The sequence below is a fragment of the Miniopterus schreibersii genome (assembly GCF_964146895.1).
Source record: "Miniopterus schreibersii genome assembly, chromosome: 6".
In the NCBI taxonomy this organism is placed as follows: Eukaryota; Metazoa; Chordata; class Mammalia; order Chiroptera; family Miniopteridae; genus Miniopterus; species Miniopterus schreibersii.
In genome coordinates, this window is record NC_138107.1 from 36,265,317 (window position 1) to 36,409,495 (window position 144,179).

At 40.4% G+C, this 144,179-nt stretch overlaps 1 protein-coding gene across 1 annotated transcript; it reads left to right on the forward strand.

The window, feature by feature from the left end:
- Positions 1–42,299: 42,299 nt before the first annotated feature.
- On the forward strand, positions 42,300–88,018 carry SH3BGRL2 (SH3 domain binding glutamate rich protein like 2). The gene is made up of 4 exons (XM_081140149.1): positions 42,300–42,553; positions 72,700–72,885; positions 81,611–81,691; positions 85,044–88,018. The coding sequence occupies exons 1-4, from the start codon at positions 42,509–42,511 to the stop codon at positions 85,053–85,055; spliced, it is 324 nt and encodes a 107-aa protein (XP_080996275.1). The 5' UTR covers positions 42,300–42,508; the 3' UTR covers positions 85,056–88,018.
- Positions 88,019–144,179: the final 56,161 nt, after the last annotated feature.

Here is a 144,179-nt window from a genome sequence, read left to right on the forward strand (position 1 = left end):
AAGGTAAGCAGACAGGACTTCAAAATGTTACAGTTTTCATTCTTAAGCTGAGTGGTGGACAAGAATGTTTATTTTTCTTATTTATACTGCACTTATATATATTATATTCTTTACATATATAAAATAATTAAACAAATATTTTTGTTACCATAGTAACAGATGTTTAGCTAAATAACTATCCTTCTGATTTGTAACCTGGTTCTAAAGTGGGCTTGTTTTCCCAAATTGTCTGGATCTGTACCTACAGTGGTCACTTTAAGCACAATTTCTGCTTTGGATGCATGGTTTCAATGGCTGAATGTAAAAACAATTAGTTCTTTTCAGCTCTATCTTCCTTCACAGAGAATTGACTCCCAAACTCTACAGAGTAAGACTATCAATGGGAACATGCAGAAAGCCAGGGTAGTTTGCTGAAATTGAGAGCTGATTATTTATATTAACTCTGTGTATAAATAATTCGGGAGATTTCCACTTTACTCTGTGCTGAGTGGTAATGGTCTACATGTCTACAATTTTTAAATAACATTTTCAAAAAGAATCCCCTTCCCTCTCCTTGTTTTACAGCTCTCCTCACACGCAGTATCTTTAGGAACATATGGCAGTTCCCAGAAAAAGCCAAGTGGAGATCTGAAGCATCAATGCGCCGCGCTGCCATCACCACAAGGAGAAAGAAAACTGGGAACACAACAATCTCCTAACACAACCGCTGCTGCCTGCCAGTTCTTATAGCAAATGAAAATCATCAGTTAGGGGAGGGCTGGTTGCACAGTGACTAAGCAGACAGATGGCAGGTGTGAGTCAAAACACTCCGGGGCGCTAGCTCAATCCACTCGCACCCCTCACTGCAGGAGAGGGGGAATCTTACAACAAACCGCCCAGGGGGCTAGGACTAAAATGCCGAAAACCCAACCAACAGAAATAGAAAAGGCAGGGCAGACAACCAAGGTTTCAAGAGTTGTATTGCAACTTCTAAACCAAATTCTTCAGGCCTGCCCTTTGATCTCCCTCTGCCTCCATCTGACTTAAGCCTCTCCCACCTTTCCTAGCCGGCCTTCCCTGCGAGGCACAAGGAGGTTACTGTCCCTCCCCTTTCCCGCCTGCCCGGGCTGGGACCACCTGGTGGCAAAGGTCAGCGGGCGGCCTTCCCGGAGGGCCACGTTCCCAGGCAGCGGTCCCTGGTTGTGACCAAATCTAATCCGTGCGAGTCAGACGGCAGCTCCCCTGCACAGAGCCAAACAAAGGCCCAGCCACTCTCCATTTGCATAACTGTGGCCACACAGCCCTGCTCCAGATGAGCTTTAATGAATGTGAATGTAATTACAGAAAAGGGCCCTAGGTGGAGCTTCAGTACTGGTGGCCACAAACGGAAGAACACGTTGAAAATAAAATGCAGGTCCTCCAACAATCCCATCAAGAATGATAACGTTTTGTTGAGGAGCTTGATTTGCTATTGTTGTCCATCCAGCATAGGAACCCGCTGAATGGAGAGACATGCCTCTTGCTGAAGAATAGCCATCTAAAGAGCACGGTTCCGTAATAAAGGGTGCGAGCACATGAAGCAGGCTTTCTTTAATGCTGCCGATTCCACAAGGCGGCTTATGGGCGAGGCGTGGGCCTAACCCGGCAGCATGCTCTCCCGAACGTTTCTCCTTGCCTCTTATAGGGGCACCGCCACGAAAATGTATTTTCATAGCAAAAAAAAAAAAAATCTCATATCATAAGAGAAATAATTAGAATTATTTTTAAAACGACTTGCCTTTAGATTACAAACACAGAAAATGTAATAGGTCAAACTTATTTTTTCCACTTGTTTTTCTAATCTTTGTCAACAATGCCAAAGAGCTGAGACAGAATTATTGGATTTTGAAACTTTATTTTATTATAAGGAATGTATGTAGCACAGAGAAACCTATTTGTATCCCTAGTCATAAATAAAGATTATTGATGAAAAAATGAGATTTGGAAGATTTTGATGGTTCTTTTCAAACAATGCCAAATAAGTGGTAATAAAAATTTTTTAAAAGTGAGGCCACCTGCCTATAATGCAGGAATTCTTAAGCTGGGGAGGGGGGTTCATGGGTAGGACCGGTTGGGTCTATAGTTAAGAATTCAGGATGCCTATACTGATCCTCTCCTTATTTAAAAACCTTGAGATTTTGTTCATCGTGACTTTTTGCCTTAATTTTGGTTTTTAAAGTATTGCATTAAAATATTTTGATAACTGAGTTTTTTAGTGCTCCTTAAATTGTCCGACTGAGTGTGATTGCTTCACTCACTTCTTACTAGTCCTGGTCTGATCTACGGACTATTATTATTTTCACAAACTTCTGACTGGAACTGAGCATTTTCTTTAGCTGTGAACATAGGCAACAAACCGCAACAGTATAGGCGTTATCTACACCTGGAGATCAGTAGAAATTATAGCTGTTTCATATGACATTATGGTTGTTGCAAATACTACCAAATATCACTTACATTCATCAGTACTTTCAGATTGTGATAGTTATTATAGCTGCAGTATATCTTGTTATTCAATGCCTTAATTAAAAAAACACAATATATCAAAATCTGTTTAATAATTTGTAACTGTATTTCAATATATTTTATTTTATAATTTTATGCAATTTTTTAAAATTTATCTTTATTGCTGAAAGCATTACAGATGTCCCCTTTTCCCCCCCATTGATCCCTTCCACCCCTCATCCACCCCGCCTCCAGGCCTTCCCCATACCTATGTCTGTGTCTATAGGTTATGCATAAAAGCATATAAGTTCTTTGATTAATCTCTTGCCACCCCATCCCCCACCCCCACTTTCCTTCTGAGATCCCTCAGTCTGTTTCGTGCTTCGATGTCTCTGGATCTATTTTGTTCATCAGTTTATTTTGTTTATTATATGCCACATATGAGTGAGATCATGTGCTACTTGTCTTGTCTTTCTCTGACTGGCTTATTTTGCTTAGCATAGTATTCTCCAGGTCCATCCATGCTGTCCCAAAGGGTAAGAAATTCTTTTTTATAGCTGCATAGTATTCCATGGTGTAAATGTCCCACAGCTTTTTTATCCACTCATCTCCTTGATGGGCATTTGGGCTGTTTCCAGATCTTAGCTATTGTAAATAGCGTTGCTATGAACATAGGGGTGCATAAGTTCTTTCTGATTGGTGTTTCAGGTTTCTCAGGATATATTCCTAGAAGCGGGATCACTGGGTCAAATAGCAGTTCAATTTTTAATTTTTTGAGAAAACTCTGTACTGTTTTCTGTAGTGGCTATTTTATTCATTTAAATGCACTATTCTGAAAAGGGATCCAAAACTTCACCACACTGTTACGGGTCCATTAAAGCCTCCTGTATGGCATAGCTACCTAGCTGGCTAATCTCTTAGTCAAATTATCTTTGAGCTGTACCACTCAGTAATTCAGGCAACCTATAACTCATATATACAGACATTCATATGCCACTAAAGCATGCATGTCTGTAAATAAATAAGAAATTTTTTAAATCAATTTATGGCTAAAGTAAATCAAATCAGTTTACCTATACAGCCACACCCTAACTGATACAAGAACACTTAGAGCGTTTGACAAATGTTCAAGTTCCTGGGTCCTATCTAAACTCAAATCTCTTGGCATCTTGGGCTTAGGAATCAAACTTCGATTCGAGCGTCCCTGGATTCTGATTCAGGTGGCTGTTGTCCTAAATGTTCCTTGAACTGACTTTCCCTTTCTTCTCTCATTCCTTTCCTCCTTTCCACCTCCTCTTCTCTTCTCCCTCTCTCCTTCCCTCCTTCTTTTCTTTCAGAGAAACTGATATTGTTTTATTATCAAACATTTCAGGTAATTTAAAGGAAGAAGCGTATAACAAAATTTTTACTTGTATGTACCACTCAACTCAAGAAATTAAACATCGCAAATAAAATCCAAGTTCTGTCCTCAACCTTCCCGATCATATGCCAGCCGGTCACCTTGAAGAAGAAATTAATATTCAGAATTTGGTGTTTGTTGTTCACACACATATATGTTTAAATTTATACTATATGTGAATGCATCATTAAATAAAATATTATACTGAATGTTTCTAAGGTTGGTTACATAGTATGTGTGTCTCCTGCAATTTGCTATTTTCGCAACATGGTTTGTGGGATTTATCCGTGATACAAGTAGCGCTATTCATTCTTTTTTTAAAGTAATTTTTATTTTGAAATAATTTTAGACTTACAGAAAAGTTGCAGAGTACAGAGAGCTTCCATACGCCATTTCCCCAACTTCCCTTAATATTAACATCCCACATAACAAGGAACATTTCGTCCAAACGAAGCAATCAACATTGGTACATTACAAAGAACTAAACTACAGACTTTATTTGGATATCATCAGTTTTCCTACTAATATCCTTTTTTCTGTTCCAGAATCTAATCTGGATTATTGCATTGCACTTAATATTCACTTTTCCACTGTATGATTATACTGAAATTTATTTCTCCATTATTATGTTGATAGATGTTTTCTTAGGTTGTTTCCAGTTTTTCATTAATATATCTATGATATCTCTATGTATACATACGATGTCATTGTGCACATGTTCTTCAAAGTACTCATACCAACATACATTCTCACAAACAAATGAATGTTCTTACTGCTCCAAATGGATTCCAGCTTTTGGTATCATCAGACTACATTTTTACCAATGTTTATGGGTATGAAATAGCACCCATTTTTATTTTTGTTTCCTTTATTAGTGATATTCAGTTTTTTTCATGTGTTTCCTGCATTGTGATATGACTGTTCATATCTATTATATTTGATTTTTTATATTGACTTGTAGATATATATTTCATATTAAATTTTAGTTGACATTAGGCACTGAAAATTTCTTCTCTAGTTAGTAGCTTGTCTTCTATCACTTTTTTAAACAGCGACGTCAGATGCACAGATGTTTTTAAATGTTAATGTGGTCTAACTGATTCACAGTCTTTTCCTTAAAGGTTTAATTTTTTATTCCTGGATAACACAGTATTTCCCAACCCTGAAAGCACAAAAATATTCTAAAAGTTTGATGTTTTGTTTTTACTCCACTTAATGTAGATTTTTGTGTATAGCATGAGGTAGGAATCCAGTCTTGCCCTCCCATACAGATATCCATTATCCCAGCAGCATTTATTAAAAGGCTTATCTTTCCCTGCTGATCCACAGTGCGAAAGATGTTAAAGATCAAGTTTCCATATGTGCTTGGCTCTGTTTCTGGACATGTTTTTCTTTCCATTTCTCTCTCTCTTTTTATTATTTTGCTAATGCCAAATGATCTTAATGATCATATCTTTGTAAGTCTTATATCTGAAAGAGGCCCCATTTAGCAGAATCTTTCATTTCAGGATCAGTGTGTTCAGGTCCATAAAACAAAACAAAACAAGAACCAAAAAACCTGGTAGAATTTGGAATTGTATTGAATTTGAAGTAAAATTCATATCTTTATGTTTGAGTCTTTGTACTCACATACATGGTATATTATTAGTAGGTCTCTTTTAAAGTGTATAAATAGAGATTTATAAATTTCTTTCAAGAGTCAGAGTGAAATAAGGTATTATTCAGGTACCATAAACTGGGAGGCTTAGCACCAATTGTCCCTCACTGTAAGAAATTCTAAAGGATGTACTCTAGGCAGACAGTGATCCTGAACGGATTGCATGAGAGGTAAAAGGAATGGTGAGCAAAGATATGAGTATAAACGTAGGTAAATGATAACCAGAACGTCTAATTTGTGAAAGTTAAACAGGATAAAGCTAAAAAACTGAACTGCAATAGCATATGAGTTGACAAGTGGGTGAGAACAGTTAAATCATATAATTAGGGAGGAGATAAAAATACTGACTATTTAGACTTTAAGTGTGCATGTAAAATGGCAAGGGTGAGCACTAAAAACAGATGTGAGTGTACAACATTTCAAAAAAGTAGTGAGGGGGATAGAGTAAGAAAAAGGGAGGAAAGAAGAAACAAAAGATAAAAACAGGAAACCAGTGAGCATGATATCAGGTAGTAAAAATAAACAAAACAGGTGAAAAGTCAAACAAAAATATCTTTAAATGTCTCACATCTCATTAGAAAACAAAGCTTTCCAGGCTGGGCTTTTTTTAATCCAGCTAAATTTTTTGTTTATGAAAGACACATCTAATTCTATCAAAGAAAATGTGATCCCAACTTTACACAAACTCTTCTGGTCACTGATGAACTAAACCAGGTGAATATTAAATGTGTAATATATTATGATCTCGCCCTAGCCAGTTTGGCTCAGTGGTTAGAGTGTCGGCCTGAGGACTGAAGGGTCTCAGGTTCGATTCCAGCCAAGGGCAGGTACCTCAATTACAGGCTCGATCCCCGGCCCTGGTCAGGGGTGAGTGCGGGAGGCAACCCATCCATGTTTCTCTCTCTCTCTCTCTCTCCCTCTCCCTTCCACTCTCTGAAAAGCAATGGAAAAAATATCCTCGGGTGAAGGTTAAAATATATCTTCAAACTACCTGAAGACCTGAAGATGACTAAGATTGGGGGATATAGAAGAAAGAATGGGTGGCATTAACAAAACTACAAAAATAGATCAATGGAACAAAACATACACTTTCGAAACAGACACATTTAGGGAAACTTGATTTACAATATAATAGGCATTTCCGGTAAGCGAGTAAAGGAAAGGCTAAGGTAAGTATTTCAACCTTAGTTCCCCAGAAACCAGAATCTGAGGCCACGCTTAAAAGCTATTTAGTGGGAGATCTAATCCCAGGGCAGCAAAAAGTGATAGAAAAGGGAAGTGAGGCTGGGAAGGAGCGGCAAACAAATCATTTCCGAGCTAGCCGCAGCTTCACAGAGACACAGCTGGTTGCTCGTTGCTTAGTCAGGCTGGACATTTTATTCAAACCACTGTGCTTCAAAACAGGCCATCAGAGGGGGTGGGAGGACAAGTCATCTGCTGGTTCCCTCTTCTCGTCCTCACTGGTCAGCGTGTCCCAGGAAGCATTAACGCCACCGCGAGTTTAGACTGTATCACTTGATCTCTGTGAGCCACACCTAAGACGCTCATGCCAGGATCGGATGCCTTAGTGTTGGGTTTTATGCGGAGGGAGCAGGGGCAGGAGGAGCCAGGGACTCTAGGGGTCCCTGTGGGTCGGGCCTGGAGGCCCCACAGCCTCAGACTGGGGGCAGTGCTGGCGCCGGCGCTCTCTGCGGGGAAGGCCGAGACAGCAGCCGGGCGCCGTGGGGCCATCAGGAGCTCCCCAAGGGCAGTCAGTTGAGGACCTGGGCTAGCTGAGTCTAAGTGAATCTGTGTTAACTGTGTCCAAAGCAACTGGATGTCCACATGATAAAATAAGACATCTGATCCTACATTAGACCTTAAAAAATGCAATCCAGGTAGAACGGGGATTCAACTGTGAAAGGCAAGACAATTTAGGAGAACAGACTTACGACCTTCAGAAGAGAAGGATTTCTGAAACAGGGCTCCAAAAGCACAAACTACAGAGTAAAGATTTTAACATTTTATAACATTAAGGTTAAGAGCCAACTGTTCATCAAAAGACCTCCTAAAGAGAGAAAAAGACAAACCACAAACTTGCAGAAAATATCTGCTACACACATAACCAGTAAAGATCTTTAGGCTACAGAAAAAATTACTACAAATCAGTAAGAAAAAGACAAGCGACCCAGTGGAAAAGGGCAAACATTATGAACAGTATTTCACAGAAGAACACAAGTGGCCTGTGAACATGTTTTCAAATGCTCAAACTTAACATTTGAAAGCAATTAATATAATACCTCATGCAACAGAATAAAGGACAGAAAACTGTATGATCTCAACAGAAAAAGCATTTGACAAAACTCAACACCCTTCATGATAAAAGCACTCAATACGCTAGAAATAGAAGGAAAACTCTTCAGTCTGACTAAGGATGTTGAAGGGGTTCAGAACAGGCCACCCCAAGATGTGCCCTGTTGGCCGGTGAATTATTTTGAGCTGGAGCATACTGAGAAACTTTTACCGCTCCCTTGAAGAATTTAAATTAGGGGCCTTGCCCATAATAAGAGTTTCACCAGAAATAACTTTTTACTACCTATCTGTAGGGCAGGGCAAACTTCTAATTACTGAGCATCTGCTCTCTTTATTGCCCTGTGAATGACCTTCCTCCCCTTGGAAGCCCTACGGCACCTTATCTCATCTTTAGATTAGAATGCCCTATATACATGTAAATTTTTTGTCTCTGAACCTTTCATGTATGTGGGAGTCTCTGACTCCCTCATGTATGTGGGATCCCCAAATGTATGTATATAATTAAATTTTGTTATTTTCTCTTGTTAACCTGACTCATATCAGTTTAATTATTAGACCAGCCAGAAGAACCTAGAGGGTAGAGAAAACTTTCTTCCTCTCCAATAGTTGGGGCTGTGAACAGGACATCTCACTTTTGGGGTACTGCTCACCCCAAAGTTACTGCAGTAGAAAGGTCCTGGGACCTCTAACACGAGCTGGCAAAGATAAGAATTCTCTCCAAGTCAGACTCCTGGATCATCTGCAGAGTTCAGCAGAAGCAGAGTGTTTAGATTTTTTTTCCCTTTTCTGAATTTAGATTAGCAGGATAAAATATTTGTGGAACTTGTTTCTTGGGCTTAGCAACTCTTGATTATGGGAATGAAAAAGGGGCTACACAGCAGATCTGACAAGCTCAGTAACCAAAGGTAACCACACAGGATGGTCTGATCATAAATTCCCAACTGCGCAGGTCATGGTAGGCAGTGAAGTCCCAGATCTATAGCTTCCTTTGTAAAAAATTAATCTTTATCTTTAGTAAAAGGTTAATCTATCCCTGTCTATTGTTCTTATGCATCTAGGATAACATATTTTTGAACTGTCAGAGTAATTTTCTTTTTCAGACCACTCCAAGGCATAACTGCAGCTATCGAAACACAAAGACCACAAAACTTCTCATTGTTACCCTGTTGCCTGCATACCACCTCTATTTACTGTAAATGTCAAATGTTACTATCTTCTACCTACTAATATAAAAGAAGCATGTATCTCTCAATTTTTTTAAAGATTTTTTATTGATTTTTGGAGAGAGAGGAAGGAAGAGAGAGAGAAACATCTATGTGAGAGTGGAACATCAATCAGCTGCTCTTACCACTTCTAATCAACATTGTACTGGCTGTTTTAAAAAGGGTGCCAAAAGAATTCAATGGAAAAAGAATAGGCTCTTAAAGAAATGGTGTTGGCACAACTGGATATCCACAAGCAAAACAATAAAGTTGGACCCCAACCTTATGCCATAAACAAAATTTAACTCAAAATGGATCAGTGTAAATGTGAGAGCTAAAACTATAAAACTCTTAGGAGAAATCAAAGACATAAATCTTCAAGACCTTGAACTAGTCAATGGTCTCTTGGATATGACACCAAAAGCACAAGCAACAATAGAAAAAAAGATACATTACACATCAAAATTGAAAACCTCTGTGCTTCAAAGGACATGATCAAGAAAGTAAAAGGACAGCCCACCAAATGGCAGAAATTTTTGCTATTCTGTATCTGATAAGAGACTTGTATGAGGACTATATAACAAAGTCTCATTACCTAATAATAAAAAGATAGTTAACCCAATTTTAAAAATAGGCCAAAGATCTGAACAGACATTTCTCCAAAAAAGATATGTCTACAAATGGCCCATAAGCACAGGAAAAAATACTCAATATTACTAGCTCTCAGAGAAATGCAAATCAGAACCAAACTGAGATACTATTTCACATCCACTGGGATGGATATAATAAAAAGACAGACAATAAGTTGGTGAAAATATGACGAAAATGCAACCCTATACAGTATTGGTAGGAATGTAAAATGCTGCAGCCACTATGGAATATAGTTTGGTAGTTTCTCAAAAGGTTAAGAGAGTACAGAGATATATATATAAGGCAAAATCAGTTGACTCAAGCAATCTAGCAAACTGCAAGGAAAATAAAAGATCAAAAGTAAACATTATTAATGATAGCCAGAGAAAGGAGAAGTTCAGTGAAAAGGTTGCCTTCTTTTTACATGGCATACTCTATAAATGATATCTCTAAGTAGACTAGAAGATTTCAAACCTTAATGTTAATTTTTTTTTAAGTAACTGAAGCTTAATACATGTAATATGTACCATCTGTACCCAGAAAGTGGTAGACAAGTCAAGACTGATTTGCCTTGGGGAGAAAATGGAGAAATGTGCTTTAGATAGGGAGGCCTAATTGGCATAAAACTTAAAATATTCAAGAAATTAGCCTACACTGCCAAGCCATTAGCTCTTATTAAAAACATTGAAAGTCAGTACATATGTACTATGCTTGAAAAGGGCAAACATTATTTATGCTCTTTTTTTAATGAAAAATTATGAAAGCCCTGTAAATTGTAGGCAATTCAGCTTCACTTAGAGTCCCAGAAAGATACTGGATTTAATCTTCACAAGATTGATGCAAAAATATCAACAATGCCAATTATGGAAAAATGCTCAGCCTGACTGTGAAAGGAAATCTCATGAAACCAGATTACTACCCCATGACAGCCAGCCAGGCTATCTGGGTAAGGTGAATGCAACTGATGGAGCGCTGTGGACTTGAACAAGATTTCACTTTTATAATACCTGATTTTTCATCAACAAAAAAGATACAAATTACAGTTAAAATATTCAAGTTTGTAAACGTAGGTAAAGGCTTGTATCCAAAGAGTTCAAAAGCTCAAGAACTCAATATTGCCAGAGGGATATTTCTAGAAATGCCCCATTTAAAGGCAGATATTTTGGTCACCACCTGCAGCCTCCTGAAGCCCCACCCTGATCAGTTAGGAAAATCTGCCTTTCTCTCAGGCAGGTGGCTGGATTTCAGCCCCTACTTAGGCCTCCCCAAGCAGCCTTGTGCAAGACACAACTGTACAAGCAGGTGGTCTGACTGCAATTCCCTCCACCGGCTCTCTGACCCTTCTCCTCTACTTTATTTTCTCCACAACATACAACAGCGTGTAACATACTATATAAATGAACTTGTTTTATTTATTTTGGTCTCCTCACACTAGAATATATGCGTCACGATGGCAAAGATTTTTGTTATGTTCACTGTTACCAGCACCTCCTATGCCTGATTAATCATGATAGTGCTCGATAAATATTTGTTGAAGAAAATGTGCTGGAAATGGATCAGGACCAAAAAAGGGGAGGGGGGAAGAGTTACTATGTGATCCATCAGTTCCATTCCTAGCAAATCCCCTCTCTGTACATAAACACCAGAAAACAGGTGTAACAATGTTTGTAACAGCATCTATTATAACAGCGAAAGACTGGTACCACCCAAATGCCCATCAACTGTGGAACAGATGCAACTGGCTGGGAAACTGTCCTATGAAAACCCCACAATGAGGCAGATGACATTCTATAAATGGAAACCGGGTATTATTAGGAAAGGGGAATGGCCAAAAAAACACCACCACCACCAAACAAATACCCTCCACACACCAGGGTGGGTTTTGTCCCCATAGGTCCCTAACTCACAGGGAATATAGTTGCGTTACCTAGCTCCCTCAGACGTCTACAAAGCAATGCACCCTATTATTAGCCCAGCAGGAGCTCAGATTCATAGAAAGAGATAATGTGAGAGTAGAGAGAATGGGGGCTTGGTGACTGTTTCTCAAGGTGCAAGATGGGGCTCTATAAGGTGAAGGACACTCTGTCCCTTGCTATGCCCAGGGGAAAAGTAGCAGTAGGAAGATCACTCTCCATTTGTCCTCTGGCTACACCCCCCGCCCCAGAGAACCAGGTACAGGGACAGAGGAAGCCTGGACTCTCCTTCCTGAGCTGGTTTAGAACCTGCCTTAGCCACATTAACCTTCCCGCCACTCTCCACCCACTCGCCTGGAGGCCTGGGAGAAAACCCACTGATCTGCCCTTTTTCATTCCTGGCCCCTCAGGCACAGAAGCAGGTGCTGTTTGTCTTTTTACTGCTGGGAAAAGGACTTCCTTCTTTCATCTGAAGTGGTTCCCAGCTTCTCTTGCCACTAATCATTTCTTTTCTGTGTGACATTTTCTTGGCTGTCCTTTCTATTAATAAACCCTCCGTTGTCACGCCATCTTCCCAGGTGACACCGATGCCATTGATCTGCTACCTCACCATAGCTTCCTCTTCTGGCCACAGGTACTTAAAAGTGTCTCAGGAGTCCCCCTGAAGCTGCCTCTCCTCCCTCTCCAACAACTGCAAACAAAAAAAGTCAGTGGAAGGATTTCATGTCCTGAATCTGCAAACTTGGATCACCTGGCAACACTGTTTAAGGTGGAAAACCCAGGAATCATGATGGTCAGACAGGTTTTTCTTCTCTACAAAAAGGCAGCAAGGAACCGCATAGGCCCCAGAAAGGAGTTTTAAGTGGGTTTGCAAGGATGTGCATATGTATATGGTGTCCCCCAAAAATGTATACACACACTTTGAGTAATTATAAAGGCAGTGTTTATTAAAGTACATTTCATTCTCAAAATTGAGCTATCAGCTGTTAAAGTGTGCATACATTTTTTAGGATACCCTGTATATAAAATATATTTGTATAAAGTGCAATAAAGTAATGCTTCTGCAATTCAAGTGGATTTTACTCTTCAAAAATTCAAACATTTTGCTAATCAACATGATTAGTTTAGTATGTAACGTTTACTTATTCTCACTCAATGCCCTGTAACATAGCTGAAGAGTTAAAAAAAAAAAAAAAAGCCTTTTCAATTTTCTCCTATTGAAAGTTTCTTTTATCACTGTTCATGTTCATGTCAACACTTAAGAGTTAACCATTCATAGTACACATCATTCTCTCTGGGAGATTGCTGAAAAATTATTTAATTATGAAGGATCTGATATTTATTATTATATGGCACTTGCTTTCAAGAAGATTTTGAGGTGACTTAAAATAAAAATGATACAACTACAATAATAAAAGAAAATAAAAGCCATGAAAAACAAAGGAAACAAATATGTTTAGTTCAGTAGCAAATACAACTACAGTGACTGAGCACTAACCTAACTTGAGCTTCCTAGCAGCCACAGTGTAAAAGGGAAACAGAAACCATACAACACTTCAAATTAAAAAAAAAAAAAAAGGTTTTGTTTTTTTTAAAATCAAATCTAAAAGGAGTTTATAAAAAAAGAAACATGCATTCATTCATTTGAAAAGTATTTATTTACTACTTACAATGAGCCAAATCCTGCATAAGATACTGGGAATGAGATGTGAAACATTATATAAAACTTATCTCTGCCCTCAAAGACCTTAGAGTCTATTGGGAGAGACAGACAACAAACAAGTAATCAAGCAAATAAATATAAATCACAATTGAAGAAGTATACAGGGAACTAAGAGAATAACCCAGCGGGAAGGCCTCTCTGAGGGGGTAACATTTAAAAAACAAGTAAGAGATAAAATGTATTTTCTGCACGGAGATGTTTCAGGGGAGAAAAGGCCCTGAAGTAGACCTACAGAAGATCGATTTTTGAGGAGAAACTGTCCTTGTCAGATATCCTGCTTAGCGATGCTGCAGAGGAGCAAATTGGAATACAGGCTCCAGCAAATTGGAATACAGGCTCCAGATTTTTTTATTAAAATGGCTAAGTATGAGGCCCTTGGCGTCGAGAGTGAAGGAAGACTTTTACTGTGAGGGTGGCTGGAGGTTAGATTTACCTGAAGAAGTAGCAGAGTCTGCCTCCAAGAGTCCTTGAGGGTACATGCCTGCCTACTTGGGCTCATGTGATTTTTGCCTGAACTCAAAGGTAAAGGAAAATGGTCTCATTTTAGCAACTTCTGGCCTTATAATTGCTTTCCCTCCCGTATCTCCTATTTAAGTAAAAGAGGGACAAATAAGAAATGCAGTTTTATAATGGAAACATTATAATTCAGATTTGTATTAAAATTTGAATAATTTAGAGATTGAAAAACCAGGAGGAAGTTATATGAAACTTCTTCGGTTTTTTTTTAGTCTGCTAAGAGAGAGGGTCAGAGGGAGAGAGGGAAAGGGGGAAAAGTGGAAGTAATGTGGGGGGAGGGAAAGAGAGGGAGGGAGGGAGGGAGGGGGAGGGAGGGAGGGAGAGGGAGAGAGAGAGAGAGAGAGAGAGAGAGAGAAAGCCTCTCCTTTAAAAGGAAATATGTTGAAAAAAGCTGACAGGCAGAAAACTAGCCCAAGTGTTGTTGCTATGGTTACTGTACCATCTGTGCTCTTGCCCACCCTACACCAAAGGGGCATATAACCTGGTAACTACCTTAGTATTAAAATGGACTTAACACTGGAATCAGTTATTTTTGTTACCTTTAAAAGGGGTGATTGAAAATCAAAACGAACCTGCTCTTTCTGTCTCCTTCCACGGGAAGCGCTGCGGGACGCAGGCACAATTCCCCGTGAGCGCATCGGGGAATCTCTGCACTGCCACAGTGGCCCTGATTTTCAGCCCTTGAGAGGCTGTTGCTCTTATTTAATTCACAATCAGGCAATGTCACAGCAGTTAATACATTTACATGTTTTCAACTGCAACTGATTTACAAATAAACAAAAGCTAAGACAAAAACACAAGAACTGTTGTCCACGTGGAAAAGAACTGTTTTATCACTACTGGCAGAAAACACAGCCCGGAGCCACCCTGCCTAACCCAGGAAGCCCCGCAACATGGGACGTTAGGAACACCGGCCGCAGATAAGCAGCTTCCAATCCCGACAAGCTAGAATTAGGCAGGTGTCGGGTTTTGCCAGGTTCCACCCTTGCACTGCTGCTCAGTCTCCCTGGGGAAATGAGCGTTAGGGTCCCAGGAAAGCCAATCATTTCTATCTGTATGTGCAGCCCTCAGCTTTTCCCCAGAGATATCCTGCAGGCACCTCAAAACCCACAAGTCCAAAGATTATTTCAACTTTTCCACTCTTGTCACTTGTTCTGCTTTCTCTATCCCAGCCACTATCCACGCGGGAGACTGGAAGCTGCCTTCAGCGTGCCCACCTCCAAACACGTAGCCACGCAGCTCAGATGAGCTACCTCACCTATCGTGGCCTAGCCTGGGTTTACCCCAGTTGCCAAGCAGTTACCTTCCTTCTAAAGTTAGTGATGAGGTGAAGGGAGAAAGGGTGTGGAGACCACTCAGAAACGGTGCTGGTTTTATGATGATCCCTCAGATGAAGGCACAGGCTCCTCATTCATCTTCCCCAGGGCAGAACTCCCCCACTTTTCCCATGTTTACTCTCTGCTGCGAGATGTACAGGATGTAATCTTTGCCTATTGCAGTTTTCTGTCCCTGTGTCGTCATTGCTGGTGTGTGGGGAGCAGAAAACTTGCCTTTTCAGTTCATATGTTCCCAGACGAAGAGAAGCACACCTGAGCCGCCAAATGCACGGCACGAGGAACTCATCCTTCCATATTTGTGCCGGATGAGATGAGCTGACCCTGGACTTGGAGCAGATGCCATCATAGACGGGCCATGGGTGGAGGTGGCAGTTAGCGTATTTTGCATGTGGGAGGAACGTGGATTGTTTTAGTGGAGTGTTTCCAAAATGGCCACATCAATATCTCCCGTTGCACAGGCGTTTTGCAATGTGCCTTTGCCACTTTTTGCCCCAAGAGGTGAGGTCTGGCCCTAGCCAGTTTGCTCAGTGGTTAGAGCATTGGCCCTTGGACTGGAGGGCCCTGGGTTAGACTCCGGCTAAGGGCACATACCTCAGTTGCAGGCTCCGTTCCCGGCCTCAGTCAGGGCATATACAGAAGGCAACCAATCCGTGTGTCTCTCTCACATCGACATTTTTCTCTCTCTCTCTCTCTTTCTCTCTTTCTTCCCCTTCCACTCTCTCTGAAAAGCAATGGAAAAAATATTCTCAGGAGTAGATTAAAAAATTTTAAAAAAGAGGTGAAGTCTGTTTTTTCCCCTTTTGAATCTGGGCTGGCTTTATAACTTGCTTTGATCAATAAAATGTGACAACCTTGGCTGGTTTTCTCAGTGGTTAAAGCGCCGGCCTGCAGATTGAAGGGTCCCAGATTCACTTCCAGCCAAGGGCACCTACTTCGGTTGCAGGCTCCATTCCCCGCCCTGGTCAGGGTGTATGGGGGAGGCAATCAATCGATGTGTCTCTATCACATCAATGTTTCTCTCTCTCCCTTCTCCCCTTCTACTCTCTCTGAAAAGCAATGGAAAAAATGTTCTTGGTTGAGGATTTAAAAAAAAAAACGTGACAGAAGTGTCACAGGTATTATAGTGCTGTTTAAAAGGTTTTTTTAATATAATTTCCTACTGAATTTTTATTTTTAATTTAATTTTTCAATTACAGTTTGCATTCAATGCTATTTTGTATTAGTTTCAGGTGTACAGCATAGTTGTTAGACAATCGTATACTTTACAAAGTGTTTCCCCTGGTATTTCTAGTACCTACCTGGCACCATAGTTATTACAATATTGTTGACTGTATTCCCTATGCTGTACTTTACATTCCTGTGACTATATATTTTTTTTGTAACTACCAATTAGTACTTCTTAATCCGTTCACCTTTTCCACCCAGCCCCCCTACCCCCCTCTCCTCTGGGATCCATCAGTCTGTTCTCTGTACCTATGTCTTTCTATTTTTAAAAGGTTTTATAGCTCTCTTTCCACTCTTGGAATGTTCCCTGTAAGAACGCTGCTTTGAGACCACCACACTGTAAGAAAGCCCAAGGTGGCTCTGTGGAGAGGCCACGTGGGGTAAGATCAATGTGCCTGCTGTGGCTGACAGCCCAGCTGAGCCCAGCCCCCAGCCAATCCACCACGTGGGTACAGTCACATGAATGATGCCAGGAGAGACCAGCAGAAGAATCACCCACATAACCCACAACCCACTGTGAGAAAAAAATAAATTGTTAAATTATTAAGCATATGAATAAATACAGCAGGTCCTACAATAACATCCTTTTTTTATTATTGAATTTACTGGGATGACATTGGTACAATAATGTCCTTTCATTCAATACCTTTTCATTATAACATGGGCGAGATGCTGGAGGAATTTAACTCTTGTTATATCAATTAGTCTGTGGTAACAACTGGTTTTGCTATAGATCATTTCGCTTACTGTCACAGATCCTATCAAGGACTTCCTGTACCTTCAGGATCTTTTTCCAGTCTTCCATTACAGCTTAATGTCCTACTCCCTGCCTTTTTTTTTTTTTTTTTTAATATATCTTTATTGATTTCAGAGAGAGGAAAGGGGAGGAAGAGAGAGAGACAGAAACATCAATGATGAGAGAGTCATTGATCGGCTGCAGCCCGCAACCCAGGCATGTGCTCTGACCGGGAATTGAACCCTGATCGCCTGGATCCTAGGCCGACGCTCAACCGCTGAGCCACGCCTGGCCGGGCCCTACTCCCTGCTTTTAAGTTGCATGAGGGATTACTTAGACAAATATTAAGGCCATAACTTTCTTCACAGAGTATTATCCAAAACACCTGAATCTGCAATGTCGGGGTCAAGGTGTAACATTCGCAGTAAATTTTAAAATATGGAGGATTATTTTAATAAACACTCAGAGTCAAATGTTAAGTGACAGTATGAAACCTGTGGCATGGGCATTCAAGCAGCTGAACAGCATCGCTACCATTCACTGACCGGTGCACTATTCAACACAGGAGAGTCAATATGCAAGTCCAGTAAAGAAAACTTTGAACGTGTGTGGTTATTACAGCCAGTTTGATTAAACACATTCAACAGAGAAATTTTTTCTGCTGAGCAGACAGGAAGGAAAACAAGTGTCTGCAAGCATTATGACAGGTCTGGTCACTTGGAAGCAATTTTACCTCGAAATATAATCTTGGCGGCAAATTTTACTTTGGTTAGTTCTTCTGGACATAAGATTGCTGACTTCATCACATTAATCCCCACTGGAAAGAATCCAGAGGCTTCTAATTTAAAATCGACAGTAATGTAATGAAACGTTATAGTACTACTAGAGTGGTCTTCAAAACCTGACTTGGCAAGTTGGAAAACTGATGATGCTAAAGGATGGAAAGAAAGGGCCTTTCTGGAGGTGGGAGACAGCTGGGTAGAGCGGCTGGCTGAGGGAACGCATCCAAACCACCTGGCGTCCTAGTGGTCCCAGGTGGGGACTGCGAAGCGTCCCTTCTGCTGAAGGAAAGGACAAGGGTGCCCTGCTCAGATCTCTGGGTACGCCTGAAGTCTCGGGACAATCCTTAAATACATGTTTCAGGTGGTGGGGCATATATTTTGCTTTTCCTAACTCTTCTTTGTCATACACATCTATAGCTACCTTCTTTGTACTCTCAGGCCTCTGAAAACTGATTTCCCTCATGCTAGGCATTACACGTCCTTGCTGGAAGAATTCAGACCTTCCTGCTATCACAATAATAATTACATTGCATTTCCCCTGCCCTGCTGAGCACTTCTGGGCGGTCATAACTGGGACTGACACAGGTGCATCACAGACAATCTGACCCTTGGTGCCTGGCTGGCTGGCAGACCCTTCAGGAGCCATTCGCTTTTTGGTTAAAATGTCACACTTACTATGTCAAGGATATTTGATCTTTGGCTTTTTAGAAATCAGAAACCCACATATCCTTCCTTTTTACTAAATGCCATATTTTTTGTCACTTAAGCTCAGGAACAATTTCCTTTTTCAGATGAGTTTATATAAATTAACAATTTTTGTCATCTATTTACACACTAAAATCTGGGTGGAAAGTTCTGCTAGTGGTACACATTGCATAAGTAATGCTGTCACCTCCTACTACATTTTTTTAAAAGAAAACTATTTCAGTTTTGGACATTCAATATTTTCAGAATCAAACTCTGGGCTCCAGTTTTGAGATAGATGTAAATAGTTTTTTTCTCGTTGTTTAAAACACACTTTGCTTCTCTTCGAGAATAGAAACAAACGGCCCTCTACAGTACGTTTTTAGAATTCTTCAGACCTTTAAAAAAGGACTTTGCTGCTAACTTTACTACCAGAACCCATCCACCTTTCTCTTTAGCACTCATTTTATGAGAATGTAAATAACCTTGTTTCATGACACACCCTTTTGTACACAGTCCCAGGATGCTCCCAGTCTCATTGTGATCTCAATTGATACAATTTGGTTCAGCTGGTCTTAAAATTTTCTGCAGTGCGGAACTTTCTATCCCCTGATTCCCTGTAGCTTCAAAACCACAGCCGTGGAGCATTGGCCTTGCAACAGCGTGCATAAATATGAAAATTAGCTGTCTGGTGGCTAGATCCAGGAACGGAAAGCAAAGCACTGGAATATTAGGGTCAGAAAGCACAGCTGGGCAAACTGCACATGCTGAGCTCCTGATGTACCTGGCACAAAGCAGTTCCCGGCTCTTCTCATTTATTTTTCTTACCTTCATTATCACCATCTCCCTCCCTTCTTTAAACCCACAGTCTGGTTCAGTCCTTGCCTCACAGACCTACAGCCTTACTGGATATTCCAGCCTTTCTTCAATTCTCCCCTCAGAGACTGGGAGGTGCTTCCACACTGCTCAATTCTAACCCTATTGGACAGCTGCACCCAGGACTCAGGCACTGCACCCTTGGGTGTTTCATCAGTCATGAGAAAGAGAAGTAGCAAGAGACTGAAAAAGGGCCCTCCCTGGTCTCTTAGGAGGACAGTTACCCAACAGCACCTGGCCAAGATGTGCCAGGATCATCCCTTCAGTACATCTTGCTCTTTCAGTCTCTAGATTATCATATCATTATTCTCTTATCAGAGTCTTGTTTTCCACAGTCTAGATTCAGCGTCAGTTTCCTGTAGACAGGAAACATGTTTAACCCACTGTGTTGCCCAAAGGGCTTGGCTCATGGTAGGTGTTCAAGAAGTTCTGACTTAGGATCCAGAGCTCCCTCCAAAAATATTACAATTAAAACCAAGGGCAGTAACATAAGTAACATGGGGCATTATGACCATGATTTTATAAAGATTCCTACAGTGTCTCAGTAGTTAGTATTCCCGGGGGGAAATTCTGTCTTATGACTTACAAAATCTTTTTTCCCCCAGAATTCAACCTAGGAATCTGCCTTCCCTTCCTGGTGGTAGATCGAACACCCTGGGGTGCTTGCTGGAACTACAGCTGACCTGCCCCCAACCTCATCTCCCTCACAACCAATTTTGACTCATTAGATATGGGATAGATACAGTTGGAAAATATGCACTTATTTTAAGGTGCCTAGGGGACTGTCTCATGCCTGGCAAAGTTTGGGTACACTGCCCCCTGAGAAAGCTGACGTGCAGAGAGCCACGTGCTAGGAAAGTGGTGAGACTAACCTCCCACACCCTGCCAAACTGCCGGCAAGACTGAGGGTGCAGTGCTTCATGGTCTTAACAATCGTCTTCCTATCCGGGCTGGAACAGGATCAGGTGGAGATTCAAGTTGAGCATTTACACTAAACACACCTTTTCTGTTGATACTAGAGGTGCCTCCTCACTGGTGAGCAACAGAATGTTCCCTTGTGTGATAAACTCCTTTTCCATTCATGACATTGGACATTGGAATATGTATTTGAGGCTGATGTGCTGAGTCAAAATAATTACATAGGACTGGCTGCCAAATGAAAGTTTTATGAGGGGAAAATGTATATAAAGAGCAGGAAGCATGTACCATTTAAAAAGTCTGTGTTTGCCTACCACTGACGTTGCTTAGATACATCCAGACGAGTTTGACTAGAAGAAGAGGAATGGCCGTCCCTGATCCTGGCTTGGATTCAAGAATGTGCCCTGCCTCTCCAGGCCCAGGGTCCTGACCTGCACGGGCCCGCCCTCTGCCCTGCTGACAGGCAGCTCGGGCTCCAATTAGCCCCGTCTCTTTCTTTCATTCCTAATGTTACTTCCAGCCTCATTCATCCTAGTCCCACAGCACGGTTAAATCAACAGAGCCATCTGAGTTGGCACACTCCTTTTTTCTACGCAAGTATTAATAGTTCATTCATCCACAGTTGATCCAATAGCCATATTGATCCAAGCAGTCACAGAGCTATGTTTCCATTAGCTGTCAGGATTCCAAAACACTGAATCAGTCGTGTGTCAGCCTATCTGCCTTTATTGTAAGCACAGTCTTACTTACCACTAAGGCGGCAAATATGCCTGTGGACACGGAGTTAGGAGAGACTGGCTAGAACCTTGTCATCCGTTTATCTGGGCAAAGAAAGCAGACCATTCAAGTCTCATTTCTCATGTAGCCCCAGCAAATAGAATTATTATTGCATTTCTCACGTGGAAGGCATACTTCCAGTGTCAAATGAGAGAATTTCAGAAATGTCATTATTCAACCTGTTACACTTTTAGGGCTCTGCTCCCGAGATAATGCCTGCCTTTCCATGCACTGACTTTACATTTGCCTCTTCAAAGGTTGCAAGACATTTCACCGACATTCTTATTCTGGAACAAAGGAAGGCACAGTATGACTATACTTTTTTATAGTGTGGGAAAATTCCAAAAAAGCAAATTGGGAGAATGAAATAAAAATTGGATGGAGGCTTCAAGTCCAAGATTGCTGCTAATTATATATAACCATGGATAGTCACTTAACACCTTGAGTTCACTTTTCTCTGTCACATATTTTTTCATTTATATACATTTCTTCAATAATCTGCAAATATTTAGAGCTAAAAGCATCTCATAAATAAAGTGCTTTGGGAGTTCACCCTTTTGGCTTAGAGAGACAGAGGTCTCATGTCCTTAAGCCATCCCTCCCACCTGCCTTATGCACAGTGGGAATGCTCTTATCTTCATAAATGCCCCCAGAAGTTCACACCATGAACTTGATGAATATGGGCCCTTGTTATAGAAACAGAGGCTTCTCATTATTCTTATTAACTGCATTAAAATAAAATCATCCAACGAGGTTCTAATCAAAAGGCTTGGACTTCATTTTGTGCAGACAAGTTGCCACAAAAGTAACTCAAGATGTTATTTTTGACATTCACATTTAGAAACAAGTTATATCTCATGCTCCAGTCTGATCTCTCCCTTCTGGCTTCAGGGCAGGCGGAAAGTTTTTCTCACTAACTGCGGTCAGTCCCATGACTTAGAGCTCATGTCCTGGCCACACAGCCTTCTTATACAATGTAAAGCATGTCCTGCCTTCTACACAAGGTCTGACAGTGTTTAGGAATTACGTGAACATCTGTCATATTTCACAGTTCAAAAAAAGAACGGTGCCTGGCATACAAGTAGGACCCCACTAGAGGCACATTGTATGACTGGGGAGTGAGTGAATGAACGAATGAACACACTTCCCTCCCCAATCCTGTCCTCACCTGTTTTCTTTACTCTTTCGGCTGCAGGGTTATGCCCTGCAGAACTAGGGGCAAACTTCATGATCTCGGGCCCCACGTCCTACCTGCTACACAAGGTCTGGCAGAAAATGTCCTGGGCCTGGGAGACAGGAGACCTGAACATGTGTGGACCACAGTAGGCACTCAAATCAAACTTGATTAACTGAATTGAGCCTATATCCTAGCCTTGGATTCAACTAACCAGATGATGTGTGATTTTGGGGCAAGGCTCTAAATCCAAGTTTTCCCAAATGTAAAATAGAGGATTTAGACTAGGTCATCTTGACTATCCCTTTCTGCTCTAAGATCCTATGATTTTATATCCTATTTATCTACAGTTTGGATCCACACCCTAATCTTCCTATATGGGGCTGATGCCCTGAACTGCTCCATGAAAGGGTGCTAGACAACCTCTCTGAGTCTCACTGTCCTCATGTACAAAGGTGGACCACAATCTAGGACTGTTCTGTGGCTCACATGAAACAAGGGACGTGAGATGGGTGCCTAGAAACATTCCTGACACAGCGAAGGGGCCCCACAAATGACAGTTGTTGCTGTTTTCATTATTAAATAACAATGTTCCCTCTACTCTTTCAGCTAATGAGTTTTGCTAAATCAGTTGGCTTTAAATTAACTCTACAGTAATTCAATTCTCTATTTTGAAAATATTCACGAACTACAGTGTTGGGCAAATCCAGATTCTAATACTAGCTCAGCTACTTACTAGCTGTGTAAACTTGGGCAGGCCACTTAATTACTCAGAACCTCAGTCACCTCGTGTGTAAAGTGGCACAGTAATGGCTCAAAAAATACTAGCTACAATCACAAATCCATGCTGTTAGGCAAGACTGGGCTCCAGGTGTTTTGGGGGCGGGGGGGGGGGCGGGTGTATGTGTGTGTTTTAAACTTTGCCATCCACAGGAGAAGCATGTGTTGTCTATCAAATTCCCTTCTCCCAACTGCAGCCTACAATCATTTCTGCCAGAACGCACCATGAGGATTTACTCCCCTCACCCATTTTATCCAGGAACTTCCAGATTACGATCAAGGATCGGATAAGTGGGTGAGAAACTTTACCCCAGTTCCAACAGTAAGAATAGTTACTGCAACCTACTCCCTGTTCCAGTGTTGCTAAAATCCAAACTTGGAATATCTAAGTAATCCACACCAGTGAGTAATTAAGAAATCATTTTGATTCGACTTTGAAATAAGCTTGGGATGTTTCAACAGCAAACTTCCTCCAAATTGTGTCTTGGATAAAATCAATTCCTACTTCCTGAGCCCATATCAACTGAAAGCAGGAAGAGGCAGCTCCAAGACCTACTGGGTTTCAGAGAAGCTCATCTCGCTCATTGTTTAATATTTGCCACAGGAATCCTCCAGCAATCCACAAAATGCACAGAGCCAAAACTCGTCTACTCATCATGTGGGAAACGTGTGGAGAATTGACTGTGAATTCAGCAGGCGCTGGCCCGTCCCACTCACATGCACCTGCGCCCTTCCTGGCCATGTAGGGGTCTGGATGCGGCCCTCAGGGACATCAGCTTTGCCTCCGGGGACCTCAGGCTCCCCGCTGCCACCCTCCTCCCAGAAAGGCCAGATGTACTGGTACTTTCATCACCTGAGAGGAGGAGGCTGCAGTTGTGAAGACACCTCCGCAGGCCTGTTAATCCTGAAGGCTAGAGCACTCTGCTTAGACCACAGCTAAGAGCAGCCAGTATGTTCTTTTTAGAGTCAGAAATCAAAAGGATCTGCAACTCAAAGGAGGAAAGTTTTGAAGGGCATCTCTCTTCATTCTTAGTCTAGCATCAAAACCCAGCTGTCCCAGTGTCTGAAGTGGGCCTTTGTCCCTAACGTGCCTGAAATAGGTAAGCAAAGGCCCAGGGAAAGAAAGCTGCATTCACTTAAGTGAGTGGAATAGGCTCACTTGCAAATACTGTATCTTAGTTAATAGTACATTATAATCTGTAGTTTCTGGGGATTCTTTTGCAGGGGGGCATAATATAGAAGAGGAGTTGTGGTCCCTCCCTCTCAGCAGCTGACAGTATTTGTACTCTGGAGATAAGCTTTGTGTAAACTTTAGAAATAAGGTTTCGATGAACTTTGGAACCACCACCTGTCAGATAATTCTGCTTCAGTTCCTCCTGAAAAGCAAACTATTTTGACCTGGTTCTTTTAGTGACATTCTTGTATAGTCTCTGAAGGAAGGCGAGTTTGGGACATTAGGCGATGTGAAACAGGCAGCTCTGACCAGAGCCAGGCCGGGAGAAGCCACATTTGCTGCCCTGCGTGTTGAGAAGAGACTGTGCATAACATTGTGGCTGGATGCTAGGAGAAACTATAAGTTATGTTTTTTCTCCACATACATTTTCTGTCCCCCCTACCCGCTTCTCCCCTTTTGTGTTGCATTGTCTCAGAGAAGGCACAGGACGAGATGGGAAGCAGGAGGGTCTATAGGCCCTTCTGGGTTTTGTTTTCCACAAGCCAAAACCATGGAAGGGGACAGGGTCTGAGGGAGAGGCAGAGGCCTGGAGGACATCGGAGGGAGAGCAGGCCTCCGACTAGATTAGAAAGGGGATTTTCCCAGGCCTCTGCCCAGGGGAGGAAAGAGCACTGTGGCGCCCTGCTGGGAGCTGTGCAAGAAGGGGGGCTCTGTTCTGAAGAGGGCACCAAGCTTCAGGTGGATAGTTCCTAAGGATGATACACTCAGGCCCTGAGTGCCCAGCAAGGGTGCCAGACACATGGTGGAAGCACAATCACACGACTCTGGGCCTGGGGTGATGTGGGGCTGGCACGGTGTTATGGACTGAACGTAGGTGTCCTGCCAAAATTCATATACTTTAGTCCTAATCCCCAATGTGATGGCCTTTAGGGGGTAATTAGGTTTGGGTTAAGTCATGAAAGTGGAACCCCCATGATGAGATTAGTACCCTTGTAAAAAGACACAGGGGGGTTCTCTCCGAACACGCACCGAGGAAGGGCCAGGCGAGCACACAGCAAGCAGGTGGCCTTCCAGGGCCAGGAAGGGAGTCTCGCCAGGAAGTGAACCTGCCAGCACCTTGATCCTGGACCTCCCAGATCCAAGATCACAGTTATTTTCTGGAACTGTGAAAAATAAATGTCTTGTTGAAGCCACCCAGGCTCTGGTATTTTGTTATAGCAGTCTGAGCTAACTAGGACACACAGAGACTCACAGACTATATCAAAAACCATTATTTGGAGAACTTTTCATCATTTTTAACCTTTATCCGCTGAAAGGGAACTTTAGTTCCCGGGAAGGAGTGGGTCCCGCTGGCCGAATTTAAATGCTGACGGAATTTAAATGCCGTCTTTTAAAGGTTAAATACTCAGAAACCTAAGCATATACGTTCTTTTTTACAGGCAAAAGGAAAGAAACCATTATTTGTACAGTTGATCCTGGAAAATATACGGAGTTTGTATGATGCTGTCTTTTAAATGCCGTCTTTTAAAGGTTAACTCTCTGTGAGCCTCTCTCCAAGATCCTAATGCAACCCTGGAAGGAGGAGGAAGAGCCCCAATACTGACTAAATGGAAGTTCAGGTCTATTCAGGTAGAGGCTTGAAGTAAAGATTTAGTTGATGAGCAGATAATAGAAAAACCATTATTTCTGGTATACATATACTTTGTACAGAGAGTCGTATCAACAGGAATTAGGTGGCTTTGGAAAGTTGGAAAAATTCTACACCTTGAATTTTAGAGTTGGAAGGGATCTAAAGAGAAGTACTTTCAATCTTTTTGACTATGATGATCTATAGTAAGAAATACATTTACATATGACCCAGAGTGTGTATTAGTAATAATTAACACTTGTTAGGTGCTTTCTATGACCAGGCACTATTCTAAGTGCCTTATGGGTAGAAACTCAGTCCTTTTAAGTAAAGTTAATTTAGCATGTAGGATTCACAGCCAGACAGGCATTCTGGCTCTGAAAGCCATACTAATAACCCCCACCCCGAACCATTACTGTTAAAGAGAGACACACGTCACTGTGGGAGCCATCAGGGGACACCAAATGGAGGACATCCTGGAGAAGAGAACCGCTGGCATGAGTTTTGGGAGGTAATTTAGATTTAACCAGTTGAAGATTGTGAGTTGCAAGGAGGTGATCCACGTAGGAAAAAGCAACAATTTAGAGGCAAAAATGGTAGAGCACATTATGGGTTAAGCCAATAATTTAGCCTGGCTGGAATGTAGAATGGGTATGTGGGAATGGCAAGAGATAAGGTGGGCACATAATGTTTGGGGCTCAAAAATGCAAAATGCTATGTCCTTGAGCTCTTTATTTCTAACAACCAGAGGCTTTCTCTCTCTTTTTTTAACCATATCGCATTTTGTTTGGTGTTCTTCTTACAACAGTTGTGTTGGGCCTCACACTGTAACCAACTCTGCCTTTGTGTTTTTGTTTTTTTTTTATATCTGCTGGATTTTAAGCATCCCCCTCTGAACTCATTTATTTACCGAACTGGTTCCAGGAAGGATTCAGGGGAGCTTATGAGTAAATATTTGGCACATTGTGTAGAAAAGCCTCTGATTCAAACTGAGACAAACCCCAAATCAGGTATGTGGATGGAAAGGAAGCGTGCGTTTCCTGACTGTGGAGGTCAGTGGCCACAGGAGAGGAAAAGGGTGGGCTTAGGAAGGGCTGAGACTGCAACCCAGGACAGACAGCAGCCAGGTGCATGAAGAAGCAGCTGGCTAAAAGCCACTTTCTGACTTGGTGCCACTCTGGAAGTAGAAACAGAACCAGAGAAATGACTCAAGGTGGCCTGGGAGTTTATTCCCTGGGAAGCAGGTCTGCTCCAAGTAAGCCACTCCCCGGTCCCCTCTCAGGCTCAACCCAAAGGCTGCTCGCACAAGGGACTGACATGGACACTGGCTGTCCAGAGGACTCATTATTAGCGTCTGCAGTGGACAGTGGCCTTAGCACCAGCGTGCAAACACTCTTGGGTTGGTTGGGAGCCACCTCACTACTCAGAGAGCCATGAAGCCCGGAGGTTGCTTTAAGTTCAAAAACCCCATTGCAGGGATCACAGCTCCAGGAGTGAGACGATTGAGGGGCTCCAGTGGAGCTCTGGCTTCGGCCAATCAGCAATCGGGCTGGGCTACTTCAAGAGTTTACACATTGACTGTGCTCCCTGGCTGCCGTGGTCAGAAAGATAGCTGTAGAGTCCAGCTGTGTGGTCGCTCCCACCAGCGACCTCTGTGAGGCTGCTTCTGAGCAGGGAAACTCTGCAGCCTATAGCACTGAACTGGTTAATGAAAGTGGGGCTTTGGAGTGGGACCCAGAGGCAAATGTGGCTCTGCGGCCTACTAGACAAATCACTTCTCTCTGAGCCTGGGCAGCCTCACCTGCACAGGGGTAGTAAGGTCGCCCTCAGGGTCGCTATCACGATGAGTGTGATCACTCCTGCAAAGTGCCCAGTGCAGCAACTGACGCACATTAAATACACCACAAGTTGTGGGTATTTATTTTTCTTTCAAGTGCCATGGGCTCCTCCTGTTTATTGCTTGTAGCACACAATGAACTGTAGATATTTATCATCAAATGATTTCCAAATTTATATTTTTCTTAATACTTTATATTTCTTTTCTAAAGATCCGTTTTAACCCACCCTGCTTTCTTCAGTTTTACTTAATAAGAATGTGGGCTGAAGCCACCTTCTTTTGTCGTGTTTGGGAGGCATGAGGCCCAGAACAGCTGTTAACGACAGTCCCTTCTCACAATGGCACAGCATGGCTCCCACGGCAGGGCAAGCACAGCCACACGGAGATGCAGGAGCCCACTGGCACTATGATCCTGCACCTGGCCTTTCTCATGAAAGCCCAAGTGAGATGGATGCTGAAAAGCTGGGGAAGGAGCTAAGTAGAGGGCGGTGGGGAGCTGGAGGCTGGAGTAACATGTGGCAGCTCTGCTCCAGGCTCTTCATACACATTTTCTCACTTCATCCTCAAATGACTCTGTGAGAGATGGCATATTATCCTGCCAGGAAGACACAGGAAGACGATACATCTCAGCAATGTTAAGTGACCTGCCTGAGATCACACGGGAGCTTTGTATCCATGTCTTCCTGACGCCAGAGCTTATTCTCTTACTGGGAGGAACAAAGGCTCAAAGGGGCCGGTCCCGAATCTGCACCAACCTCTGTGTTCTGGGACCAGACCTCACCTTCCTTGATGACCTCTACGGTCCCATCCACCTCTCACATGCTGCCCTTGTCACTCTGGAAAGCTCTGCTCAGCGATTGAGGTCAAAAGAAAAATGCGCAGAGTATCTATTTACTAAGTGCCAGATGTTGTCTGTTTAATTCATTTATAAACTTTCAGCTAACTTTTGATTATGAAAACTATCCAACACCTTGATTCAACAATTATCAAAATTCTGCCACATTTGATTCTTTCATATCTATCTCTGTATCAATCAATGTATCTATCTACCATCTACCTGAATTTTTGAAATTCAGTAGGGGACATCTTGAGATTTCACTCCTAAATATTTCACCCTGTATCTCCTAAGAATTAGGACATCTTTTTACATAACCACATACCATTATAACACCAAAGAAAATTAACAATAGTTCCCTATTTATATCCAGGTTTAATCACCAGTCAGCCCAGATTAAAGTTCCTTATCTCCAAAAGCTTTTAGAGCTTTTTTTTTTTTTTAACCAAGATCCAATCAAGTTTCATTCATTGTATTTGGTTAAGCAAGTTAAATAAGAATCGTTCTTCAAACTTTTAGTATGTTTGTTTCATGACATTGACTTTTAGAAGAGTGTAGGCCAAAGTTTCGTAGAAACACCTATATTCTGCATTTCTCTGATAGTTTCCTTGTGATGTTTTTTACCACCCCCCATGCCCCTGCCAATTTTTCCTGTAACCTGCAAGTTGGTTCTAAAGGCCAGATTGGAATTAGATTAAACATTTTTGAGAGGGATATTTCATAGGTGATTTGTATTGCATATCACTTCAATCACAGAATGCCAGGTTGTTGGACAATAGTGATGCTAAATGCAGTCACTTGACTAATGTGATGACCCGCAGGTCCTTCCAGTGTACAGCTGGGGGGTTCCCTTGAAAATCTGCTTGGTGGGGTGAGGATAATCTGCCCCACAGTCACCTTGTACTTAATGATATAAGCATCTGTTGATATTTATTTAATTGCACATATAATTTGACAGTTGCAAAATGGTGATTTTCTAAATTATCCTTTCTTCTTTGTTTATTTGCAGGCATTCCTCAGTAAACAAGCTCTTCCTTACCAATTGGGGATGAATTACAGTTCCTTTTAAAGAGGCAGGGTAAGAACATCTTTCAGTTTGCTAACTTTCAGAGTAAGAAGTTGCTATAGTCACTTTCAATGGTGGCAAATTAGGTCTTTCTGTCTCTCCTGCTTTGAATACTCCTATGGAATTTTATTCATTCAACTTTTATTTATTTACTCTATTTTTATTTATTCAATTTTTATAATCAGTTGCAGTTATTATTGGTCCTCAACTTGCCCCAAATTTTGCCAGCAGGAGCTCCTTCAAGCTGGCCGGCTCCTGTGTTGAGATGTCCCCATCATTCTCTGAGCTCTTCCCAGTTTGGGGCATATGAAAAACCCTGCGCTTATCTTGCAAGTTCCAAGCCCCTGACCCAGAATCAGCCATTTCTCCAGGGAGCCTTGGGCCCTTTTATTGGAGAATAGTATTTAAAAACCAAGGTCTCTGAACTCAGTGAGCTCATTGCCATTGGTGTATCATTGCCCCTAAGCTCTTCAGTGGTTAAAGCTAAGAAATATATTTATTTAAATCATGAGTTGATATGATACTTCCAATTCAAATTTAATATTACACAGTTTTCCTTAACGCTTATGATTTTATATTTGTACCTCTTTTTTGTAACATAGAAAATCTCAGTTCCTAAATCAATAACATATTTATTTATTTGCTATGGAAATAAATTGAAATACCCGATAATTACTTAGTGAATTTTAGATGTTGGGGGCAATTTCGTTTTTGTTCTTAGAATATATTTGATTAAAGATGAACACTAAGAGTACTGTGTTCCAAAGTCACTTGAAATAATTATTTTCTATGTACATCACCCACATGACATGTAGTTGGAGTAATTTGTTTCAGTTTGATTTCAAATTTGGTTTGCTTTTATTTTTGTGACTAAATTTTATTTTTGAATAGGTAAAACATGTTTGAGTATTTATATGGCCCAAATCAAAGCTATATAAAAATGTACCCAGAGAAATCTATTATATCCATCCATATCCCCTCCACCCTGCCCATCTTCCTCCCCACACCCTGATCTCTATACGTAGCCTATTATTTTACTTTTGTAGGTTTGATATTTTATAACTGTATGCATAATTTTTTTCTTCCTTATTACACAAAAGAAAGCAAAATATATCCACTGTTCCATGCTTTGTTTTTTCCTCACTAACATTAACCATACATCCCTGAGAACCTTAAGCAAGCATGTATCATTCTCATTCATTCTCTTTTGTTACTGTGTACTTTAGTTAGCAGTGCTATACTCTTGTTATTTAGTGCAAAACAAGCAGTTTAGCTTGTAGACTTTTACTGGTGGCCCTTTTTGCCTTTGTTTATCTGGTCCTCTGAGGCATTTGAGGCTTTGACCTCCGCTAAGGCCGACCTGCTGGCTGCAGGCAGGGACGCCAGGTACAGCTGAGTCCACAGGACTCATCACAGCAACCCACTTGCCTTTGGTGCAGGTGAGGGGAGCAGGAGCCGAACTGCTGCTGTTTTCCCTCCGATGCAGCCCCAGGTACCCTGGGCTTCGTCCCATTTCGAGGGAGAGCTGGGGAATAATGAAGGAGGGCCGGGGTGTGGCTTTGACACAGCTTGGCTCTGACTCTGCAGCTGTTCCCTTTCCCTTGTCTGGTGGGCACGGAGGGGAGTGATTTCCTTCCTCTGCTCATTTAAAGGCATTTTGAAGAAAAGGGACATAGGATTTCACTAACATTCAGACGTCATTCCACTTGGTGGAAGAAAGGTTTTATTGCACACTGAAGCTGAGCTTCCCTTTTCAAAAATAAATGTTTCTGATTTCTCAGAAGAGCTTTCGATACAGTGCACTGAGTTCTCTTTCTGCTGACTTTCCCCCCCGCTCATCTTCAAAGCTCATAACACACATTCTCTGGTTTTCTTTTTCTGCTGCGTACCATTCATCAGCCTCACGGGAGCCAGGTGCTGCCTCTTTTTTTTTGAGGTGATAAACAAATGTTCTTTCCTGCTGGGTAATTCTTTGGCAAATCTATTTGTTCAAAGTTCATTTCTTAAGCTATTTGTCCTATTTCTGCCCTACTCTTTTTCAAAAAGGTGAATAAGCCAATTTGGTTAAATCAAAATGTGTTTGCCTTTCCCTTAAATGTTTTTCTTCTGACCTTTATGAGAGTGGTATTGGCAAAAAGAAACTAACGCAATGCGGTGTGCTTATCACCAGATCCACACACGCGAGCTGCGCGACCGTCACCTGCTTGTGAATTACTTATGCTTTAGCACATGCAGAATAAATTAAACCAGCTCTGAATATATCACCCATTAGTCCTTGGAGGATAACCGTGTCCAGGAATCTAGAGTCCTGTGTGAGGGTCGGCATCCCTTACAGCCCTGAAGTCGGGAGCAGGGTGAAATGGCGATAATTTCCTGGCCTGAAAGGAAGGGGAGCGGGTCACGAGAGAGAAAAGATACATGTACCGGAAAAGTAGATGCAAGAGAAAAAGTGGGGAAGAAGGAGAGGAGAGAATGGGAGCCAGGGAGAGGAATGGGGGTGCTGCCGGGAAAGACTCGAAAGGGTCTAAAGTTGATCACAGACGTAGGTCTGGTGGAAAGACCTTCTCTGAGGGCTGGAAGCCATGCTTTCCAGTTCTCTAGCTTTTACACAGGGTGCTGTCCAGGGAATCTGAGGAATGCAGTTGTAAATCAAGCACTTTGGGAAATACAGTCTCTTTTTATTAGCAGCTAATATTTGTGAGTGCTTAACAAGCACCAGTAGTTTATTCAAGCATTTGGCAGGGATACACCATTTAATTCTCACCCAAGCCTAGGGATTAGGTTTTATTATTGTCTCCACATTACTGATGTGGAAACTGAGGCACAGATGCTAAATAATTCACCCAAGGTCACACTAAGCAAACTACTGGAGCATCATTGTTGCCACTCACCACCCCCATTGTGTTCTTGCTAACAGAGCCCCAGGAGTTTGGGTTCCCAATATGCTCGCCCTCCGCTCTATTCCTAGGGGATGAATGATAACAGACCTAAACCCATCTGGCTCTTGCCTTCTCCTTTCTAACGTACATTTTTCAGTCTCCTTTGCAGGTGGCAGTGTGACCCCGTTCTGACCAACGGGGTTTAAGGAGAAGTCTGCGAGGTGGCTTGTGGGAGGGCTTTCCTTCGGTGATAAAAGAAAAGCATATTTTCTGTTTGCCCCCTTCTTTCTTCCTTCTTGGATGGTAGTATGAAGATGCCATACTTGTGGCTGTGGCAGCCACTTTGCAACCATGAGGCAACGAGTCCCAGGAAGAACAGCATTATGCTAAGGATGGCAGAATGGAAAGTGGGAAGTGCCCTGGGCTTTGAGGACACTGCTGGACTGCTACAATAAACCAGGGCTCACCACCCTGGACTCTTCCCATTGTGTGAAATAATCCAATGTCACTATGACTGCTAGAAATTTGTCAGGTTTAGCCAAACTTGTAGCTGCATTTATACCAACTGACATGGGAGCAGAAGCAGATTTTGGACAGACTGTCTTTGTTTTAGGCTGATAGGTTTACAGAACTGTCTCCTCCAGCACTGCCCCCCCAACCTTGACTCCAGTATACAGTTGTTACTCTTAACCAAGGAACAAAAGCAAAAGTGTAGCAAATTACAGGAAAACAGATACTGATTAACTACCGAAAATGTTCTACTCTATATCCAGAACAGAAAAAATGATACAAATTGCAAGTAAACTTTAGATCATACTATAAAGATTCCTTTCAAGAGACCCATATTCCATGTCTCTCTACATTGCTCTCACACAGCCACTCACTCACTGCCCTTTGTACTTCCACCCAGGACTTTAGTTTATACTAAAATGGTCTCACCCCATCCCCACCACACACTCTCTGTTTAATTAATCTTCATATTCCCAGCATCTAATAGAACGCCTAGTGCCTAACACAAACTCAGTAAATGCTTGTGGTAAGGAATTAAAATTTCATAACACCCCTCTACTGAACAGCTATCAAAGTCACAGGCTACTCAGGAATTCCAAGGACATAGTAATAATTTTCTGGTCTTGAGAGATTATTATTTTTTTTAATCCTCACCTGAGGATATTTTTTCCATTGCTTTTTCAAAGAGAGTGGAAAGGGGAGAGAGAGAGGGGGGGGTGGGGGGAGAGAGAGAGAGAGAGAAACTTCGATGTGAGAGAGACATATCGAGTGGTTGCCTCTCACTTGCACCCCGACTGGGGTGAACCCTTTGGTCTGTGGGCTGATGCTCTAACCACTGAGAAAAACCAGCTAGGGTAACAGATTATTTCTTAATAATTATTAAAATTTTAAATAAATACAAATTGCTGAAGAGAGAAAGTTTGATAAATTACTGATAGAGAGCAGGTGTTCAACAGATAAACTGAACTGAATAGACTGGGCTTTTAAAAACTACATGTTCTGGACAAATGTAAACTGTGGTTAAGGTAAAATAAGGCATTGTACTATATTGTTCCTGGGGTAAGGAGAATTTAATGAATTTTAAAAATATGTCTGGTTTACAACCAGGGAGCAATTAACACTGGAAGGACTAGAATTCCACTATTAAATACTTTATTTTGTCATAAACTTAGTGACACCTGGGCCAGTTCATGGCTTCTGAGTACAGTAAGTTGCATTTATAAGGAAGTCTTGCTCCCTGACATCAGTGTTAAATGGATTTTCACTTAGTGCCCAAATGTTTCCCCTCTCAAAAGATTCTGTTTAAACCCAAAGGCTCTCATTACGGTAGAGAGCAAACCCAAAGTACCGCAGAGTAGTATCTGCGCTTGAAGTTGCCTCTGAATGAACTGTATAGAGACAGGTGCAAAGAACGAAGGAAGAGAGCTGCTAACCTAATGTTAAAGTGCTTTATATTTTTCTCATCCTTTGATTTTACTTCTAAGAAAGAGCCGAGGAATTTAAAGGTAAAAACCTTTACAAAATCGTTATTTTCAAAAATGTTATGGTTCCAGGTATTAAAAAGTACTTAAAAGCAAATGTTCATAATTTCCATTAAGTAGGCCCTTCAAAATTATAGGAAAAACAATAATAAAAATAATTACTACAACAGTAACACTTTGTTTGTTTACTCTGACTTCCATTTTCTCTAATTATAGCTATATATAAGCATTTTCTTATACTTCCTCTGTTGTAATTACTCTAAATAGCCTTTATGCCTAGCATAAAGAAAAATTATAATGAGAAAACTCATTAGCAATGTATTCATAAGAAATCAAAATGTTTCAGAATTCAATAATAGCCTAAATGTAAATGTTCATTTATTAGAATATGGTAATCATTTATAAAGTAGTGACCTAATAACCAAAATATTGTAGAGTATTAGAAGTTCCTCTAACTTATGTTGCTTAGAACTATTTATACAACGTAAACTTATTTAAAAAAAGTTTTATTAATTTTTAGAGAGAGAGGAAGGGAGAGGGATAGAGAGATAGAAACATTGTTGAGAGAGAAACATTACTGATCAGCTGCCTCTGGCACACCCCCTGCCGGGGGTCAAGCCCACAACCCAGACATGTGTCCTGAGTGAGAATCCAACCACTGACCTCTTGGTTTATGGACCAACACTCAACCACTGAGCCACACCGGCCTGCCACAATATCAACTCTCAACCGTTATTTTGTTATGGAGATATCATCGCCTGACCTATGATGTAATCTTATTGGGGGTGGAGAGGAATGCACATATATCTCAAAAAAAAAGAAAAAAGGTGATTAGGAGAGTCCTACAAGATTAACAAAAAAACCAAAACAGCCTGGCCGGCGTGGCTCAGTGGTTGAGCATCGACCTAGGATCCAGGAGACCGAGGTTTGATTCCCGGTCAGGGCACATGCTCAGGTTGTGGGCTTGATCCCCACATTGGCGAGCAGGAGGCAGCCGATCTATAACTCTCTCATCATTGATGTTTCCCTTTCTCTCCCTCTCCCTTCCTCTCTCTGAAATCAATAAAAACATATTTAAAAACAACAAAAAAGGCCCAAATCTAGTCTTTCCCTTCAAGCACGTAGCATGCCCTTGTTCCGTCTTCATCTTCCCAAAAAGCACACTCTCCATGAGGGCGGGACTGTGTTTGAGTTACTGCTGGATCCCCAGCATCTAGCGCAGAGCGAATGAATGAACTGCAGGAAATGAACTGCACACAAGGCTTTTAGTTGACCCTGTGGTTACCAGCAGATCTCAAGGCCTCGCTGTTAAGAGCTCTAAGACGGTAGCTTGTGCAGTTCTCTCTCTTCATCCCTGCTTTCGGTTTCTCCTGGGAATAAGGCACTGGGGAAATAAGAGTGTCTTCTCCTGTCGGAGAGGATGGGGGACCCTCCTGGTTGGGTTGAATGTGAACTGCTTCAAGGCTTAAGTCTTGAATGTTGGTTTCAAGCCTAATTCCTTGCTTTGTGATTTGCCTCTAGGCCTTTAACGTGAGTCCTGAAAGTTCAACCCGATCCAGGGCTTGGTCAGTACAGTTCCTGTTCATTAGGATTTGATTTTATTAAAAATAGAAGGGGCCTGATGGAGCAACATAAAAGCGGTGGATGACTCCTCTCAGGCAACTCAAGCTACATCATTTGACTCTACTGCCGCTTCGTTTCACTAATACTCCTTTTACTTTCAGTATGGCCTCTGAACTTCATTAACATCAAAGGGTTTTGATAAGTACTTTAACTGACCATGACACTGTACAAAGAGGTTTAATCAACCAGCTCCTTGTTACTGAGAAACTTAAAATCACAGACATGAAACAGAAATGTTTATAGAATTTATATGCTTTATGGAAATGAAGGCCATCCGTGTTTTACTTGGCATGATTAATAATAATTAATACTTACTGAGTCTTAACTATGTCCCAGCTGTGCAAGAGCACTTTATAGGCATCTTCTCCATTAAGCCCCCCAACAACGACGTGGAAGGTGAGGCATCGGCAAGTTAAGTAAACTGCCTAAGGAAGGTCATCTGGCTGTGGCATTAATCCGGCTCTAGCTAGGAGCCCCCTTTCTTAACGACTCTGACCTGCCCCTGCCCTTTGCCTTATAATCTCCTCTCCCACAAATCTGTCACCCACTTACAGCCAAAAGTGCCAACTCAGCTTTCGGAGGAGCAGCTGCCTGGAGCAGTGCAGGAATTGTGACAGCCTTGGTGTGGTGGCTGAGGTTCCTCAAATCCTTGGGGAGCCGAATAGTATTGGTTTAAGGGCTGTTAAGAACAGGGCAGAACAGAATTCTCAGATTCAGTTCCAGTCCATAAATAAAATCTGGACAGTTGATACTCCAGGCTGCTTAAAAGAGCTCTTTATTTAATCTGTAGCTAAACCTTAACAATGTTCATGTTCCCTGATTCCCCTTCAAAATTCTGTCCTTGCTTGTCCCCTCCCATTACCCCTCAACTTCTAATTAGAAAAGGCTCTATCATTGCCTCTACAGTCTCATTATCCATCAGTCCTCGAGCCTCTGCAGCTGGCTTTTGCCTCCATCCTTGTGCGGGAAGTGCTCTTGCAAAGGTTAGCCATGATAATAAACCATCATCGTAACAACACCTAGTACTTCTTGTGGATTTATTGGGCGTCAAACACTGGGCTCGGTGCTTTATTTACACTGGAGGGAGAAACCTGGAGAACTACAAGGCTGTAGAGGAAGGACTTTCAGGTGGTTTTGACTTAATTGGCTATTTTTTTTAAATTAAAAATTAATAATTAAGTCTACATTGAAAAATCAAAATATTTCAGACCAATATCTGAATTTTTGTGACGTGCTGTCCAGTTTTCTACAGTCCTCACTGTTAGATGGGCAGGTTCAGAAACCCAGGTACAGAAGCTAGGGTACAGAAACTCACCAGGGCAGGAAGCCACCGATGCCTGGCAAGAGGCAAAACTGGGAAAACAAGAACTTTGCCCCCAGGGTAATCTGTCCTCTGCTAGCATATCGCTGGTCATGCGGTTTAGGGTTTAGACCCCTTAGAGTACCTCCCTAAAGATAACATCTAGGCCTCAGTTGTATTTCAGCTCCCAGCCCAGATAAGCAGCAAAACCAGACAAGTGGCCCTGTGGCTGACTCTGGACCAGATACACTGACTAATGACCCCTGCCCTGGCTCCGACCAATCAGTGGAAAACCACAACGCTGAAAGAGCACCCTGGAAAGCTGATGAATATCCTATTCAGACACTCCCCTCAGATTCCCGCCTGCAGAGAGAGAGAAATCCACTCAGGACAAAGGACTAAGTCGTGCCCCCCCCCCCCCCCCCCCCGCCAAGGGAAGCATGCCAGTGCCATCTCCATCCCTCCGAGGAGACCCCACGAGACTTGCAACCAGGAGAGCCCAGGGCAGCGGCAGCTCATACCGGGCTTACCCCCCGAACCTGTCTCCAAGGCCCCCCTCTCCGTCTCCGACGTCTCAGGGAGCCAAAGCAGCCCGGCCTAGGTCCTCCTGTTGCTGCTTCTATACCCTTGTTCCACTGTCCCACGTATATTTTTGCTGCCATCATGGACCGAATACCCTTTGGCTCAGTGCTGTGTGTAGCCCTTCCCTTTGGATATCCCCACCCCGCATCCCCTTTTAATAAATTCAGCTTTTCTTTATTCACCCGTCCGAGACGGCTCTTTAGCCTCCCCGGGGGCGCAGCACCGACGGTTACCTTTCACTCACAGGGAACACGCGTGCACTTGCCCTCTCCTTGCCTCTCTCGTCTCCTGCCCGACCCCTGGAGGAAGAGACCCGCTTAAACTAGCTGCAGATTAAAGGCTGGGTTGTGAACCGGCAACCCAAGGGCAGGAACTGTGGCGGACCTGGATCCATGGAAGCCGAGATTGAAAGTAAGACAGCCACCAGCCTCCGCGTTAGTGTCTCCGCTTTTCACTCCCAGAGGCTCCATTCTCCTCGTCACCGACAACTTCCTCTCTTATTTTTCACTTCAGCTCCCTCACGGTCTCGTTCTTACTCAGAGCTTCTCATCCCCACTCTCAGGCCCCTCACAGCATCTTCCTTTATATTCCTACTGCTGATCGCCTTAGTCTTTCAATTTTCCAACTGTAAATTCCTGAAAGAGGACACGTGTGTACTTTCAAGCTTGGTCATATATGTCATGAACTACTTTCAAGCTCTCATAGGTCACCCTGGGGGAAGCACACAGATGTGGTGCCAACGCCTGCGACCAGGTGAGCTGTCAGTATCCTTCACAAGGGCTGCGGGTTGGGGGATCCTATTAGGCATCACTTAGAGAATATCCTAAGCATAATTAATCATCATAACTATCTTGAGTGACAGTCATTATTTTTAGTCATTTCATAGACATGAAAACCAAGGCTTAGACAGGTGACAAAACCTGCCCAAGGTGTTAAGTGGCAAAGCTGGAATGTGACCCAGGCTACCTAACGACTCAACGCCACCATTTTCATGATCAGCTTTCTTGGCTTCCAGGCTGAGGATCATTCTTGCTATTCTCTACTTCCTGACTCTTGTTTTGCACTTTTCTGGTTGTTCCTCCACTCTTTTAAATTCCTTGTTCTCCCAATTCTTAAATGTAGGAGTTTTCCAAGGGACTCTTCATGGCTCCTCTTGCCTCCTTCTGTACTTTCTTCTTAGGCAAATCCATTGGCTGTTACAGATTTGGGTGCTGTGAGACAACACCATCTCTTAACTTGGGGTTCCTGAACACACATGACGCCCATGCCACAAGGACCTTGCACACAGAATTTAGGGAGTTCATGAACTTGATTAAGAAAAAAATATCTTTATATTTTCACTAAACTCTAACTGAAATTTGCCAATTCCTTCAATTATGAATGAAGGCGACCAACCACTGCAATAGCAGCAAATATTTGTGACTTTGTTACCTCAAATTTATGCAATGCTATATATCCATTATATCTCAATAAAGCTAAGGAAAAAAAACCACTCTAGCCAGATGGTCTATCATGACTTGTAAAGGAGATCAAGTCCTAGGCAATGTAGGAGCAACTTCCCAAAAACCTAATGACCTACTCAGTTTTCCTGATTCTGTCTTTAAGTTTCAGCTGCCTGCTTTATCTGCAGCCTTTACTTGTCAGATGGGCAACCAATCCTCTCTGTAGTATGATACGCTGGTGTTGATCTTGGACCTCTAGCTTGTATCCCAGATTGCTTTCTACTCTTGGTCACTCTTCCACTTTATTTACTAACTCTGAGTCTCAACTCCATACTGGCCTTTGAGGGTTCCCAGACTGCTAGCACTCGTCCTGCATGCAAGCTCTAGAGATAAACTTTTTCACCCAGGGTGGAAGAAACATAGCTAATTATTACCAGAGTAATTCTTAAAGTATAACTCTGATCATTTCTTCTCTTTGTCAGAATGCTTATAAATTAAAGACAGACTTCTCAGGGCACTTTTGGTTACATAAACCAAAATTTGAGGAGGCTTAAGCAAGATAATACAGGAATATCACATAGGCCTCAAGAGCAGGGATATAGAAATAGGTTGAACCATAAACAGGACTGGCAAACTTTTTCTGTAAAAGGCCAGACAGTAAATGTATTAGGCTTTGCAGGGCATATGGTTGCTGTCATTTGGCCATAGACAATATGAAAAAGAATGTGTCCCAATAAAACTTTATTTTCAAAACAGACAACCAGCTGGACTTGACACCCATGTTTTAGGACCCCGGACTAAAGAATTCTCAGGACACTCTGAAACTCATCTGTCACACTCCATGCGTCTGCTTTGTTGTTCTTTTCCCACTGACTAGCTTCTATAGCTTCTCCAGTTCTCACGTTGGAACACGGTTTCGGAAAGCTCTGAGCTTCCATGTCACTAGTCGGAGTTCAAATTCTCTCTTTCCCAGTCATAATTCCAAATCCTTAGGGTAGGGATGTTGCCTGGCCTTGCTTGGGTCAGGTGCCCACCCTCGACCAGTCAATTGTGGCCAAGGGTCTGGGTCTTGCTGTATGAACAAGGTTTTTCGGCACCATCATCACTACAACCTCTTGGATCAGAGCGGAGGAACAGATTCCAGAAAATGGCAAGGAACTAGGCACACAACGCAGGAGAGTTCCTTACTGTGTTCATTCAAGCCTCTCTTTTTCAGCCCTGTGCTCTATGAGTGCCCTCGTTTCCCTTCCTGAAGCAGAACTGACTGCTGGCTATTCTCACATACTCTGCAGATTCTCCCCCAGCATTCTCCCCTATCTACCAGCAGAAATTCTACTCATCTTTAACGTCTCTTCTAAAAGGTCACCCTTTCCCTCTCTTTCCTTTATATCCACACAACACTCCACTGGTACAGCACTTCTTGTTCTGTAGCTATTTCTGTACCTTTTTCTTTTGCAGACAACAGGTGCTCTGCTGATTGAGAAAATGACTTATCTTTTCATCCATTCTTGTACCTTTCAGAGAACATGCTCTGAGTTCCTATTTGTTGAGTTTAACCATATCTTCAAAGTTACATAATTTCAAACTGAAGAAAATGCTGACCTTTATAAAGATGCATTTATACAGGAAATTAGTATCTACCTTTAAGAAAATTATTTTAAATTTTATAAACATTCATTTCCATGTCTATGGTAGTCAAATTAAAGTATACTTGAAGAGAGCTAGTAATTACAGCAAAACTTATATTTAAAATTGTTGAATACTAAAAAGGAATAAAATCCCATTAAGATTGTATCTTCTGTTATTATACTGAATTAAAAAGGAACAGTACAGAAATGACTTAAGACAACTAATAGGAAAGGTTACACACAAAATATCCAAAGTCGCTCTAAAGAAACAAATGGTCAAAGCCGATTAGTATTTGTGCAAGAAATTTTCCAAGAGGCCTCACCATCTAATTTCTTTGTTTCTAGAATTATTAATTAACGTTGTTCCCAGAACTCTGCTAAGCTCCCCTACTGAAAGGAAGAAAGTAAATACAGTACTGCAGGGAAACTGGTTCATTCCCACTAAACTGTGAGAGGCTTGCGCTTTTGTTAAACAGAAGCACTTGCTAAAGAACTATTCCTAAACTATTAGCAACTGCATAAAAGCTTTTCTATTTAACGGCGTCCTCCAGGGAGACTGCGCTGGAATGTGCAGCAGGTCTGAAAAAGGCACAGATTTGGCTCAACTGTAAATATTAGGCTCACAAAGGCAAAGCCATTGTGCAGCGCAGGGGGCGGGGCGGGCGGGGTCCTGATTCCCAATGTTGATAGAAGGATTCTAATTTCGCTTGGTATTTATTTTTTCTACTACAATTACAGTTTTGCTAAGAAAAATAAAATATCGGTTGTGTTCTCATCTGGGTTTCTAATTTTCAGCGACTGCGTAGAAGAAAACCTCTCATTTATCTAAAAAGAATCACCTTTCTGCAATCTCCAGAGTGGCTGGGAACGCAGAGGCGCGCCCGGCCCCCCATCCCCACGGCCGCAGGGCGCGGGGCGGGCCCCACGCGGACGGCCCTGGGTGGACATGCTCCAAACCAGGAAACCACAGCACGGACCCTAAGCCTGGACTTTGAACCAAGCCCTTTTGCCTCGTTTTCTTTTCGCTGGCACCCTCGCCATCCATCCTCACAGCCTTCCCCCTGTCCCGGGCTCCCCTCCAGCCACCTGCACGCGTGGGGGATTGACCGGCAACCGGGAGGCAGCGCTCCGGGACCCAGTGCACCCGCCGCTCCCGACAGAGGCGGGAACTACAACTCCCATCTCGCCCCGCGCCCGCCGCCCACCTCCCCCGCCTCCTCCCGCTCCTCCTTCCCCTCCGCCGGCTTGCCCGGCGGCGCAGAGGCGCTCAGCTTTTTAATCTGCGGACCGGCAGGGAGGGAGGGATCTAGGTCCCTGCGAGCTTACCCCGAGGAAGCGCTCCGCGCGGTGGCCGCTGCGCGTCTCCGCCGAGTCGTGCCTCCGCGTCCGCGCCAACGCACAGCCCAAGGGGGCAGAAGGTGCGACCCGACCCGGAGGGAGGATGGTCATCCGCGTGTTCATCGCGTCCTCCTCGGGCTTCGTGGCGGTGAGCACGGCTGGGATCCGCAGCGGGCCGGGGTCGGGGTAGCCCGGGCCGGGTAGGGGGCGCGGGTGCGGGTCCCGCGGGCGGAGCGCGGCGCTCGCCCGCGCGCCTCGGTGCGCAGCACGTCCGGCCGCGCGAACCCGCGCCCGCAGGTGATCGACCCCTTCGCGCCTGGACAATGAAAACGGCGGGAGCAGAGGTGCTGGAGGACCCCGGGCTCACCCCCAGCTCACCCCGCACCCCCAGAGAGGGGGTCAGCGCGGGGAGCCCCAGCTCCGGTTGCGTGGCGCGAGAATTTGGGGGAAGGGGTGGTCCAAGAGCTTTGGGGTCCACCTTCCTTTGGTGCTAATTACTCCCCATTTTGGACTTTCAGCCTGGTTAAGTTTTGTGCGGAAGCTTTTTCGGTTACGTGGTTTGCTAGCCTAGCTCTTGAGTGAAACAAGTTTAAGTGGGAATTGCTCTCTACCCACCCTTCCCCATCAAGTACATTTCTTTAGCTTTATACCTGCGCAGAGAATGGTAAACCAGGTTTTTCCTGTTGTGCCAGAAATTTGTTTTTGTTTTTTTCCTGGAGTACTGTAAATAATTTTACATCTTTATGTAAATGAGCGTGTTTGGATTCTTCCCCCTTTAATGCTGTGGTCAGTTTCATCTTGGGGATGTACAAATGGTGGTCTCTTTAGTTATTGTAAGCTATTTTGTTTGGTCAATATTCTTGAATATTTTTAGGAAGAACTTTTTTTTTTTTTTTTAGGAAGAAGAGAAATAGCCAGATGCCAGACTTTAAGGAAAATTCAGGAGTATACTTGATAGCCCACTGAGTAAGACATGTAGCAATATGTTTTACGTGATTATTAAGACTTGGTTTTCTTAGCTAAGATTTAATTTAAACTATAGATTTAAGAGGCTTTTTGGTGAGATATATAATACATATATAAATACATCAAAAAGTGCAGTATTGATTGCTTAAAATTTGATCTGGCCAGTTGACTCCCCAGCAACTCAACCCAATAATCCCAAAATTTGTTTCTGAAGCAGGTGGGATGGAGGATGGTATAAAATACTGTTTGCAAATCCTTATAAACAACTGAGGCTTTTTATTTAAGAAGAAATCAACACTGTAGCACAAAAAAGACTCCCTTTTGCATTAGGAACAATAGATGGTGGGAAATGCCAACTTATCTTTATATGCAGACATGGTCTGGTCCCCAGACTCTTGATAGTTCTGGTGTTTCTAATTATTTGTGGTTGCTTAGTCATACCTGCCTTTTACAGATTTCTACACTGAAACTGCTCTTCATGTGTTTGGAAACCCATACTGGTTTGTGGATAGATTTTTTTTTCAAATGCACTCCTTCGTAAGAATGTACAGAGCCTTTGGTTTCACCACCAACTTGCATGCTTCAATAATTATTCCAGTAGCATTTTATTGATTGCACAGGGATGCTTTATAGTGTTAAGGGGTCTAGGCTGTATTGGACAAGTCAAAGTCAAAACTTGAGGTAATTACTTGACTTATCCTGTCAATAGATAGTATATCAAGATATTCTGGAACCCTGTATCTCTATTTCCTCAATTCCATTAACAAATATTTATTGCCTGCCTGCTATGTACCTTTTTAATGTTGTGTGTTTTGCTCTGGAAGCTAGACTTACGAGACCTAAGTGTTGTTGTTTTTATAAATTTTCACAGGAGGGCATGCTTATTGATTTTAGAGAGAGGGGAAAGGAGAGAAAGGGAGAGGGGGAGAGAGAGAGAGAGAGAAAATCATCAATCGGTTGATCTCCTGCATGCACCCTGGTCAAACCGCAATCTAGGTATGTGGCCTGACTGGGAATGGAACCTGCAATCTTTCAGTGTACGGGACAATGCTCCAATCAGCTGAGACACACCGGCCAGGGCAAGAGACCTGAGTTTTAATGCAGTCTGTGACTAGTAGTATGAGCTTGGATTAGGTGCCCCTTCTCTGCCTGAGTTTGTCTTCTGTAGAATGAAGAATTGTGTGATGAACAACTGAGAACTGCACTCTAGCTTTAAAATGCTTTGACTTCATCAGTTGGGTAAATGTGGATAAATCCTTGTAACAGCTTCTTTTATTTGAGCAATATACATATTAGCTTCAAAGTGAATTTCTTTTTCCTTTGGTGTTTTACTGTGATATCTCAGGTGCCCTCACCAGCCCCTTGGTGGTATGTGTTCTGACATGGTGTGATTTGAGCTGGAAGATATACTCTGTTATCACATATGTACAGCCCAGAAACTCTAATTATCTACTTAATGGACCCAATCTTTTCAAGTCTCAGTTAATCCTCAGTCATCGAGTCTCTCCAATTGTAATATCTCCTATATCAATACACAGTTTTTCTGTAATTATATAATATTGATACTTTGGGCAATGATAACTTTATGCTTATGTTCAGGAATAGTCATTTCCAAGAGATAATGAAGTTGTTTAAGTCAACTGTTGGGCTGGGGAGGCTAATGGGGCTTATCGCATTAACCTATATTAAGCTTTGAAGGCATAGCCTTAGTGTATTCTCTCCAGCAGTGTTGTGAGGATAAATAATTTGATTCTCAAGTCAGTTTGATTTTAGCTGAAGTTTATTAAACCTTAAGGGAAGAATGTGACTAGAAATGGACTTAGTTAAGTCCCAGGAATTTCTAAAAAGATGCTCTACTCCAGTCAGCAGTAGATTCAGAAATTCTCTTTAGAGAAAATGCCCATATCTTGTTCTGATTTCCCTGAACCCTCTGGCTTCAACACATAACAGTGGCAGTTGGAATAATTAACGCCAAAGGGTGAGTGCCCTTTTATCTTCCCCCAGCTCCAGCTCAAATCTGCTTTTACTAGGAAATAAAAGCAATGCCACATTATTATAGTATGGATACCTGAAACATCAGATTTCTTATGCAGCTGATAATGTTATCATTCATATCGTAGTAAAGGACATTTTATTTCAGTCCTAAGAAAATAGTATATTTGGCTTATCCTGGTTGTATACCTAAAAGGGGAGGTCTTAGTAACTTTATGCCGGAAATATATTAATACCAGTTTTTAATTTAAAAACATTGAATTCAGTTATTTCATTCAGTAAGTAAGTATTTTCTAAGGGATTGCTGTTTGCCTGGCTCAGTCCTAGGCCTTGTGGGGAGCCAGAGGAGAATAAAGGGTGTGGCCTGTGTCCTCAAGGAAGTCCTGTGGGGACCAGGTGGGGAGATAAGATAGGAAAGGTAAAACCACCAGGAATAAAGTACAGCCCAAGGACACATGCCTCTTTCAGGAACATTCTTACCAGAGATAGAAATAATATAGGCAGCAGAGGGATGCATTGCAGGATGTCAGATAAGGAGGAAATGTGCCAGAAATCATGAAATATGCATGTGGGAGCCTTAGGCAGATGGCAGGGAGAGGGATTGAGTTAGATTTGGAGCCTGGGAGACAGTGCATAAGCCCACCTTATTCAGGCTGGAAAGGGAGGAGCTTTGGGTGGGATACAGCAGGCAGCAGAGGTCCCCATAGACCCCTTTTGAGGACAGGATAGACTCGAAGTCCATGAAAGAAGCCCATGATAACACACAAAGTCCGTAGTACTCAGTGTCTTGGAGATGTCTAAAGTGTCTGCAGCATGCATGCTCTCTCTGGCTTTTTGCCCCCCGGGAATAAGGTGCTCTCTGACAGAGAGGGAACCCCTGAATGTGTTTTCAGATAAATACCACCCCACCCTTGTGATAACTAAAATTTCTCAAAAAAGAAATCAAGTCTTTTACTCTTCCTTAAAGTTCATGGGCTCTCCCTGGCTAGTGTAGCATAGTTGATTGGGTGGTTGTCCCCTGCATCAAAAGGTTGCTGGTTTGATTCCTGGATAGGGCAAATGCTCAGGTTGTGGGCTCATTCCAGTAGGAGATGGGCAGGAGGCAGCTAATGGATGTTTCGCTCTCACATTGATGTTTGTCTCTCTTTCCCTCTCCCTTCCTCTCTCTAAAAATTTAAAAAAAAAAAAAAATCTTAAAAAAAAAAAAAAGTTTATGGGCTCAGTTGTTAGAGCAGGAAGAAAACATAAAGAGATTTTAATGAAGTCCGACCACCTAATTTCACAGAGAAGGACATAGAGATTCAGTGGTTTGCCTGAAGGTCATTTGTGTCCGTCAGTGCAAAGCTGAGGGTTAAATGAAAGCCATGTATCCTGGCTCCTAAATGTATTCATGCAGCAATGCATTCATTCATGCATGGGTTGATCCTTGCATTCATCAATCATTGAAACTAAGTACAGTACCAGGCTTTGTGTTAGGTGTTGTTAGGTGCTAGGTGTGGTGTATGTGATGGTCAGGAGAGCAGATTTATACTGTCCCTGTGGTACAAATCAATGCTGACTCTATAGCTCAAAGACTTGGGATGCTAACCATTTGGTCAAGGAGAATGAGGGACTCACTGCCTTGGGGGATGTTTTCATGGGCAGGGTGAAATGAGCGAGACAGCAATATATCCCTGGGTGTTGGAGAGGAACCTTTACTGGGAGCAAGTGTTACAGAGAAATTGAAAGCAAAGTTGGAAAACATGGAGCTTTGCCCAGGGTTGCAGCTATGTTTTCAAGTATGAGTGAGGGTGCTGGGAAAACACATAGAAACTGTACTCGAAGTTGTCTTGCTCTTTACAACTGTAGAAGGCATACCCAACTGTTTGCATGATTAATAACTATTTTAAACATCAATGATCAGTTAAGCAATTGCATCTCCACAGAATGTATTCAGGGAAGCTTCACTGTGTGAGGAAGCTGCTGAAAGGAATTCCAAGGCAGGTAAAGTCAGGATGTGAGTATGTAGAACAGACTGGGCATTAATTCCTAGGTGATTCTGATGCCAGAAGAAGTTCATAGGGTAAGTCTGGGCTCATTAACACCTTTAACTCATTGATACTTCAGAGTCGTGTGGCAAGGTAGTTAGTTATTCCCATTTTACAGTGGAAGAGACTCAAGTTAACTGACGTGATGAGATCATACACAGTAAATGGTGGGACCCTACTCACACTCTGGTGGACAGGTGACTCCAAAGTTTCTAGAGCAGGTGTTCTCCACTGTGGGCACTGTGGCACCCTGGGTGAAAGAGTACCAGGGATTCTCGACATCCTGCAGTGTGATGGACAGGCCCCATAAGAACTGCCTGGTGCAGAATGCCAGTGGTGGCCCTGAGGAGAAACAGTGCCGAAGGGCATTGGTGAGGGAGGGGTGGAGTGAGGTTCAGGAATAGGTGGGAGCATGCACGAAATGATTAGAAGCAGAAATATGTTGGGATGCAAGGAAAAAGATGGGCTTGTAAGAGAAGGTCAGGCTGGGAAGGTGTGTGTATTAGTTTCCTAAGGGCTGCCATTAACAAAGTACCAAAAACAGGGGTGCTGAAACAACAGAAACTTGTTTCACAGTTCTGGAAGCTAGAAGTTGAGATGAGGGTGTCGGCAGGGTTGCTTCCTCCTGAGCTGTAAGAGCGACTCTTGTTCTGTGCCTGTCTCCTATCTTCTGATGGCTTGCTGGCAGTCTTTGGGGTTCGTTGGCATGTAGATATATCACTGTGATATCTGCCTTCATGTTTACATGGTGTACTTGTGTGCCATCTGTCTCTGTGTCCAAATTTCCCCTTTTTATGAGGACACAGTCATATTGAATTAGAGCCCAGCCTAATGACCTCGTCTTAACTCAATCATCTGCAAAGACCCTATTTTCAAATAAAGCCACATTCATAATTACCAGGGGTTAGGGCTTGAACATCTTTTGAGGTCACAATTGGACCCATAACAGCATGTAATATGAGAGTTGAAATAAAAAGGCTAATTGATGGCATTTTTTCTCTTTAACTGGGAAGATTTTGAGCAAATTTCTTGACTCTTAAAGGCAGCAGCTGGGTATGTAATTATATGGGATTGTAGTCAGTGTACAAGGTCTATTGTTGGGAAGGGAGATTTATCAGTATCCCAAGTAAACACCTCACCCCAGTCTTTCTAGTTAATTTTAGTATTCCCCAAATTTGATAATTTTCCTTCAACAATACTATTTTAAGTGTGTAAATATAAATATGATCAAGGTCATAGACTCATTTATAAAATTAGGGGTTTTTTACCCATTTGTTTTAGGACACTTTCAGTAAACATTTCTATCTATTTGAGGAAATGAAATTTTGACAAATACCGATAATATGTGGCATAAGGTGGTTTCTGAATTGCAGGAATGTAAGACTACTTATGTCTTGGGTTTGTTTTTTTGTTTTGTTTTTCTTTTCAAGTTTTCATCAAAAGTAGAAAATGAAAACAATTATAGAGGGGAAAAACTTCAACAGTTGAGTAGGAAGCAGTGTAAAATACTAACTCCAAAAAATATTTCTTCTTTAGAATTTTTTAATGTTTAATTTATAAAAAGTTCAGAAATGAATTGTTTTTTGTGTTGTTTTTTCCAGTAAAGTTAGAATTGGGTGACAGAGTAGAAAAAAGTCTAGATTCTTAGTAAATATTTCACTTTTAAAAATAAAAATTAACACAACATACTGTTCATTATAAGTAAAAATTTAAAATACTTTATTTTGAAACACAGATTTAAAAAATAGGGTCAAGAAATTATTAATTAAGCTGCTAAATGTCAGTTTTTAAAAAGTTACACTCTGAACTCTAAACTCAGAGACCCTTTTAGGTTTCCGCAATTTTTCAGCAGGAATTGCTCTCATCTGTGTTATTGTAGATGCAGAGTTAATAGAAATTTAGGTTGTTTTGAGTTAAATTACATTCCTGTATTCGTTATTTTTCTGGTTAACTTTTGTTATATTATTTATTAATTATGCAAAAAAGGATCTTAGCTTTCCAAATTAGCTATCTAGTGAATATTTTTCTGTGAAATGGCAAGTGTTTATTAATATTTGAGGGAAATTTTCCACTTCTGATTATGTACAGTTAACTTTTTTGGGTCCTCTATAAATGTAGCTTAGAAGCGTTGAACCTTTCTGTTGAGTGGTTTTTTAGACGAGTAGTGATTAGTGTGTACCATCGCCTAGTTTTGGGGGGTGGTCGAGGTGGCGGGAGAAGTGGGGGTGGGAGGAAGAGGTGGCGATGGGTGGCCTGTGCCAGCAGAGTGCAACTGAGCCGCCTAGTTTCAGGCAGCGCAGTTTCCCTTCCGCCCGCTTCTTCTAATGGGCTTATTTACCTGAGTTTATCTGCCAGCACTGGCTAATTACTCAGGAACTGGGCTATGGTAATTTAAAGTTAGTGTTGGTATTTCTTTTATGTTTAATTGTTTTTTCCCCCCCAAACTCTATAAAGAAATCAACCTAGGAAGAGCACTTAATTGAATGTTTCCCTTTTGGACTCATGACAGTTTTGCTGTAGGCCTGAAAGCTGAAGTAGATGCTGGCAGACTGGGGGCCCCCTCTACCTACAAACCCAGGTACCTGTAGGCTGGCGCAGCCCCTGGGAAACTCTAGAACAATACGGTCGGTGCCCAGGACCTGGTTCCCTCTGCCGTTGGCAACTTATTTATTCCTAGGGGTACCTGACTCTTTTGGGCTGGCTCAGTGTCTGGCAGAACCCCAAAGAGGGTTTCCTGGAACTGACCCCTGAACCGTGGAAATGGAAAAGCAGGGCCTGCGTACATTAGGGTGTGTCTGTCTTGTTGTGGGACCTTTGTGGGCTCTCTGCCAATATTGCTTCAGGGCTCCAGAAGCCGGAAATGGAACATTGGCTGTGACTGAATGCAGAGGGTTCTAAGTATTTCGGGATGCCTTTTCCATTTTGTGCTTGGTAATGGCCCACATCAGGAAATGGCTTTTTGCCATCTTCGATCTGGTGGCTTTGGGAGGAGGGTTAGGGGTAAGAGAGACCCAATTAGGTGACTTGCCTGACAGGTCAGTTTAGATATTCGGTAAATGCAAATAGAGTTAAGGTAAGCATCTGTTGCTGCATACCAACCCACTATTAGAATCAAAGCAAAGCAAAAACTCCAAAGTAACAACAACCAACACAGCCTTTGAGTAATTTGTTTTCCTTCTGTGGGTTGCATAAGGCGTGGGAGTGTAGTGTTCCTCATTCATGACATTCCCATGGGGATTGAAGTTTACTGTTTTTCTTCTTTGGTAATTATATTCATTAGGACAGTTCCTTTGGATGGGAATGGGCCACTCTCTAAGCCTGGATCCCCCATTGATAGGAGTTTTGGGTTGCACTGTCCTTTTATAATAAACTACTTCGTAGCCAAAGTAAGTATTTGGATTGAATGAATCAGTTTATATTCAACCCAAGCGCTTATTTCTGGCCCATCTATGGGTTATGTGTCATCGGATGGCAGGGTTCTCTCATGGATAAGGCACGGACTGAGCCCAAATCCTAGCTCTGCCATTGATGAAGGCTGTGGCCTTAGGCAAGTAACCTCAGCCTCTTCATTTGTAAAAGTGGGATAGAAATGGTACCTTCTGTATAGGATCGCGATGAACATTGAGTGAGTGAAGTATTCCACATAAAGCATTTAGCAGAGTGCCAGGTATATAGTAAATACTTAGTGTATGTTATCTATTATTTCTATTATATCATCATCAGCAGCAATAGTAATACAGTAATAAAAAATAAAAGTTATAACCTTGGATCATGCAAGATCTTTAATCATAAAAATATTATGTACAGTACATAGTACTTACTAAGCTGAGAGTGCATACTGGTATAATTTTTGGAGAGTTGTTAGTAAATGTAAGTATAAAGAGTTTTCAACTGAAATTTGAATTAAGAACATTACAATTTGAGGTCATTCCCCAAACAAACCACTTGATTAGAGTTCTGTAATTTTTGAACATTTTTTAAAAGACCCCTGTCTTTTATGTTATATAGCATGTTGGGCATGAGTCACTAAACCATATGTATTCACTGCCTACAAAGTGCTTGCTACTATGCAAATAGACACTGTTCTTTGCTTTACGTAGTACATGATTTTAGAGTTCAGCTTGATTTAAAGCTTCCTAAACTTGGCAAGTAGATTTCATTCCAAATGACAGCTCTGACTGATAGATGGTGGCTGCCTGGAGAGCTGGGAGAGGGGTTTTGGAGCCTTGTCTGGGAAACAAGCCATGTGATTGACTGCTGGTGTCTTCTCTGGCACCAGAGGAAGGAGGACCAGGGCCTGTGCCAGCCCTGTCTTAGACTCGGTGCAGTTGGACTCTGCCTTTCAGATTAGTGTAACTGAATGTAGACTATTTGGAGTCTGTGAGAGAAATAGGAGACACTAGGTTGAACTGTTGGATAATATCCTCTGCAAACGTGTTACCTAAATTTGGGGGTGAGGGTAGGGAAGGGCCCGGATTTCTGTGTTTAATGAAGATGAGTGGTACTTCCCAGAAAAGAAAGTGATTATCCTGACTGTGAAACTGAACGCTGAATCTTGATGCTTGTGACATGTAGGTGGGGTTTTCAAACCTGGCAGAGGGGCAGGTAGATGGTGGTAAATGACGTAACAAGGGATTTGGGAAAAGGTGGTGGAGGCAGGAGAGGAAGAAAGACACTGAAATAGGCGGACTCTAGGATATGCCTGTCTACCATGCTGACCTTGGAGCATTGAAAGGTCAGAGCCAGGTGAACAATGAGTGTTTACCTGTACCCAGCAATGTAATAGGACTTTTCCTGCAGGTTATTTAAACCTTACAAAGACCCTACAAACTGTGGTTTATTGCACCTGTTTTACAGATGAGAACATTGAGGTACAGGGTGATTAAGTAACATGCCTCGGATCATTTAGCTCAATGAATCCAGATTCAAACCCCTGTCTTCCAATTTCATATTTAGTACCTTTTTCCATTATCCTATATTGCCCACTAGAAGAGCCCACAATCAGAGATCAGTGAGAACCTGGGTTGTGCTAACCCAGAAAGCTGGCTAGGATAACAGTGTGTGAGCTCACGCTAAAGAAAGGGGAGGGACAGGACTCCTCTGGAACAGTTCCAGGGGGTCCCCACTCAGCTATTGAGCAAGTAATTGTAGGCACAGTGTCCCCAGGGCCTGTGAAAGCAGTGGCTTTGCTTCTGCAGAGACTGATAAAGGCTATAAGGAGTATGGGTTGAAATGGAAAGTGAATATGTGGTCATCATCATAACAACTACCATTCACACCATGTGCAGGAAGTACTCAGGAGGTCTTTTTGTTTTTTTTATTTCTTAAAGTAACTTGGCATGGTAGCCATTCATATCCTCTCTCTCTCCCTGTCTGTCTCTCTGTCTCTGTTTCTCTCTCACATAGGAAACTGCTGAAATTCAGAAACTTTAAATAACCTGCCTTGTCATAGATTCCAGAAGGTCCAGACACCCAGATCCATACCATCCTACTTCCTAATGGCCATGTCCCAGAGGAAGGAATCGGTGATTAAAGAGAAATTAGAATAGGCAGTGCTCTGAAAGGACTGTTGAATGCTTTGTTGGGTGTCCTGAAACCAGATTTGCTTCAATTATGATTCTTTTGCTTTGTGTGAGAAAGTTGAGTAGAACTGACTTGATGTGTTGAACTGAAGGTAGCAGAGGATGGGATGGGAGGGTGATAGGGTGATATGGGAGAAGCTGTGGCTGGAACCCAGGATGGGGTCAAAAGCAGAGATATTTAATCTCTCAGGACCTTTTGGGCAACAGCAGATGTTTAGTGGTGGGAGTGTGTGCCCTCATTCTGTTCATCTTGGATCCTGGGTTTCTGAGAGACATTTTCTCCATGGGCTGATGAGTTCCTGTTTTCTACCCTACAAATAAAGTATCCATTTGGAGGAAAGAGTTTATCAGCATATTGCAGCCTACTGTGGGAGTTCAGTGCAACAGTGAGTAGAAAGTGGGAGGCCAGAGTCAGGGCCACCGGTGGTTGGAGGGGACAGAAGGAGGGCCTGTGGGAGTGCACGCAGCTGCTCTGTGTAAAGGCAATAATGTCATTAAATCAGCACCCATAGGAAGGCAGGAGGGACCCGCAGGAGCGGGTATGCAAAGCCCCTGTCCATACACATCACAAAGATCAGATTCTTTACATGTAATTTACAGAGAGATCCTCATAAACTTGGTAAATAGAAGAAATTTATGTGATACAAGCAAGGTAATATGTGGAAAGAATGTGGATTTTAGGAACACAAAGACCTGGGTACAAATTATGACTCTGGTACCCTAACCAGCAGGGTAGCTTAGCAACTCTTTTAACTTCTCTGGATCTCAGCATCCTCATTTGTAAAGTTGTAGCTTAATGAAATGCCGGCCATTAATAATACTATGAGTTTCATTTAAATTTAAGCCAGCAATAATTCGCTTGTCTTTTGTGAATTTCAACTTTAAATGAGCTATTAAGATTTAATTAAAGGAAAAAAAGTTGTTCTTATAATCAGACAATGGGTCCTAAGTTTTATTGGAATGCATTTATAGGAGGATCTGAAACTGACATTGTTTATTAGGGTTAGTGAATGTTCCTGGCTGGAACCCCTTTTATTTTTTTTTGAGCCAAGATCTAGGAGTTCTCTCTCTCTCTCTCTCTCTCTCTCTCTCTCTCTCTCTCTCTCTCTCTCTCTCTCTCACACACACACACACACACACACACACACACACACAATTTCTTAATCATCCGAAGATCCCTTAACCCTAGTGCTCACTCCATCATAGCAGGGATCCATTGGAGCTAATTAGTGGTGACCCCTTCATCCAGGCATGTACCCTTGGGGTCTCCACAGTCCCCCACCATTCCCACCATCTTCCCAAGTCTGAGCCATTTGTTATGGAGCTTGTGATGTTCTTTTTTCTTATGATAGTATTTCTTGGCATCTATGTCTATCAAAAGTGGGAAACCACAGATTATATTGGTGGGTTGTATATATTTTATGAAGAATGGGAGCCAGTGAGAGTTTTTTTGTGGAAGGAAGGAAATAATAGTCCTAAGTGGTTTTAGGTGTTGGTTGGCTTCATTCCTTTATGTTAACTGCCTTGGGCATTTGAATATTCGACTCTTTTGTGGAAGTTAATTATTATGGGGGGTAAAAGTGTCTCTCTTTCCTGTGTGTGGTTGGTGCTAGCCTCCTAGCCACTCTCTCATCTCAGAATCGCTGTTTGATGTCATTATTCTTTAAGGCAGAACTTCCTTGAAAAGCTTAAAGGTGAAGTTGATCATATTCTAAATCATGGTTCATCACCGTGTCACTGTTGACATTTGGGGCTGGGTAATTCTTTGTTGTGGGAGGTTGTCCTGTGCATTGGAGTCATAAAGCAGCATGCCTGGTCTCCACCTGCTGGATGCTAGTAGTACCCCTGCCTCCCATTTGTGACAACCAAAAACTTCTCCAGACATTCCCAAATGTCCCCTGGGGAGCACAATCACCCCCAGTTGAGAATTCCTGTTCTGATCTGTAGTAGCAGAGAGGAAGCGCGCACGATATGACAAGACTCAGATGGTCTCAAAACTGGAAAGAACTGAAGAGATCATTTAATTCACATTCATCTTCCTCTTCTGATGAGGTGTGAGCCGTTAAATGACTAGTTCAGATCTACAGTGCTTGTCCTGATACTTCTAGAGCAGTGCTTTGTGGATCGAGAGTACTGCATTAGGAGTTGGGAGACTTGGAGTCTGGTGATGCATTTAATTAGCTTTGTGTCTTTGGACAAGAAACTTAGCTTCTCTGGGCCTCAGGTTTCTCTTCGTGTTGTTTTTGTTGTTTTCTGATTGACATATGTCATCTACCATGAAATTCACCCTTTTCAGTTGTATGTTTCATTGGCTTTTAGATTCACTGTGTTGTGCATCCATCACCACAGTCTAATTCCAGAACCTTTCATCATCTGAAAAAGAAACCCCAAGTCCATTAGCTGTCACTCTCCATTCCTTCCTTCCTCCCTCCAGCCCCTGGCAACTACTAATCTACTTTCTGTCTCTATGGATTTGCATATTCTAGACATTTCACATAGATGGAATGATACAATATGTGCCCTTTGTGTTTGGCTTCTTTCACTTAGCATAATGTGTTCATGCATGTCGTAGAATGTGTCAGCGCTTGGTTTCTTCATATGACTGAATAGTATTCCACTGTATGAATGAGTATACCACATTCATTCATCAGTTGATAGATATTTGGGTTGTTTCCACTTTTTGGCTGTTATAAATAATGCTCCTGTCAACATTTGTATACAGGTTTTTATGTGACCATATGTTTGCAGTTTTCTTGGGTATATACCTAGGAGTAGAGTTGGTGGTTCGTATGGCAACTATAATTTTAACTATGTGAGGAACTGCCAAATTGTTTTCCAAGGCAGCTATTTTATTTTATATTTTCATTAGTAATTATGAAGGTTCCAGTTTCTCTACATCTTCACCAGTACTTGTTATTCTCTGTCTTTTAGATTATAGCTATTTTAGTAGTTTAGTAGTGGTTTTTTTTTTAAGAGCTCCTCTAGCTCTGAGGTTTTTTCCTTTTATTCCACACATAAACCAGTATGAGTAACAAGCATTGAGTCTTTAGGGAATATGTATTTTGGAAAGTAATTGAATTAATCAGTTCCCATGTATTTATGAAAACCTGTTGCCCAGTATTCAGCCATGTTCAGGATGCAGAATGAGTGTGTGTATGGCATTGCTCTTCCTCTGCCCCCAAATAACTCATGATCTGACGGGGGGAAAGATGAGCACAGAAAACAGAGGAAATTATCCCAAGGGCAGGTGTATTTATTTGGATGAGGGCAAAGAAGGACATATTCAGAGCTAAACAGAAAGAAAGCATCTCTTGAGTTAGGAAGGTGGCTATTTTTAAGGTTTTAGAAAATTTCCCTTAAATAAAAGGCTCCACTGGAAAGTGAAAAGACTTTTTTTTGTTTGCAAAATGTTTTGTATTAGCTCGTGAACTGCAGCAGGTGTGGTTCTACCTGTTCTTTTTCGGCAGGCCTGAGTTTGATTTGTGTATCCTTGCTGCCCTTTGTTTTAGACGAGATGACTCCTTTTCCACTGGCATTTCCTGTCGTGTGAGAGCAGGACAAATGGATGCTCTAGAGTTAGTTCCACAGGGATGTTTTAATAGTGAGCTTGGTTCAAGGGATACTTAACAGGGATGAGTTGATTAATAATTCACCTTTGAATTCCTTTTCCATTAAAGTGGGGGAGGGAATCCTCATCCTTTTAAAAGATTAAATTTGTGTGTTAGGTTCAGAAAGCTCAGAAAAACCTCATTGGTCCCTGAGAGCTGAGAGCTTCAAGGCCGAACTTTTTAGCCTGATATTTTGGGCCCTCCATGATCTGATTCTGACCTCCCTTTCCAGCATTTTCTCTCACTATTCTTTGGACTACTATGTAAATACACCAGGCTTTTTTTTCTCCCTGACTTCTGTGCCTTTTCTCATGCCATTTGATTTGCCTTGATGGTGCTCACCCTCCTTTGGGACTAGTCAGAGTCCCCCTTTTATTTGAAGCTGATGCCAGTGACATTTCCCAGTGAAGTGTACCCACACCCCTCCGTTCCTCATTCGCCCTCTAGACTGGGAGGACTCTGCTTCCCTAGGCCTCCATGGCTCAGCCTGTGAACTTGTCTCTTGTAGCCTCAATACAGTCCACTCTTGGTTATAATTATTTTGTATGCAGGTTGTTTGAACTACAGGTTCTAAGTTCTTTGAGGTCAGGGACTACTCCATTCATCTTTTTATTCCCCCAAGTCTCCTATTAGAAAAGGTGGCATATATAGTATTTGTTGAATAAGTGAAAAAGAAATATTGTTTCTGTAGCTTCTGCATCAAAAACATAAAACTATATCAAGAGTTCATGACCACATCAAAGTGGGACTGGACTAGAGCCTGTGCTTTGGGAAATGTAAAGGCTGTGAGGGACATGATTTGTTTTACTGCTTAAATAAGTGGTATGAAGGATCTGTGTTATCAGAGATCATTTTATTTTAGTATTACCTCTCTTATCCAGATATTAGAATTCTAGAACCCCTGTGTGAAATGAGGCTGGAGACCTAAGAGGAAGCAGACAGGCCACTGAGAGTCAATGAACTGTTCAACATTTTGCCGGGTTGCAGGCTGCCCTTCACTGCCTTACCCAGAAAACTAAATAAAATAGGCCACAGTGGTCTTTGGCCCCACTGAGAGGAAGCTCTGAGAAGAAACGGCTGCCGTCGAAGGCAGAAATGGAGAATTCCAGAAGCACAGCTCTGGCCATATGGTGTAAGTGGACTCTGAGAATGTCAGTTTACCACATCAGAGTACAAAAACGGATCATCATGGTGATTCTTGGTCCAGAACAGATTACATCAGGTTTGGCATATTTTGGCTTGATGGACTCTGCTGAACAACGCAGGGACATGGGGTGCATTTTAGAAAGGGTTCTAAACTAAAAATAGTTTAAAATAAAAAAATAAGTTTGTGCCTAAAGGGGTGAGCTTCAATTATACAGAAAGCCCGATCTCCACTTCCAGGAGAAAGGAACTTATTTGCTCCTAACTGTCCCCATGTTGCAGCTCCTCGTCTGCCTTCCATTCTCCTTTCTGCCTTCCGATATAGCTGTAGATTCTTTTTCCTCCTCGCCATATGAGCTGTTTATTTATATTCCTCCTTTTTATAATTCTGATGCTGTGCTTTTGTTTGTTTTTCACACATCGCTGTAGCTTTGCAGCCCTGCCTGCGCACCTTCCCCACAGAGTACTGCCTTCTGACTGCCTGCGCCCTGAGGACGCTGCTGTGGCACTGCCAGTTTCATAGTGAAGTTACTTGTTGGCAACCCTACCTCCCCCACCCTCCGTTAGACTGGGCATCGCATCAATTTAAAGGCCTTGTTTTTTCGCCTGTGTTACCCTAGCTCCTAGGGCAGTGTCTAGCACATGGAAAGGCCTTCACAAGGTCTTGTAAAATCCTGTTGAGTGAACAATGGCTCCTTGACCTTTAGGAGCCCGGTTTTTCTCTGTGTTGGCCCTCTGTGCTCTGTCTCTCTAATTCTCCTCTGTTAACTTCTCTGCTTACTCTTCTGAGTCAAGATGGAATGCAGAATCATACGGCTGAAGACACAGAGAAATTTGAGGTGCAGACACCAGAATTTGGAGGTACTCTTCAAGACACCTTTATCTTATTGAGAATTAGGCTCATCTGTGGGAAGGGCGAGTGCCTGTGGAGATTTGAGGAAGCTGTGAGAGCTCCTAGTGGTGTCTGTGTGGGATCAGAACAGAATGGTGTCCAGCTGAAGTTAGATGTGGAATTTCAGCAGACGAGGCACACTAGCATTGCTCAGTAAGTAGCCCAAGGGGGGCAGAGAAGGCCAGTGACATGGCCAACCCAAGAGACGGGGCGGGTCCATAGAATGCAGGTAAGAGCATTCAGACTTTCTCTTAGAGGTATCAATTTGTGCCTACCATGGAAATACGAACTAATTGTGTGATCCCCTGTAAAATGTAACTGTGGAAATGATCTGTCATCCCCGCAGTTATTTTTCAAATGTAGAAGTAATTTCTAGATCATCTTATAGGATCACTTTCACACATTTGAGGATGGACTAATGTAGAAATGGAAACAACATATTCTAGAATCCACTGTGTTACAGAGCAGCATCTCTAGCTGTGGATAAAGGCACGGCTTTTGGCTGAAGTCTGTATTCTTGCCTGTGGAAAATACTATGCTCAGCAGGATTTCCTCTTTACTGTAGAGGATTTTGACTATTATAGCAAGTTTTGCCAGAGCAGCTTTTCTGCAGAGCATCCTCTAATTAACAGGAAGCATGTGTATGAACAGTCATATATAATTTTCATGGTGGCATTCTAAACATATTTTGTACTTGGCTGACTCTTTTTCCTTAAGGAAGTAAACATGTAATCTTTATGGGGAATGTAAAAACTATAAAATCCAACCACCCACATCTTTCATTCCATGTTTTTGCTAATGTTTTATTATGGTTTCACATTGCTAAGTAATACAAGTTGTTTTTTTAAAATGCCAACCAAGAGTAGTTCAAAACACGTGTTAATGGAAAAATTCATGATAGCTATTTATATTTCATCAAGCAGGTGGGAAAGGAGACAGATCAGCTCCTCTGAAGCTACCCCACTGAGTCCCTGGGGATGCAGATGTGATGCACACATGGTCTGAATCCTCCAGAGGAATTTACAGTTAAGTTAGGGAAAGAGGCACAGATATCGACAACTGTTACAAAACAGCGCCAGGCTGTGTATCATTAAATGCTGGGTTGGTGGTAACCGTGGGTGTACTGGGAGTTTGGTGAAGGAGATGATCTGGGAGGGCAGTGGTTAGTATAAGTTGGGGTTTCTCAACATTGGCACCACTGATGTTTTGGGCTAGAAAATTCTCTGCTGTGGGTGGTTTTCCTGTACATCATGTGATATGTAGCAGCATCCTTGGCCCCCCTATTCCCTAGTTGTGACAACCAAAAATGTCTCCAGACATTGACAAATGTCCCATGGTGGAGAGTGGTGCAAAATCACTTCCAATTGAGAACCACTGGGTAGACATAATTGAGCACAGTGTGGGCTTGGGGCTGAGCTGTGAAGAATAAATAGAACTTAGGTAGGAAGTGTGAATAATATTGGGACAATTTTAGTGGAAAGGAGCCATTACGTAAAAACCCAGTCAGTCCTGGAGCAGAGCTGTTTAAAGAGTGATCTGTGGACCAAACTTTGTTACTAATATGAGTATTGTAATTGAGGGTTAACATTTTTATAGCAAGTTTACATAGTGGTTTCATGCTGGTTTTTTATTATGAATGAAAACTAGGTTTCTGTTTTGTGTATCTTTGGTATATCACTTATCTGGACATTCATTTCTGGAAGTAGAAGTTTGTCACAGATTGGAACGTTAAAACAAAAAGAACTACAGCAAACTGGTCCATTACCACTGATACTTCGAGAAACACGCAGGCTGTGACCAGGCTGGATTCAGGGTGCCTGGGGGGTTCTATTTAGCTGTCTATTAACATTCTACCACAAATTAGAAGTAGATATTGTTTAAGTAACCTATGACCTGGATTGTGAAGGGAATTCCCTAAACTATTCTGAAGGTATTGGTTCCCAACGAGAAAATACATACCGGTAAGAGTTTTATTGATGGTAGACTTGATTAGAGTTCATGGGAAGAATCATTCTGCTAGCAACAGGGCAGTAGTAAGCTCTCTTTGATTTGCTCTGAAATATTTTTTTTACTCAAGAGTAGTAAACCATAAACTCTGATACCTGCCTAAATTTCAATTTGGAAACCAAATGAAGTGATTGGTTTTAATTACATATTAAGCAGTTACTTGATCTTCATACGTAATTCTAAGAGAGAGACAAGTGAGTATACTCAAAATAAAAAGGTATTAAATTGATACTGTTTTTCAATTTAAAAATACACCAGGACATTCTTTAAGTCCTAGGGGACTGCCATGGGGACATTTGTTAATTACTCTTTACTTGGCTGAAATTTCTGGTTCCCTTTGTTCCACTTTCTGGTTTTACCTTTAACATTCCTTCTTAGTCCCTGTATGCAGCAGAGATGGCAAAGTCAAAAGGTTACTTTTGTGAACACTCAACAACTAACAGCGCCTGTGTGTTCCTGGGTCTGGCTAGTCCAAGATGGAGCAGTTGGGCTTCTTTCTGCTGATGAGACTGTGCAAGGCGTGCCCAGGGAGACCCTTTCCTGCCCTCACCGCGCTCAGCCTGCTTCCCCTGGCTGCGGTGGGAGCATGGCCAGATTAGCATGAACTTGGGCGGAAAATAAACCCTTCAAAGGGTATGTTCCCAGAGCGTGGATCATCTGTCTGTTTAAATCAAGTTTCCTAGTTTGGGCACTGTCAGCGCTTTGACTATTGACACCTGTAATTCACAGCTTTCTTGGGGGCGAGCTGAAGTAAGGGAGAGGCAGGTGTGTGCCCCTTGTGCCTAGCACGGTGCCCGACACTTGCTACACCCTCCAACTACCCTGATGAGGTTTGTGGGCTTAGAATAAAAGTTGCTAAAGTAATAATAGTAACTAATGTGTGTGGAGCTCTTTGGGTGTGCTGTGCACTAAGAACTCGATTACGTCATTTAATTTTCATCACCGTGCTCTGAGCTGAATTATGATCTGCATTTCACCTCTGAGGAAACCGAAACTTTGATAGAGTAAGAAACTTGCACTAGATGATCCCTTTCTGACTGTGCAGGACTAGAACATAAATCAAAACTAAGTGGCCCCGAGGAGGATCAGCCCACTGCCCTTGGCATCATTATCAAAGTGCTCTAACTGTCATGAACAGGTCGCAGGGAACCGGGGCTCCTCAGACCTGAGGCAGGCTTGCTTGCGGTGGCCAGGCGTGCCTCTCGGCCTACCTTCCCACCGTCCCTGCTTTAGTGCTGCCGAACCAAGTACAGTAAGGAGAGAGAGAGGGAGGGAGGGGTTTTCATTTAGGCAGGTTATTTTTGTAACAGTGTTAAGTTTGGGATTTATAGGCAGTTCTATTGTCCTGCTGAGTCACCAACAAAGTCATGTATTGTTATAGAAACAGGAAAGTTAAGAGGAGGGGAATTGTGAATTGATGGGTTGACCTTGTGAAACAAGGTTTTTGTGGTTATTTTTGTTGTTTTGTTTTACCAGGCAACTTTGAGGTGATGGTTGACACATTTAAGCATACATTTTCAAAAAGGCTTGGGAACTATGGGATTGGCTCTAGTGAAGGAGGTCAGTTTTGAAATGCAAATTTTGGTTATAACTTCATAAAGGTTAGTAGTTGAAGTTCTGGAAGTATGTGATGTCTGCAAGGGCAAAAGTATTAGTATGGAGAGAAAACAGAAAGTATATTGCACAATATCTTAATTTTGCCTGATTAAAGCACATTAGTATGTGCTAATATTCCTGTTTTCTTCCTCTAGATTTATTACCCTGCCTCATTTATGTTAACCTATAGAAAATATATTAGCTGCATAGTATACCTCTATATTTACAGAAAAATCCAGGTTAGTTTTCTAGGATTTCTTTATGAATCGAGTAATTTTCCCGGTCATAGGTATGCTAGAATGCTTCCAGGTAAGGAATATCAAAATTTAAGCCATACAGAGCCGAAACCTAACATTGTTACAAAAATAACCTACCTAAATGAACCCCCACCACCATGTTATTTTAAAAAATATGGTGGGATTTTTCCTTCCCTTATTTTTGCTGATTTTGCTAAGTAGAAATTTATAAATTGACTTTTAAAACCTGTTATAAGGGAGGTAACACTAAAAATGAGAATAATAGACTTTAGTATTTCTCAAATGTTCGTAACAGAGATTTGCCTTCTGGCTTGAAAGTTATTTAGGCAAACATTATAAAGGAAAATCATATATAATCTTGTGTGTTTGCACACCCACATTTCTCCTAGTCCCCACACTTCTCTCGTGCAGTGGTCTGCAATGTTTTTTGATCACATACCCCAATAATAATAAAAATTTGAGGATATAATGCCAGTATCTGAATATTTTAAATAAATTATATGCATATATTGCTGTACTAATACAATATATGCATCATAAAGTGTCCACAAAATAGCAATTAAAACAATGGGGTACTGTTGAAACAATATTCTTAATTTTATTTTTTAATGATAAAAAAATTTTTCTCTCTCCCAAAAGTTTTTCTTACTGAGAACACTGTAAACTAATGATGAAGACTACAACTCAAAGGTCTGCTGTTAACAGTTGTTAAATTGTTGAAAAGGCACCTTCCTAAAATACACAGATGCATATGGAGAGTGAGCATCGTCGTAAGTGAAGAAGAATGGTATTTATTTTTCAATCCCATTTGTGAATCATGCAGCAGTGGTAAAAATTTCCATAGTTAAAATCATACTGTCTTCCCTGATGTGAATTAGTTGTTCCTGATAAACCAATCAGAAGATGTTGTATTTTTATAACATCTTTTTAAAAACCCACTAAAATTTTTCATTTGAAAGACTTTTAGGAGATTAGAAAATTATCTTTCTAGGTTTTCACAGTGACCATTTTTATAGACACAAGCATTATTTTCATTAACAAAATTATAATAGCAAACATTTCCTAAAATTCATTTTGTAAAAGTTGAACAAGAAAGTTACTTGATTTTAAAAATTTTTTTTAAAAAAAGAACGAATGTTACTTGCTAGATTATCATCTTTACCTTGAAGGAACAAAAATATTGAAGAAAGAAGATGTGTGTGTCTGTGTGAGAGTCTGTGTGTTTTAATATTTGTTGGGAAGATATTACCATTTGTCATCATGAAAACTGTCAGCACACTCAGAGCAGCTATCATTTTTATAAAAGAAACACACTCAAATTTCCAATGGTAGGGTAATGCTAGAGTAAATACTCGATAGAATTTATGCATTCAATAAGATAACTATGAAGATTATAAAAACAAAATACTTATAATACAACCATAACATCCTACCCTAAAATATGTATGTTATTATATAGCAGCTATATAAAGTTATGTTTCTAAATGTTGAATTCCTGGAAGGTAATATGAAAAATCATTACTTCACCATGATGAAATTATGGGCTTTTTCAATAAAAAACTTTTAAATTGGAAAGATGACTTAACATTATAAATGTGGTAAAAAGAAACCAATGTAAATTGATTAAGAAAACAGGATAAAAAAATGTTGACTGGTTAAAATGAAAATATGTTAAAAGTATTTATTATAGCTCAGTAATGTTTATTTAATACAAACATATTGAGTGCTTAGTTAAGTACCAGGGACAATCTTTTCCATCATTAGAATTGTATTGCCTAATTTACAAAATATCATAATGGTTCTTTCAAAATGTGCTCTGTATTTCATAATCCATCTTCCTGGCATTCTGATTCCCTGAAACTCAAGTTTCAATCTCTTGCAAGACAGCATCTCTCATTGTTATCTCTGGCTTGGTAAACCTGGTATTTGCTTTCAAGTAAGATAAACTGAAATGGACACTGGAGACACAGTACTTTTTGTGTAATCTCATGTTTAGTTAAACAGCATTAGAATGTTGACAGTTAACAGATGGCTTGTAGGGGCTTATTCTACACCCCTGCCTTACTCTGCAACAGTGAGGCACATCGGTGAGTGTCTTAGTTAGGAATGTGTTCGTCTGCAAGTAAGAGACGACCTGACTAATGTGAGTTTAAATGAATAGAAGTGTTTGGTCTCTCCTGGTAAGTCTGGAGGTCGATTTGTTCAGGGCTTGGGTTTCTAGGATTCTCTTGGTTGGCCTTTAACTGACTCATTCCCTCACAATGGAAAGGCTACCTGTGCACCTCCAGCTCTCATACCTGGGTTTCTAGCAGGAAGCAGGAGGAAAGGCGGAGATGGGGCCCTAGCATCTTAATCCATCCGCTTCAATAGGAGAGCAAAGCCTTGTCCAGAAGCTCCACCCATCGGACTGTGGCTCACACGTCAAGGGCCAGATCTGGGTCACATGGCTGCCCCAGCTGCAAGGGTGGATGGGAAAACTGGGGTTTGGGTTTTACAGCCTTCACAGGAGAGGTAGGGAATAGCTCCTGGGGTAACTAACCTAGCATCTGCTCCGGTACTTGCCATCTGCATCCCCTTCTTTTTTTTCTTTAAAATATGTCTTCATTGATTTCAGAGAGAGGAAGGGAGAGAGAGAGAGAAACATCAATGATGAGAGTCATTGATCAGCTGCCTCCTGCACACCCCAACTGGGGATCGAGCCGGCGACCCGGGCATGTGCCCTGACCGGGAATCGAACCTCCATCTCTTGGATCCTACATCGATGCTCAGCCACTGAGCCATGCCCAGCTGGCTGCATCCCTTTATTACAGTATAATGCATAGTGAGTCCAATAGTGAGGATGTGAAGAATTTGCATGAAATTATATGTTTTTGAGGTACCCTATTGCTGGAAAGTTTCTGGGGTCTTTCACAAGGGAAAAGATTATCAGTCCTTCCCTTTCTTTTTAGTTGAAAGAGGAATTGTTTTAGGGCCCTCTGCCTCTCTTAGTTTAGCTCAGCCCCTCTGTAAATTTTGTCAAGTTAGAAGAAAATCTATTCTTTTCTTTCTCTTTCCTCTGCCTGTCTTTGACTTTTTCCATGTGAGATACATGAAACGCTTTAATCAGCCTTACCTGGAATCAGAAAAAAGAAAACTGTATATTTGAACTGTGAAAGTAGGTGAAATAAAGAACTGTCACATCAGATACCTAAAGCCTTTGAAAGTACCCAGCAGTCACTTTATAGTTTTTGCAGAAGGCTAAATCCAGGGCAAGAAAGTGAAGCTAATACGTTTGAATGGACAAAACAATTGAGCAACTACCTATTATTGCTTACTTCCTTTCTTATTTAATCCTGCCAGTGGACCAATGAAAAAAACATACTGGGTCCATTTCACAGATTGGGAAACTGAAATGAGAGAGAAATAAGGTAATTTCTCCAAGGCTACTCAACTGACAGCACCAGAATTAAAAGTAGGACAGTCTAACTCTAAAATACATTGTGTGTGGCGTTTTTTAAATTTTTCTCATTGCCCTCCATGTGGGCCTCATTTTGTCTTTAAACTTCCTTTCCCACAGTTGCTCACATTAAATGTCAATTTTTAAAAATCGATCTAAATTCAAATTGATTATGTCTCTTTATTTATTAGTGACTCCCAGGGTGCTATTTCATCTGTGTACACCTCAGAATTCAAACCTGACTAGACATGTGGGGAAGCCAATGGAAGGAATCTGGCAGGGGCTGTTTAATTATGTAAGTTAACTGGCAGCCTTCTGGAAGAACTAATCCTATAAGAAGAGAATGGAGGAATGCAAGTTTACTTAGAAATCAGCAGTACAGAGTAGGGGGTAAGTCTAAGTCAGGTACAATGTAATTTATCTAGCCTGCCCTCTGATCTAATCCTGAGGGACTTGTGGAGCCAGGAGATTGCCAGATACAAGTATTTCCATGGGTCATTGAGTGTTCGTGCTACAACAGCAGATTTTCAGCAACAGCAGCCCAGACAGCTCATCACCCTGGCGCCTGTGAGGGTGCGTTACCAGGGCTTGGGTGCAGGCATTAGGGTCCTCAGCAGATCTGGGTCTTGCAGGGGTCTAGAGTTGAAGGGTGACAATTTATTGTCTTGGTCCATTCAGGCTGCGATAACAAAATACCACAAAGTGGGTGGCTTATAAACAACAGAAATTCATTTCTCACAGTTCTGGAGACCAGAAGTCCAAAATCACAGTAATAGCATGGTTGGATTGTGGTGAAGGCCCTCTTCTGGGTTGCAGATTGCGGACTTCTTGCTGTGTCCTCACATGCTGGAAGGGGCAGGGGAGTTCTTGGGACTGTTTTATAGGGACACTAATCCCATTCATGAATGCTCCACTCTCATAACCTAATCACTGCTTTTTCACCCCACCTTCTAACACCATCACCTTGGGAGTTAGGTTCCAACAAATGAATTTGGGGGAGACACATACTTACTCATGCAGTGGCCAAGAAGGCCACTTCAAGCACATCAAAGGAGCTTGCGTCTGAGCTGCTGGAGATAAGTGGGGGGAAGTGGTTAAGGGTGGTCGAATCCATGGCAGCGATCGGAAGCACAGTCAGGGAAATACTTGCCTAATTCTCAATCGCCATCAGTCTGGGAATATATCAACAATTTAATAAAAAGAAAACATTTGGACAAAACAAAATACTACATTATGTACTTGCAGTTTTTAAAATTAACTGACAATAGCATTTTTATTTAAACATACAATCACATACAACTTTCTTCTTTAATATCAGTGTCCGTGTTAGAAGCGAAGCCTTTTTCACATTCAGGGTCTAGAGAGTCTTCTGAGTTATTTAGGCTATTTACAGTTAGATGTAACGTGCTAGGCACACTGATTTTAAATTCATACAGTTTTAGCATTAATTGAGAAATACCAGCATTTGATCTGCATTTTGTTTGACTAAACTTCAGTTGCATTTGTTTCTAACTGACATTACCAACTGAGTTTGATCTCTTGAATATCACCTGGAAGCCTTTGATGTTCACTGGAGCGATATTCTTTAATCATCCGTTCAGTTAATATTTACTGAAGGCTTCCTGCTTGCCAGTCCCTAGCTTACAGGACTGACATTGTGTGCAGAGAGATGGTCATAAAAACGAGTAAACAGATAAAGTTTTAATAAATTTACACAAAACTTCAGCTAAGGTGGCCAGAGAGGGCTCTTCAAGGAGGTGATACTGAAGATATCTAAAATGATAAGAAAGTCAGCTCTGCTGTTACACCCGTCCTTCTACTTGTGAGAATCCTATCTGTTCATTAACAAATGTTTATTGAGTATCTGCTACATGCCAGACACCATTCTAGGCTCTGGGGATCCAGCAGTGAACAAAACAGCAGACAAAATCCCCAGCCCTTTGGAATTTATGTTCTTTTAGGGAGTGGTGGGCAAACAAACATAAAACTCACAGTATGTCAGATGCTAAGTGCTAAGGTCAAAAATGAAGCATTGAAGGCGAGTATGAAGTTCTGGGGTGGCTGGTAAAAATGTAAAATCATGTGATTAGGGAAGACCTCACCGAGAAAGTGAACTTTGAGCTGGAAATGAAAATCTGGCATCTCGCCCAGGGTTGGCAAACTTTTTCTGTAAAGGGCAGCTAGTAAATACTTTAGGCTTTGGGAACCACACTTCCTTTGCTGCAGCTACTCAACTGCCATTGTGAGGCAAAAGCAGCCTTAGACAGCATGTCAATGAATGGGTGTAGCAGTCTAACTGCAAATTTATTTATGGACACTGAAATTTGTATTTCATATAATTTTTACATGTCATGAAGTATTGTTTTGAATTTTTTCAACCATTTAAAAATATAAATAATTTGCCTACCTGTGAACTAGCCTAAGGATTTAGCAGTGTCCCCTTTAGTTGCTTTGGGTGATGTGTAATGGCACATGTTTGAGTGATAAGGTAAAATGCACCTTTCGTGCTTTTGTAGATATATCTCCCTGCTGTAGGTTCAACAACTTTGTTGTTGTTTCACAGAGAAAATGAAAATCTATCTGTTTATTCAGTGACGAATATTCACTTCACATATATTAAGTTCATATTTTACAGCTTTTATGTCTAAGCTCTGCTGTGCAGTAATAGCTTTTATTTTCAGTTCATCATATTACAGTATTTCTGAAGACATTTGAAGTAGCAATTAAATTTAAACAAGTAGCATTGCATTTAGATGCAAACTATAGAAAACTTGATTCAAGAGTGGCTTAACTAATTAGGGGTTTGTTTGTCGAATACGGAAGGGTTTAGAGTAGGCTGCACAAGACTGGGTGACAGCTGTGAAATGTCATCAAGGACCCAGGCCCCTACCATTCTGTTTGACCGTCCGTAGCATATGGTGTTGGTTTCCACAACTGCACAGTGGCTCCTGCACCTCCCGGCACCGCTTCTGCATTTCTGCAGGGGGACGGGAGGATGAAGGGCAGCGTGGACTCTGCCTTTCCATTCATTAGGTGGAGTCGTCCCCAGGAACATCTGCCTTATATCAGTGGCCAGAGCTGAGTCGTGTGATCACCCCAAGCCGCAGAGGGGAGTGGTTAAACAAATTTTGTAGTTGAGCACATTGCTTTCCTAAATAAAACCAGGCTTCTGTGTTAAGAAAGAGAGGGAGATGGCTCCTAGGTAAATAACTAGTATTATGTGCTATGGCTTACAAGTGTGTTTAAAACAAACGAACCAAGCAGGAGCTATAGGTGCCTGCCTTCCACTCGTGGATAAATCGACCTGGCTCAGTGACTGTTACCCAATAATTCTCTTCCATGTGCTTCCCAAATTTATTCTGATATGGTTGTAAGGTACACTTAGCTTCAGAGCAGTCATACGTGGGGAGAAGAAAGCTCTTTGTGTTAAGGAAATGACTATATAAGTTACTGTTACTTGAATTCTGGAGTTGTGCCCAGCACATGAAGTGCCCTCCATGGCTTCCTGTCGCCACCCAGGATACCTTTCCATTCATTACCCAGGCCCTGCGGGCTCCCAAGTGCCTGCCTCTGGAGGCGGCCTGTCTCCTGCCACTCAAGCCTGGGCTCCCCGTTCCAGGCCACATTCACGTTGGCAAACCTTAAATACAAGTGCTTGGTGGCATGACTCATCTTCCTTCCTGATGTTAATATCACAAACATCCACTTCAGAACCTCCCCCTCTAAGTTACATTTGTTCTTTTTGTTTATTTGGGTGATTTGCTGTAGTACTTAGTTAATTTTCTGTGGCCTTAGCCCTTTTCTAAAATTTTATTTTAATCATCTGGCCATTCTTATAAGTGTAAGGAAACATGGAAGCCGATGAGTAATAAAATGCTCCGAGTCCTGCTTCATGTCCTGCTTGGAACCTTGATTTACGTAAAGCACCATCTCTGTGGCCTGCACCGCTGCTCCCCTCCAGGCTGTGAAGCTTACATGAAGCTCTCTTTCTGTCTCAAAATAAACTTCTCCTGTTTAGTCTTTTGACTATTGACACATTCACACTGTTCAAAAAAATTTAAAGTTTATACAGGTAGAGAGTGAAAACTCTTGCTCCCGCTTTGTCCCCATTACCCAGTTCCCATTCCCCTGACCCCTAAGCTTCTGTTAATTTCTTTATAACCTTCAAGAGTTTTTTAAAATGTAAATACAAGCAAATACAAATGTGTTCTTATTTTTCTCCTTTTTTCTTTTCAGAAAAATGTGCTTAGTGTACTCACAACCCTGCTCTTTGTGTTTTTTTCACTTACATATATATCTTAGAGACCTTTCCATAGCAGTGTTAACGGTACAACTTCTCCTTTTTTCTTTTTAAGTTGCATAGTATTAAAGTGATCTCTGAAACACAAGCCTGGTCATGCCTCGCCTTGCTTCCCCCTTTAAAAAAGATAATTCCTTACATTTTACACCTTACAGAGCTGTCAGCCATTACCATGGTTAGTGAGGAGCTAGCTTTTGCTTCCTGAGCATTGTCAGTGTGTAATGATGCATTTGAAATCTTTGGAGGGAACAACAACCATGTCTCTTTCTTCTTTACTTTTACTGAAATATAATTGACATAACATTGCATAAGTGTAAGGTGTACAACATGATTTGATGTGTGTATATATAGTGATATGATGAGTATAATAAGTTTAGTTAACATCCATCACCTCACATTGTTTGGACGTTAATCTTCTACAATACAACTTTCAAATATTATAATGGGAATGTAAATTGATGTGGCCTTGTATTTTTTAAAAAAATATATCTTTATTGATTTCAGAGAGAGGAAGGGAGAAGGAGAGAGAGAGATAGAAACATCAGTGATCAGAGAGTCATTGATCGGCTGCCTCCCGCACGCCCCTGACTGGGGATCGAGCCCGCAACCTGGGCATGTGCCCTGGCCGGGAATCGAACCCCAATCTCCTAGATCCTAGGTCAGTGCTCAACTGCTGAGCCACACCCAGCCGGGCTGTCCTTGTATTTTTTAATGAGGTATAATTGACATACAATTTTATATTAGTTTCAGGTGTGCAACATAATTATTCAGTATATGTGTATATTGCAGAATATCACCACAATAAGTCTAGTTAACATCCATCAGATCATGCTACAAATATTTTTTCTTGCGATGAGAACTTTAAGATCTACTCTTAGCAACTTTCAAATATACAATACAGTATTGTTAACTATAGTTACCATGCTGTTTATATCCCCAGGACTTATTTATTGTATAACTAGAAGTTTGTACTTCTTGTCCAATGTGGCTTTGTTGAAAAGCAATTTACTCTGGGTCCACCCTTTCACCAGGGTTTCATTCATAGGGCTTTGTCCGGTAGTATTGTGAGAAACAGTAAGAGATTTATAAAGGAGTTTAAATAGGGGACTAACATAAACACACACTAGGGTCTTAATCAAAGTAGGCGACTACTTTTGACATCAGAAACAATAAAATCTACCTTGTAGGGTTGTAAGGGGGAATTAAGTAGGATGGATGATACTTTTTTGCAAGCTGAAGTTTCAAAGTATTATCACTACATTTCTGAAATTGTGTATCAGTGAGGGGAAAAAAGTTAACTTTTCAGAAATGAAAAGTGGCTTAATTCAAGAAATTAAATGCCATTATCAATTTAGATTTATAATCATACAGTAATTCTCATTTTATAATATTAATTTGCTTAAAGATGTCCTATTATGTCAGCTTTTTATTTCTGTCCGTACTGACTTTGCTCTTGTTAGTCATTCATAGACTTCTGCCCAGTGATCACAGTCTCTTTGCTCATGGCATATGACAGATTTCCACCTCAGAGACATCTGTCATTGGGGCTTTGGGGGAGGGGCTGATAGAGGCAACTGGTATGTGACAGCTTGCCCTTCAAATATTTTACTTCCTACGACAAGAGGTCTTTCTCGCTGCTTGATCTCTCAAAAGGATTCTTTTCTTTGGCTGTTACAAGATTTACTTCACTTAAGTGTGTTCTTTGTGCAGATTTTCCAGAATCATTTAGGAAAACCAAGCTTTTTTCCTCACGTTTTACACACTGTGTTTAAGACATTGGCTGTTGTCACCCCATCTAAATTAGTTAATAGAGATCCTTAAATTAAGAAGCTTGGTAACATTTTGAGAACTACAAATGTGTGTGCAGCTCTTCAGGAGCACACCTGACCCCTAGTGACTGAGGAAGGGAGCGTGACAGGTCGGAAGAATGGAGAGGATTAGGAAATAGAGAGCAAAATAGAATGGTGCGTGCTGTTTGCCCTCCCCTTGGGAGGAGAGGACGTTTGTCGCTCCTGAGTTGATGAAAGGGTGCTTCCATGCCGGTGGCTATGGCCGTGGACTAGCTGAAGGAGGCTTCTGAGGGGAATAAAAATGTTGCTGCCCCCTGGAATCAATGAAATGTCGACATCTCAGGTGGAGTTCCAAGTGGTTTTGTGCAGAGAACATTCCTGGCTCTAAATGTCGCCTCCCGGGGGTGGGATGGGGGAATGGTGACGGCCTGCTAAGCGCTGTGTGACTCTCTCACCTCGTACCTGGCCTGTCCGTCCCAGGCAGCCTGAGCTGTGCCCCTGAGTTCTGGGGAGTCCAGGTGACGAAGCCATCATGTCAGGACCTGCTTAGACGGCTTTGTTGCATTTCCACAAAGTAGACAGGGCATGGCGCCTACGTAAATCACCTCTTGTTTTTGTTTTGTTTTTATCAGTGACCCCTGACGATGAGAAATCAAATCTAGTTCAGTTGAGCATTTCTTTTTTTCTTCTCTCTTCAGATAAAGAAGAAGCAGCAAGATGTGGTTAGATTTCTGGAAGCCAACAAGATAGAGTTTGAGGAGGTGGATATCACAATGTCAGAAGAACAGAGGCAGTGGATGTACAAAAACGTCCCCCCGGAAAAGAAGCCCGCTCAGGGCAACCCTCTGCCACCTCAGATATTTAATGGTGACCGATATTGCGGAGTAAGTAGCTAGATTGTTATTACACTATTTCTTTGCAATACTCAAATCACAGAGTCACCTGGAGTACAAGGGGGTTTTTCATTGAGGACTGGAACCTCTTCATCCGGTGCCTGTTCAGGTCCACAGGTCTAACGAAGGAGGAGGTTGAGAAGGAGTCCAAGGTCACAGACGGTGTGTGTGAGTCTGAGTGCATGTGTGTCTGGGAGTTTTCCTGGCTCTGCTTTGGAAAAGGGGGTGAGAAGGGAAGCTGTGTGCATGTTTTTATTGTGTCCTAAATTTTAAAGCATATTTTTTGATTAATACATTTTGGGGGCAGACTGGAAGGGCTAATTATTCTTGAGTCTTTTTTTCCTTTACAGTAAAAAAACTAATAGCTGTTTATAGACAGTAGTTTAATTTTTATTATAATAAGCTGGATGAATCATTATGAACCTGTAAAATACATTAGGTGCTTTCCTGCTGTATGTAGCATATGTGAAGATGAACTCTCTTTTGTCTAATTATCTATTTCCTTCTCACCCTTAGGTTAAGAAAAAAATCAAGACATTTCTTTCTAATGAGCCTTTAGAATTTGCCTTTTGCCAGAGCTCTAGTATATAAGTCAGTGTTGATTTTGGGACCTATACTCCAGTTCTTTAGGATCGCCTGGCGAAGGGCAAGGGGCTAGGCTACAGTGCTCAGGTGCTTGAGGTGAAATGAATAGCTGGGTTGCCACTAGGTGGAGAAAAGGGGTAACAGTGTTTTTGCTGGTTTGAAAGGAAAGTTTCCTGTGTGCATAAGGAAGAATGAGATATTAAAACAAAGCTATAAAGATTGAGCACAGTGTTCTTATATATGTGTCAAGTGGAGAATCCTGAACATAGCACTAGATACAGATTTGAGTTCTACTACTATTTTATGTTGGCTGTGACACCTTTAGAAAGTCACTTGTCTCTTTAAGTCTCAATTTTCTCATCTATAAGTACATTATATATAAGAATAAAGGTTATTTTTTTGTGGAACTTTTTTATATCCTGATCTCATATTTTATTAGGAGAAGAATGTAGTAACCAAGGGTGTATCCCATTCACAATTACTGAGTCTAGAAAATGTATTCTTGTGCCTGCAGACCAAAAGGAGGTAATAGTTGAAAATGTGTGGAAACTGTACAGTTTCAAAATAATGTAAAGCTATTAGTCAAACAGTGCTAGAAGGCTTAAAATAAAAACCTAGCAGTTTTCTGTTTCTCAGATTTTGCAGGTATGATAATGCCGTTATTCTAGTCTTGTAGTTGAGTGGTAGTTTGGCTGGGTATAGAATTCTAGGTTTGGAAGAATTTTGATGATTTTGCTTCATTATAATTCTGTTTCCAGTTCTGCAATTTAGAAGTCTAATGCCATTTTCCTCGATCTGTTGTATGTTTTTGTCAGTTTCTTCTATGCAAATTTTTAAGGTCTCTTTTTTTACATATATGAGATTTCTAAATTTTTTTGGTTAATTATTATAAGCTGTTATTCATTCACTGGGTTGAATGCTCAGTAGATCCTTATAATGTAAGAATTATAAAACTGAGTCATTAAATATGTTATTGAGCTTTCTCTAATTAACTAGGACTCTGCTTATTACTCCTCACCCCCATGTCAAGCAAACCTGTGCCTCATTACTGTTATTATGGCATTTATCTCATAGAATTTTATTTTCTTTTCTTTTTTCTTCATGTCTTTCCCTTCAATCAGTCTCTAATTTCCTTGTGCTCACTTTCCATAGGCCCTGTGGCATATTTATGTTAGTATCTGGTACCTATCAGAATGCTAGGAACATAGATCATATTTAACAAAAATTGGTTCCAGGAATGGGTAAGTAGCTACACAGATGTTTTCAGCCAAGCAGGGACCTGCCCCATTCTGTTGGATCTTGCCTTGTCAGGGTTCTGAGCATTTGTATTCTCATTTTATTAATAAAAGTCAAAGCCAAATGCCTCAAAAGCAAGCTTACCGAAACTTCTAAATTTGCAATGAAATCTGTTTCAGAAATCACCTCTATTAGAAGCTCACATATTTGACAGGTAGAATTTCCTTAGGAAACTTTTGATATGAATTTGAAAATCTGTATTCCAAGGCCTTCAGTCTAAAAGATCACTTATCTAATCAAGGAGAATCTTCTCCTTCAGCTATTTTACAATAAATAATCTTATCTGGCATTCTCCCAGCTACTAGAAAAGGAAGAGCTGGGTGTTGGGGAAGGGATGATATAAAGACCTCTTTATCACTGATTGCTGATCAGCTGTATGCCTAGAAGCATAATAATTTAATTAGACATTCTTTGCAGTTTTCTCTCTTCTATATAACTCTAGTTTTTATTCTTCTGTCTATAAATGTTTAATCTTCCATTTTCACCTTACTGAGATGTTTGCTTCAATATTCTACAGTGATAAGTCCCTGGGACATGTTTTTTTATAAAAACAACTTGTGCTGTGAATTTTGAAAACCTTCATCCAGACAGTTTCAGGCTACCCAGTTGCATGTTTAGCAGTGTATTTTAACTGATATCCAAACTGATGGTTTTCCTTTTGTTAAAATTTTTCTCTTTCTGAGTCTTATGCAGATATAATTAATGAAAAGAAAACAAAACTGTTAAGACATTAAGGCCATGTTAATATCAGTGTTAAGACAATAAAGCCTGTTGACAGGAGGGTCAAAGCAAGGCGTCAGTTTTCCTCTGCCCTTCTTTATAACCGACCTCCCCCAGATTCCCAAGATGTATCCTTTTTATGAGGTTCTTAAGTTATCACCACTCTGTTTCATATACAAATATCTATATTCCTTGATTTTAAATGTAGACAGTGTTTACCTTTTTCTTTGAAAGATGAAGAGAGATTTGCATTCTTATAGCTTCTCTTATTTCTCCTTTATTTTGATTTGCACACATATATGCACATGCACACATACTTAAGCATTGCTTAAAGTTTATAACAGTCACATTCCCTTCTGTAACTGTAGGAACTATGATAATATGTAAATATTTATATTGTTTTGAACATATAAATACTATTCTCTACAGAACTGTTTAGTTCTGTGAGCAGTCACAGAGGAGGGTATATAATCGTGTTTTACTAAATCCCGGTGGCTTAAAAGAGAATGACAAAAGTGCCGATATTCAAGAGATTTTCTTAACTAATTTTAGCCTTTCCACTTACTCTTGTGGGTAGTTATTCAAATTTTATTGCTGGTTCCTTTTGCTATGTTTAGCACAAAAATATTTTCCATCCAATTTCAATTGGTTTTTCGGTTTTTGCTTGCTTTGCCATCTTGTTCTAGTATGGTTGGAAATGTTAAGTATGAATTAGGAATTTAAAATCCTCAGCTTTGGGCTTACTCATATCTTTAGTATTTGGCATAAAAATTGCTGAATGAACCTGTTTTAGACAACCACATCTTACATACCCTACCAGGATTAGAACTGCCAACTATTTTTTCCTTCTATACTAAGATTTCATAAAATAGAATATAGTACTAACTGTCTTTAACCACCAAATCAAGAAGTTCTGCTCAGAGGATACCCTCAGGCTTGAAACTTTAAGAAGAAGGAGCCTTAGCTCATTTTAAGCAGCAGCAGCAGTAGTAATTCTTATAGTCTTAAAAAGAATATTGAAAAACATTTTTTTGCCCTGGCTGGCATGGTTCAGTGGTTAGAGCATCAGCCCAAGCATCGAAGGGTTACAGGTTGGACTCCCGGTCAAGGGCACGTACCTGGGTTGCAGGTACCATCCTGGCTCCAGTCAGAGCACATGCAGGAGGCAACCAATTGATGTGTCTCTCTTATGTCCATGTTTCTTTCTCTCTCTCTCTCTTTCTCTCTCTCTCCCTCTCCTTCCCTCCCTCCCACCACTCTCTCTAAAAATCAATGGAAAAAATATCCTCAGGTGAGGATTAATAGCAACAACAACAAAAAATATTTTTTTTAAAAAGATTTTCTTCCTTCAGATAAACCAAATTTGCTTTGGCTCATTTGGAATTGATTACTGCCACCATTTCCTTGTAGGGCTCGTGTTCTTTTTGTTCCCTGCAACCTCCCGTTTGGATATGTCCTTGGCACCTAGAAATAAAGTGAATCTGTCACTTAATTTTCATTGACTTTGCGTGGGAAGCGGCACAGCTTTTCAGAGTGGCTGCTGTGGGTTTTCCTCACAGTTCTCTTAGGAAACACTAAAAGGGCAAAGAACTTTAAGGGCTTTGTCTCAAATGCTTGTCTAGTCCATAATAGTCTAATCGCAGTGTGCGGCCAGTGTCCTTAAGTAAGCTCCTTGGAAGAATGAGACTATTGTGAACTCTACCTGTTGTAGATTTTATCATGAGCTTATAAATGTCTCTAATATTGGTTTTCACTGGAACACAAACAGAAGTATAGGTGATGGGAGTCATTTTTTTCTTTCTAAAAGCTATTTAGCTTGCTTTATTCTTAAAACTGCAACATTCAGATAAATGTTCCCTTAGTAATAGTGCTCAGTTATGCTGATACCTACATAGTCCAGAAATGTTTGTTTTCATAAGCAGTTGACACTGGAAACAAAGGGAATTTTTCATGCTTTTTCTTTAATGTGATAAAAACGGGCAGTTTTATTCTGCATATGCTTTGTGTGTTTGTACCCTTCTCCAGAGGAGCTGTTTCCTGGTCATCAATAGGAGATTAATTGTCCTGAAATGTGTCGTTTGCAGACGTGTATTTACAAACACTTTATAGTGTCTGACTATAAAGAATTCAGCAGGCCTATTTAGAAACTTTATAGCGAGTTCTTAAAATACAGTCATTTTAACGTTTGCAGTATAAACAGTAATATATTTTTTAAAATATAAGCCTGATAAGTGAAATGAATCTGGTAAGAAAAATGGATCTTTCTCTCTTATTGGGGAATGCCTAAGGCCATAATAACTTGTACTAATAATCAGTAGGATGTGATTTTTTAATTTCTAATACTACTTTGCTCTTATTTCACATCATACTATTGAATTTATTATCTCTGGAAGGAGGTTTTAACCATTCAGAAATCCTAGATTTTAAATTATCAATCACGTACTCTTTGACTAAACATGACAAGGAAAACAGTTTAACCTTTACACTTTGAGATTCATCAGACCACTCAAAAGCTTTTGAATGTCAAAAAGTAAATTGTATACATAATTCTTTAAAACCTGTAAGTAATAGAGTAGAAATAGGATTTATTCAAATTATGTTGCTACCATGAGATTAACTAAAACATGGCACATCAGTCATTAATTAGCAGACAACTAATTCATCCACTTGACAGGTATTATTGGTAACCTGGTGTGTGTCAGGTACTGTTCTAACATTGACTTTTAAAAATGATTTCATTAAATTATTCTGCTTTTAAAGTTAATTACCAAATTTTATACTTGTCACTTTGGAAGGAGTTAATTACCTTAAGTGACAATTTCTAAACTGTTGGGAGGATCCAATTTAGTGTTCAGGTAAGAAGCCCCCTAGCTATAGTTATGAGGCACTGAGTTAAAGGTTCATAAAATAAAAATAATGCTTATGATGTTTATGACAGAGATACTGTTAAAGAGGATTTTTTATCTAAATGAGAAATGTTGCCCTTCTGAGATTTCTAAATATCTGAAATTTCTAAATATTTTTGTTGGTCACTAAAATTTATGAGAACAGTTTTGATTCAATGTTAAATGGATTGTGTATAAAGTTACATATTTTCTCTACATGTATAGATTTTACATGTCCTGTTTTATATATGAAACTTGCTTGTGAGAGTTAACTTTATTTCTAGTTTTGTGATATGAGGAACTGTAATTATTTTTAAATTAAAGTTTTTAATATAAACATAAACCTGAATTATACACATTTTTATTGTAACTTGCCTTTTGATCTTTTACATGCAAGATATTTTCATGTTAGCGCTCTAGTCTTTTATAGTGAAATTCATGCTACATTTATAGAAATTGAGTCAGGCATTGTTTCTCATTTTTTATTTCTTAGAGTCCTCGTTTTTTTCCTTCTTGCATTTTACACTAACATGAGAGATTATTAATCAAGTAGAAACAAGTAAAAGCCCTTTCAAAATTCAAAACAGGGACAGCATTTTGATAAAGTCACTAATTCTAATATTTTATCTCTCACTATTGTCTCTTCCATTTCCTGTTCAGTTAAACCAGAGAGAGGTAAATTTTTCAAATAGGTAGCTTTAGTACCTGGGGTATATAGGTGACTTTACACCTGGACACAGCTAACAGCCCGTTTAAGAGCAACTCTCCTGAATGCTGCATCATTTCATAGAATACTGGAGCTTCAAGGGACTTTGGAAGTATCTGATGCAGAAAGGAAGAAATAGTCTGAGGAGGTTAAATGAGTTGATGAAGGTCATATAACTCAGTAGACCGCAGGACATCACATCTACAGATGACTGAGCATATATACCACTCAGTTTCCCAGAAATCAATCTGTCACCCAGATAGTGGTTGGTGAGTGGAAATACAAGACTTCTCTTCTCCTCAGCCTTGACTAAGAGCTGACCACACAGCTCCTTTTAAGCCACGTTAAGAATTTTAATCTGTATTGTAAGAGCAGTGAGAAGTCTTAAAGGAAAGGACTTAAGAAGAAGGCAATATGATCAACATCTTATTTTTAAAAGATTAGTCCTCACTTGAGAATGATGGGATGGAAATAGGTTAGAATGGAGGAGGGTTGATAAATTGGGGTGCTACTGCAGAAGTCTCTCATGGATTAGGGCAATGGGACAGCTGTTGAAAATGGAGAGGCTGCATGAATATGAAAGATAGTTACTGGTTGAGGAAAGAGAGGCCTCCTGTGGTACTTGATTTCCGACTTGGTAGAGCCCATTAGATGGTGGAACCATTTTTCTTAGAGGTCCATCTTGTGGTGTGGCAGGAAGATGATGAATCGCGATTTAAATCCCTTAAGATTAAGAGTCTGTGAACAGTTAGTTCTTATGTTGAACCGGAACTGAGAGGAGAAATCAGAGCAAAAAATGTGAATTTTATTAGGGCCACGGCTCTAAATGATGTTCCCTAGGGAAAGAATTTAGACTGAATAGTGGCCGAACATAGCAGGGGAGGAACACGTACACCAGTTTTCATCTAGTGAATATCTAAAAGGATGAGATATATCTGGCTGTAGTTTAGCTGTCTTCCTCTTGTTACCACATTAAATATAAGCAACAAATGATCAGCTAGATAATGTATATGTTGAACAGAATTTTCTTGAACCCAGTGAAGTGTCACTCAACTGTTTGGAAATATCTTTGTTAATAAGAATATTTATAACATTTTCAGTTCATGGGATTTTGCCTAGATTCCACATCAAATTTAGACTTGCATTATTTGTGACATAGTTTTCTTATAAAACAATTGTAAAATTTTTCGTAAAATTCTATGAAATCTGATACTGTGGAGTCACTAAGAGCCTCCAACTGCCCAGTTGACAATCGTCTTCGCTTGTGTATCTCATACAATTTCTCAGACTTAACATTTTGAAACTCAACTCCAGCCTCACCCTGCTAAAGCATTTGGACAAGAGAGTCAAATAATTCAAAGATTTTTTCATCAACTGAGGCATGCTTTGCAAGAAGCAGATCTCTGTAAGTCCGGCTCATTTAGATTCCTAGACAGGTTTCAGAAGTACCTGTGATGCCACTGGCTTGGCTTAGCAGTGGATTCATTCGAGCTCAGTGACTCATTTTACAGGGTGCCCCACACTTGGTTTCCCCTTGGGCAGGAAGCATCGTAGAGGACAAAAACCATCAATTGCAGCATCAATGAGAGCTGGGCCCAAATCTCAGCTCTTTCTCATGTACTGGCTGTGAAACTTGGGCAACGTTTTCCTTTTTGCCCTGAGCCAGTCCCCAGCCTGGTGGGCTGTGGTGAGGATCGAGTGACAGACTGATTGTAAGGTGTCTCGCAAAGGTAGTGCTTCAAAATGATTCTGGTCCTGCCAGCTTACAATATTTACTCCCAGGATAAAGTTATCCAAGGGGCCTCTACCGGATTTTAAGACTGCTTTGTATCAACTTAGAAACTGTGCAGTATTATACGTGCAGACTTTTGAAAAGAAACAATTGATGAACATATTGATCAGAATTCCTTAATGGTTTCTTTTGTGAAAGTGAAAGAGAGAAATGATTCTGCTTCTGAGGCAAACGTAAATGTTACAGAGAGTTTAGTTTTCTCTAGTTTTTATTTGATCTTCTCATTCTCTCTGAAGACACAGTCTTAAAGAATGTAGACCACTTCAGAAGCAGGATAGAAGCACTCACGTTGACACATGGAGACCTTTACAGATTTCTGTTTACCCAGGGATTTTTTTTAAAGCCCTAGATAACAAAATATCAGGAGTAGAATTGGGAGGCAGCCTTCCATATTGAAGCGCTAGAATAAAATCTTAGCTCAGAGCGATTTCACACAAATAAATATTAGTTTGGCACATGAAGGAAAGGGAGTGTATTCCAACTTCACCTCCGTTGTCAGTGTTTTATGTTTTAATCCTGTCACAGGCTTTGGATTAAATACTTGTTACATTTATCATCATACTTAGAGAAATTTTTAGGCCCAAGCAGAGCAAATTAGTAGATTTGTATTGCTCTTCCCTGGCCTGGATGGAGCAATGGTACATTTTTTATTTTCATAAAGAATTTGTCAAAAGCACCATATACAAAGATAATTGTTTGCTGTTTATTTATTCCTCCCCCTTTTTTTTCTAGGATTATGACAGTTTTTTTGAATCAAAGGAAAGCAACACAGTCTTTTCATTCTTAGGCCTGAAGTCACGGTTGGCATCAAAGGTAGGTAAATCTTTTCTTGCTTTAAAATTCATCTTCAGTTGTTCTTAATTGTTCTCAGTTGAAGTGGAGGTGTTAGAGGAATGCATATATACCCTAAATATTTAGATTTCGCTTTCTCAAATGCACAGTTAGAGGCTGCCCAGTGTAAAAACACAAAAAGAAGACTAGTTTTTTTTCTTTCCAGTTTTCAATTCTTGCTGTATATAGACTTTATTTTTACTTATAATTTATTTAAAATTTATATCCCTTTTGAAGAATTTAAGGTAGCAAAAAGTAGTAGGTGCTTTCTGTTTTAAAGTGCATGTTTACATTACTTTATGTTTTTTGAACTAGCAGCATCAAAGCCATACTTTTAAGGTCTTTTGCATGTTTAATTCATTTAAATTAAAACAGATGGTCTGCAATAACAAATAGTCAACCTTGAAAAAAACTCTACAATTCTTAAACTAATCAAAATGTTCTTAAAGCTACTTCATTGTGTCATATGCCTTTTTTTTTTTTTCTTGTCTTATGTCTTTTAGAGAACATAAAAGGCTCAAGGTTTTTTAATATTTAGACCTAGAAATGATATATATTATCACAACTTTGTGAAGCACATGAGTTCACTTTCAAAATAAAAACTAGCATTTCCTTATTAAATAAGGTAATATTTTGATTATTATTTCCCTTTTTAAAGACATTGGTTTTTTATTTATTTATTTGTTTTCTTTTTTTTTTTAATTGTATTGATTTTTAGAGAGAGGAAGGAGGGGGGAGAGAGAGACATTGATATGAGAGAGAAATATCTATCCATTGCCTCCCATGCATGCCCCAACCAGGGATTGAACCCACAACCTGGGTATGTGTCCTGACCAGGAATCAAACCCACCACCTTTTGGTATATGGTATGACTCTCCAACACACTGAGCCACACCAGCTGGGTTGTTTTTTTTCTGATTATAAAGGTAGCCTAGGCTCATTTAGAAAAATTGGGAAAGTACAAAAAAGTGTTGAATAGAAAATAAAAATCACCTGTTATTCCACCACGCAGAGATGACCACATTAACATTTTTGGTGTATTTCCTTGCCATCTTTATATACATAGCAATTGAGGTTTTTACTGTATTTCGATGAGACTGAGTTCTAGAGTGTCATTTTTAATACCGAATTGAAATGAAAGTGCATTACTGGGGACTTTGGTGTCTCTAAGTAACACGTCATTTGCGGCTACACAGGATTTGTACCATTTCTGGAACACTTGTGGGAGGAATACAGCAACTATCAATGATATAAATTATACACCAGCACCTGTAGTTTATAGCCGATGGGAAATCTTGCTTTGTTTTTACATCAGTAAGTCCACAGATGGTTGTGGGTGGTTTCCATGCACATGTTTTAAACAGAGGCAAAACCCACACGTATAATATTAAAAGGTTCTTAAGACTATTTTTATAAAGGTGGAACATTGGAATACTTGTTAGGAAAATTGTAGTATTTTGTAACATGTTTCATCCAAGGATATTAAACCATCCGTATTTATCTTCAAAGAGCTAGAAAAGACTGTGGTAGGAGTAATCTAATGGATGCATAAATCCAGTGGACATCATTGTCTATGCAAAAGCCTTTTTAAAAAAATGCTGTGTGCTTGCCTTCTTTGTTCTTATTTTCCATAAAGGTTTGACTTTCTTGGGGACTCTGTGGGATGACTGTTCTACTCTTTAAAAATATTTATTCTCGCCCGGCCGGGCGTGGCTCAGTGGTTGAGCATCGACCTAGCATCCAGGAGATCGGGGTTCAGTTCTCTTTTGGGGCCCATGCCCGGGCTGCGGGCTCCATCCCCAGTGGGGGGCGTGCAGGAGGCGGCCGATCAACGACTCTCATCACTGATGCTTCTCTCTCTCTCCCTCTCCCTTCCTCTCTCTGAAATCAATAAAAAGATATCTTTAAAAAAAAGAAAAAACATTTATTCTCTCAGAAATTTCTCTAGAAACCTACCATCTGTAAAATAAGCATTCTCCCATGACAGTTGGTGCGGATGCCACCGGCAGCGCCTGGTTTCCGCAGACCGTTCACAGGGCGCGCGGGCTCCGGGCGGCCCCGCGCTTCCAGCCGCCGCTCTCAGGTGCCTGCGTCGGTCCCTCTGAGCAGGAGCACGTGGCACCCGAATGGAAGTGCGTGGCACAGTGTGTGGACCACCCCGCCATGAATCATTTGGGGTTAATAGCAACTCATGCTCCATTCACCTTCATAGGAGAGAAATAAGAGTGTCTTTAAGAGCAATTCAGCATTTCCCTCCTTTCTGGTTACTCATTTTTACCTTGGTGGTAATTCATTATATAATCTATGAGGCCCAGACAGAGCATCCACAGGTGTAATGCAGTAGAAGATGGAGGCCCTCTTTCCTGCCCTCTCCACAGTATACACACATAAAACTCAGGGCTAGAAAGCCTGCCAGGGAACATAGGATACCATTAGTGCCTATAATTGCTCTTACACAGTGAGGAGACAGAAGAGAGATGGTAGGAAAAAAACACTTATGGGCCCAGAAGGCACAGCTGGAGTGTAGACTGGCAATTCTCAAAAATAGACTGGGGAAAGGAAGGTGGGAGGTCACACAGTTGGCAGCCTTCAGGCCACACTGGCTCTAGATGTGTTTGCACAAGATTTTTAGAAGAATTTAAATGAGTTGTGTTAATATTTAAAATAACAGATTCCCACTTTCCTTGAAAAGTTGAAAGGTATGGAAACCCTGGGGAAAACCACTTTCTTTTATGACTGGCTGGAGCCAGCAGTGTTTTGCCCATCAAGTTTGTTATTTTAATAACTCAAAGCAGGGACTGAAGTAGAAGTTTCTTTCAGTGCTTTCAGATCACTGCCATTTGGGTGTGATAACAGCTGGTAAACCCCTGGGCACTGAGCAGCCAGAGCTGGAGCAGGGCGGAGGCCCCTTATGCCAGGTGTCTCTTCAGTGGTTGAAGCATGGAGCCCTCCTGGGGTTTGGAGCAGCTGCTATGGACCAGTAGGCATGGCCCTACAGCGCTGATCTTCACTTCGGTCACTCCACAGGGCCCCTGAGGGAGGGGACCCACACATCCCGCTCACCCAGGTGTGAGTGGAACAGTACCTCTAAGAGGTGTCTCGGCAGTTGTTGAAACGTGGCTTTCTTTTCACTTTTATATTTGGCAGGTCAGGTGTTTGGCATTTAAATCTGGTCTTTTATCCTGAAACCCAGGATTTGTTCTTATCAATCACATGGGGGGTGATTTATTGTGATTCCCAACATCTCTGTTCCTGACATTTAAAATATCACTGCCAGTGTGAATTTTCTTGTCAACATAGTGCAGTAACTGACTTTTTTTTTTTAAATAAATAGGCAGAACCTTAGAAGACAAGTGGAAGACGATGGAGATGCATTTTGGAGCGCCCCCTGGTACTCAGCACACACCTGCTTACCTAATGCATCACTGTGACAAAAGCCACATGCATCATCAGTAACTTTGCTTGCATTTGGAAAAGGTGTTTTTGGAAGACATGGGTATAATGGGATTGCATGATTGCTTTAAACCAAATCAGAACTGTGGTGGGTTTTTTCTTATTTTCAGAATTGCCTGCAGTTGCCTCGCTCACCTGGAGGTACTGTAACCTGTTACAGGTGTGCTTCCTTAATGACTGAAAGATAAGTGCCGGGTACCATCAGAGAGAAAATGTTGGATCTCCCTAGGTTGTAGTTGATGCCATTATTGCTCAGACCTGATTCTTTTTAAGCTGCCTGGATTGTATCCTTAAAATTTGTCTTCCAGGATATTAGAATATTTTGATCAGAAAGAAAAAGAAATGCTGGTTGACAAAGGGATGAAGATTTTTGCTGTAAAATCACAAATGTCACTATTCCAGTGCTTTGTAATAACACCTATAGAAAGAGTTGGATGTTCTAGCCTCCTTTCGATAATGTAAACTCTTACCCCATAAATCCTCCAAGCTCCTACAGATGTTCCCAGAAATCACTGTTGCAACAATGTGTGATCAGAACCAAGTTACAGGGATTAAAATAATTGCTATTTTGGAAAATAGATGCTTCTTTATCTCTTATAAGAGGAAAGTTTCACCTAAATGCATAAGACTGCTTAAAAGATATATTTTAAGAGGTGCACTAATTAGATAGTAAATTTATAGGAAAAGTGACTCATATCTGAAGGCATTTTTAGCTCTAGCAGCTTATACATTAAGTGCACATATATTTTTAAATGCAGCTACCCTGACTAACAGCTACTTATTCTATTTTGTGAAGGGATTATATTTTTTTGATAAAGGAAGATCTTCGTTAGATATATTTTGTGAACCCTTGACTAGGCATATTAAAAAATGCTAATATTGCTGCACATTTTAATTTTTTCCCTTTCTTTCTATTGGTTCTCTAACTTTGCTAGTTCATCTTTCTGGACAATGCACTGTCACGGATTTTTCAGAGTAATGTAGATACCTGTTCTCATTCCATATATGAGCTCAATGAGTTTTCAGAGCAGCATATATGAGAAAGGGGCTGTTGGAGATAAATCTGAATTGTACTTGGCATGCAAAATCTTTACTCCCTTTGGAGTGGATGCTGATAAACACTGAACATGTCTAATTTATTAGGGTAGAGGCTCCTTTTTTGCATCCTTGACCCTGCTTACATTTTTTAGAGTTTTTAGTTGCCAAACATGGGAACAGTCTTGAATAGGACCAACTGTCAGAGGGCTGCCTAAAATATTCTGCTATTCTCAGCATCCCGATTCAGGACCTGCCATTTAGATTCTGAGTGGGAAGTTTATAAGAAATTGAAAGGATGGAAGAATTAAAGCCCTGTCACATATGTTCTCTGACCCTCCAACTTGCTAAATGTGGACTTGTTAAATGCAAAAGCTGAAATCCCAGCCTGAGATTTGCAGCCACGACTACAACCAGAAGCAAAGCATGCTACAGATTTCTACTAGACTGGAACAAATATGTGATCCACAGTTTTCTCTCCAAAGAAAACTGTTGTGAAATCATGGGTATTACTGCTTAGTTGGCATTAAATAAGATCCAGGTCAAATTCCATTTGATAAATCCCAGGGACTATCCAGGATTTTTTTTTTTAAACTAGATATTGTGTTTGAGTATGTGAGTCTTCTGATAAGACTTCTAATTTCTTTTTAAGCTACAGCAATTAAATTTTTTTAAATGTTACAGTGATTTAATTTATATTGTCTACTCTTGCCAGTGAGCACCAAGAACCAACTTGTTAAGATGGAGACTTAGTAAGTTAAATTCTGGGGTTGTAGGATCAATACAATACTTGCTAGACAAAGAAAGCTACTCAGATTTGTATTAAAACTTTTTAATTCCTATGGCTATGGTAGGCCCAGTATGATTCTCTTAAGCAGACTAGATGAATTGTAGTGCTAAATTACTGTCACAGTTACACCTCATCTACCCCTCACCCTACCTTCTCTTTTTTATGATCCAGCCTCAGCTGGCACTATACTTGTTATGAGTGAGCTAGAAGCACATTGTGTGGCATTAACACAGTACCCAGGCCCTGCAGAGTACTGAGGGATTGCCCTCTGGGACTGCATTGTCTTCAGAGAATATTGTGTCCTTATGCTATTTTACCAGCTGAATTTCAAACATGTAATGATTTCCTTGTTCCCTTCTTTAGCTAGCTGCCTTTAGATTTAGATAACCACAGTCTTAGAAGCCTAGGACAGAAGTGGATGGGAATTGCAGGCATAGATGTAATATCCAGGGCATTTCAAGACAGAATTTTTATTTCCTGTAGTAGGCTTGTTGGGAACAAAGGAAATGTGCTGCCAGAAATCAAAGTATGCCATTTTAAAGTTAGATAAAATACAGAGTGCCATCCTGCTAGCTATATGCAGTCCAGAAGGAAATTTAGCTGGGGAAATACTTGTTTTATTCCAAATTCTGATGTTTTATTAAAATCAAAGAGGAGAAAAGGAAGATTTTTTTTCTCAGACTTTAATATATTTTAGATTTGTTTCTGTTTTATAGATTTATTCAACATTCCCATGTAGATGTTTTTGTATTACATGAATTTATAATTAACTAAACCTATTTTTCCTCTGTTATTGAAAGGTACCAAAGTCTCTCTTTTTTGTTTGTTCTGGTTTTTTAAAATTTGATTTTGCTACAGAGGGTTTTGCTTTTCCTAGAAATGCTTTTCATTTACCAGCTTTTCTTAAGTGTCAGGGCCACTTTAATCTTCATAATTGTTATTTTTAGATTTCAATTTCTATGCATTTGTCCCTAAAGGCACTGGTGAAATCTCAGATTTTATATTCAACATTAAAAAGGAATAATTTCCAGAAAACACATATTCTGAAAATGGAGTGTTTGTTCCCTACCATTTCTTATACCTTTTCTGATGTTCTGTGTTTGGTTGAAACCCTGTTTAGTTGGGATGCTGTGTTTCCACTCCCATCCATGAGCCCCATACCTTCAGATTAATTGTAAAAATGCAGACATATTGTTTGACCATTTGAGGAGATGCACATATCATCTCGTGTGTGTGTGTGTGTGTGTGTGTGTGTGTGTGTCCGCAGAATCATCTCAGACAGCAACCAGGACCAAGGATGGCATTAAATAAATCACTTAGCTCCTGGTTGGTGTGGTTTCCTGAGTACACTGAAGCCCCAGGCTGGTGGATTTGTTCCCCTAATTGGGGGCAGAAAACAAGCACAGTGTAGCTGCCACCCTTAATGGAGGGCCCCCTTTGATGCAGCCACCTCTGAAAGCAGAAGAAAACATTTCTGAAAGCAGTGTCTAAAACTGATCTCATCACTGAACAATTTCAAACCTCAGACACCAAGACAGGGAGGGTGAGGGACGAGATGAAAGAGAGCAGGCCATAAGTTTGCAGAATGTGCTAAAACGTGAAACCAAACAAGCCACCTACTTATAACCCTGACTTTCAGATTTTCCTGGTTCTTCTAGAAATGCAGGTCAGGTTAGTTTAGTCATCCCTTCAGTCAGCAGGTGTGGGGCCCTTAGAATGTTATGGGCTGTCTGAACAGGACAGTCGTCTCCACCCTCGAGGATGAGAGAGACAAAAGCCGCGTTAATGACAAAGTTGAGGTCAGTGCGTACTGCTCCAGGAGACGGGCGTCACCTGAAACACGATGTATAATCTTCGTTTATGTTTGTTAAAACCACTCTAATTTAAAATTATTTTATACATGCAATGGAACATATATACATACACACACATAGAATATATATATATATATATATGTACACTAAAATGTAAAGAGTAATAAGCAAGCCCCCGTGTGCCTGCCACCAGCTTGTGGCCTTTCCTTTCAAGCACAGTGAGCCCTCCTCTGACCCTGCCCCGCCCCAGGTTGATGGCTGGAGTCCCTTCTGAACTCTGTGTTGATCATTGCCTCTCTGTCTTTTACCGTTTTACCTCCATGTGTGTATCCTTAATAATAAATGAAATTAAACTGTTCGTCTGTCACTTCCTTTTTATGTCCATTGCAATTGGGTGCTATCATTTTGAAACAAATACCCTGGTTTGTTTATTTTCACTATTACACTTTATTTTGTTGTGTGGCTCACAGTTTTTCCCTTCTGTGGCTGGATGTTGAACTGCATTTTTCTTTTAAGCAGAAAAAGGGAATGTTATGAACATTTTCTGTGTGATTTCTGGTGCACATACACAAGAGTGGATATATACCTTGAATAAGATTGCTGTGTCATATTAGGAAGCACATCACCAACTTTACTGGATAAGGCCAAATTGTTTTCCGAGGTAATGGTACGAACTTGCACCCCCACCTGGAGACTAGAATTTCCAGGTATCTAGATCCTCACCGACTTTGGGGATGTTCAGACTCAAACTTTTGCCAAGCTGAGTGCAAAATGGTATCTCGTTATGATTTCATTTTGCATATATTTGATTACTAATGAGTTGAACATTTTTTATTATGGGAATACTTATCTCTTCTTGGAAATCCTCTTCAAGTCTTTTACCTCTTTTCTGTTGTGTCGTGTTTTTCCTTTCGTAATTTTTAGATGCTCTTTATACTTAAATCTCTTACCAGTTAATACTTATTTAACTAATAGAGAAACCATATTCAGAGTAGAAAAATCTTCTGAAGCCATTTCCAGAAGTATGAGAAGCATGTGAAACTTTATTTGGAGAAAATGCATATATTGTGTGTTTTTACAGTGTGCTGGTTTTTAGCTTGTAAGCATTATCAGCCAAGAGAAGATGTACTTTGGAAACTCTCAATGCTTCGGAAGTGTTCCTTCTTTGAAGCTATTTTAAGGCTCATCAATTCCAGTTATTTGGAAGGAAATGAATGTCATAATTTGGTTTTCTGCTACAGAATTTCACCAGAAGGAAATCTTTATATAGACTGCATGTTTATATATGCTTATTTCCTTAGTATGCCAACACATAATAGGCTTATGTCAGTGGGCCAAAATGATATACATAAAGTCCTTTTTGAAAAAACATTTAAGTCATAGGAGATTGTATTGAACCTATACTCATAATTAAATAACCCTTAAGCTGAATGAGAAAGATCAGCATCGTGAATATAAGCCAGTGTGTTGTGGCAGAAGCATGTTTTCCTGCATGTAAATAGATTGGTTGCTATAAGAACAAGAAAGTGCAATGCAGTCTTATCTTCTGAGGCTCCTGCTAACCGAGGACAGCATTTTTAATAGACCAAGGACCCTGGCATTTGAAAGGATATCAACTGAAAATCTGGTACTGCTTATAGTGAATTGCACAAAGATTTAGACCTTTTTATAAAACAGCACTCCACACTTTAAATATACATCATTTCTCATTCTATAATAAAATTCAGTATAATCAAACTTTCCACTGAAAAAGCTCTAGTGTAAATACTTATCAATGTTATGGAAATGAAAGCTCTATAGTATAGAACAGTGCTATCCAGTATGGTACCAACAAGCCACATGTAACTACTAAGCACTTGAAATTACCTAGTTGGATTTGTGATGTGCTATGAATGTAAAACATTCCAGATTTTGAAGAGTTAGTATGAAAAAAAATAAAATGTCTCACTAATAATTTGTATATTGATTACATTTTTAAATGATAATATTCAGGATATGTTGGATTAAACTAAATATCAAACTTCTAATGTGGCCACTAGGAAATTATAAATTATGTCTATGGCTTGCTATATAGTACAACTAGACAGTGCTGTTCTGTACCAGCCTCTTCACCTGAATTTACAATAGAGAAATTAATACCTTTAAAAGGTTTTTGGGGTTTGGGCAAAGTATCTCCTTCCTTCATTTATAATTACAAAAGGATACAAAAGGAAACGTGAACGTCTTTTGGAATATAATTTTCTAACACTGCTGCCAAGATCAATGCTTTTCTCATTTTGTTTTTTTGTCCCTCTGGATCGAAGCATTTTTGTAGTGGGGGGAGGGGTTCTTCTTTACCTGGAATAAAGAGTGATATTTCTGTATTATAATAAGGACATCTCTCTCTGTCCCCTGTTGAATTGACCCACATCTGTGAACCAAGTCATGGTGGCATTTTTGTGTTTTTCCTTCTGTTATAGAGGGAATTTAATGAACCACAGATACCGTCTATAATCTGCAGAACAGTGATGAATATTAATAGGTTTTTGTTCCAGATTTCCTAAAATGTTAATTCTCTGTATCTGTAAAACCCATTTGAGCTCGTAAGAATATATGGATAATCTGCTTTTTAAGTTTCTTTCTGATCTCACTGCCAGTGATGAAAACAATGTATTAAGGGAAAAATATCTTCCTTTCCCTACCCAGAGTGTTTAAACATTTTCTTTTTGCTACTCTTAGCAAAACAGTTTTTTGGGGAAACTTGTGTTAGTTTTGTCATTAAAATAATTGATGGTAGCAGTACTGGGTTAAGTGGAAGAATATTTGAGGGGATTATTTTGTTGGAGACCCTTCCCTGAAATAAGAGAGTAATTGTACTCCGGCCCTTGCAAGCCCAGAGATGCCAGCCATCTGTTCCCTGTAGCTGCTTTGCATGTTGCTTTGGGGCTCATTATTTGTCATTCTAATGACTACCACAGCAACGTAGGATTTTGCCTTTGGGGATGGGTGGAACAACTTGTCTGAGGTAAATTATAGGCAAAACATTTTTCACACTAATTTGATTTAGTTTATTGATATTATACCATCTGTTGAGTTGGGATAATATTTTTATCTTATTTTTCTCCCTGTCAATCCATTTTATTTCACGTACTAATAACATCACTAGGTTGAAATACAGATTCTGGGCTCTTGAACAGCCCCACGGCTCAAAGATGACCCCTCCGAGATCAATAGCTGGGGCAAAAAGGCCGGCAATTTGACATTGATTCTGGTATGCTAGACCAGACTTGGCCATTTTTCTCTCTCTTCCTGTCTTTAGTGGTAAATCATTCTTAAACTGTTCCTAGCCACAGCCTAACCAACTAGTACGGTGAGTAGCAGAAGTGTTGGCAACAGCAATATTTTTACTCCCCAGATTGGCAACCAGAGGGAATGGCCCAGCTGCAGCTTCCCTTACTGTACCATTTCCCATGTAATAGTAGTATACTTGCCCCGGTCGTAAGTGAGGACCTGAGGACTGACAGGTTTCCCGTCCTGGTCATGAGGTGACTGGGCAGGCAGGATTTCAGCAGTTAAATACTTAGGTAAAACCACCACATTCTGGCTTATGGAGAGTTTCTAAATAACAGAAGGAAACCACTTCCCTGCCATTGTCTCATTTCGGGACCAGGGTGCCTCTGCAACCATTCCAGAGTAACCCAGTGATCTAGAGACAGCTTTACAGGAACCCTAAATCAAACAGCAGCAGTGAGGGTGGTACAACTGGAATCAGATAAGCAGGCAAAATGATCGGGGAATTTGGGTGGTAGTGGTTTCTACCAAAAGAGAGAGCATTCTTCCCGAAAACGGGTCATTTTAGTAGAGAATGGATTTTAAGCGTTGGTGAAGATGTTGTCTCCAATGTTTTCATCATTATCAAAAGCTATTAGTCATTTTCATTGAAAATGGCCTTTCATTGGGTAGTATTTTCAATATACTGTTTTAATTTACATTCTGATTTTTTGCTGATTGGAACAGCTTCCTTTGCATGGCTTGTGGTAAACATAGGAGCCACCACCGAAGCTGTCCAGCCAGATTCCAAGAATCCTGTGCCATGAAGTCATTTTTTTGGACCCTGGCTTGTATCCTACCTGGTGAACAATAAGCCCTTTATTACCTGGAGAGAATAGCCCTTTCCTATTTGACTAAGGGCATTATCTCCATTCACCAGTTAAGCCCAAATATAATATAAAAACCAGGTCCATTATCTCTTACCTTGTATTAAGACAATTCTGTGGGGTTCGTTGATACCAGGTACTGATATTTACATTTGCATGATGTTGGTGAAAGAGTAGTGCTCTTTGTGAGCATAAATGTTTATTATTCAATATCTGAGAAGGTGCTGTGTGTTGTGTGTGTGTGTGCTGCTTATTTCATACTATTTGGTGTGGGTCAGCTTTGTATTAAGGGAGAGGAGTTACTTGTATGTTCTCTTTTTACTTAAACAGCACATTTGTTATATAAAAGCTGACCCTACAGTCAAATGAAATACTTGGTTTATTAGTATATGTTCAATAGTCTATTTGATAATTAAATACATAGCCATGCACTGAAAAGTCTAGTTTTTAAATTTATTTTATTTTTTATTGTATCACTAGTAACCTGGGATTCTTTATGTCTTTTCTGCTGGCAATTGCCAGTTACTAAGTGTGAAATGTGTTGTGTTAGTCTGTGACCAACTAGGAGAGAAACACCACATGGTGATTTAAACAGGAAGTTAAATATAAAGAATTATTAAACTCTGATAAAAGAATGTCTGTCGGATATAAGAAAGCTATATTTTATCCTGGAACAGAGGAAGAATTCCCAAGGAAGGACAACCTTGGAAGGGAGGCCAGGCTCCTTGGAGAACTGATAGTTGCAGTCCACTGCATGGCAGAGAGGTTCCCTGGGGTCCCTGGGCAGGGCTGGTTTAGTCACTGGCAACAGTGCAGGCAGTGACCAGACCAGCTTTGGCCCAGAGTGTGTGCTTGCAGAGGGAGCTGAGGTGCCAGTGCAGGCAGGAGACCTAAACCTGGAGGTTATCACCAGGGCAGACCTCAGCTGCAAGGTCCCTGGGGATCCATGTGTTCTGGGACCCCCGAGTTGAGGCAGCACCATCAGGCCCACAACGAAGACCCACTGTGCAGCACCCCACAGAAGAGCCCCTTCCCCCTACAGTGGTCCTCCAGCACCCTCTACTGAGAAAGCTTAACATCGTGCTCACTGCCAAGGAGAGATGCCTAAAGGAACTCTGACCATTAGTATAGAACGTGTTAGAGGGTGAATTTACCACATGATAAATTGATAACTGTATCATAAACGGATTCTCTCAGTGACTTTTTATCTGGAATTAGCCAAGCTCATTAAAAGCAAAAGGACTATCAGTGTTTTGCAAAGTATGGGTCATTTAAATGAAAATTTGCATTACGGATAATACTGATTGCCTTGCTTTCCAGGATGCAAAACTTCATTGTGGGAGTTAGCAACTCTGTCGTTAACTAAGCTGATGAGGGTCTTGTGACAAATAGAAATGTCACAGGAAGATGCAAAGTTCCCTCTAGTCATCTTTGTGGTTCTCAGTTTTGTAAAGCTGTTGAAATTTTATTTAAAGGAAAAGCATGATGCTAAAGTATATATTTAAAGCTTCTAGAAATGACTCCAAGTAATCAGTTATTCAGAGGATATGCATCAAACTATTTTTAGAGCATTGGTCTTAGCCTAGCAGTAGAATTTCTCTTTAATTACAAAAAATAAATACCAAGAACCCAATACTTTTATAAAGGACTTAACTATTGGTTCTTTATCTTTTTTTTTTTTAACAAATAGAAAATTGGGGGGGGAGTCTCTGTAAAGTTTGACCTACTCACTCACCCTAAAAGATCTTACCTCTAATGGAAGACAGGCAGGAGGTTATTAGGAGATAGTAGGTGCCATACCCAGTTAAAACCAATGATTCTGTTCATTCCCAGACTTTCCTCTGTGGTGGCTAGTGATTAAGCGGGTGGGTAGATCGAGAGATAGATGCTCCTGCCAGATATCCCTCCTTTATTAACTTTTACGTGAGCCTGAAGTAAAAGAAAAATGAACTTTACTGAGAAAGTAATTAGCTTCAAAAGATGGCTAGCCCAGGACACTCCAGGGCCCTCCCGGCTTGCTGCTGGAATGCTGGGTTTGCCAGTTTTCTTTTTCGATGCCCTCATCAGTATTTGAGGTTTTTGTGTGCCATTAGGACATGTTTACAAAATCAAGACTAACAAAGAGATACTCAGAGCACCCGCATCATTCTGAACTTTTGGGAATATACGGAGAACTTCCAGTGTGGCCCCGTCGTGGGAGTTCGCAGTGTGGATGTCATTGTGGTCTCGACCAAGCCCACCTGTGGAAAAGATCTGTGCCATGGTGAGACCTGTGCCAGGCAGCCTCTGCGCCTTTTCAATTCCTAGGTTCCTTGGTCTGTATGTTACAGGTGTCTGTAGATCAGTAGTAACGCTGGAGTTAGTTCTGGGAGTTAATTACCCTTACCCGCAAGCCCACACTTTGTTACCGGGGAGGTTTGGGCCTAGGTATTATTTTATGAAAACAGACCAAAATCTGATACTCACTTTTATTATGTAACCACCCACTTTTTCACTTTGATTGTTATTCTTTTATATACATAATTAAAAAAAAAAACACCCTTAACTAGCACATCCAATTTAGTCCCTAATATAACCAGGGCGTTGTTTCTCTGTCCAAGGGAAAATCCTGGCCTTCCTGGGCTCCTTATTAATTTTAGCTCCGAAGTCAGAAATCAATACAAATCGCTTTTAGAAGCCTGAGAATTCTGCCAGTTTAGCAGTAACTAGATAGAGCCCTTAATATGAGCTAACTGCTGTTCAGTGTTTTTCTTGGGTAGAAAAGTGGGTGGATGATAAAAACAGCATGTTCTCCTGTCTTACAATAGCCTTGATTGTAGTCAAAGCTCTTTGCCTAACAATAGCTTTGGTTATATTCAGATCTGTCAGAAAATGACTGTATAAATATTAAACGTAAGATTTAGAAAGCTCTTATTTTTATTTGTGTGTGCCTGTGTTTCTGTATACATACATATACATATATCTTAATGGAGACTTGTTTCCATGTTTAATTGTACTAAATCTTAGTTTAAAAAAAAAGGGAGACAGAGGCAAGGAGTGTCCTTAAACAGAATGTTCTTTCCAGTTATGCCCTTTAAGTGTTGGTCTAGCCTATAAATGTGACCCACAGCGGCCACCAGAAATAAAATGTAGTAATTACAAAGTCAGCAACAAGAAGAATCTGAGGGAAAGGGGGACAGAACTGCAGAAGTAGCAATGGCAACAGTGTAAACAAGGACAGAGGAGGCGGTTCATAAAGGAAAAGTAGAACTGAGACTGGTGATTTTTTAAAAATATATTTTTATTGACTTTAGAGAGAGGGGGGGAGGGAGAGAAACATGGTTACCTCCTGCACGCCCCCTACGGGGGACTGAACCCGAAACCTGGGCCTGTACCCTGACCGGGAATCAAACCCATGACTCCTTGGTACACGGGGCGACGCCCAACCAACCGAGCCACACTCACCAGGGCTGAACTGATGATTTTTGTAAAAGTTTGTCCTATGTTTTGGAATCAAGGCAATTTAATAATATAGAGAACTTTATAAAATCAGAAAAGAGCAGTGTTGGAGAGCAGAGTTTCAACCTTTCTGAACCCTTCTAAATTCTCCCGTTTGGCATTCTTATTTCAGATTCAATATACCATGTATTTACATTTATAAGCTGTCAGATTTCAGAATGGGGAAGAAGCTAATGTTACTGACTAGGGAACTTTAGAATATCTCCAGTATTCTAAATGCACTCTTCGATGTTTGCTGCTTTCCTCCTGCTTTGAAATCCAAATGAACTCCAAAATGTATACAAATCTAGAGGAATGTAAAACACTGAAACAGTGTTGTACAAGGAAAACCATTTGCTTGTGTGTCAGTGGAACTGGGTGCATCTTTAATGAATATTCTGATAGTCAAATAAAATCCAGGATGATCCAGTGCTTTTATGGAAATGGAACAAGAATAAAATGTAAAAGTATTCCGGTATATCATTTAATCTTTACATCATTTACATCATTTAGTTTGAATTTTGCACAAAAAAGCTAGAGTTAGAATGGAACAGAGGAAAATGGCAATGTTCTATGATTGTACACACACACGAATGAAAAAATATATATTGTATATATAACAGGTGAAAAAATATATATAATCTATATTATATATATATATTTTTCCTAGATAATCTTAAAAAACCCACATTAAATGCTTAGCAAGTTATTTCTAGAGCTAGGAATGCTTTGATAACAGGACTTGGGTGGTAGCGACACCTAGAGGCCTGACAGCTGAGTACAAGTTACAGAGTGGACTTCGTGTTTCATTTTAACTGCAAGCAAAGCAGTTAAAGGAACCTGTGAAATTATCTGTGAAAAGGAAATATACATTTTTTATTTTCCTTAAAGTCTTTTTCAATATATATTTACATACCCTAAATTGGAAGACCTACTGAAGGGGAATCTTGAAGTATTTTTTAGAAAGTTATCTAACTGGGTCAGGAAACCTGGGCTTTTAATGGAGGTAGGTGTTTCTGTCTTTTGCTGGGACACAGGCAGAGTGGGGAGACCTGGTGGAAAGCAGGAGATGATCACAAGAGGTGTTATGCTTGAATTTACCTGATTGCGATACTTATCCCCAAGGAGTTCTGGAGAATTCTAAAGTAAACTATAGACTAAATAAAATTTCCCACAGCACCAACCACAGAGACTTGTGCCAAGAGGTGGTAGAATATATTTAATGAAGCATGACTTTGCATGCTGGCAGAGTGATATAACAGGTAGCCCTTCCCAGCTCTGACCCTGCTGGGCCTGCAGAACGCGGGGCTCAAAACACCTATGGGTGTGAAAGGTACCTGGCCAGGTCTTAGAGCATCACCTGTGGCTTTGCTTGCAGCTCAAGGAGAAAGAGGAGATAGAAAAAGCACAAGGACAGAGAAAATGAGCCCAAAGGCATTTTCTATTCATGGATTCTGTAAAAGAACATTAATTGAGTACTGTATTAGTTTCCTATTGCTGCTGTAACAAATTATCCAAACTTAGTGGCTTAAAACAACAAGAATATATCTTAGAATTCAGGAGGTCAGAAGTCCAAAATGGGGTCTGGCTGGGTGGCTCAGTTGGTTAGAGAGTTGTCCAGATATGCCAAGGTTGCAAATTTGATCTCCAGTCACTGCCTGTATAAGAAACAATCAATGAATGCATAAATAAGCAGAACAACAAATCTCTCAATAAATAAATTTTAAAAAAAAGAAGTCCAAAATGGGTCTTGGGCTAAAATCTAGTTGTTGACAGGGATGCATTTCTTTCTGTTGCCTTTAGGAGAAAATCCATTGCCTTGCCTTTTCCACCTTCTAGACTAGAGGTCTGCCTGCATGCCTTAGCTCAAGGATGTATCACTCAACCTCTGCTTTCACCTCACATCTCTGGCTCCAACACTTCTATTTTTCTCTTAAAAGGATCCTTGTGGTTACATTGGAGGCACCTAGATAATAACCTAGAATGAACTCTCCATTTAAAGATCATTAATTCTATCTGCAGTGTCCTCTTTGCCAATGTAAAGCTACAGATTCACAGGTTCAGGGGGTTAGAGTGAGGAGGAGGGCGTGATTCTGCCTGCCAGAAGCACTTATAAGTCAGCACTGTGTCAGCCAGGCTCAGGAGGCATGAAGTCCCTGCCTCTTAGGGGGTGGGGATGGGGTCCTACAAATAAATCAGATTTGTAAGGAGTACAAATGGAGGTGATCACAAGCAACTCAGTAAGGAGCCAGCTCAGCTGAGGCAATCAGTTCAGGTTTTCTCATCCAGGTAACATTTGACCTAATTCTAAATCATCAGGAAGAATTAGCTCTGTGAGCGAGAAAAGGAGCTTTAAGCAGAGCACATAGCATATGCAAAAGTACAGAAATATGTAAAATAGCTCAGCAGTTTCCATGATTAATAAGATGTTGGATTATCTTGCTGTAAGTGGTGGGAGATGAGCCTGAACCTAATGGCTCAACTACGTTATGAGATTGTTCTTCCTATGATAATATCTGTTCTGGGCTCAAAAAAAAAGTGAGGGTTGATCTCTCACATAAACATTGCTTCCCTGTGGTGTAGGAAATTATGTTCAACCCTGGTCAAACAGCCGAATGCATTTTACTCTACCTCTTTATTAGCCACTTCTAATGATAAAAGAAAAATGAGCCATAAAGCTAGAATGAAGATAAGCACTTGATAATCCAATGAAAATATTAAAAGACAATATCTAGAGAAAGATACATATATTTTTCATAAGGCTCTTAATATAGTTCTGTTCTCTCACCACTGGCCTCATAAAAATTTTAGTGAGACTTTCATTAAGCAAAAAAGATTACCGTGGTAAAGATTCAAAGGTGAGTTGTTAAGAAATGTGAAACAAATGTGATATTATTGAACCATTTCACACAAAGAGCTTGTAACACATGTATTTCCCTGCTTTTATGGAAATTTTATTTGATTTTTACCTTTTGAATATGGACTAATCCCCAGCTGTTGCTCATTTTACTGACTGACAAAAGGTATGAGACATGTGGCTAGTAAACGGTGAGGGTCTCTAGACGAAGGTGGGTGAAGGTTTGGAGTGACTGAGGTATCTGTCACAGGAGTTCTTTGAGCAATATCAGGAGCCACAGCTGTAATGTTAAGCAGGGAGAAGGCTGTAAGGGGTCCCTGTTGAACATTTGGTCATGAACTTGAAACTCTTGATACTCAGAGTGTGGTCCAAGGAGCAGCAGCAAAATCATGTTTAATAACCTCCCAGGTGATTCAAAGTGAGGCTGAGGTCCGAGAAGCACTGCTGTAGATACTAGAAGGCACCAAAGGATATAAAGCAAGAGTGTCAAAGAATCAAATTTGCATTTTCAGAAAATCACAGAGTTGGCAGTGAGAGAAGAAGACGGGGTGTAGGGAAGGGTGATGTGGGAAGGAATAGAGGCTGAGAGACTAATTAGAAAGTTAATTCAGAGATGAGAGGACTTGAACTAGGGTCATGGCCATGGAGATGTCTTATTAGCTGCTGGGGAGAGGAAAGAGTAAAGGGTGACACCCACATTTTCTGGCTTGGTTGATGGTTGTAGTTAACAAAAATGGGTGAGATAATGAGACTGCTATTCTACACTATGAGTTTGAGATGTAGGTGAAATACCCAGGTGGTTAAATTTATCACTGGACAGCAGAATGGCTGTGATGAGATAGTTCAGGAAGTCCCAGAGAATGGAAAATGAAGGATTACCCGGAGGAGCAGGAAAACTAGTAGAAAATATTGTATGGAAAGCTGAGAGGGAGAAGAGTCTCAAAGGAAGGTGTGATCAAACAAACACTAGAATGCAGCCTTTGAACTTAACATTCTGGAAGTTTGCTGTGAGCTCCTTAATTATTTACATGCCAAAAAAATATGAGAAAGAATTGCTGAAATTGGGAGATATTGAATAGAAATGGAATAGGACCAGTAAATGAATGTAGAAAGTTACTAAAGAAAAAAAAAATCTAAGTTGGGGCAAGTGGACTTGTAGTAGAAAGTGTGATTTTAAGGACTCTCATGGAAGCAGGCAGGCCACTTGTAAAGGAAAGTGCTTCCACAGGAATCTCATAATAGCCAACTGCAGCACAGGGAGCTCAGAAATGAGAAGAAGAAAATGAGAAATGGAGATCAGAGGTATGTTAGAGGCTCTGTGAAGATTTTTACAGAAGGAAAATAGAGAAGAAAGTTGGACATAAGTGATGGAGGCAGGAGTGACTCTCTGCTTTTTTAACTGTGGTCATTAAGAGTCTTCAGTTTTATGCTATCTCATTAAGAGCAAGTATATGGAGTTCATCCTGCCTATTGTCTTAATGACTAATTGCTTCTCAGTTAGCTGTTCATGCTACACAATGTGTTGGAAGCTCTCCAAGCATGAGGCCTCCTGTCACTTCTCCACATTCACTCCTACGTGCATTAGAAACTGGATGGACTTCATCAAGTTCTTATATTTTCTTAATGCTTTACAGTCCATGAGCTACAGAGATGTTCTATCACAGTAATTTTGTTTTATTTTAGTCTCTACAAAAAAATGTATGCTTCTAGGGATCTTTTCTACTCCAAGCCCATAGGAAGGCTTCCATGCAGGGGAATGGCAAAACCTCGCAGACACTTGGGTGACTGGCTTTGCCTTCTCCTATTTTAGAATAACTCACTGTAACTTGATTTGAAGCTACCCTTTTGTTCCCATAATTTCTGTGTTCTTTTATAAAAAGTAATTAAAACTAAAAATGTGAGGCTACTATATTTGTAGTAGTCTTTATTTTTACTCAATCATTACATATGATAATTTTCTCCTCTAAACAAAACATCATAAATCTGAAAGATTTTTAAATTGCCTGCTAATTGGTTTAATTTAGTTGTTGGCCCTACAGGGAGACCTACCATACATGGTCTTTATTCATGTAAAACTATTTGTTTACTGTCGTTTTCCCCAGTTTATATGTCTTCTTTCCAGTACTGAATCCTCCATCGTCTTTTCTTAAACCTGCCTTATTTACCATACCAGTGCTCCTCAGAGGGTAGCCTGGTATCCATTATCAGTTCACATAACCCAGACCTGTGGCCAACTATAACTCAAGGATAACTTTGGGTGGAAGGCAAATGGAACCAACCTGCTTTGTTAAATTCAAGCAATAAAAACAGAGTACTGATTTGAGAACCAAAGTTAATACCAAAGTTAAAAAAGCATGGCTGCATCTCAGGTTTCCAGCCATGGTCTTTTCTTCAACTTTCTGCTTGAGTCTTGTCTAGGTTCATTCCACAGAGAGGGTCTTTCATGCTGAAAAAACAAACAAACAGCCCCAGGTTCTCATGGACCCTAGGTCAAATATCAGGAAGACTTTGGTCAGCCTGGATCACATGCCCACCCTAAAAAAGAGTCTACCAGAACCTCATGGAGTAGGGAGGGATTGTTCCTCCCTCAAAAAGTCAGGAGGGCTATTGCCAGATGACAGTAGTGATGCTGATCAGATGGAAATAGCAGATGTCTACTACCTCCCAAATAATAAGTGAAATTAGCCATTTGTAGATGTTCTGAAAATGTTCAGAGCCACCCAAATCAAGAAGCAATAAGACTGTGTGAAAAGCAGAACTTGATTTAAGGCAGAGTCAGGGACATGACAGTGTAAAAAAGATCATAGCCTAACTGATGACAATATGAGATTAGAAGTCATGTGAAAAGAGAAGAAGTCCTTGTAGAGAAGGGGAGACAAAGAGCAGAAATCTGTCAGTGAGCCCCAGGGGGACCGTGACAGGATGATGCAAGTATCATTTAGCAAACACATTGAGCGCCTACTATATTCTAAACCAGTGGCTTTCAAACTTTTTTGACCATGAGGGACATTGAGAAACACATCACATATCAAGACCCAATACACCAATACACACACACACACACCCCATATAATTATAATAAAACTATATTATTTACTCTTCCAATGTACAGAGCTCCCTGACATTTTTAATTCAGTGTATTCCATTTCTGAAATCCTGGTGTATTTGTCAGAGCTTTCATAACAAAATATCACAGATTGCATGGCTAAAACAACACAAGTTTTTCCACAGGCTAAAATAAATTTTCTGACTGCTAAAAGTCTGAGATCAAGGTGTCAGCAGGGTTGGTCTCCTCTGAGACCTCTCTTCTTGGCTTGCAGGTAGCCATCTCCTCCCTTTATCTTTATATGGTCTTTGTGCAGGCATGTGTCCAAATTTCCTCTTCTTATAAGCACACCAGCCATACTGGATCGGGGCTCACCCTAACGGCCCCTTTTCAACTTAATTACCTCTTTAACAGCCCTATCTCCAAATAAGTCACGTTCTGAAGTACTGGGAGTTAGGCCTTCAACAGGTAAATATTGGGGGACACAATGCAGTCCATAACATTTTTATTTTTACCCGGTAGCTTAATTTCATTATTGGGTTGTGACATGCAGTTTATAAACACCGTCCTAGGAGAAACAGAGCACCTTCCATGAAATAATTCTAGCGTGTTGAATTCCACTTTCTGTCCGAGTGAGAGTCAGCCAGCTGCTGGCCAGGGCTCTGCCCGAGGCGGGTCGAGGCCGTTCCACCTCTGGACTCCTTGTTTGTATTCAAAACACTCACTACTTGAAAAGAAAGATGGTGCTTTTTTTCTCTCCCCTTTTTCTAGCCATAAAGTGAGTGTTAAATTATGTTTAAGTTTAAGTTCCATCCACAATCCTATCTTTACCCATTAAATGGTGAAGTTTGTTGTGTAAACCTTCGTGTTCCTATTTCCGGCTTTAAAATGAACATTTCTCTCAGAGCAATTCAATTTTAAGCAGAGAAGAGGGAGACGTTTAATAATCAGGAGTAATCATTACCCAAAGCAAATTCCCTTTTTTCATGTGAATGTATATTCCCTGGACAGTATCTCAACTCAAAGTATGCAAAAGAATAAAAAAGCTTTATGCATTGCCCTCTAATTAGGGTTCGGGAAGTGGTGCTCTCAGCAGAAAAGCAACCATATGCCTTTATTTTGACATTGCACTACTGTTGAATTTATGGAGTTGGAGAAAGTACCAGAATAACATTCACCACTTATTAGTATTCACTGAAGGAACTGACCTAAACTTCATGACTTTTTAAAGTAACCTTTTAAAGAAACTAGAGATTTAAGTGTGTGTTTTCATCTGAAAAGTACACAATAATTTTTTTCCAAGCTAGCAATTTGTTTTTTCAATGGAAGTTTTGTTTTTTTCTTTATTTCTGGGAGCATCTCCTTCAGCTTTTAAATCTAATGCTGTTTGCCTAACCCATAGATACAGAGAACAAACTGATGGTTGTCAAAGGGAAGGGGGTTGGGGGAAATGGGTTAAAAAAAAAGATCATGCTTAATAGTGAAATAGCACTTTTCTCCCTGAGTTCAGGAACAAGACTTAGATGAGTTCACTATTATCACTTATATTCAATGTTGCTTGAGGTTCTAGTCAGTTAATAAGGCCAGATAATTAAGAAGTATAAGGGACTGAAAAGGAAGAATAAAGCTGTCATTTGCATTTGACATGTCCATATATGGAGAAAAACTGAAAGAATTTATAGCAAACTATTAAAATCAATAAGGGAATTTAACAAGAAAGTTAGCTGCAGGGCCAAAAAAAAAAAAAAATGGGTCTCATAAGAAAAAGAATTCTGTATGTATGATGTTAACTAGACATTGTGGTGATTATTTCACAATATACACAAGTATCAAATCATTATGTTGTATACCTGAAACTAACACAATGTTGTATGCCAATTATACCTTAATTTACAAAAATAAATTTAAACAAAATAAAACAAAATGATAGGGATTCACCAAGGCACTCAGCTTTCTTGAAGGCCTTCCACTCCATTGGTGGCAGAGATTTGAACCGGCCGATGTCACAGCCCCTCCTGGTTGTGGTGGGTGTGAAAGGGGGACAGGGCTTGCTCTGCCCAAGGCCAGCCCCATGGTCACCAGCACCAGCACCCATGCTGCAGTCGTGGCCAAATCACAACTGAAAAAAAAAGAAGAATCATTAAAATATAATGGGAAGAATTTAATCTACAGTTATTTTTAATGAAAATTGTAAAAGCTTTTACAATAAACCAGTTACATTTTATTTTTAAGTTTATACTTTTAAACCTTTCCTCTCTGTTGGCAGAAATAAATCACGTGGAATTAGATCCTTTTACTCTTTAATTCTTCATAAAGCTTAGTTCATTTAGCAGTATAATCACCGTATTCTACATAAATTAGCCTAGGAACATGTTTTAATGTCAGTGCCATCAATTCCTGGCCATTCTAGTTACTCATGTAGTTGTGGATTGATTAGCAAGACACTTAGATGTTTTGGACATCTTCTTAAACATAAAACTATAGTCTATGTGTTTTTACCATCCACACTAAATCTACTCATATATGGAGACAATGAATTCTGTTCACCAAGAAACTGGTTTGATGTTTTTGTTAACTTTTCTTTTTAACAAGCCTGTTTTCACAAATGTGAAAGGTCAATCTGATTATTGGTTATCTGTTATTTCATACCTATAAGAATTCATCTTAATCATGGAATAATTATGACTTATGATTCTCTTTTCCCAGTCATTTTATTCTCATGCAAACACTAAGTGCATTCATGGTTAGTTTTGACAAGAACTTGCATGTTAGATAAAACTGGCCTTTGGTTCATTCATTCTAAGCTAGTCTGACCTGTTCAAATCACAGCTCATTGAGGTGGCAGTAAAAGTCTTCTTTAGTACATCACCACTGGGACTCAGTGAATCCTAGTAAAAACCACACACAATGACAAATCTGCTGGTAAAACTAATAAAATTCTTCTTCTTTAGTTTATAAAATTATTTTGTTTTATTGTATGAGTCGAGATATTTTAGACTGGTCACTAAACTTAATGGTAAAAATATTGGTTCTTAAGGGCAGTATAAAAATGGTAGTGTTGGTAATATTCTCAACAATAAAGATAAAGAAACTTAAAAAAAAAATGAAAAAGTCACCTCTAAAAAACTGTCTCCCAAATGACAGAGTGATACTTGGAAAAGTGAAAGTCAAACTTCATCTTACCATCTTGTATATTTTCAAGACCCTGAAGATTAAAAGTAGAGGCAGGCCACAAGAGCTTCAAGAAGGGGACCAGAGTTCTTTCCTGATTTACTTGTCCTTAAAGCTACACAGCTCAGAGACCTCAAAGTCAAAGGAAGATTCTCAGAAGTTTACTAAACAGAAGCTCTGAGCCCCTAAAAATGTCTTTCTGGACCACTGTTTGGAGACCACTGATATACAAAAATAAGGACAAGACTAGAGGATATGTGATGTAGGTTCTGACCATGGCATCTACACTTTCATCTCCATGTGACATTTGGCAAATAAGTCACTTTCTCTATATTTGGGTTCCCTACCCTTGAAATGATCTGGTTGTGAAGGCTGCCAAACTCACAAAATCTCCATGAGGACCAATGAAATAAAAGATATAAAGGTATGCTGTAAAACAATATTGTTCATATGTAAAATGGTGGGGGGAGAAAAGGTAGTATCTGCCCTGGCCAGTGTGGCTCAGTTGGTTGGAGCGTCACCCAGGACACCGAAGGGTCATGCCTAGGTTGCAGGTTCAATCCCTGGCACAAGTTGGGGCTTATGCAGGAGGCAGCTGATCAATGTTTCTCTCTCTCCTCCCCCCACCCCTGACCCCCTCTCCCTAAAAAAAAATAAAATCAGTAAACATGTCCTCAGGTGAGGATTAAAAAAAACAAAAAAAGGTAGTATCTGCTATTAGCCATTTTAGCCATTTTAGTGAAATCTCTGAAACGTCCGTCCTTAAGCTCCTTTTACCATCTTCACAGAGGGGAACGTGGCCCTTCGTATGTGCACCGAGTATCCCTCTGATGGCCATCTCCAGGCTTCATGGCTCTGATTGCTGTTTCTCAACATTACCAAAGTGGATGAGATCACCTATCGGCAAAAGAAGTTGTGATTGTCGCCACTTTTTCGTTTCAATTGTTGTCACACTGAAATGCTCAAGAAAGAAGCTGAAAAAATATGGTGATAGTGCTATTTCTTTGTCAGCTTCAGCAATATATAGTAAAGATATTTTATTTGATTCACTCTTGAGCATTACACTTTCTTTACTCCCTTCTCTCCAGTAATCTGGAGAGAAACTCTGGAAAGACTATGCCAGAAGATAACAAGAAATATTACTCAGGGTTCCATTCAGAGCATCTCTCCCTCCCCTATTCAGGGTCGATGGCTTTGGCAAATGTCCTCTGGATCTCTCCCCTTAGCCACTTTCTCTTTCATTCTAACCTGTTCGGGAGGGGAAGGGACATTTGTGGTTCCCCAGCTGTTTAGAACACTTTTTCTAAGGAGCCTGTTGTCGGTGCCAAGGCTTCTACTCATTACCTTTTCAAAGAAGTTCACCTGCTCTTCCCCAACATACCCACTGTTAAGCCTGGCTGATCTCCTCTTTGGGTGGTGGCCTTTGCTCCTCTGTCTCCTCACCCGTAACGCCTTCCTTCCCTCCCCTCAGCCCCAGCAGCCTTCACGCTCCAACCCAACTCTTTCCTTCCTTCTTTAGGGGCATTTCTTGGCCACTTTTGGTCTTTGTAGCTCATTCTTTTCTAAATGACTCTGTAACTTATTTCCAAAATTTCTCGTTTGCCACTTGATTATCACTAATAATTCAATATGTTTTGAATTAATTCAACATCACCAATAAGTCAATATAAATTTTGGCAAATAAGAGCCATAATTTGAGCTTCCTGTTTTTCCCTCTCATTGATTTTAGCATGGGATCCTCCATGGGAGGCACTAAATAGGCATTTGTTGAGAAAATGACTTGCAGCATCTGGTGCTAGACTATTCTGTATCTCAGGTGGACATTTTCCTGGTGTCCAACAGGCAGCTGGAAGTGTCCACGGGAAGGAGGGAGTGAGGCAGCATGTGAGCTGGCAGCCGTTGAATGCTTGGCATATTTGGAATTTGCATGCTGTAGGGAGGTCACTGGGCCAGGAAGGCAACTCAATGATATTCTTAGTAGTTATTTCGGAACTTTGTCTACCAAATCCTCTGTGAAGTATTGATCACCATCTTCTCTATCTCCAGTAAGTATTCAGAATCAGCTTCTTAATCATACTTATTAATCAGTAGGGATTATATTTTACACTTGTATGACACTTACATGTTACGAAGTGCTTTTATATATACATATTTGCGTTTGAACCTCAAAATAACACTATGAGATATGAAAAACAAGTGATGTTGAACTGATCCTCAGATAGCTTAGATGATTAAATCATACCATTTTCTGTTTATCTGTACAGTTTCCTGCTATCATCATCAATAAAAATTTAGCAGTTTCCATTTGATGTAGAGGATTTTTCCTGTTAAGAAATTCTCTACTCCTCCCATCATTTCTAATCTTCTAAAACCTGTTTTATTCTGGTTCCCCATAAAGCAGCTGCGTTTAGTGCAACCCATTCCTGGCCTCAGTGTTTTGTGGTATCTGGTATGTAGATTCCTTTTCCCACTATTGATGATATAGTACCGGTGTTGGCAAACTTTCCCTATAAAGGGCCAGACTGTAAATATTTTAAGCATTGCAGGCCATGTGGTCTTTGTCACAACCACTCAACTCTGCCATTGTAGCATAAAGTCAGGAATTAACATATATATAAACAAGTGAGGTGGTCCTTCCAACAAAACTTTTTATGAACACTGAATTTTGAATTAAATATTATTTTAATGTGTCATGAAATATTCTTTTGATTTTTTTTACATTCATTGAAAAGTCCAAAACCTATTTTTAGCATACAAACTTTATAAATACAGGTGGTGTGCCAGATCTGGCCTGCTGACCCCTGATATAGTATATTAAAGTGCAGCTTAGAGATCAGCCAAGGTGCTTTAATTAGTGCTAAAATTGGCTTGAGCCTGGTTCCCTGGCTGTGGAATTCCAAAGCTGTTCTTCGTGGATATATGTTATCATGAGCTTCTCAACCTCCTGATTCCTCTTTCCCCATGTCTGGCCTCTCTTCTGTACCCTTCTATGAAATACAGTCATGCACTGCTTAACAATGGGGATACCTTCTGAGAAATACATCATTGGGTGATTTCGTCATTGCGTGAACAATGTTATGACATTGTTGGGTGATATGAATTTTTCAGCTCCATTATAATCTTATGAGACCACTGTTGTTGTATGTGAAGTTAGTCATTGATGGAAATGTTATGTGGCACTGCCGCTTCACTGAGCTCCTCAAAAAAAGAAAACCAATCACACAAGTCTTTTTTAAGAAAACAGACTTGACTGAAGATTTCAGAGGAGGAGTTTATCACAGAAACCTAAACCATGTCCAATGAAATCATGACATTATACTTCTTAATGGGTCATTCTATTATTTCACCCACTGGGGGCTTCCCCCCAAATAAAAATTGTCTTCTTTAAGAGAACTAGTTCAACTTTTTACAAAAGCAGTACATTTTCTCCCCTTTCAAATGTTGGGCATTCATGCATTCGTTCATTCAACATGTTTATTGAATGTCTAATACAGTGTTGTTCAAAGAAACTTTCTGCAATGATACAAATATTCTGTATCTGTGCTGTTCAATACAGTGGCCACCAGCCACATGTGACTACTGAGCACTTGAAATGTGCCCAGGGAAACCAAGAAACTGAATTTTTAGCTGTTTTTAATTTAAGTTAATTTAAATAGCCACAAATGGCTAGTGCTACTACTATGGGCAGCACAGATCTAGTATGTGCAGGCCACTTAGATATCCTAGGCAGCTCTATTAATACTTAATTTCTAAAACTTGTACAAAATTGGGCCTGGGCCTCACTGCCAATGTGCAGGATTTAATTAAAACTCTGTTTTATCATGGCTCCTTATAATCATAATGTTCAAACTGTTCACTTCTCTAATGTAACTGAAGATAGTCCCTGACTTTCAAGGTTCTCCAGTCTTTTCCGCTTCAGTTGTACACAAATGCAAAGGTTCTTTTCCCCAAAGGGCAAATTCCTCACAAAAAGTACATCTTCAGTCATGCCTCCAAATAGTATATAGATTCCAGCTGTTTCTTTACCAACTACATAGACACCACAGCTGGTCTTTGCTTTCAACACCTCTCTACTTAGGCTAAATATTTCATCTTAAACACTGTTTTAATATGTTAACATGAGGATGGTCCATATGGAAACTATCCTGTGGAAATACTGATGGTTTGTACACAAGAGGATCTAGCCAGATTAGGGAGGTTTTGAAATAGAGCTAGGGCATTTCTCAGAAATGTCTCCGGATACTATTGCAGATCAATACAGTCCCTTGAGCAATGAAGCCGAACTTTTGGCATTTTCAAAGAATATAATTAACCTGTGTATTATGAAAAAGCTGAAATCGTGGTTACCAGGCCACTTGAAACATTTTGCCCAGAGAATGTAATATTCAAATACAAGTGGATCTTTGAGAAGCTTGGATCTATAACCTTAGAGGCTAAATTAGTGTTGAAATTCACTCCAAAATCATGGGTTAAAACAAGATGGTATCTGAAAGGGTTGGCATATTCCAGAGATCGGGTATCTCTAACCTTTCCTGGTTGAATCATTTATCAAATGGTGGAGGTGAGGGTTCAAGATATAAGATCTTGATAACTGGTTTCCAGATTAGAAGATAGATCTGGAAGATAGCCCTGGCTGGTGTAGCTAAGTCGTTAGAGCGTCGGCCCACACACCAAAGAGTCGAGGGTTCGATTCCCAGTCAAGGGCACGTACCTGAGTTGCAGGTTTGCTCCCCACTCCCGGTCAGGCACGTTGGGAGGCAACCAGTAGAACCTCAGTGTTTCTCTCTCTCTCCCTCCCTCCCACTCTCTGAGAAAGCAATGGAAAAAATAGCATCAGGTGAGGATTAAAAAAAGAAGAGAGATCAGATAATAAACACCCAGGTTGGATCTTATATAATAATCACTTGACAAATGTTAGTTCCCCTTTTCCCAATTTTGCTCCCTGTCCTTTGACTGCAGTCCCTGGGGAGGTGCCACAGCTAGCGGAGCCCTCCTTCCAGGGTGCTGTGACCAGATGACCTGCCTCCCACGGGAGGTGCCCTGGAGGGACTGTGAGACCGGACAGAAGTGAGCACTAGGTCTGACCGAGCTGCTCCAAACAAGATGACAAGCAGTAGGAAATGGAATTCCTCTCTACTGTAAGGATTGTAAACCCAGAACACACAAAAAATTCTTACAAAACAATGTTCCAGAGATGCTTGAGGAAACATGTTCTGGGAAATGTTCCAGAAAACATGAGCTCAGATTAAAAACCACTAAATGCAAGAGGAAATAAACCACCATAACTAAGAGTTAGCAAAAAAGACAAACTGCAGAAATAGAGGTTGGGTATTGGAAACATTTTATTTTATTATTAGTATTGCTGTTGATCTCTTACTGTGCCTAACTTATAAATTATACTTTATCATAGGTATGTATGTATAGGAAAATAATTGGGCTTGGTACTATCTGCAGTTTCAAGCATTCACTAGAGGTCTTGGGATGTATCCCCTGCGAACAGGGACTTCTGTGTTACCAACCTGGTGTCAGTTTACATGGGAAGATAGTTGCTGCTAATGCAGTGGGGAAGGGAGAGATTTCAAGTCCCACCCCACAAGTAATAGCTCATGTCCAATTCCACAAGGGTCTATAAATATCTGTGGAAGTATAATATCAGGAGAACAGCTTTGCTAGGAAAACAAAAGAGATGATTTTTAACTACATTTTGACATGAGCTCAAATCAAGCTTGAAAGAATAATGGATGGTGTGGTGAAAAAAATACAGCCTGGTAAATCAGGAGAACTGGGTTCTAGCTGGAGCTCTCTATGAATTCACTTGGAAACTCAGACTAAATTTTTTACTTATGATCTATGGGCCTTGAACTAGGTGGTCTCAAGGGGGTTTGACACCTTTGTCATTCTATAATATATTATTCCAAGAATGATTTTGGTAATAGCTTTATTGTCACTGTTAACAAAACGGCTATAGCAATATCTTTAGCTGTGTTTTCGGAAATGCTATTACTGGGGTTTCTGGACCCTCACTGTGGCTTGAGTCCACCATTAGGGCTGACTTATCCTCTATACACAGGAGAAGGCACAGTAGGGTACAAGACACTTTTAGGAGCCCAGGAAAATGTTTTTATTTTAATTCCTTTTAAAATCAGAAGAAAAATGAACATAATAATGATTAAAATATAACAAATGCCACCTCGACCATATTTATCTTTTTACCAACTCAGTCATAAATTACAATGTTGATATTATTTTTATGGAGGAAAGGACCCACAAGTCATAATGCGACCCAATCCACTATAGGTTGTGATGTACAGGAATTTATAAAAGTTCCAATCAGATGAAACCTAGGAGAGACTATAGGATCTCTGCATTCTAGGTACTTGGTATTGACACTTAAAAAATAAAATTACATTTGAGTGTTAAACTAGTATATCAACATAATAAATGAGACCAATAATTTACAAAAACTACTTAAAATACAGGAAGAGCACAGTTGGGAGATCTGTGATAGTGATTATAATTACCAAGCATTTATGATGTACCAGATGCTGTGCTGAGTTATGTGCACTATCTCAATTTAATCTTCACAACAACCTTATGTAGTGAGTAATTTTTTAAAAAATATATATTTTTATTGATTTTTAGAGAGAAGAGAAGGGAGAGGGGGAGAGAGAGACTCACACATTGATGTGAGAGAGAAACATTCGTCAGTTGCCTTTCTCACACACCCCGACCTGGGATCAAACTGCAACCTGGGTATTTGCCCTGACCCGGAATCAAATCTGCCCCCTCGGTGCATAGGACAACACTCAACCAACTTATCCACACCCACCAGGGCCATAGTGAGTATTATCATGAACCGTATTTTATAGAGGAAGAAAAGGAAGCTTATAGAGGTTAGATTAACTTGCTGAATATCAGACATTTGGTAAATGGCAGAATAGAATTTGAACATAAAGTCTGATTTGGGAGAATGCAATAATGCCCTCACCTTGTGAAAACACACTAGCCTCCACATATTAGCAGAGCTCTCAGTGCAGGCAGAGTGAGTCTGCATGGAGCACAGGGAAGCACACTGTACAAGGTAAAATTCAAAGGCTAATCGAAGACACTCATTTATTTCATGACCAAGTATTAGATGTAAACCCGTTGTAACACAAACCAGTAGAATTCTGTCACTCTGAAAATCAACATGATTCTCAGTAAGTAATTTTCAATGGGCCTTTCATGAAGAACTAAAAAATTTTAAGGTTAATAACATACTGACAAAGTTGTAGAAATACAACTGGAGAAAATCAGCCTTCCTAAAACTCTAAGTTTTTGATAGTTATGGATGAAGAGAATGGAAACTTTTGAAATGAGGTATAAGAAATATAAAGAAATGACCATGTCAGCACACTGATGAGAATCACTGTAGGTTTCAGCAGGTGACAAGGCATCAGGAATGAAGAAGAGAATATGAAAATCAACAAACTTTCTTTAGCCACGCTGCTAAGGGCCCCAGGGACTCCCAGTGAGGCAACAGTGGGAGCTATAAAAAGCACTGTGCTCACAGAGTGTTAGTTTATAGTAAAGGACTATGCCCAATCTAATTTAGAGTAATTTGTTTATAACTATTATTCCATATGGTCTTCATTAAGTTATTCTCAATTACAACTTTTGTGATCTTTATTAAAGGTTGAATTAATAACCTTCTCTAGTATTACTGTCTAGATCATTAATTGATAGACACCAATTTCACTAAATTGATGTATTAATCAGGCCTTTTATTTTCTGATCCTTTGACATCTTGGGACATTGCAGGCTGCAGAGAAACTGCCCCTCCCAGGATTAGCTAATTCCTAAAGGTAGTAAATAACTTCCCTGTGAACACACCTTTCATATGCATACTGGTCATTCTCAGAGCCCAAACACACACACACACACACACACACACACATGCTCCAACCACCTCCTTCATCTGAGTTCTCACGCTTTGGGCCACCATCCACCTGCCCTAATCACCCCAGGTCAGGTACAAGACAACTAGCTAGGTATAGTCCCTATGCCTTGGTGCCTGCTGATACTATTCAAATTAGTCAATCCTAAACCTGTTTACCCTGCTTCACTGGTTCCTTCCCAGAGAAACCACAATAAAGGCTCTTGCCCACATTTTTCCCCTGCTCCCACTGCTTTCTGATGGAGCCTGGTGCTTCTCCATGTGGCCCACAGGGCAGGGCACAGCGTGTTTCCTCCTTTGGGGTCTATGAATCTAACAAACTGTCTTTCCTATGGCAGTTGTCTCCTGATCTGTTGGCCTTGCCATACCCGAATAATAGCAAAACCTATATTTTAAAACAATCAGTAATTTTTAAGATTCTGGTATTCTGGATAGGAAGACGAGGTTAGAACTCTCTTCATTGAATACCACCTTAGCCTGGGTTAGTCTTACCTGGGCGTGCAATACACATTACAAAACAATGTGACAGTTTTTTCCACACACATGGATCTGGCAAATGTTAATATTGTGACCACTAGATAAAGAATTTCTGTGGCTGGGTGAAATGGGTGAACTATAATTTTGGCCAAGCCTCTTCTGTAACCACAGGAGAAAGTGAAGTAAAAGGGGGCCATCTTTGGGGCATGATCCCCTTCACTGCTGATCAGTGAGGGAAAGCCTAAGAGTGCACCACAGAGAAGGGATGGTGTGAATGCACTCAACAAATTGGAATCAGGAGCATTGGTTGACACAAAATAAAGATAAAGACATTCAAATAAGGGGAATATGAATCACTCTCATTGGCCAGGTGGAGATTGAAGGGTGGAGCAGGAATACAATTATATTTCATAGTGTGATTGGAAGGCAGCATGGGCTCTCCTCGCCTCTGCATCACAGAGCCAGGGTCCCCTGGAACCCACATCCCCTGGAGAGTTAGTGGATCTAGAGAGCAGTTTATTGACTTCTCCTCCGTAAGCCAGGAGGAACCTGGAGAAGAAGTAGAGGCCTTCATCATGAAATGGGACAGCTTACAAGCCATCACAGTGGAGTGAACCTTCACATTTCTGCAGGGAGCTGCTGTGCTTCAGCTTTCTCATCTGGGATAATAAAAGCAGTCAACTCTGAGGGTTGTTCTCAGTTGAGAGATGTCTGTAAAGAACCGGGCACACAGCCTGGTCCATGTGGCTACTCTTTGAGGGTTAGCTATTGCTATAGTTCACATAACATTTCACAGACAAAGAAACTGAGGCTTTAAAGAGAGACCACATAACTCTCCAGGGGTTGTAGTTGATAAATAGCCAGGCCACGCTCAAACTGAGATCTGACTGACCCCCAAATCCACACACCCAACACTATGCCATATCTCCTGGTACAACAGAGAAGATCCCTCTTGCATCCGCCCCTAGGTATGACTTACAGCAGAGGAGTTTATGCCTTCAGACTGCTTTAGGATAGAATTTCTTTGAAGCCTTGCTTTATCTTTAAAAAATTACATAAATTTTGCCTTCAAATCTATCATATAGTATTAATAATTTTAAAATAAACATATTTAAATTGACTTCTGTGCAAAATTTAGAATGCAGCAACTGCCTCCATGGATTATGCTTTAATTAGTTAGACTTTCCAGCCCACAGCTCTTGGGATACATGCTTCTCAGTTGAAAAGAATAAAAGTAGAAGCGTTAAAATGTTTGTTGGATTAAATTAAACAATTGTAATGTAATGTAAAGTGAAGTATCTGTTCCAAATGCCAAATAATTGAGAAAATATAGTCAAGACAGATAAAGGCTACTTGTCATTAAGAAACTAGAGAACATTTTGGACAATTTTTGAAATAGCTTAAGGTCTCCAAAATGCGTTGTACTTACATTTTTAAAATTTAAGTATAATTGGTATACAATATTATATTAGTTATACTAGTTTCAGGTGCACAATATAGTGATTCGACATTTTTATACTTACAATGTCATCACCACACTAATTCTAGTAATCATCTGTCACTGAGCAAAGTTATCACAATATTATTGACTATATTTCCCTTCACCTTTTAAACCCATCCTCTCACCCCCTCCACTCTGGTAACCATCCCTTTGGTTTCTGTTTCTATGATTCTGTTTTGTTTTGCTTTGTTTTACTTTGATTGATTGATTGATTGATTGATTGATCGATTGATTTAGTAGGGTTTGTTTTTGTTTTTGTTTTTTTTAGATTCCACATATAGTTATATGGTATTTATCTTTCTCTGACTTATTTTGCTTAGCATAATATCCTCTAGATCCATCCATGTTGTCACAAGTGCTAAGATTTCTTTATCCATTCATCTGTCGATGGACACCAAAGTTGCTTCCATATATTGGCTATTAAAAATAATGTTGCAATCTACATAGGGGTACATATATCTTTTCAAATTAGTGTTTTCCTTTTCTTTGAATAAATATCAAGAAGTAGAACTGCTGGATCATATGGTAGATCTATTTTTTAGTGTTTTGAAGAATCTCCATACTGTTTTCCATAGTGGCTGCATCAATTTGCAGTCCACCCAACGTGACAAAGTTCCCCTTATCCTCACCAACACCTTATTTGTGACTTTTTTGATAATAACTGTCCTGACTGGTGCGAGGTGGTATCTCACTGTGGTTTTTATTTGCATCTCTCTAATGATTAGTGATGTTGAGCATCTTTTCATATGTCTGTTGTCCATCTGTATGTCCTCTTTGGAGAAAAGTCTTTTCAGGTCCTCTACCCATTTTTTAAAGGGTCGTTTGTTTTTTCATTATCAGTGGGGGTTTTATGAGTTCCTTATATATTTTGGATATCAACCCTTTATCAGATATATCATTTGTGAATATATTCTTCCATTCAGTGGGTTGTCTTTTTGTTTTGTTGATGGTTTCCTTCACTATGCAGAAGCTTTTTAGTTTGATGAAATCCCATTTGTTTATTTTTGCTTTTGTTTCCCATACTACTTAAAACAATCTACACATTCAATGCAATCCTTATCAAAATACCAATGACATTCTTCTCAGAACTAGAACAAATGATCCTAAAATTTATATGGAACCACTGAAGACCCCAAATAGCCAACACAGTCTTGGAAAAGAACAACATTGGAGGTATCATGGTCCCTGATTTCAAACTATACTGCAAAGCTTTAATAGTCAAACACTATGGCACTGCCCAGCCAGCATGGCTGAGCAGTTGAGTGTCGACCTATGATCCAGGAGATCACAGTTAGATTCCCAGTCAGGGCACATGCAGAGGTTGCGAGCTCCATCTCCAGTCGGGGGAGTGCAGGGGGCAGCCGATCAATGACTCTCTCATCAGTGATGTTTCTCTCTCTCTCTCCCTCTCCCTTCCTCTCTCTGAAATCAATAAAAAATATATTAAAACAAAACAAAACACTGTGGTACTGGCACAAAAACAGACAAATAGATCAATGGATCAGAAGAAAGAGCTGAGAAATAAATTCAAGCCTATATGGTCAATTAATCTATTACAAAGGAGGCAAGAATATATAATGGAGTAATGACCGTCTCCTCAACAAGTGGTACTGGGGAAAACTGGACAGATACATGAAAGAAAGAAAGAAAGAAAGAAAGAAAGAAAGAAAGAAAGAAAGAAAGAAAGAAAGAAGGAAGGAAGGAAGGAAGGAAGGAAGGAAGGAAGGAAGGAAGGAAGGAAGGAAGGAAGGAAGGAGAAGGAAGGAAGGAGAAGGAAGGAAGGAAGGAAGGAAGGAAGGAAGGAAGGAAGGAAGGAAGGAAGGAAGGAAAGAAAGAAAGAAAGAAAGAAAGAAAGAAAGAAAGAAAGAAAGAAAGAAAGAAGAAAGAAAGAGAAACTGAACCACTATCTTACACCATATACAAACACAAACTCAAAATAGATTAAAGACTTAAATGTAAGGCCTGAAACCATAAAACTTCTAGAAGAAAACATAGGTAGCAAACTATTTGACATCAGTCTGAGTAATAACTTTTTGGACATGTTTCCTCAAACATTGTACTTATATTTGCTAATTTCCACCACCTACTCTGGTTCTCATATTTAACTTGTAAAGTGATTTTGTGAACATGTTTGCCTGCAGTTTCTCTGAAAACCCACAAATGCAGAATTCCACAAAAGGTAAATTGCCACCCCTCTCCCCCATTTCCATTTGGCACATATTTTAGCCTATGAGCTTGTGGACTCATGTCTATTTTCATGGTTATGTTAGAATAAAAGCTGAAAATACTTTATAAGTAAATGACACCTAGTATTAATATACTACCTGCTGAGGAAGTATAATTCAGTTTTAATGGACATGTCTCAAAGAGATTTCTAAAATGGCTTGGGAGAATACCAGATTAATAAAAAGCCTTAGGAAATAAGTACATTGCTGAATTTAGACATACCCTAACTCTCACCCTCTGCTGAAATAGATATTAATGCTCAGGCACTTGAAGAAATCATTTCCTAAAGAACATTTCTATGGCCAAAAAGGTGCTAAATGCCTCCCAAAGTAAATATCTCCATAATACTACAATAGTAATGGAATCCAGTGTAATATAGGATTATCAGACTCTGTGGGGAATGTGTTCCTGCAAGAACCAGATGCTCTTCATCACAACCTCCAACTTTAATCAGATTGATAATAGCAAAGTGAATTTTTAACTAAATAAGGCAACCTGAGCTCAGATGTGACCTGTTCCCTTTGCATTCTCTACATATCCTAGCAAGATCCTTATTAATTATCCACTGAATGGAGAGGGGAAGAAAACTACCACAAACAAACACATGACAGAATTTTCTATCTCTGTGGTAGTGCCTTCCCCTACAGTTCTTAAATTCCTCTTGTAATCTGGCATGGTGTCCTTGGGCCAGATGTGAAAAGAGTGCTTTTATATTTTTCTCTCCTTGAATATTTGCTTGTATTTTTCCTTCTTTGCCTGCTTACAAAGCCAGCAGAGACATGATTCTCTCTAGTCTGGCTTTGACAATGTAATGGAATGCCCGGCTTTCATTGCTCCTTTCTTAACGCTTACCAAGCTGCCCTGTTCCTTGCATCTGGCTCTCTAAAACAGCCATCCTGTTATTTATGGCTTGGCTATCTTTCCGGTGCTCTCCTTATTCTGAGTATTTTCTCTTGCACTTGGCTGAAATTGTATATAGGCAGTAAAATCACTGAACTGAGGAAGATCTGCCTGCCTGCTACTCCCGCAGGGCAAACAGCATCGGAGGAGCAACTCATCACGGATCCCATGACATTTCAGTCATGCTGTGACTGCGCATGCAGGTTTAATCAACTTCGCCGCAGATGTAATTCACAGTGGATCCCTTTTGTTTCACTTATCATCAGAATGAATGCACACAGGAAGCTCATTTAGCCCCCACCATTTGTCATCCGCTGCCATAGTAAACATTGATTTTATTTTCCCAGGGAAGAAATGATGAAATCAATATCTAACATGGCAAGTTATATTTGCTGATACCTTTTCATTCAGATTCCCTGACAAATTTTAAACATTTTACATTGCATTTATTTTAAGGATTAAGTCTGTGAGCTTATAGATTTAAGTGTCAGTGAAGGTTAAGAGTGAATTACACATGAAACTGCATTGAATTTTAAAGTGAGAGTAGTTATTAGACACACATGGAAGTATTGCATTATTTTCCACTAACTGGATCATTAGTCAATTGTTCATTATTTACTTGACAGCATTTAGTATTTTCCAGAAATCTTGAAAATAAAAGGTTAGATATTGACATATAAAAGTGTTTTCAAACTGTAATACTTCATAAAAATATTATATCTAAAAGTATTTTTTGTGTTTCAATTTATTCATTCGCTCACAAAATGATAGACACGCATTGTGTGTGTCCTGTGCTAAGGACTGTGGATTCACACTCAAGTAAGAACTAGCCCCCACTCTCTAGGAGTTCATAGTTGAGCAGGAAAGAAGCAGGCACACAGAGAACCGGTAAAGAAGCACAGATGAAGTCATCTCGTCCATGGTAACCTCAGAGGTGGTTCCTGCTCCACGGGCTCCACAGAGGCGCAGGGAGGCAGAAACCAGAGAGAAGAGAAATGTCAGCTCTAAAATGGCTTGAGGTGTTTAAGAATGTGGCAGAATTATAGAGCCTGGAACAGGGATGGAAGGAAAGTGGCTGAGATACATAAGGAAGAGCCAAGATGCTTATGGTTATGGCGCCTGGGCTTTATCCTGCAGTCAGGGGAAACGACCGGTTATACTTACATTAAATAACTGCCGGTCAGATCGAAACTTTTCACCCTGTGCCTTAGTTTATTGTGTTACTTAATGCAGTTTATTTTACGGTAGAGTTAATAATTGTAATGAAAAATTAGAGGTGGTATAACGAACCTCACCTTACTGTGCACATGGCTAGTTCTTTGAGAGTCTCATGAGCACTTTTAGATTCAGAAGACATGGATCCAATTGTCACTCACCAGCTTTGTAACCTGGAGTAAGCCACAGGTTTTTCTGAGATCTGGTCTGCTTATTTATCAAATGGGGGCAATACCGTACTCCCAAACTGTCCCACAGCATTATGGTGAGCATTGGTTAGATAATGTACATGAATCATTTTTAACACAGTAGAGCGCAACACATGAGAAAACTATTGTCATTATCATTATTATTTAGGAAGCTGAGATTCACCTGAATTACTGGACACACCACTATGCAATGTGCAGATGATGTTTTATTGAGTTGTACAGTACTTGAAACCTGTATGGTTTTGTGAAACAATGTCACTCCAATGAAATCCAATTAAAAAAGAAAAAGAAAACCTACCAGACAAAAAAAATAAATAAAATTTAAAAAGTAAAAAATAATTGCTATAAAATGGTACAAATATTAGTCTGGACTTTTTGGTTGCAAGTTGCAGTAACTCAAATGATCAATAAGCAGGAAAAAAAAGAGAGAGGTTATTTATTGCTCAGATAGCTGGAAGAATTACTTGGGTAGATGACAAACTTAAAGGCCGTGTTTTAGGAACCAGGGCTGAGAGATTAGCCCCAAAGATCACTGAGGCCAGGGTTCATTATCTCCCCTAGCTCTCAAGTCTTATATTCATGGTCTCTCTCTCCTAGTGATTTTCTTGCAGCAGGGAGCCTATCCCCTTAGCAGTCCCAATTTAGTAACCCAGCTAGAAAGAGAAAACTCTTTCCCCTCTGTTTATTATCAATTCCAGGGGAGGACAGTGACCTGCCTTGTCGAAGACTCACACCTTGATCAATCACTGTTTCCACGAGGGAAAAAGCACTAGGATTGGCTAATCCCAGCTCTGTGGCCAAAGGACTAGGGTCTGTTTTGAGAAGAATGGAATTGAAAAACTTTGGGTAGACAAAATCCAATCACAGGCTCAGTTGACTCCATTAGCTATAAATTAATAAAAGTAACACAACTTGTATTTTATTTCTACTCAATGTCTATTTGTAGTTTCACAATTATTTCCTTCCATTAGGAAAACACTGATTTGGAAAGCAGGTTAAAGGCATTATAAAAAAAGGTATGATGCACTCAACCCAAGTGGTTTGTGACTTGTACAATTGGGAACCAATCTTAATCAAGAGTGAAAATATTTATTTCAGGTTTGAGTGTATTTCACTCAAGCATTGATATTTCAAAAAATGATAAAAAAATAAAATGGCCTAAAGCTGGTAGTGTAGCCCAAGTTGAAAAACCTTATTACATGTGTATCAAGACCATACTGGATCTATCACCTTTATAATTAAGCATTTTCCTTTGAAGAATCAGTCTTTAAACATTTTGAAATACTTTTTTAAAAAAACCAAATCTAGATAGTGTCTCTTGTTAAAGACAAAAGAATAATTTTACAGGTCATCTCAGGGAGCCATCAGTCATAATTGAACTCAGCTTTCCAATTTTCCTGCCTCTGTGTCAGTGGACTAAAACCAATATTCTCTTTAAATGGAGAACAGACATATGAAAGCCCTAATTTTCTCTTTCCACTCAGTGTAAGTTATAAAGAAATCATTAAACAAAGTATAAAACCTTTTCCAAAGCAAAAGACACATAAGCTTCATTGTCTTTTTTTCTCTCTCGCTCTGCAATGTTACTTCATGGGCTCCACCTGAAGGGGTTAGCTTCCACAGAGGAAAATGAAATACGCACTGATCTCAAGGCCCTAACTTACCAACCAGTAACATGACAAAAAGAAAAACAAAAGCTGTGTTTCATTTGCCCAGCCTTCTGGCTCATCGACCAAGAAACAGCCCCGGCTGCTCGGCTGCAGTCCTGCATTGATGGCTTCTTCCCAGGAGGGAGCCACAGGGAGAATCACTCACCCTCAAACTCAGACTCTGGCCTGGGGAGCCACACGCAGATGGACATGGGACAGGACTTGCCTGAGAGCAACTCGGAACGATTCGGAGAGGATTTATGTCCTGTCGTCTCAAGTTTTAAAACCTAATTTAATAAGTATAAATCTTTGCCAAACGACACTGTGCCTATCAGAACCATTTTTGTCTTTTTCAACGGAAATGGAAGCAAAGTTTCCCATTACTGGAAAATCCCATCAGTCTTTTAGCAGCTGCAAAGAAGTTAATTCATCCTATTTTTCCTCCTGTGTGTTTAAGTTATGTTATCATTTATTTTAAATTTCTCTACCTTTCTACTTTAAAACTACAGGTCTAAGAGATGAACAATATGCCCGGCTGGCGTGGCTCAGCGTTGACCTATGAACCAGGAGGTCAAGGTTCGATTCCCGGTCAGGGCACATGCCTGGCTTTCGGGCTTGATCCCCAGTGGGGAGGGGGGTGCAGGAGACACTGATCAGTGACTCTCTCTCATCATTGATGTTTCTATCTCTCTCTCCCTCTCCCTTCCTCTCTGTGAAATCAATAATAAAAAATAAAAAACAAGCACAAAAAAAGAGATGAACAATAGTTAAGTTAAAGCTGAGAATTTTAAAAAATTGTTTTTAGGGAAAGTCTCAAATTATCCCATTAACCTAAAATCATTTGTATTCATATTAAGCAATGCCAATCTGGTATGATCAAGTTCAATAGCACTGATTTCTTTACTTGGTTTAAAATGTGTGGTGGTGTGAGAGGCTGATCAGAATCTTTCTAGTTTTCCAGAATTGAAGACAAAGGCCAATTCTGAGACCAAATGGTACCAAATACCCCCACATTCTAGTTCAAAGAATAACTAGAAGTGTATCTAAGGGTCTGTAGATTGACATTATAGATACGAAAGCTTCATTTCAATCTCAGCCTCCCTGACTGAAAGGAGATGGCCCAGAGGAAAGAGGGAGAAGCTGGGCAGGTGGAAGACAAGTTTGGGAGGGACCCCGAGGAGGAGGGGTCAAGTGGTGGTGAATTTAGAGGCTCACCTAAAGCTAAGGGACAGCCAGAATAGTTTTTTGTACATCCCTCCTGTCCATAACAAAATTATTTCGGTAATGATCACAAACTGAAACAAGTGATAATACTGGACAGAAAAGAAATGCAAACAGTGAAAAATGCTTTGTTGATTTTTTTTGGTAAGTATAATCATGTCAGTAAAAAAATAACAAAAAGTCAACAAATTACTGCAGAAAAATAGAAAAAAGAATGGGTTAATATATTTTAATTAGGTCAATGCATTTTTTTGAAAAGGGGGAAATATTTACTTCTTCATATTGGTCTGGCACAGTGATGAACATTACAGTTTCTGTTTTCAAACCTTAATGTCAAAATAGTTCTCCACATATCCACATTTTGCTGAATTGGTCGATCTATCTTCCCTCATGGTTGGTTGAAAACTACTTTTTATTCATTTTAATTTCAAAAGCTTTTATCACATGAAACAATACTTATACATATAGTAGTAAGTATATAGGTCAGCAAAGTATAAGGTCAGCAAAGACTCATAAAAATCCAATTTCACAATAAATTCCAGAAATCTCAGTACCGAGCGTGTCATGGTTTCTTTGGGATTTATTCTAGCAGCGTTCAAATGCCTCCAATCAGAAAAAAATTACCAAAATATCTTTACTAGTAAATTCAACATAAATTTATATCATGTTCCATAAACTCTTTCAAAGTTTTTCTTCTGCAGAGACATTACGTGATCCCTTACTTTAGAACAAATGTCCAGTTCTTGGTAAGTACAGGAGGTGGTTCAATCAGCTGTTTTCATGTCCCCTAGCAATGTAATACCAGCATCTCTGGTTATTTCTCCTGTCATTCTTGAAAACTCGATTGTTTTTCCTATTTAAATACTCATTTTCTTTATGTTATTGGAAGGGAAAATTTTTAATCTACCAACTTAGGCCCACATGGTCAGGCACCTGTGAATTAGTTGACAATCGACAGACAACAGGACAAAAATGGATTATGCACGCGGGAGTGCTCTATAGAGACATCCAAGGACAAAGGTTTATACACCAACTTAGTAAGGGGGGCAGGCACTGAGTTAGAGCTTCAAAGGGAGGAAGGCTCTGATAAAGCTGTTTACACACTTTTTTGAAATATTTCAGTGCCCAAGGACAATTGTCTCAGTGACAACTGATTCTTATAAGGCTCTGTATTAGTCAGATAAGGAAAGTTCAGATAAGATTTCTTTCTGCATCTTCTGTAGCTCAGATATTTTCACTTTGATACCATTTTGGTGGGTTGTTGGTCCTTTCTATGTTATGTGGCATAATTACAGCCTTCTTCAGAATTTCTGTGAGATACTCAAGCAGTTTTTTTAAAGCTTGCTGTTTCACTGTGCATTGCTCAAGGCTGATTTTGTCTGTTTGCAAATATTTTGGGGTCTGATTAACTTCATCTAAAACGTCACATTAGAAAAAAAGAAAACTCAGAAAAGGTGCATGTAACAGGGAGAAATTTTAAGCTAATCCTTTTGGGTCTGCATTTTCTTTTGGATTGCATAGTACCTTGACGATTAAATTAACCTTTCAAACTTGCTTTGACTGTACAGCTCCATAAGGAGCACACCATTAATCTTGGAAGGTGTTTTCACTGTTATACACACATTCTGCAATGTTTTCCATCAATGAGGAGAGAATTAAATGAATGAATACATTTTCCCCAAAGTTCCAAGAGAGCCACACAAAGCAACACTTCCAAAAGAAGAGAGCTCTGCAAAGGTTCAAAGAGTGCTCTACACAAGACATATGTTAGGATTGGGAGTAATTCCTTTGACTTGTGCCTGACACTACTGTGAGTATCTGTCATAGTTTCAGCCTTGTCATATCACTGACCATGACAGATGACTATGCCCTTCCATCATCATCCAGTTGTTTCAACATTTCTTCCGTAGGCTTAGCAACGTTTTTTTCAGAAATAGCAAAGAACTTCAAGAATGATTCCTCTGCCTCAGTTTTACCATCTTCAATACCGATGTACCTGACCACGTTGCATATGTGATCAGTGTGTGAAACATGGGGGTACTAGCAAAAAGAATTCCTAATTATTATGTTTCTTAAATATCTGCCGCTACTGAATGGTACCATGTATTTAATGTTTTATTTTCTTGATTCATTCTTTAGTTAGCAAATTTTAAAAGAATATATATCAACTCCTTAAACATAGTACTCAAATTCAGTAAAATAGTGCATGTTCACACTGAAATTTGCACATATCAACCAGATAGAGCATACCTCACAGTTTGCAGTTTCACTTTTTTACATTTTAAACACAAATAAAAACTCCAAGTGGCTGCTTAGATGAACAGAATTGAAGTTCTCTAATTCTATTTCCTTCTCTTTACAATTGCCAGGCTATCATTATTTAACTTTGAATCACTGTTTAAGAATAGGAATATTGCCCGGTTGGTGTGGCTCAGTGGTTGAGCATTGACTATGAACCAGGAGGTCAAGGTTCGATTATGGTCAGGACACATGCCGGGGTTGTGGGCTCGGTCCCCAGAAGGGGGCGTGCAGCAGGCAGCCGATCAATGACTCTCTCATCATTGATGTTTCCATTTCCCTCTCCCTTCCTCTCTCTGAAATCAAGAAAGACATATTAAAAAACAAAAAGAGTGGGAATATTGCCCTGGCTGGGTGACTCACTTGGTTGGAGCAACACCCCATATACCAAAAGGTTGCAGGTTCGATTAATGGTCGGGGTGAGTATGGGAGACAACTGATGGATGTTTCTCATATCAGTGTCTCTCCCTCTCCCTCCCTTCCTCTCTCTCTAAAATCAATGAAAACATATGCTTGGGTAAGATTTAAAAAATAAAAAAAGAATAGGAATATGAAGTATCTTGGTGGTTGTGCCCAAATTCAACCTTTATGAACTTACTTCAGAAAGAAATGAGGTTTACAGAATCCCTGTGTGTTGGGAACCAGGTGATCGATGAGTTCTCCAAATTAACTTCCAGACAGGATAAATATTTATTAAGGGATAAGCAATAAAAGTATATTAATTTGAAGCTTTTTCTCCCTCTCCCTTCCCTCTCTGATCAATAATTGTTTAGAACTTAGGCCAACAAAAAATATTTACAGGGAGAGATTTTATCACTGACTTTGCTTAGAATTGCGGCAGTATAGTAATGATAAAAGGCATACTGACTTCGAATTGACTTTATTATTGTATTTAAATTTTCTACAGATAATGCACTAGCTTATTACCTACACTGGGGTGGACTCCTCCCACCACCTTGTCCTTGGTACAGTACTGGTCTCTAATGATTCTCCAGCCCAGAGAACAATTATTAAGGTCTAAGGTCTTGTTTAAAAAGGGAAAACTGGTTTCTTGTTTCCTGATTGAGTATTTGCTTGGCCATCAGGCTTGATGACATGCCTTGGTGTTTTCAAATGGAAGAAAGTTGACATAGGACATAGTCTGGTGGAGAAAGGACAAAACTGTCCCTAAAGTTCCAAGTGTGTGCCTGTGACTAAGGCCCCAGTGCCGGGTTATGGTGCCAGGGAAGTTGGTTGGGATAAGTCTAGATAACGAAACTATACTAATAAAAGAATAGGCACAGCAACCTTATTACCATGGACAAAGGGCTGCCCCCTTGATAGCAAAAAAAAAACAAAAAACAAAAAACAAGAGCCAATTTGCTTTGTGTAGCGTTATAAAGACATAACTTTTTTTTCCATTTCCACCTCTCCGGCCCCAACACTCCTCCCCTGTCCTCCTATCCAAGCCTCTGGTAACAGGGGAAAGAGGAGACCTGGAATGTAAGAGATAGAAATTTTAAGTGGGGAGGTTTAACTTTCAACAAAAAAATAAAATGACCCTGTCTTAATAGCCAAGCATGTTTGACAACTTAGGAAATCAGTCTAAGATCTCTTTGAGGGAGACTGTTAGCTACTGGGGAAAAAATGCATGCAAGTGAGGTGTTGGTAGAACTGAATTAATAGAAGTTTTTGGGAATAAATAGAAACTTTCATTTTTGTACTTGGATAAGTTAAGATTCCTCACTGGGCCTTTTCATATCAGTTGTATCCAGTTGGTACAAGATGGGTGATGCCCTATTGCCCCTGTACTACTTCCAGGGGGACCTAGAAAGTTTTCCATCTGATCCCTGTTCTCCTGGTCCTTTGTTTCTATGATTTGTGCTAGTCTGGCCATGACTTTCTTGCATAAATTTGCTCCCTTTGACATTAACTTTTGGGCTTTGAGTTTATCCCCACATCACCTAAGGTTTCAAGAATCCCAAGGGAGAACTGTTAATTCTGGAGCTGTCTCCAAAGATGTATGCATGAGTCTAATGTGCAGAAATTCTCTCTCAAAAACTAGTCAAAAGCTATTGCATGAATCATGGCAACTCTATTTCATTATCTTTCCATTTGTTCTGTTCTGTGTTTCCCAGAGGAGTGCACCATAATTTTCTTGTGGACTGGATAATTATAAAGTGTAAATGATTTATTTTTATGTAAATGTCTCCTAAATTGTTAACATACTCAAGTCTCTCATTTAAATAATGGATGACTAGAAATTGTTAGATTTGAGTTATGTATGCAGAAAGCATTTCATCATTGGAACACTGGAAAATCTTTTGAGGCTATTGGTAGTATTGGGCTAAGAAATCGCTTTTCCTGTCTGTGTATACAGAAAAAAAGAGCCATGCTATTTCAAAAGTATTTTATCTGGGGCTCATTTCTCTCTGTGTAGCTACTGAGCATTGTATCTTTTGTGACAAAGATTGTAAGGATATAAAAAAAAATAGGCAAATTTTAGTATTGCCATTATTAGCTTGGAAGATTTTGAAAAGAAAAATTTTTTTTAAATTTCAGATGCACATGACAATATATTTTTCTATAATAAGGAATAACCGAGAAGGATCCAAGGAAGACAGAGATAGTGATTCTTTATTTGTCATCATAAGCCAAACCCATACGGGCTTTTAAGATTCTGGTGTGTGTGGATGCATTTCTTGATTTAAATGCCAATCTGAATCCCCCCCTCCTAGATTTTTGTCAAAATCATATTTCCCTAAATGTCCCCAGGCCTCTACTGAACTAGGTCACATAATACACCCTCAAGGAATGAGAGTCCTTCTCACAAACAAGTAAGAGACAAGGCAGCTATCCCCAGATGAGACTTGAGATCGATAGGGCCAATTGGACTTTTGGCACCTTTTCATGAGCCCATGGAATGAAACAATTTCTAGGAAATATATTACCTATATCTTCCAGAACACCAGATAATATAATAATAATAGCCTCCTGCTTATAAAGCCCTTTATAGTTTATATATCCATGTTTTAAAATTTATTCTTCCTCATGGTAATCCCATGAATTAGGTATTATTATCCCCATTTTATAAGATACTGGTTCACTCTCTTAATATCACAGGCTTCAAAATCTAACCCCAAATCAGTCAGCACTTTCCCGCTCATCCTCAGCTCTGGCTCAGCTTCTGGTGGAAAAGCCCTCCCTGAGAGGCCCGAGGACGACGCCCTCCTGGAACAGCCCTCTGCCCCAGCACATGGAAACCTCGGCCTGTCACGGCGTCACTACAGTGACCATCTTGGCAATTTCAAGAGGAAAGAGGAGACTTCTCCCCTCAAAGTGACTCCATCTCCCATACGACCCACTGTGACAGTTTATGTGGTCAGCCATTTTACAGGTCATACACTTAAAAAAAATTCAAGGGACTCTCAGAATATACACTACGAAGATGTAGAATAGCCCCATTTAACTTGACTCAAGTTAAAAGAGTCAGATATTCTCTCTGCTCACTCATGGAACATTCCTTTTGCACGTTCCCTCTATCGCCCTGGCTGTGGCGCTTCTAGTCCATCCTGCAGCTCCTCCGCTGAAGCCAAGTTCCCCAAGTCCCACAAGAAGCAGAGACCTTTTCTGTTGGGGTCCCAGACTCCTGCTGAGACCCTTGGAGTAGCTATTCTCTTCTTTGTCAGCTGGCATCTGACTTAACATCGCCAAGTGTGTCCAGGGCAATACCGGAGCTTGCAGGCCTCCTGCCTGGCACTCTGCCTATTTCCAGTTTGGAGGCTGGACTCGGGGAATGTCCCCAAGCTCCTAGGGTGCTGCTGGGAACTCTCTGAGGGAGGAGACTCCATCGGGCTCACCTTTATGTCTCTAGTGCCTAATACAGTGCCTGGCACCTACGAGAGAGCCCACAAATATCTACAGAATGAATGAATGAGAAATCAGTGTCTTCTCATTTTATGGTGGAAAAAAAAACCCTAAAATGAGAAAGGTGTGTGATTGTTGGTGACAGCACCAGGACTTAAAGTCAGCGGTATTCCCTCCCATCCCGATGTATTTTCTTTGTACACGTGACATACAGCCCTTTCAGCCAGTTCTGTTCCAATCTGACGCATTCCTAGCAGGCAGGTTTTCTTAAGTTTTCCTCAACTGAATCAGATGAGTGATCTCTTGACCCCCTACCCCCTAGAACCTGTAACTTCTCTACAAGTTCTACTGCGTTCATCATAACGCACAATGTTGTTATTTCACACGGGCAGTGATGTGTAAACTGGGGAAGAATAATTTACCCCATTTAACCTGCTACATGAACATACCTTGCCACATGAACAGGATAAAATTGTTATATGTTTAAATGAATTATTTTATTAGGAAGCTAACAACTGTAGTAAAATTTCAAATGCTTCAGAGGGTGTAAAATGAAAAGTAAAAGTCCTACCTCCTTCCATTGAAACACCTCCCCCACTGTTTTTCTAGATGTGAACACTATTAACAATGTCATGCGTATACCACCAGAAAGCTGTTTTGCAAAATCAACCACATACACGTATCCTTTAACAAAAACACACAATTGGCATTCACAATCAAAACAATGTCAGGTGCAGAAAACAAACTTCAGATTGATGGCGGAATAAGAAAGCAGGTTCAAGAGGTTATAACATTTAGGCAAATTTTAAAAGGTACACAAAATAATATTGTATTCATGTTACTTCTCTTTGTCTGAAAAAATAGATGGATAAAAGCAGATGAATCAGATACACATTAAACTCACGTGATTCTCAAGAGGTGACTTGGCTGCAAGGGACAGGGAATGAAGGACAAATGGACTTCAGATTTATCTGGAATTGTTTTTCTTTGCACACACACATATACATATTGAAGGAAATGTGACCAATTGTAAGAACTGCCCGTTTCAGCTCTATGTTCCTTAAGGAGGAAGACAGAGGATGACTGCTACACATTCAGAAAATCATTTTTTCTGGTTCCAAAGCCAGGGTCATTCCAACCACTTCTAGGAATATTGGGGTATCTTGTCGGCAAGTACTGGCCTCAGTTATCTCCAGCTACACTCTCGACCTCCTGTCTTCTGGATCTGCCTTCTGGATGGTTGACAAGGTTTGTGATTAATGCTCAGAGCCAAGGAGGCTGAGGGTGTGCCCACGGTCAAGGCTGTGTTCAGAGCTGGCGAACTGGTAAAGCTCCCTCCCTGCTCCTCGGTTCCCCTCCACCAAGCAGCTGCACGTGGCCTCTCCTCTGTATGTGTCCCTTTTCGCTTGCAGAGCAAGCCTGGGTTAGAAGATCTGTTGGAAGTGGCCTTGATCATCAAGGATACTAAAGCGTCTGTACTTTGTCGTGTTCTGAGATGAATCAGAAAGGAAGACTTCAGAAAGCCAGCTCTTCCTGTTTGAAAACATGAGGTGGGCATAAGACACATAGATCACCCGGGACAGAAGGGGCTCAGTGTTGGGGTCGGGCACTGTCTGTTCCCAGCCGCGCTCTCCCCCTAACCACCAGCGTGTATTTGGCTGGGGATCAGCCAGGCCCATCCAACTTGCCGTTCACCGTCTCTGCACCCCAGCTGGGTGGCCTCCAAGCTGGTAGCAGCATCCCCGGCCCCGCCTTCTGCGCCTTAGGAAGCCTCAGAGAGGAAATTTCTATGACGGCTCTGAGTGGATGACTTCCTTCCGCTGTTTAAAGGGGACACTATACTGTAAGCTTTTAACTCATGTGTTGTGTAGTAAAAAGGGCTTGGGGTTATTTTGTTGTTCTTGAGAGGGTTGTTTTGTTTTTGTTTCCTTTTGTTTTGTGGTTTTTTGGCCTTTCCTTTCTTTGTCTTTTCATGTAGACCAGATATTTGAAAAGGCAGAAGGTGTAATGTACAGTTTGTTTATACATTATTTTGGAGAAGTTTTACCTTGGAAGGGAAATGGAATCATGGATTTAACAGGCCGGGTGAGGTGGCACATTCACCTTTCACATTTCCCCTCAGGTTCAGTACCTATTGTTTCTCTTTTCAAATGTGGGATTGTACCAGCTCTTTCCATATGAAAGAATTCTCCTTATTTAAATAAAAAAGTTTAAAAAAATACTAAATCTTGGGGGGAAAAGAATTGCCAGTTTTGAGAATAAGCTCATGAGTGATAAATTATTCTCTGTACATTACGTATTTTTAAATGTATTTCAGATAAAAAGCAAAGTAGATTCATTTGATACATACTGTGCTTTTTTCATTCAGCAACATTTTTGGGAGAGTTTATATCATTTTAGCATACATGGGTCAACCTTATTTTTAAGTGGTTGCATATCACTGAATGGTACACTTAAAATGGTTAAGACAGTAAAGTTTTATGTTATGTATATTTTATCACAATTTTTAAAAATTTCCAAAGGGGAAAAATAGACAAACCCAGGTTGTGTGGTATTTCATTGTCTTTGAATCTGTTTGCCACTCCCCTATGGATGGACATTTATGTTATTTGCAGTTTTTCTGTGATCATAACTACTGCTGTAATGGATCTAAACACACATTTGTATTTTATCATATGCATCCCACTGTGGACAAAGAGATTTTTCTAAAATGGCTTTTGGTTCACCATAGAAGTTCGATAGAATTTTACAATGACTATAGGTGCTCCTAGACTTACAATGGGTAAACAGATCATAAGCTGAAAACAACAAAAATGCATTTAATACACTTAACCTACTGACTAACATAACTTAGCCTAGCCTACCTTAGACATGCTCAGAACACAATATTTAGGACATACTGGCAACACAGTATGTACGGCATCAGTTGTTTACCCTTGTGATTGTGCCTGACAGAGAGTTGAGGCTCACTGCTGTTGTCCAGCATCATGAGATAGTATCATACCACACATTACTAGTCCAGGAAATGAGCAATATTCAAAGAACAGTTTCCACTGAATGCTTATCACTTTCATACCATCGTAAAGTCAAAAAATTGTAAGTCAAACCATCTTAAATAGGGATCATCTGTAGCCTTGCAAAAATTTAGATGTATTTATTTATAAATACGGAATTTACACAAGGTAGTTCATTCATGGAAATTATTTATGCTTTGGGGCAAAACCACCAGTCTCTTTTTAATATTTTTAAGTTTAGAATTTGATTGCTAACATGATTGGGGATAAAATTCCACTATTAGAATTTTTTAGTGTTGGCTTAAGGCTTAACCCTTGGGAGTCAATTTCTAGTGACTTATACCTTAATGTGATTGGGTGTATCAGCTCCTTTTCTAAGATTAGGTTTTTAGAAGCAAATAAATAAAACGTGAGAACAGAAAACATTACAGGGGTACAGAGAAAAATTCCCCAAAGCAGAGACAAAATTTCCCACAGACTTACCTCCCGTTAAATTTTTTGTAGGGCAGACTGATCTATTTCACATGTGCTTTTGGTATATTGATACCAATATATCATTCTGAACTCCCAAAGAAAATTTTAAAATGATAGCAGTGAAGACTTGAAAATCTGTGTCAGCTGAGTGTGGAACTTTGAGATTTCTGGTATTGCTAAAATTGCCCAATGCATTTTTGTTCTAAAAATTTTCCTGGGCTCTATCATTAGAGGCAATACATTAAACATTTCTATCCACTCTTATTTTTAGGTTTTCACATTTCACAGATATTGTAAGTTATGGGAATAAACATTTGCCTGGAAATTTGGGTGAATGCCCTGTATTTGGTGAGACCAATCATGTGGCAATACCTATAAGGGAGGGTGCAGGAGACATGCCACAGTATAAACTTTTCTCTATATACATATAACCCTAGAGGAAACACTGGTCATCATATCCCCCTATATTTGTAGGCATTTTTATATTGTTTAAAAAATATGGTGAGGCGAGGGAGTTGTACACATTTTTTTTTAAACAGGTTGGAATGGAAACCAACCAACAAACAAATAAAAACAAATCATTATTCTTGAAACATCTAAATCTCCCTGATTTGGGGGACTATGATCTTAATGTCAGTGAGCTGGCTGATCCATGTTTTCCTGTGGAGGGAGCTAGCCTTTAATTCAAGAACCCCCCTTCCTCGCCCACAGAAATTGCTGCCTACTTGTTCTATTTATGCTTTTGTTTTTGTGCTAGCCATGGGGAGTCTACAAATCCTGTCATGTGGTTGTGCTCAGTAGTTCTAATAGCCGTGATGGAAGCTGGATGTCAGCATTGGTGAAGAGAGAAAATGGAAAAAGAATCGAATGTGTTAATACACTTTGAAAGGGAGGTCTGAGGGGGAGAGAGAAGGGGAGAGGCATGGTGTTCTCTTGCTATTTGGAGACATGTAAGCTTGAGATCAGAAATGTAGGTATGATTTAATTAACAGTCATGTCATGTTATTTTTGCACCGCATACCCCTTCAAGGATATGCATGCTATTGTCACTTGGTGATCGATGAAATAGCTTTAAATTTGGGTTCTGATAAGATATTTTAAAAGTGCAAGACAGATTTTAAAGTCTGTAGCAAATTAATTGCTGTTAGAAAAACTGGGTATATATACTATTTGCATATAAATAATGTACCCCTCTTACAGGTATGTATACATCTGTGTATAATTTTAAATGACAGGCACCAATTTAATGCAGAAGCTAAGGCTCATTAGTTCCCTGAGAAGGATTGATTCTCCATAGCTGGAATGGTGCATACAGCTCCTAGGTAATTTGTAATGAATTGAATTTTCCTTCAGCATACCTAATTAGTGACTTTCTCTTGCTACTTAAAAAAATATAGACATTTAAATATATAAATATTTGGAAATTCTGTTAAAATGTCAGAAAGTCATTAAGCCTTCATGTGTATGGGCTCTGTGGAAAAAAAATACATGGAAAAAGAACACAATTCTGGGAAAATTAAGTTGGTCAGGGGTTTTCAGGGGTTTGCTTTAAGAACATCATATGTTTTTGGGGGGTTTTGTTGGCTGTTTTTTTTGTTTTTGTTTTTGTTTTGTTTTTTGCAATTTGAAGAATTACTTTTCAAATTAATTCTATGTGAAGTACTTCAGCCTTTTAGCCTGTCTTCTGGTTGCCCCTTGGCCTTGTATCTGGGTGACTGGCTCTTTAGCGCCCCCAGTGGTAAAGCATGGGATCACGGGAGGGCATTTCTGAAGAGTTTGCACAGGGTTGCTTTTCACCACAGTGACATATAGACAAAACTGCTCCAAAGAGAGATGCTGGCCCATGGCCTGGGACCTGGACTAACAGAGATTTAGTAATAAGTTTCTACTCTTCATAAATGTGCTGCACTCATAAACCCAAGACCCGAAATAGTCATTTCTGGTATCCTGGTGAAAATGCTATAGTAATTCAGGCTTGTCTCAGTTTTTCTTAGAATTACTGATCACTTTAAAGCCCCACATGGCATAGATTAGACATTTTAAAAACAGTATAGTAATATTTAATTACATTCCATCTTGAGGTAAATTCTAGCTCTGCCCTGTTTCTTATCACCAGCAGCACTATATGTATCAAACTATGCCACACATGAACAAATAATAACTCCCTACCCAGGAAATGTGGAGGGAGCCAAACAAATAGAAATAATTTGGGAGGCTGATGATGTCAGGGAGTAGATGAAAGTTTAGCGTCTATTGCCCTTCAGAGAATAATGAATCCGACTGCATATTATCATGTCCGATGGAGATTAAATGCTGTGGCCAAGGATGAGGAGCTTGAGGGTCACTGGTAAAAGAAGGAACCTGTCTTTTTTCATTAAAATGATTTGTATCAGTAAGAAGCAAGTCTACTAGCCCTGGGATAGAATAGGGATTGACCACCACTGAAGTCAAAATATTTAAGAAAAGAAATTTTATGATCTGAACTAAGATGACATTGGCTTTGTTCTGAATTTTCCAAGATACCATTTCAAGCAACAACAACAAAAAGTTAGCCTTTCTATATATAATATACAGGATTCATACATAGCCTATAAGTTAACTTAGAATAGCAACAAAAGATGCATAGTCCTTACTTATGAGAAAAGAGTTCCACTTTCTTTCAGTAGTTTAGTAAAAGAGCATTCTTTTATGCTTCCTTTTTTTCATATGTTTTCTATGTCACAGTCTGTTTTCAAACTTGCAAGACTTAAAAGAGCATTTATAATTACTGTTGACAGAACTGTCTACTGTTGAATTACTGTCTAATTATTAAGTGATAAAGGATTCTAACAAACATAAGTTCTCAAAAAGATGAAACATGCAAAACCAATAGAAGTAAACCAGTGTGGATAAAAATGAAACAGAGGTGAGCTCCATGACCAAACAGAATGACCCAGTGCTCACCTCCCCAGCCTCACTCTGTGGGATGGTGCGGTGTTAAATGTCACGGTGCACTAATCCTCCTGACCACGCCTCCTTAAAGTCAGCAGCTGCACTTCATTTCACTGACAGCAAATGATACAGGGGAATATTTGGAAAAGTTTATCAAAGAACATCAGAGATTTTGATCAGGCCCAGGGTCATCTGGTAACAACTAGCACTCCAAAAGAAAAGTCTTGATTTAAAGCATTTACAAGTTTTCATGGTGTAAATATTCCCAGAGTATTTGAATTCAAACTACATATGCAACAGGGCTGAACATGAATTTAGGAAATGATTGTAAGAGTCAACTCTGGTGAGTTGATACACACAGACTTCAGTATACCCCAAACAGACCCTTCCTAAGCCTTAAAGCTTTTCTGTAATGTGTGTAGAAAACTCTACGAACATTGGCCATTTTTCTAATCTTGTGCTGAGCAAGAGGCATAGCAATGGAACTGTGCAGATGATATGATTTTTTAATGCTTATGAATATGCCTTTATACAGTGGTGCTATTTTTCTGGGTTATTCTAAAGAGAAGAAAATTCTAGGAAAAAATGAATAAAGTGGACATGTTCTGTTGAACTGATGGGTTTTTTTTGAGCTGAATGTTTTCCTTTGTTTTTTTTTTCTGTGAGGCTGAGAAAATGTCTATTCTCAAACCATAGCTATCATATTTAAACAAGTTCTGCTCACCCAGGTTTTTTGTCCTTTGCTGACCACAATCTGGGACTAATTGTAGTCCCTGTTGCCTCTAGTCTGGTGCTGCTTAACGCTGGTTGCTCATTGAAATCATTGGGGCAGAGTGGTGGTGGAGGGGAGGGGTTTTTCACAAATTCTGATTCATGGGCCACATGGCAGGTCATTTGAGTCATATTTTCTGAGGTGAGGTACAAGAACAGGTATTTTTAAAGTACGGTAGGCTATTCTAAAGCTCCCTCTGGCCCAAGCAACTTTCACTTCTAACCTAATTGGCTGCAGTTCCCTCTTGAGCAACTTCATTTTTATATATAATAAGAAATAGGTGAAGGAAGCCAGATGCTGAATTATCCTGTCCATGTCAGTTTCACCCCCTAACCTCTGAAATTGCCTCCAGGTCTCAGGAGAGTGGCCTGCTTCTTCCCTTCTCAGCTCTGTCTTCCTTGTTCCCAGACCTTTCTCCCACTTTTGTCATAACCGGAGACTGAGTACTATAGACTGAGTCAAGTGACAAAGGCCAGAATAGGGAGCCCAGAAAGACTTGTGAGCAGAGAGAGAGATCATGGATTTTATTATGTCCAAGAACATCAATCAAGGACACTCACAAGGGGATGTTAAGAATACTTGACATTATGAGATCAATTTGAGATAAAAGGAAAAATAGCACACAAAGGGCAAAGTGAGGTTGAAGAAGAAATGAAGATTCAGAATTTGCATCCAGGCAGGGCAAGGGTTGACTGTTCAACATCATTAGTCACTAGGGAAATACAAAGCAAGGTCACAATGAGATACCATTTCACATCCTCTAGTTTGACTATTATTTTTTTGAAAATGGAAAATAAGTATTGGCAAGGACGTGGAGAATTCAGAACCCTCTTACATTGCTGGTTACTGGAGGGGTTGAGGGGCAGGCCTTGGAAGTCCTAGGAGGGACCTAATGCAAGGCCATCACACAATGAGTAGAAACCATCGCTGGAGACAGCTAGCTCTTCCTGAACACGTATTCTGTGCCAGACTCTGTGGTAAGAGCTTTATGTGGGCATCTCACCTAATGCTTACAGGAACCCTGTGACATGGGGACTGAGGGATTAGCAATCAGATTAGCATGCATTTCTCACATCTTTTCTTCCCATTCCAAATCCTGTTAGTTTGTTGAGTTTGGTTGAGATCCTGATCTTTCTTGTTGATTCTGATGAACATCTGGGTCTTGGAAGAATGTCTATATATTTATATTTAAATGGGAATATAGATCTATGTCTACATCTTTCTATATACATAACTATATATCTATAAGTATATAGAAGTGCATATCTTACATAGCTCAGTGCTTAACACGGCACCTATCATATAACATAAACTTCAATGATAAACAAAATGTCATATATGAGCATATACACTCATATATTATTCTCATGTTTTTTTTCAAAAAATATATCTTTATTGATTTCAGAGAGAGGAAAGGAGAGAAGGAGAGAGAGAGAAAAACATCAATGATGAGAGAACCATTGATCGGCTGCCTCCTGCACACCCCCGACTGGGAATCGAGCCTGCAACCCTGCACGTGCCCTAACTGAGAATGGAACCACGATCTCCTGGATCCTAGGTTGATGCTCAACTGACTAGCCACACCCAGCCGGGCGATCCTCATGTATTTTTAAAAATTAGGCTGTCAGGGAGAGAACTCCGTTTTGCTTTCCAAATTGATCCCCTTCATCAATATTATACATAGTTTAGAAGCTAGAACAGCTCTGACTCAGTTAGCAAGAAAACAAAGATAAGTTAGCTAACAGTGCTGGTGAAAAAATATTACAAATTATCAAAGGCACCACATGATGACAATGCCCCAAAATCTAATATGAGCTTAAGTTACATGATTCATTCCTGAAGGAAATATTTATTGCTCTCTTCACAGTGCCAAGAACCATCCCAGGTTCTGCAGGTTCTGAATGAGATAGACAAGGTTCCTGCCCTCACGAAGCTTACAATCTAGAATGTAAACATAAGACCAGTTAGAAAACTTAAGAAGCTGATCATTACTGTGCCTGAAGTAAATGGAGTGATGATATGAAATGGGTCTGGCGGTGAAGAGGGGTACCTATTTCAGATATAGGATGGCCAGGAAAGGCCTATCTGTGGCCAGGGCAAATCCACTGAGATGTAATAGATGAGAAGAAGCCGGGGAGGAGAAAGAGCTTTTGAGTCAGAGACTCAGAGGGCAAAAGAGGAAAAGGGTGATAAGGTGAGCAGGGAAGGAAAGAGTGAAAAAGAGATTGGAGAATAGGCAGGAATCACGTCATAGGGGGTGGTAGTGACCACAGTGAAGAGTTCACATTTCATTCCAAGTATAATGAAAAATAATCTAAGTATCTTAAGTTGAAACATGACCAGGTCTTATTTATGTGGTTGTTGTTGCTTAAGAAAAGATCACTGTAAGTACCCTGTGAAGAAAGGAGCAAGATTTGGTACAGGAGAATAACTACGAGCCTATCACAATAGTTGAGCTCGATGATGGTGGCTTAAAATAGGTGGTGTCAGTGGAGAGGAGACATGTGGACAGATTCTCCTAATTCCTCCAGTATAGGCTTAAAGAACTGAGTGGAGTGTGGTTCTATGTACTGAGATGTAGAAGACTTGTTGGTTCTGGGATATGTATTAGATATCCAAGTGGATACTTCAAGATGGCAGGTAGCTAATCTGGACTTTAGAGTAAAAGTCAGTGATGGAAATTTAGAGTGTAGTCTAATGGCTGCATTTATGGCCCTGGGATTGAATAAAATCCTCTAGCTTAAAGATAAAAACAAGGAAAGGGTCTGATCTGAGGATGAGAGCCAATGGAGATCTTACAGGTGGGAGATTCTAGAGCATGTTTGTAGCATCAGTGGGGAGAAGAAATGGATGATTCAGGAAAAAGGAAGCTACAAGCATAGAGTAGAGGGGAGGGGAGGTCCTGAGGGCACTGGACAGAAGCAGACACTGAAGGCATTGTGGCTGCAGGGAGACAAGGCCTGTAGGTAGAGTTTTATGTATTGATATGTACAAAGATTAACAGTAGAGATAGGGTAAGATGCAAAACAATACTGGGATGTTTGAGGAAAGAGGTAAAAAGATGGGTAATTTAGTAGAGAAATGTGAGTTATAATCAGTGTTTTATAGATTTTTAATTTAATAACGGAATTGATGTTATGAATGATACATCACCTGTTATTCTTTCAGTATATATGCTGATTTTTTTCAATCAACTTTTATAATAACCTTATTTTCTATCTAAACAAATGTAAAAGGTGTTCTCCTCATTTTAATTTTGTATAAATCCTTACCCAAAGAATAAAATCATCATACTTTTTAAATAAATCTCAAAGGCTATTAATTGCCAACTTTAAGGGAAGTTTTTATTTTGACATTAATTCAGATTTACAGGAAAGTTGCAAGAATAGTACAAATTCCTCAGATTTTACCACATTTTTGAAACCACTTCCTCTCCCTGCTACAGACACACACACTTTTAAAACACAGTTTGAAACCTAAGTTACAGACATGATCAGCTCTTTAACACTAAATACTTCAGTGTCGATTTCCTAAAAACAGGAATATTCTATTATATAAACACAGTAGAAGGATCAAAATCAGGAAATTAACATCAATACAGTACTATGAGCTAATCTACCAACTTATTCAAATTTCACCAGGCCATTTTTGGAATGCTCTGGATATTAAACGCCATTAGGGAATTATTTGTTTCTTTTTCCTCCTTAGGCAAAATACTGATCTAGTGGTTGCATAAAAACATATCCCTGTTCAAGCGGTTTCAGTGCCCATACATTTCTAGACACGAATTTCAAGTGAAGCCAGGAGCCGGCCTGCGTGGTCTTTCCCCAGCAGTGTTCAGCGGCTCCGGGCAGGCAGAGAAGGCGGCCCGCTGGGCTTCACCGGGGGCTGGAGTTTGCAAGGGGAGTAAGACAGAGGTGAGACAAGGGAGCGATGACATCGCTGACGGGTGGGATGCAAGCTGGTTAAGGCAGGAAGTGAAGATGAAATGGAATTGTGGTAAATAAGGGCATAAAAACGAGGATTTCAAAAAAGTGGGTCAGTGGACTGGAGGTCTTGTTATAATTGGAGAATTGCTGCAAGCGCCTGTCAGCTGGAAGAACTGGAGGTGGGATCAGACAGGCGTGGGTGGGGTGGGGGTGCATGAAATCAGATTTCAGAAATGGTGAGAACAAAGCATGGAGTGAGACCCAGATATTGAAGTGCTGCAGGATGGGGGAAGAAGGCTGGCTAAGGCAGGGAGGAAGAGTATAAGGGGTGAGGAAATCGAGGAACTGAGAGGTGGCAGAAGGAGCGAGCCAGGCAGCTTTGCAATTTAATTACATTTGGATATAATGTCAGTAAAACAGTTAAATACTGAAAACTCCCAATTTAATTTTTGTCACTAAGTACATTTAAATATGTTCTGTTTAGTTTCCAAAGAAAAAAGCTCATAAAGAAAATAGCCTCCTGTACTCTCCTAAAGATACTGAATTTTAATTAAATTTGGAATTTGGCTTCATATCATGCATAAAGAAATAAAGCCACATTGTAGAAAATTAAAGAAGCAACTTAGAAAAAAAGTCTCGTTTGAAATAGTTTACTTAAAATCTTCAGCTCTGAACCAAACAACTGCTTAATTCCTTTAGAAAACCAAAGAACACTTAAAATAATTAAGAAAATTGTTTTAAGCAGTTTGCAGTTTAAGGAACCTATTAAGTAGATTTCATTCATCTTCCCTTGAGTATACACAGAATATTTTAAATCTTATACCTTAACAAATTAATTCAACAATTAGGTTCCTATTATCTGTCAGGCTAGGTGCTAAGAATACAAAAGTGAGTCTAGCTGGTCTCTGCTCTAGAGACACGTAATCCTGTTCTCCAGAGAGCTGCTCAGCTGACTGGTTGTAGAGTCTGATTATCTGAGGCAAATTCCAGCTCCACCTTTTACTAGCTATGAAACACTAAACAGGTTTTTTACTCATTCAGAGTTTTAATTTCATCTGTAAAAAAGGAGTAACCACAGTACCTCAAAAAAAAATATTCTGGATAAAATAGAATAATGTTTAGAGTATGTTGAATATTTAGAACAGGCCCGTGATGATCTGTTTGATGTGTTAACTTGGTCAGGCTACAGTTCCAGGTCATTCAACCAAACACTAATCTAGGTGTTATGATGAAAGTGTTTGTAGATGTGATTCAAGTCCATAAGCAGTTGACTTTAAATAAGAGAGATTATCCTAGATAATCTGGATGGCCCCGGACTCAATCAAATCAGTTGAAAGGTTTTAAAATCTGGGCTGAGGCTTCCCTGAAAAAGAAGAAATTGTGCCTGTGGATGACAACTTCAGTCTGTGCCAGACTGGTCCAGAGAGGTCCGGCCTGCCCTTCCTCACAGCCTGCCCTATGGATTAGTGCCCTTCTAAAAAGAGACACCTTCCTAAAATTAGAGAAAGAGAGAGCGCGAGTGCTGCTTTCTCTCTCCCTGGGGGGAAAGCAGGAAGAGAGCTCTCACTCCAACACAGCCGTGCTGCCCCTGAGCTCAGATTTCCCAGCCTTCAGAGCTGTGAAACATAAATGTCTGTGGAGAGCCACCAGTCCGTGATAGTCTTGCTCTAGCCCCCAGCGTAACAACACAGCGGATCCTAAATTCTGGAGCTCCTTTCTTGTCCCTGAGGCTTGGTTATGCAGTTATTTATTCTGTGACCTACTACTCAGGAGGCTTCCAATATGTTTTTTTAATCTATTGCTTACATTTATTAGATTTGGTTTCTGTCCCTTGCAACCCAAAAACTCTGCCTGATCCTCGAGGATGTTTGCCTGTGTTCTCTCCTCTCCTCCTTGCGCATGGCCTTCCTGAGCCTACACCCCCGCATGACCTCAGCCACTGCCCCCCTGTTCTTTACTCCCCCTTTACAGCTTCAGCCTAGAGCTTCTCAAGAGCTTTCTGCCTACACATATAGTTACCTAACTGCTCTGCTCTTCTCCTCTTGGGTTGCTAAAAGGAGCCCAGAACCCAACATGTCCCAAAGTGAACTCAAAAACTTTCTCCCCAAACCCGCCCCTCCTCCTCCGTTCCCTAATTCAGTGATTGACACTGTTATCCACTCAGTCACTCAAGCCAAACATCTCCTCTGCCCATCCCCTCAAAAAACCAGCAATTGCTTGGCCCTGTCAATTCTCGTTCTTAGTGCTTCTCACATCCATCTATTTCCCTCTGCCCCTTATCCCTGTGTCAGGCCCTCAGCATGACCCGGGCTACTGCAGTAGTCTCCCAACTTTTATCCATGCTCATCTCCCTCCCCTCCCCTCGCCCTCCCTTTGCTCTAGCCCGTTCACCCTCACCCAAGCAATCTCTGATCACTCATCTCCCCTGTTTAAAATCCCTCTCTCCTATGGCCGATGGGAAAAGGCAAGCTCAGCATGGCAAGCAGAGCCTCCCAGATCTTGCCTCCACCTGATTTCTCCAGGGTGACCGTATAAAATGACACGTTTCCTTCGATATCAAAATGGCTGGTCTCCATTTGTCTCTTGCACTAATGCCTTTCTTCCTTTCCAGGTTCTCCCCTTCCCCCTTTACCCCCGTGATCAAGCAAAAAACTCCAGGGGTTATTCACACCAGGGGTTACCCAATTCTGAGTACAGGTAGAGAGAGAAGAGAACAGAGCAGCCAACCCTGTCTGCAGGGGCATCTTGGGCTCCAAGGCTGTCACTGCTGTAGTGGCCACAAGGTGGCAGAGATTCTCCAGTGGCAGCTGCTATCCCTGACCTTGGGAAGTGGGCAGGAGGTGGGGCTGGGGAATAGCACATTCGGGGAGGCTGCTGGTAGGTTCCACCTTAAAATCCCTGGCGCTTGTTCAGCTGCCACCATAGAAAGAAAATATGTTTGGAGATCTGGGCCTTGCCTCTTCGCCTGGAGCCTCTCCTTACTCACTGCATTCAGGGGTCTCTCTCTTCCCCCGTGTCCTGCCCCCTTGTGGCTGAGCAAACTGCACTCAGCAGTTCTTCCTCAGCCTCTAGTTTCCCCCCTCCCCAGGCACACTTTCACAGTCCTCCTGGCCAGGCCCCAGGATCTGACCTCAGCTGCATAAACTCTGAGCTGCGTAGCTCTGCCCCTTTCTTCTTTAGAGCTTTCCTCCCTGAGGCCAGGACGCAGGAAATCCCCTCTCTCTTTTTTAGTTCTCACAGAAGAAAGGGTGCTTCATTAAGGATGCAAACCCCAACAATTTGACAGAACATCGACTGAGCAATCCCTCCTAAAAGCACTGAGGGCAGAGACGGAGTACAGATGGAAGGGTCAGACTTTGAAAGGAAGAAAGACATATAGCTCTACTTCCGAGAAAGGAGAGGTGGGTGGATGCTTTTGGAAGGAAGGAAATGTGGGATACCTGCAGCCAGTTTCCCTCCATATTTTCATCATGGAATAGATACCAATCTCATGTCCAAAAATGAGGAGGAGACTATCAAAGGTGAGGCACACCTGCAGTGGGAAGCAGAGGGAGAGGCGGGCTGGAGGAGCCTGTGCAAGGGCCCATGTGATCTTGGAAACCAACTGTTCATTCATTTGTGCATTTCAGACCTATTTGTTGGGCGTCTATTATCTGGTGACATTATTTCAAGAGGTAGGGATACATCAGTGAACAAAGAAAAAATACCATAGACTGGGTGGCTTAAGCACACATGTGTATTTCTCACAGTTCTGAAGGCTGGAAGTCCAGGTCAAGGTGCTGGCAGATTTGGTGTTTGGTGAGAACTTGCTCCCTGGTTCATAGGCAGTGGTCTTCCAGCTGTGTTCTCACATGATGGACGGATGGGGTGAGAGAGCTCTCTGGGTCTCTTTTGTAAGGACCCTAATCCCATTCATAAGGCTTCACTTTCACAACCAAATCTCCTCCCAAAGGCTCCACCTCCAAATATCATCACAATGGGGATTAAGCTTTAATATATGAATTTGGGGGCACACAAACATTCCGTCCATAGCAGACTGTGCTTTCAGCAGCACTGGAAAGCCACCACCTCATTGTCACCTCCCACTTTTCTG

Coding starts and splice junctions, on each gene's coding strand:
- SH3BGRL2 (XM_081140149.1), top strand. CDS start 42,509: ATGGTCATCCGCGTGTTCATCGCGTCCTCCTCGGGCTTCGTGGCG. Junction 42,554..72,699: donor CCTCCTCGGGCTTCGTGGCG/GTGAGCACGGCT, acceptor TTCTCTCTTCAG/ATAAAGAAGAAGCAGCAAGA. Junction 72,886..81,610: donor ATGGTGACCGATATTGCGGA/GTAAGTAGCTAG, acceptor TTTTTTTTCTAG/GATTATGACAGTTTTTTTGA.